This window comes from Prinia subflava, chromosome 1 (genome assembly GCF_021018805.1).
Source record: "Prinia subflava isolate CZ2003 ecotype Zambia chromosome 1, Cam_Psub_1.2, whole genome shotgun sequence".
Lineage (NCBI taxonomy): Eukaryota > Metazoa > Chordata > Aves > Passeriformes > Cisticolidae > Prinia > Prinia subflava.
The window spans coordinates 29,375,605-29,519,783 of NC_086247.1; the positions used below are offsets into that span (position 1 = coordinate 29,375,605).

Sequence of the window (144,179 nt, forward strand, 5' to 3'; positions counted from 1 at the left end):
ATAAATTATTTGAAGGCATGGCCTCACCTGTGATGTCTGAAATCATCATGTGTATGGTTTATGAGTAGGGCTGAAGGTCTTTGATTTGCTACTCAGACCCCTTCAACAGGGAGGAAGGGCTAAGTGGTGACACATACAGGTGTTCTTCATGTGGACCAGATCTAGATAAGGATGGGCTTAAGGGGAGAAAATACCCATTTGAGGGCTCTGTGTGATCATGGGCATGTACAGCTGAGAACTCTGTTGAGATGGCACAGATTGCCATTGTGGCACTAGATCATGGCAGGGACATGGTGAGGTGCTGGCTGCGATCCCAGCGGAAAATGTGCAGTAATAAAAATGTCTAGGATGTGAAAATTGGCATTCAGAGTGCAGACTTGGGAGGAGTTAAAGGCATGAAAGGACACTTGTTGGGACTGTGGAAAGAAGTGAGGGATGAGAAAAGGGACTCATGTGTGAAAGGAGGGGATAGTCCTCTCAATCCTCCTCACTTGCCAGAAACGTCATGGCAGTTTCTAACCCTGTGTGAAGTATCAGTTGCTTGGACACAAGAGATAGGATCCCCATCAGATAAGGCTGAACCTTTATTCTGATTGAAATCGCCTCTGTTCATGAAATTAATGTAATTACCTGGATGAGAAACTGCCCATAAAACATCACTCCTTTTGTACAAGGAGGCCCAGATCCTGAATTTCTGCAGACACAACTGTAGGACTGTGCTCCTACAGTCTTCCCTGGACACAAACAATAACATAGATTATGTTTCCCCTAACTAATTGCTGGCTTCCCTTCTGTTGCCTCTCTAGTTCTACTGTCTGATACCAGGAACAGTGACAAATGTGTAGCACTAATAAACAACTAGATGCTTCAGCAAGGCATTTGTGCCTACACATGGCTCAGTTGCTTAAAATGGCCAATCTGTAACTTGGAGAGATGCAGGGATGTATTCAAGGAATGAACAAGGAGCCCTTATAACCTTGGGCAAGTAGTCTTCACATGATGATGTCAAGGGAAATAAAAAGGCCATTAGGACTTGTTAGCACTTGTTTTGCAATCCTTAGTAAGGAGAGAAAGATGAAATTTTGGAGTGGGTAAGAAAACTCTGGAGGACATAGGAAAATAGGTCAGTTGTGTTTCTTCTTAGGGAGTGTACAGAGAGCACAGATTAGTGTCTCTGGAGCAATTCTGGCTTTCACAAGAGGAGGAAGGCTGTGGGGCAGCAGAGTGATTGCTGCATTCAGCGGCGCGGCCCTGGGAGCGCAGGAGCGCCCTTTGGGCCGGGGGTGGCGGTGCACAATAGAGCCGGGGCTGCTCGGGAAACGCTTCCGTGCACTTTTATGGGAGAGGGAAAAGAGATGCCTATAGAAATAACTTTTACAACTCTGTTCATTTAAAAGAGAATAGGAGTGCAATGAGGGTGCTTTTGTTCCAGCAAAGAACTTTATAGTGTGTATTGTGCCCCGACGTCTCTGTGGCTTTCTGCATGTTGGGGTGCAATGGGCTGATTCCCCTGGGTTTTCCCTCTCTCTCTGAGGCCAGAAACTGTGTCAGGGCTCATTTCTAGCATTTATGGCACAAGGGAATGAAGATTTCTTTAAAAAACCAAAACAAACTAAAAAACCTGTGCAGAGACTTGGTCCCATGGGTAATAATTAGAGGTTTCACCCTGCTCTGTTCAGGGGCATGAGATCACAGTTGCAGTTTCTCCCTGGAACCTGTGGGATAAAGTATGACGTGGTCAAAATGGACAAATAATGAATTCAGTGCCACTGAACACTGAGTTATCCCTTACAGTAAGCAATCTAGTGTCAGAAAATATCTTTCTGTTCTGGAGCTGTACTGGTATCTCCATGGAGTAAAAGCAGTGCACTACTGCAAATGCCTATTCCAGCTGTCAGGTTATGGTTATGCTCTGGTGGAATAGTCACTATTCATAAGTTTGAATTAAGTGTTACTAAAAAATGAGAAAACAGTGGAATGCATTAGGCACACTGAACTGTCAGGGGTTCTGCAGGCTCACAGACAAGCACACCTGAAAAATAACAGCGTTTTCAGGCACCACAGCAAATCTCCCTCCTGGCCCCTGGACTTCCTCCTATATCCTCGGAGATAACCCAGCCTGCACATCGCGTGCAAGGGATGACACAGTGTGACCTCAACAAGTGTGGCCTTAATGACATGCATGCCTTTATGGTGTCCAGATGAGCAGGGAAGGATCAGTGTTAGCACTGATTTTTTTTCCCAACAGATTTTTTTTTCTGGACGAATTATTGAAGAAATGAGAGAATGTTCAAACCATGTACACTGCTAGTCCCAAAACCAAATCACTTTGACTTTTAAGAGTCAGTGATGCCTTGACAAGAGAGGAAACCTGATGGCAAAGCACAGTGGTGCTGGCCAGAAGGTTTGCATCTGTGTTACCTCTCATGTCACTGAGGTGCCAGAAAGAAGCCCCAGCCTTCTGGGAGGGAATGTTTGCCATCTGCTTCCCTCTGTTGACTGAGTTATTGAAGTACACTAAACTTGGGTACACTGAAGGCAAACTTCACACACAATAAAGTAGGGTAGAAAGGCAGACAATAGGCCAGATTCCTGGCATTTGTGAGCTGCTGGAGCTTTGCTCACAATACTGCAATGGCTGAGGATTGTCCCACTTTGCTCTTAGTTTAAGCAGCCCCTTTTATGTAAGAACCATGCTCTCAAAATGCAAAGACGTGCTTTATGTGTGCACACTTTCAAAGGTGCATCACCTCTCTCATGTCTAAATAATAACACCCCCAACCTAAATTTTCTTGTTTGACAGATCAAGCTGTCAGTCACTGCTGGCACCTGGCCTACAGTCAGGGAGGAAAATGAAGCAGCTCTCTTATTCCAGTGCTGCTTCTAAAACAGCAGCTTTGTATTAGTCACCACAGCTACCAAATGCGGGCAGCGGTTCAGGAGAGCTTTCCAAGAGTATTGCTTGCTGCCACTGAAATGTTGGTAAACTCACACTGGCTGTAAGACTCAGTTTCTAGTCCTTCATCAGGTGCTGGGGAAATGTTGTGTGCATTATAGAGAGACAATTTTATTAAACCCTAACAGCTCATTTGCACTGGAGTCTAACTGGCTAATATCTATCATCCTGTCCTGCCCTGACCACAGAGTATACATTTCCCTCATGTAGGAAGGGAGAAATGGCAGCAGTGACTCATGTTTGACACTTGTGTCGTTTGACATGAATACCATTTCCACTGGAGACTTGCAAGACCCTGGCTTGCAGTTTCTTTTGTTTTCTGACTACTTCTCTGGCATCCTCCTACGTGACATTGTGTTTGAAAATGCTAAAAAGGGATACTCAGTTGGCATAAGATTCACACAATTTATTTTCTGCTGAGAGTAGCATGCTACTCAAAGGGGCTTCAGCTCTCCCTAAAGTATCCCTCAAATTTGAATAGATTTATGTTTGTACTGTTTGCTTGAGAGGCACTGCACAACAGCATGTCTGTGTTCAGAAAAACTTCACCCGTGGCAAAGGCACCTTCATGGGCTTGACACAATCCTCCTCCAGGTCTACAGGTAACTTTGAAGGCTCCCCTGAGCTGGTTGGAAGAACACTGTAGGCTCTGCTTTATCTTCTGAGAATTAAACTGAAGTGACAAATCACCTGCTGGACACATTTTTCTCAGCTCGCCCTGTGCTGAGATGCTGCTGCCTGGGATGATGCTGAGAAATACTGTGGTCCTCTTTAAGAGAGTAAATCACTTAAAGCTTTTTGGCAACAAGATGTGATCATCTGCCCATCTGCAGAATGTATTGGCTGGCCACCACCTGGTAGTTGTCAAAAATAGCCATGGGATCTCCTGAGTGTGCCAAGGAATGCTGCTGCTCGTTCTTGGTAGCCTGTGATCAGAGGCACGAGCTGATGCTTTGCTTGGCTCTGCTCAGCAGATAGATCTTTTAGGACTCTGGTTTTAGCTGTCATCACCAGGCATCATTTGTTGTTGTCTTTACTTCAGGCCTGCTCTGGTACATAACAACTATGAGTGGATTTGCTCAAAGGTCAGCTGTCTTTCAACACTAGGATGAACCAGATTCTTTCCTCATTTGGCTCCTACATGATGCTTTGCTCACTTGGAGTAATCCTACCAGAATCTTAAATAATCCTAAATTATGTGGGACCACTACTGAGCTCTCCTACTCCTAGCAGTTTCTTGTGGTTCCCTTAAATGTTCTGGATGATGGAACACTGGGAGCATGTAGAGTTAAATCAAGTGAGCATAAATGTTTTATTATTTACACCTTTCTCCATAAAGGCTGATAAAAAAACCTTCTCTTTGGGTTGGGTGAAAATAGAGGTAATCTTTGCAACTATCTTCACAGATGCCTGAGTATCACTTCTACAGCTTGTCCTTGACTCTGTGTTTAGCATTTAATGTGAAGGGAGAATTACACAGGATGTACAGGCTGTGGCCTGCCTTCCTGCTTTGAGGATAGGATGGTTTGTGGCTGGGAGCTGTGGTAAAGCAGGCAACTTCTCCCTGCAGTTTTTTTTGCTGCCAAGATGAGCCCAGTATTGCCTGCATCCATTACATAAGGGCTTGTTCCTAACACATCCCTCTGCTTAGGTTAAAATGTAGAGTCTCCTGCTGTTTCAATGACTTGCAACCATTCTATTCTGATGGCTTCATAAATAGCTCAAGGACTGATAAACTCATGAGAGCTTTTCCTAGCAAACAGGAAGGTAGGAAGAAAGTAGCTCACCCAGAAAGTTCATCCATGTCAGAGAATGGAGAGATGCAGTTCCTGAGCTGAGACACACACAAAGTCACAGGTATTTAACCAGATTACTTTTTTTTTTTTTTTCTTTTTTTTTTCCCTTCTTTTTTTTCCCCTAGGCAGCCAAGGACAGTATTTCGTTTGCTGATACTGCTTCCATTTCTGTTTGCAGTCAGATACAGATACTGCTTGGATACCTGTGATGAACAAAGAATGATTGCCACAGTTCCAGATCAACAACAAAGTACCTCCCATTTTAGGCACAGTTATGCTGTGGTATCTAAAAAAATAGGATATTGTCTGAAGGATCATGGCGTGTGCATTTTCTTATTTACTCAAGTGACTCTAAATGTTTCCTTTTTGCAATGACTCAGCTTTTCAGCTGTGGGATTTTGAATGACCTCTTTATTGCCTGATTCAACATTAACTAACATGATGGAACAAATTTCTGTTTGTATAAGGGAATATTCACAATACTCACACTTTTATTAGCCATGCAAAGATCAGATGAACAGCCACATCTCTTAATAAGTGCTGTTTTCTCCTTTTATTTGTCTTTTTTAAAATTAAATTTATAGTTAATTTTAAACTATGTGATTTTTAAAGTGTAATCGAAATGCAAAAGCTTAAATTTATAACTGAAAAAAAAATTTACTTTGAGGATGTATTTATTGTGGCTGTTACATCACCATCCGTTTTTCTTTAGAATAAGAAAAACCAAGATATTGTTTCACCACCAAAAATTCATCCAATATTTTCTCAGGGATGAAAACATGAACAATCAAACCAATTAAATGCTAATGGAAACAAAAAAAATTTGCAGTGTTTACTAGTGGTGTCCAGGTAAAGAATTCCATAAATGTTCAGAATACCACAGTCATTTCCACATAGCACAGCACAGAATAAAATAGAATAGACAGTTTCAGTTGGAAGGGACCTACAGTGATCATCTCATCCTGATCACTAAGGGGTTGACCAAAAGTTAAGGCATGTTTTTAAGGGCATTGTCCAAATGCCTCTTATACACTGACGATCTTGGAGCATTGGCCAGCTCCCCATGAAGTCTGTTTCAATGGCTGACCACCCTCTTGGTGAGGAAATGCTTCCCAATGCCCAGTCTAAATCTCCCCTGTTATTGATTCTCTTTTAAGAATCCATGAAAGAGGTCATGGTTTAAGTAAATTAAGTAAATCAGATTGCGATTAATGGGAAAGAGAGGGAAACAAACTTATCCATAAGTAATTTTACAGATCCACAGCTGGTTTTGAGAGGCAAAGTTAATTCTTCACTTCACAAAGTAGAACACTTCAGTTTGACAAGTACTGGATTCTGTGCAATTCCTTGTGTGTGACTTAAACAGGTTTCCACAGGGCGCTGTCTCAACAAGTACTCATAAATTGATGAGGTCCAAACACCAAAAATGATGTGTTACCTTGTTATTTGTTACTTTATTCCCTCTTCCAAATCCCAAAGAATGACCTGCATTTGCCATGAAACACTTCTACCAGCATTTGGGTTATCTTATGTCATGATGGACAAAATATATAACATGGGGTAAGCTAAATCATATTTTAGGAACTCTCTGCCACCTTCTGCTTTACATATTTTTCTCTATCATGGCCACTGAGACCTCTTTTGCCAGAAAATATTAAGCATTTTGTAGTAAGGGGGGATTTCTTGGATTCCTGTTCTCTCATTCTCATGTGATTGCTGCACCGAATGAAGCCCAGTGCCATTCACAGGCTTACCCAGAGGACGAGTAGCGTGTAAGGGTGGCCAGTGTCTGGGGATTTGGGTCATGAGAGAAGCCCACTTAAATAAGATAGGTAGATGTGACTCATCTGAACTGTGAGTGAGAAGGCAAAATTGGAGAAGCTTTAATTTGTGCCTTGAGTGGCCTTGGATTTAATAACATTTTTAAGAACATTATCAGTGCTTCCAGCAACTTTCCAGAGACAGTTTAAAATCTGTTACTGGTGTCAAGTATTGTCAGCTGCCTGAATGCAGGATGTTTTCACCAGAACCATGTACTCATCTGGCTGGCTTTTGGTAAGTATATGAAATTAATTTGTGATTCCACATGGAGTTGTTGATCCTTTGTAGATTGTATGACTTTAGGGGCATATCATAGCCAACACCCATGAAGAGATGTAGATAATGATTTCTCCAGTAGCAAACTGACTGGCATCCTTCCTATGGAAAATGCCATGTTTGTAATGCCATTGTGGATTCCTCATATTTAAATTTAATAAATTTAATTTTAATAAAATATTTGTGGTTACTGACAGGGTTACCTCTGTTGATGTGAGCAGTTACCCCATGCAATGCCATGACTACCATGAATATTTGTATTTTCACCCATATATCCACTTGCTTTTGTCTTCTTAACGCCTCTTGCTTTATTTATGACCATCTCTAGGCTTTTTCTCAGAAATACCCATCAGGATGGTAACACCCATGAGCCTTGTTCTGACACTTTTCTAGGCATTTTAGTATCTCAAATGTATAGTCTTTCTTCAAGACCAATTTTTTTGCCGAATAAAACTACAACTCTATCTACTTGCACCTCTACTTTCAGCCAGTTCTTGTCCGCCTAAAGTGTAGTGGAGATAATTTTTGTATTTCATTTCTATTTGCTTTCTTTTAAGACCACTGTGAACACAGTGGTCATTTGGAGAACAATACTGTCTTCATAGTGATGCAAATATGCAAAGTCATAGTTCAAACCTTTTTATTAGTGAGATAATATGCATTGTGCAAAAGCTTTTCTATAGTTTCAGCCAACTATATCTTCTACTACAAGGCTAATGAGAAGAAACCATTATTAACACCAAAATAATGAATAAATCACTGAGCAGAATAAGGAGAAAGATATTTTTTCCCATGTTAGACAAACCAAGAAAGATTAAGTTTATGGGTGTAGCCATGCCAGGATTCAATATCAAGGTATTTGTGGTTGATTGCCACTGCTGGGAGAGAAAGTGCAATGCCCCTTTCAGCAGAAATCAAGATGCTGTTTCTGTTTTAATCGTTCATTTTTGCTTACACCTCAGACCTCCACATCATCCTATGCTGGGCACAGGACTTTAGAGCTCCAAAATGCCGACAGAGTTCTTCAGGAAGCTGGAATACTTGGCTGACTTCTTGCTTTTGTCCTGCCTTGAAGCCTGTTGGAAAATAGTCTGAAATGTGATGGAAAGGAAATATACAGGTTATACCTATGTGTTCCATATCCCCTGGGAAGAAATTATCTTCAGTTTAGAAACCTCTTTCCTTTCTTTCTCTGCCTGGAGAATCCATAGAAGACTGCAGGTAAAATAGTATCTGACTGTACAGTGGTCCCCCTGTGCTACAGTACATGAGAAAAGAGCAAAAAGAGCAATTCCCTTTCAATGCAGGGAATTATTCTCTTCTAAACTAAGTAAGACCTAATTTCTCTCTGAAAGGAGAAAAATGGGGTGATGAAAAAGCAGCTCCTATATTTTACTGGTCCAACTAAAAAGAGGTTGGTTTTTTTTTTCCCCAGTATTAAAACATAGAAAATATTCAAGTTTTCCATAAAATCTGTGGCAGGGCTCCATGCTTGCAGCAGCAAGCAGTAGCACCTCTGGGTGAGCTGGAGCCTGTGTAGCTGTGCTTCAGCAGCCAAGTGCTTGCTCCCAGTGTTCTGGGACTCCCCGCTTGGCTGGACAAGATCCAGTTTTCAAGCTGGCTGAGCTCAGCTGGCTCTGAGCTCAGGCCAGGAGCGTGGGGCTGTTTGAATTCACCCTTGCACAGTGCTGCAGGGTGCCTGGGGCAGTGCAAGGGAGGCCAGCTGGGGAGAGCACCCTGTGTCCCAGGAAAGGGTGCCAGTTCCCAACAGCAGGCTGCCTGCTCGGCATGTGGGACTTCCAGCCCTGCCTGGGCCGTGCCAGGCACAGCAGCATCCTGCACCAGCCAAAAAAGACCCTGTCAGTACTGCAGACTCTGTGTTCCAGAGCTCTGGAGGAAGATGTCCAGCTTTGCCTTCAGCTTCCATGTGGAGTGATTATACACCTTGGATAGGCATAAAAGTAATGGGAAATAATGTAGAAGAATCCTTCTGATTTCAACATTGTAAATTCCAGCTTGGTTTGCTGATGAGCTGTATCAAAGCTGTGGAGGTGCACTCCCTAGAGAACAGAGATGCCTGCATGCCTTCGACAACTCATCATGAATCCTTTCACAGGAAAAACCCCACTTTTTAAAAACCAGTCCAAGCAGCTGATTATTGTGTAAAACATGAGGGTAAAAATGCACTGCAAAATGGAGAAGTAGCATCATTTCTTCAGTCAGCTCTAATATGGAGCCAACAGCTGGCCAGAGGACAAGCAGATAATGCCCAGTGCTGATGACCTGCTGTGAGCTGGGGAGCACAGGGCACACACCCCTGCAGCTGTGTCAGAGCTGGAAAGCATCTTGGATGGGTTCAGAGGATGCCCTGGGACCCTGCTCTCCTGGTTTTACCTGGGATAGAGTTAATTTTCTTCCTAGTAGCTGGTACCATGCTGTGTTTTGTATTTAGGGTGAGAACAATGTTGATAATACACTGATATTTTGCTGAGCAGTGCTTACTCTAAGTGAAGGACTTTTCATCTTGTCACACCACACCACTTTGAGAAGGCTGGGGGGCACAGGGAGATGGGAGGGGACACAGCTGGATCAGCTGACCCCAACCTCCCAAAGGGATATTCCATCCCCTATGACATCATGCTCAGTATATAAGCCTGGGAGCTGTCTGGGCATTGGTCAGCAGGTGGTGAGCAATTGGATTGTGCATACTTTTTTGGTTTATTATTATTATTATTGTTATTGTTACTGTTATTGTTATTGTTGTTGTTATTTTTATTACCTTTGAATTTCTGTCCTATGAAACTGTCAACTCATGAATTTTACTTTCTCCTCCATCCCACTGGTGGGGGGAGTGAGCCAGCAGCTGTGTTGGGTTTAGCTTCCTGCTGGATTAAACCATGACATCCACGTGTGGATTGCCTTCCCACAGGACCCCTCCTGAGGTGCCAGGGATTGGGAAAACTCAGAGCAGAGGCAGCATCCCCCAGCTTCATCCTTGTTCTCCCCCAGCTTGGCTGCTGCTGCCAATTTGCTGCTGTCTCTCAGTGGCAGCCATCAGCCTGCTCTGTATTTCCCAGATGACACTTTCCCTACAGCTCTGCCAGAGGCTGTGCCTGCCTGGACAGGCACCCAAGGAGATGCTGGGTGAGTCAGGCTCCCTCCAGCACTGGTAGGGTGTCTGAGGAGCAGGGCACAAGGCAGACGGAGCTGGCCCCTCACGGTCATCCAAGGTCTGACAGAAACTGCTAATCTGAGCACAGACTGTGTTTTGCAAGCCAGCAGCTGTGCTGCCTCCAAACTTGTCCCTGGAGGCAGAAGTTGTGCACTTATCCAGTGCTGCTCCCAAGCTAATACCTGTGTCAGGGAAACATGCAATCTGTGCACCCAGTTCATGGGCAGCTCCTCATATGCCAATGCACTCCACCATTTTTTTCATCATTTGCAAACATCTAAGTGTAAAACACGGTGCAGGAAGGGATGCTGCAGTTTCTTATGCTGTGAGCATCACCCTTTTTCAGCCTGTGTGGAATCTGTCTGAAGAGCAGTGATGTTTTCCTGCTTCCATCCAGCACTCAGGAGAGCCGGTTTAGACTTGCTAGGAGCAGGAATCAGCCTCTAAGCTCCAGACTAAAGAAACTGGTAATATTAACCTGTTTATTAATATGGCTACCTTATCCTTTAGTTTCTTTTAAATGTCTGTCCAGTGCCATATTTTTAAGGAAATGTAGCAAAAGCAATGAATTTTGCCCAAGGAAAAAATGTTTTCTTTTTTGTTTTATATAAGACCAAATCCACATTGTAGGGTAAATATAGAACATCAGACTCCACATTGTAAGATTTCAGGATTCTGCAGAGCTTGAAAGGCTCTTCAAAATAAAATTTACTGTCTGTAGTTGCCTATTAAATAATAAGAGATTGCCATCTTCTGGTCAGAAGCAGTTGTACATGGGGATATTTGTCAACTTTTGTGAATATGTAGACATTATTATCTAAACAACTTATTGAAAAGCTGTGTCTTTTAAGAGTTAATGTACTTAAAATGTAACATATTGATAGGGTGAATCCATTTTTCAAAGTTTGTTTAAAAATCCATTGCAACTATAATAGCTAAAAGAAATTTAAGTTGTAGCTTGGCTGTTTCCTTATATCACACTTGTCTGGGCTGTATTTGGGATAATGCCTTTCATGTCTCCATCTTCAGGAGTTCCCCAGGATCTCCCTTTTCTGTGACCCATTTCACCAAGCCAAACTGTTACAGCAGGAAGACATTTTCCAGCAGCTACTCACTGACATCCAAAAGAAGGGAGCATGGCATCATATTGTAGACTTGGAGCAGGCAAATGTTTCCCTAAGTGAATTCTCAATTATATAAATTCCTATGGTCTTTGAACAGAATTCCTCCATGAATTTCTCTGGAGGAAAACTAAAAGATCAGATGGTATCAGAGCTTCAGCATAGCACTGGAATCATGAATGGCTGTAGCACAGGCATTTTACTGTACATTGGAGAACCCCCTAATCCATGGCATAACCCAAGCATACTCTGGTTCCTATTGTTCACAGAGCTATGGATAACACACATACATCCACATGTAATGTAGGCTGGATTTTAGGCTGTCTTGTGCCCTAATTCCAAGTGTTGTTGTGGGGATGGAGAAAGAGTTCACTGTTTTTCAAGGGAGACAGCTTTCAAGGATGACCATGCTCTCTCTTTCCCGAGGAGATGAAAACTACTTTTCAGATGTGAGATTTGCTTCACAGTTCATTTAGCCCCGAATCTGCTGATGGTTTCTGATGTAGCTTCTTTTGCCCTTACCTGTGCTTCACACATTGCTTTTATCATTTTCTCAGTCGTTCTTCTGAGCTGGCTGCTGTACACTATGTTGCTTTATAGACATATTTGAAGTTTCAGTAATGCAGGAATTATCATAGTCGAGCTTGCTTCTGATGGTGGTATTGCCATAATTGTAATTCTGGCTGCTCCATGTTCTACACAAAAATATCAGTCCTTTCTTTGGATTTACAGCTATCTGTGGTCATGCCATTCCTGTTACAGAGGAGTTAAACCTGAAAATGTCCGGACTCAGGTTTCAGGTTTCAAAGCCGCCAGCTAAATATAAAGACCCTTATATAAGGCGTAAACTGCTCAGCAGATGGAATGGATATTCTTCAGAGGAGATCCTTGCAATCAGTCCCTGGTGCATTCAGAGACGCTTCCCCTTGCAGTCTCTGACCACTGCATGGCAGTATTGCACCAACATCACTGTGGCACCAGCCCTGAGGCACGGGGAAAGCTGCATAAAATTATTCCAGTCTCACCCTGGTGATATCCCTTCTGCTGGGTGAACACCTCCTCTCCCCACGGCTGGAATATGCTCAGAAGAGGACATGTGCTGCAAGATGGATGTGGAGCTTGCCTGTTCTTGTGCAATCCTTGCTTCTCTCCATCAAAATCTGATGGGAGGGTTTGATTTGACATGATGGCATCTGGCAACAGCAGGATGAGAAAGATGTTCATGCTGCCCTAATGTCTCTCCCCTTCTGGGAGAGGAGAGAGAAGTGCCTCTCCTCTCTGCATAGTTTGGGTGCTGGGAGTAAAGCTCTTTCCTCTGCTGATCACAGAGCCCATCTCTCAGACAGTACTGCTGGATGGCAGTCAGGCAGAAAACTCTGAGTGTGTGTACAATGCTACTCCACATCAGCCACGTGTTTGGGGATTCTGGAGTGAGGGAACAGGCAGACATTGCTATTTGGCTATAGAAGTGTTAGGATTTTCTTCCAGTCATTTAAAAACAAAGCAACAAAAAACCCTCCATATGACAAGAAGCATGGTAAAGGGGGAAGAAAAGGCATTGTTTTAACGTTCTGAACTGGTGGTGGATTTAAACCGTACATCCAAAACTCCTGACTTTGGAAATATTTGGAGGTTGTAGCAGGGTTGGTCTCTTCTCCCAGGTAACAAGTGACTGTACAAGAGGAAACAGCCTAAAGTTCTGCCAAGGGAGGTTCGGATTGGACATTAGGAAGGAATTCTTCACAGAAAGGTAATTAGATATTGAAATGGGCTACCCAGGGATGTGTGGAGTCACCATCCTTGGATGTGTTTAAGGGAAGACTGGACATGGTCTAGTTGACATGGTTGTGTTTGATCATAGGTTGGACTAAATGGTCTTTTCCTGCATAAATGATTCTGTGATTCTGTTATTAGGAAAAATTTCTTCACCAACAGGGTTATCAAGCATTGGAACAGAAGTGGCGCAGTCACCATCCCTGCAGGTATTTAAAAGATGTGTAGATGTGACACTTAAGGATGTGGTTTAGTGGTGGAGTTGGCAGTGCCAGGTTAGTGATGCCAGGAACCAATGATCTTAAATGTCTCTTTCAACCTAAATTATTCTAGGATTCTATGAATTGGTTTGAGCATAAATGTTGTGGCTTGGTAGGACCATGAGAAGTGTGACAGGTTTTAGCCTTTCCTTGATTATTCAGGCTGTCACCTCGTGGTAGCTTTGACACAAATGATGAATTAACCATGAGGAAATCGAACCCTCCCCACTCCTGGAGTGGCAGTCCTTGGACCTGCCAGAAGTGCCTCTCTAGATGTGCTGCACAGCTCTGCCCTGCTTCTGAGCCATGGTACAGCCCAGGAAAGGCTGAAACATCTGTGTGGTGCAATGCCAGGACCCCAGGCTCCCTCCTGTCCTGTGTGAAGTTTCAGGCAGCCTATGGAAAATGGTCTGCAGTTCAGCAGCAGCTACTCACAGCTCATGGCATGGACATGGGCATCTACAGTTAATCAAAGAAGCAGCCTAATTTGTTTGGATTTTTTGAACCCTCTGGTTGCCACTGAATTAAAAAAGCCCACATTACCAAAATGGTGATCCTTTAAAAAGCAGATTTTTACATTTGTATTTTATTACTTTTCAAGGAGATTCTTTATCTGTAGCTACACATGAAGAGAGACCCATGGCAACAGGACACTTTTGCTAGCACAAGCAGGGAGGAGCTGAAGCAAAACATAAGGAAATGTAAGGAAACAGGAGTAAAAGAAGGAAAAGGCCATGCTGCAGATCTCCAGACATTTCTTTCTGTTGTTAGAGATTAAATAGGCAGTATATTTGCAAACAGGCTTTCAAAGCATAGTTATACATTACTAAAATGAACTGTAGTCTCTCCACTGTTCAAAGAGCCAGGTGAACAGGAGCAGAGCATGGTTTGTGACCTGGGGCAGCAGTGCTCCCACTGTCTGGTTCTTCACTCTTTTCCCTGGTGCAGCCTCTGTACCAGTTGAGAAGCACTTCCCAGGCAAAGCCCAGCTCTGTGGTGAGCTGAGAGTGTGCTGGAGACCATCCCAGCTGGCACTTTGGGTGTGGACACCCTTTTTTGTAGGGGGGAAGAGAGTTGAACCCCATGGAAGTGATGCAGGTTTCCCTGCTTGGCTCAGCACCAGAGAATTGTTCTTGGCTTGATCTCTGAGCAACCATAGCCAGGAAGACAAACAGGAAAAGGGCTTGAAATACTACCAGAATTTGTTAAGTCAATGGACAGGGAAAACTCTAAGTGGCTTGCCACTGGGAAATGGGAACAGAATCCACAAGCCTTCAAACGAAGATCCTGGACCTTAAATTTAATTACAATAATATCCTTTTTTTTTTTTTTTTTTTTTTTTTTTTTTTTTTTTTTTTTTTTTTTTTTTACTAGGGCTTCAAGAAATATACAAACTTCAGAGGCTTGGCAACATTGAAATTCAAGTCTTCCAGGCCCAGCGTCTGCTATCTGGTGTCTGTGCCAGGTTTACTTCTGGTAATTTCACGAGAAAGATAAGTAATTTAGGTAAGAAGACCCAGCTGCCATTACAAGTTGGAGGACTCATTTCATTCTGTGGTATTGAGTTCACTGCACACAGAGTTGAGCTCACAACCTTTCCCCAGGTTCAACTGCTGCTGTTTTTTGACTGCAAGCCATCTTTTGGCTCCAAAAAAAGATAGTCTGCTAAAATAAAAAACTGAATGTTGCAGGCCTGGAGCATAAAGTCCATCTCTCTGAAAGAGCAAGAAAATGATGCCACTTTGATGACTTCAAATAATTAGTTTAGTTTTCTACTAATCCCAGAGATAATTCTTTATCACTTGTCCAGTTCAAAATGGGGTCTGATTCAATTTTAGATCTTAGCTCTGCAGCTCAGCAGAAACACAAGTGATTTTGTTCTTCGATAAATCCTATAAATTAATATTTTCTACCCTGAAAACCAATGTGTTAACACCCAGAATCTTGCTGTAGCTATTAATGTATGTAGCCAGAGCTAGATTATTTACTTTTCTTTCCCCAAATTCTATTTTTTCCCCAGTGTTGAGTCAGGATTAAGGAGTGCATGTGCATACAGCTAGTCCTTTTTAATAAACTCAGTGCTAGAGGTCACATTTACAGGCTCAGTTTATACGGTAATCTTTAAAAGCAACCAGCTTAAGCACTGGGAGATGCATAGCAGCAGTTAGTCCCATATTAGCAGAGAAATAGGCTTGGTTTATTAATAGGCCCTGTTTAAGTCTCATTTCCATGCTTTTATGACTAAATTAGGTTTTCCCCTTAGATGGCACATGCCAGAGGCATAATGGAGCGAGAGAAGAAACAAGCCCTTTGTCAGTTCACAGAACCCCAATTCTTTATTAATCACAGCTTGCTCACAATGACATACAGGAAAATAGCACTAATGAAGAGTAGAATATGCAGGCAGCAACCTCTAGGGGGGTAGGGACAACTTCAAAACTGCAGCTATTTTGGGGATGATGTGTTGGGTTTGGTGATATTGTACTTGGCACAAGCACCCTGTCTAGTCATTCCTCCTGCTTCAGCCCTCTTAGTCCTAGTTGTCTGTCACTAGGTAGGGTTGGCTAACACTGAAGAGTAAAGGTCATGATGAATGGAAGTCAGCAGTGTCATAAAAAAAAGGTAACAACTGGCTCATGGGTTCCAGGTGAAATATTCGGTAGCCTCTTGTACTATTACACATGTAATGTGGTAGCATCAGATAAGTATCATAGATCATGGCACCTACAGATAAAGCCACTTGATGCTATCTATTAGTTGCTCCATCAATAAATTTTCAAGTGGTAAATTAAGCTCACTTCACAATTAGCATTTTTATGGCTGTTTGGCATCATCCAAAATTTGTCATAGCTTGATGGTTACAATGTGCCTCTTAAATTTGTCTCAAACTGATCTTGCTTGGTTTCATCCTGTTGCACAGCTGTTTTTGTTGCCTCTCACCTCAAAAAGCAGAAGCAACAAACACTCTATGTGGCAATTCAACCTCAATTGTACAGCACAGTACAGAGTCCTGCAGCATAAGTTGCTTTTGAAAAACCATTTTAGGAGCCTTTTGTCTTGGACAGCTGAACGTGAAGTCACAATACCTGTGGTCTAGTCACTGTTTCAAGAAAGCTTATTGATGGCAAAGCAGCCTAGGTTATTAGGCAATGACTGGCCTCTAGCACCATAGAACTACTACTGACCTCATGGTGGGTTGGAATGAGAAGTCGCAGGGAACGGAATCAGACATGAGGTGCTTCAAATGAACAGACCCAGCAAATTCAACCGAGTGGAAATAGACAACATCAGAAGCCTGTTACAGGACATGTAAGATTATGAAATAACTTGCATAATGCAATAATTGTATTTTTTAACAAAAATGTAAGTATTTACAAAATAAGATCCAAGTTTTTTAAACATCAAGCAAATCATTCTGCAAAGAGATCGCATTGTTTTTGTTTTTATTTTTTTGTTTCTTTCTTAAAGTTTTTTATTGAGTTCTTGATTTTTACTTTTTTTTAAACCACGTCATACATTTCCCATACTTATATCGCATGATCCATAATAATATAGGCAGGGGGAGTTTACTAATGGTGGGGATGGGTCACATCCACCATTGCTGTTTTCAGCCAGACAGTTCCACCTGGAGCTCCTTGTTTCTACGGACCTCTGCAGCATGCCTCTCCTGGAAAACATCAAGAAGGGAAAAATCAAACCTTTTTCTCATTCCACCTGCCCAGGGAGGTTCAAGCTGACAACCTGTTTAGGTCATGCATTTGATGCTTGTGCAAAACTTGTTTTGCAGCACAACCATCTTTAAAAGAAGCAACACAGGAGAGGTGCCATCCACCAGACCAGCCTGAGGCACGTTTTATGCTTACTTTATACTCCTGCTCTGGAGCTCAGTCTTTCATCTGATATGGCCTTATAACCCTCAGCACCTCACAGAGTTTCATTTAAAAGGGCTGCATAGAGAGGTACTGCTTCAAACATAGAATGTGCCACATGCTCACATTTGCCCTTTGAATTCCTGGATATTAAACTAAGTATAGGGAAGAATGAGTGAGGAATTAATTGCCTGAACATTGTATGTTATACTCTGTTATCTGTAGCATTTAGGGACTGTAATAAAGATCCAAGAACTTAGTTTCAATGATATAAGCTAATCTGAATGTCTCAAACATCTCCTTAGTCTGAACACTGAAGCTACCTCTCCTCTTGATTCTTTCTCTGGCTGTGACAAAGCATACCACCTATTGGCACTGACTGAACCTGTAAATCGGTGCTTGAAAGGTCTGTAACACCAAATGCTAGATTTTATAAGGGATTTGTAGCTTGGTGTTGCTCTTAACTGCAATATGCACAAGTTACCTCTGCAGTAGCTTCTAGACACCAATACCTTGGGCCACCCACAGCTCTGCGTAACTTTGGAAGACTTGGAACCAGATACCTCAATTCTTTTTCTGTATATTAAGGATTCACTTTTGATGTTGGCAAATTATGTTTGTTTTTGATGTTTTGGTGTTGCCATATTGCATTTTTTAATTACTGGTAAGTGCAGATGTATCCAAGTGAGTTACTGTCATCTTTCCTCAGAAGTCTTTCTTGTGTTTAATGCATATATGCCATCACATTTCTGTGGAAAAAGGGTTTAACAGTCTGTTAACATTAGCCTAGGACAGAGAGATGCGTCAGTTGTCCTTCCCACTTCCTTTTGGACCTTGGGGATAACTAATTTGCTTTTCCCTTTGTTTTCATAAGGTCTGGGTATGTGCCTGCAAATGAAGCTAATGCAGAAATGTCAAGAAATCTGGGTATAGTTCTTAAGCTCAAGAATTATCCTGTTTGCATAGTTACTTGTAACATCATCCTTTGGATTCTGTTGTTTCCTTCCTACTCTCAAAGACTTTTGTCTCCATCAGAGTTGTAGAGGTGCTTATGAATACTCTGAGAGGTATTTTCTTTAGCCAATTTACTGGTATATTAGAAAGTTCATTATTGAGAGAAACAAGTGATCGCTCATGCAGAACTAATTTTTTTCTTAACACTTCTAAATCTTTATTTGCATGTTTCTCTCCCTCGTGTGGAAGGGTTTTTTTTTTGGAGAAGGGCATATTTCATCCTGTTTCTAGGGTTTGTGATTCCCTGTTTCCTCGGGTTGTACCAAAGATCTCCATAGGAAAATGTACTCTCTTCCTTGCAAGACTTGTGGAAAGACAGACCCCTTTTGCTGTCTTTTGCTGTATATGAAAGAATTTTTCCCATAATTTTTCATCTTTCTCCTCTGAGAAACCAAGAATTACAGACATATTAAGAAGAAACCAAGAATTACAGACATAGGGCAGTTGTTTGATTTGATCAGTGACTTTTCTTAGAAGCTGAAATCTAAACACAAATGACCTTTCATTTGTTCACAGAACTTCTTAAAAGCTAGAAAACCAGCCTTTCTCTAGAGACAGTCCAGCAAAGGGCCACGAGGATTAAGGAGCATCTCTCAGTCTCTGGTATGAGGAAAGCCTGAGAGAACTGGGACTTTTCGGTTTGGAGGCAGCTCAGGGGGTTCTTACAAGTGTCTATAAATACCTGCATGAAGGGAACACAGGGCCAGGATCTTTCCAGTGGTGCCCAGTGACATGATCAGGGGCAATGGGCAAAAACTAAAACCCATGAGGTTTCCTCTGATCATCAGGGAACACTCTTTCATTGTGAGGTGACTGAGCGCTGGCCCAGGTTGTCCAGAGTGGAACTGGGAGTCTTCATCCTTGGAGATGTTAAAAGACACCTGGACATGGTCCTGGGCAACTGGTTCTAGGTGACCCTGCTTGAGCCTGGGGTTAGACCAGATGATCTCCAGAGGGCCCTTCGAACCTCAACCATCTGTGATTGTGTGACTGTAGCACTTCAACCCTTTTTCAAAGGGAGTGGTGGTTTTGACGTCAGTAGCTCTGACTTAAAAATAGCTCAAGTGTAGCAACTGAGTAAGGACTATGCACAACATCTCTGCAAAATAGAGATTAGATTTTCCTCTCTAGTCTAAGGTGAGGAGTGATGATGTGATTACCTTCTCTTGGAGGCGTTCAATAAGAGCAGCTAAATTAGCTTCACGGTTTTCTTTGATCTGTTCCATTTTCAGTATCAGCTTTTCCTCTGCCATTTTGCTGAAGTTATTGTTCTCCTCCAAAGCTTTTTGAAGCACTTCTCGCTCGTGTTCTCTCTTCTCTGCCAGATGTTTCAGCACCTGGGCCTCCTGGGACTGGAAACAGAGACATAGGCTGTGAAGAAGTACTGGTGTGGAGCAAAGCATGTTGACAGGGGGCACAGTATGTTGCCATAGGGCAACAGTGCCCTGAGTGTGGAAACTGTGTAAAGTTTGCTGTTTGTTTCAGAAAGGTCACATTGTGACTGAACCAGATTAGCCTCAAACCCACGTGTTTAGAAGCTCTGGCTAAGTGTGGGCAGCAGAGGCAGCCTGAGGCAGCAGCAGAGAAATGTCCAAAGCACTTCTGTTAACAAGAAAAGCTGCTCTGTTGCTGCCCTGGCTCGCCTGGATTACTGCAGTGGTTTCTCAACCTCTGACAGCTGCAGTCTCTTAGCTGTAGGCCTTTTATCCTTGGAGATAAGGATCCGGGGTTGAAGAAATGCACAGAGTTAAAAGGGAGATTACTGATGCAGGACAGGTACAATTTTCACCCAGGTTGGACTCCCCTTCAATGTGCTTAAATAGTTAGTAACAAGCTTGGAAGCTAACTGACATGAAAGGCAGGCAGAATCAACTCAGACAATGTTTTTTTCTATTACACTTATATTTGGATTAATCTCACTGACTAGGAAGGGAAAAAAGTGTTTTATTGCATAAAAAAGAAAAAAAATTAGTTAGAAGTTTTTATTTTCCAAGGAAGATGAAAACTGCAAGCTGGAAGCAAACAGATGCAGTCCATGCTTTATATTGTGTTCTTTGTAAACTTCTCAGAAGCATAAGCTTTGTTATTTATATTAAATAAAACTTCTAACAGGAAACCACTAATCCTAGGAAAGAAGCCAAAAAACTTGCAGCATTGGGCCCATTCTCCAGGCAAATCTAGTTGAAAAGATAGTTATTTGGAAAGGATAAACAACATCATACACTTTGGATAAAATAACTGAGAGGCAGCATGAGAAGAAACAGAAAAACAGAATGCAATAGGGTGCTGGGAGGATAAATGTGTACTTGAGTGCTGATCCCAAGGCACCGTTGCTATTGTGATCCATAAAAATGAGTTAGTTTAAGGCCTAAATTAAGGGTTTTAACCATTAATTACAATTAGTGGTAATGAAACCTTTTAAATTCTGTCATGTGGATTTAAATGGACTGAAAAAGGCTGCAATTCTTTTATATGAGCAAGACTCAACTAGGGGTAAACAAATATTTTAATGAAAGTAAGATATGCACAAAGCCAAATGCACTGACCAGGCAAATTAAGCAGATCCTAGAAAAGGCTGCAAAGGCCAGGCAGAACATTTTGCAGCAAGGTGTTGGGGTAAAACAAATCTGGCTTTGAAAAGCTCTAATGGCTTGCTTGAGATCCTAGGAGAGAGCCAGTTCCATCCATCCTTATCACTTAAAGCATTTCACCTCTGGCCTGGCTGCAGGTACAGGCTCATTCCTCAAACTGATCTCTGGAGCACCTGCCCGTAGGAATGGTCTCCTGGAAAGGCTGGTACCTCCCTGGCACTCCTCCTGGCTCTTCCCTCCCTACAGCACATGCTGAATAGAGTAATAGAGCAAGCATTTTTCATGTCTTTGACTCTGCTGTGCCACATGAAGCATGTTGCAAATGGGAACCAACCCCCCCCAGATAGATGAAGCCTAAAGCAGAGGGAGATTCACTGCTGAAATATGGAATAAGGAGGAGCCAAAGTAGACCTGGGCAAAGGAGGAATTTTGTAGAGCAATTAAAAAATCATAACCCTCCCCAAAAGTTTATTAAAGATGTCAAAATTTTAATAATAATGTAATCAAAGTAGCTTATTTTGAAACAAAATGTTTGATTTCAGATACTCAGCATTTAACAGTTCTTAACTGTAGGTTATTTTACTATGTAAAAAAGTTATTTTAAAAGATCTGATGCATGTAAAACTGGAATAATTAAATATTTACATCTCTCTTTCCCACTTGTAGACAAACCTGAGTGGCCCAGTTTGACCAGTGCTTGTGAAGCTATTCTGCATTTTTTTTTAAATTTAGTGCTCAATGGCAATCTCTCATCTACTTTTGGAAAGTTATGATCATTAAATTTTGTTTGCGGATATGAATTTTGTGAACCCTTTGCTTAAATGATCTAAAAATAATGGATAATCTGAGAACGCATTTCTCTTCCTGTTGAGCGTTTGAATAGGAAAGACACCATTAGACTAATTGTAATGTCCTTTCCCATGAAACATTTCAGAAGTGACTTGTTAATTTGAAAGACTAACATTTCATGGTGTTTAAATACACATATACAATGTGTTATAAAATCAGACCTTTTCAGATTTGGAAAACAATTTTCAAGAACATAGCCAAGCACTAATAAAAAGTAAGATTTGGATTAGGCATATAAGAAGCATTTTTTAAAAGACCATTTGCTTTCAATGGAGGTAGAAAAATGTCTTTGAGACTTTGAGGCACTTGCCCATTTTTCAAGATTTGTTTTCTTCCACTCAAACTCTTTGCCTTCTGTAAAGATTTCTTTTCATAAATCCAGGAGAACAGTGAAAAATTGGAGCTTCATGACAAAGTACACATATTTCTGGATGCTGTGCTGGCAGACAGTACATTCAAAAGTAATTTGTCCTCTAATTCATGATAATGAAGAAAATCCTTATCCTCTAGTTCAATATTTACTGGATGTAAATAGTGTTGGCACCAGAAAGAGACTACTTGAAAGCTGAAGCAGGCCTCAGGAACTGACTGTAAAGCCCTAATGCGATTTTCCTTTTCAATATGTCTTTAATGGCATACTGTGACGAATTTTGAGAGAGGAAAATCACCAGCACCCAGGACTGGTTCAAAATAAAGGAACCCCCCTCCCTGCCACAAAACCTGCACAGGGTAGAGCCTCATTTAGACTGATGTCCCTTCTCTAATGGCCCTGTAGCCCAGCTGTCAGCCTGCCTGTTTCCCTGGTGTTCAGACCATCCTGGAATCCCCTTACGACATTTCTGGAAGGCGGCTGCTGTGTGTTTGTACTGGATTGTCAAATGGCTTTCTGTTTCCAACCCATTTGGCAAAAGAACCTGGCCACCCTGTCTGTTCAAAGTCTGCTGCACATCCAAAAATGGGTAAATGAATGACCATGGACACCCAGGGGAGCTGGGATTAATACACTCCCTTTGTTGTTTGTCTTGGCTTTTAAATGGCCGTGTTTGGACTCACACAGTTCCGCAGTGATGCAGGATTCCAACCTACATAGGAAGTTTTTATTTCAGGTTTATTTTTTAACCCTGTTTGAAGTGCTGGAAAAGATATTTTCAAATCTCTGATAATTCTAACATAGTTGTAAACCTCTTATGGTAAGTGTTTCTTATACAGATGTCGTGAGAAAATGAAAAAAAAAGGCTGTAAATGGGATGGAAGATAAAGAAGACTAATAAGGAGAGAAAAATATGAAATGGTGGGCAAAATAAAAAGCAATATTCAGGGGGGAATATTCAGAAGACTTAAATACAACAAGGCATAACCAGTGCAGCTCCAGCTGCAGCATCTAATGTTACATCACAGAATCAAAGAATCATAGACAGTCTTGGACTGGAATGGACCTTAAAGATCACCCAGTTCCAACTCCCTGCCATGGGCAGGTGCATCTTCCACTAGACCAGGTTGTGCAAAGCCCCATCTAACCTGATCTGGGGCACTGTGAGGGATGGGGCACCCACAGCTTCTGTGAGCAACCTGTCACTGCCTCACCACCCACATATTAAAGAACTTTCTCCTACCATCTAGTCTGAATCTTCTCTCTTTTAGTTTAAAACCATTCTTCCTTGTTCTATCACTATCTGTACCTGGAAGAAATCACTTTCCCTCTATTTTACAAGCCTCCCCATAGATACTGAAAGGCTGCAAAATAATGTGGAGAAACAAAAATGTTTATTTGTTAACAGTTAAATACGGAGGAATAAAAATATTGGAGAATATTCCTGGTACAGACATCTTTGCTCCAAGAAACATACTGATGTGCTAAAAATGCAGGCAAACTCCTGTGATGTTCATGTCATATTTTTAAGGGATCATGTGCATCTTCAGTTTTCAGAGAGGAGTGGTTCAAAAGGAAATCCACATCTGTTACCTAGCTGGCTAGAGACAGATGCAGACTACTAAACATTCAAGGTCATGAGCAAAATTAATTATGGAGACTGGCTTTGGAGATACAGTGTTTAATTATTACTCACAGGAAGAAAATTCTCCTTGTCTGAGTAAGTGGTGCTTTGTTTTCTCACATCTATTTTTCTATATTTGTTTGACACATATATCCAAATATTGACATAATTGATATGGAGATAAAAGTAACCCTTTATTGCTCCTAAACAAGAAATGAGTTCAGACAACTGCTTTTAAGCTGGGAATTTCAGCTTGAATGCATTCAACCTCAGACACCAGTACCCTCAGTTACTAGGGTGTCTGAGACACACTACCAGCCACGAGTGCTCCTCTTTCACAGCACATTTGTTCACTGACTGGATTGTTTAAATGCAGTTGTTCAGAAGAAGTGCAATAACATTGGCACTCCTCAATATGTGTATCTAAGAGCTATTATTAATGGAGTAGCTTGTCAAGACAGGAGGAAAAGCTCCTACTGCAATGTAAAGGCCAAGGTGAAGCCTGGGTATGGTGACTTGAAGTACTAATGTTTTCAGGGGAAGGAACTGAGGCTGGGATTTTTCCATGTAAAAGCATGGGAATGGACTCAAATTAGAGTTTCCTCAGAAATATCCATTTGGCAGGAGAGTCAGAGACATGTGATCTGTAACTATGCATGAAGCTCTGCTTCTAGTGAAGCTAGCTGATGAAAAATTTTGCTTAAATTTTGGTGAGGATCTCTTTTTTCAATTAATTTTTGTACAGTCTGCCAAATGACCTTTGGGATGTGGAGTAAAAAATAAAAAAAAAAGAGTTCATTCATGTTGTGATTAAGAAAACTCTGTTTCTCTTCCTCAACTGGCACAAAATTGCTGCTCTTGTGGTTGTGACCTGTGGGGGTGAACAAGGCATGTTGGGGGCGTGCCAGAAATACCACCTGAGTCCTCTGCCTTCACAATCTGCTGCAGTTTGAGGCCTGGCATAAAGTTAATGAAGATCAATGTCTAAGTGTCTTATGGTTGTTCATTAGTGGCAGAGCCCACAGCAAACTGGGGAGAGAATGTTTGCCAGCACTGGGGTGTATGCTCATGGCTCCATGAGCTCCAAGACAGACCCTGGTGCCCAACACCAAATCCTCTCCTTGTTGGTAGCAAACATCTTTCTACGGGCACACACACAATAGGCTAATTTTTTTTTTTTTATGAGGAACTGTAAAGTTTCTCGCAGTTTTTTCTATATTTTGTAAAACTTAGGAGTGAAGCACTGTGTGTAGACACACTATAGTGTGGATTAAAATGTGGCAGAAACATCTGTTTCAGGTGCTGATTACACCTGTTATGGGACCTTTACATGGAAAAATGCTTCATGCTGTATTCCTTCTCCACACAAGCACAGCTGAAGGCCAGCAGCAATAGAAAGGGAGATCAATAAGTGAGCAAGACAGGAGACATATGTCTCAGGCACTGCCTATCTTCATTCCCATCCTTCTCACCTTAAAATTTGGTGGCAAAGGGTAACAGAAATGAGATGGAAGAAGAAAGCTCCACTTTTGACAGGGAAGGAGTGCATCCCTTCTCTACCTGTCACCTGGAGCAGCAGTTTTGTAGATGCCATGCCATGTCCAGGGAGGAACATTTGTCCCTGCCTTGGCAATGCCCCTTGCCCATCAGCCTCCTGTGGATGGCCAAAGCAGAGAGGGATTAGGAGTATCAAGAGCTGCCTCTGGGCAGGCTGTGGGGCTGGCTCAGAGGGGCAGTGAGTTGGATGCTGAAGCCCAACCGTGAGCATGGTCCTGGTGCTGGCAGGGTGCCCTGGGCTGGCTGCTGTTGTGAAGAGCACAGTGAGCCCAGCCCAGGCTGCATGGCAGGCTTGTCATGTGGCATCTCACTGCAACAGCATTAAAACCCCATGAAGCTGTAAGTCTATATCCAACAGCATGAAAGTTAAAAAAATATGACTGTTTTCCTGCATTCTTTGTCACACTAAGCTCTAGGGATAAGCTTGATTCAATTTCATCCCAATACAAAGCCATTAAAAGGATTTAATTACATACAGTTTCTCTCCTATAATCCAGAGTCTAGTAGAAATGCACATGCCTTTAGTGTTTCTTTTTTTATGCTAGTAAGTAAACTGAACATAGGCAATAAAAATATATAATTTTACATATGCCCCTTGAAGTCTCCACACCACTAGTAAGAACAGTTGAACATTCAGGGCCAATGGGTAAAAATTGACAAATATTAAATATTCTGTAAGAAGAACTTCTGCTGCATATATCACATGCTCTAATTTCTTAACAGAAGGATGAAAAGATAATTTTCATTATCCACCAAGGTAGGAAAATATAGCACACATATACCAAAAAAATTAAAAGGGATAACAATGACATGCTGTGAAGAAGATTTCATAAATGGGAAGGACAAATCTGTGACTAGCCCAAATGGGCTTTGCTGTGTAATTTTTGTGTAACAAAAAATGCCTTAGGTGAAGCTCTCTGAGAGTATGAGGTCATGACTGTCAAATGAGGTAGAGAAAAATGGGGACAAAAGGAAAGAGGAGTCCTGTAAAATCTTACAATGAAATAAACAATAATGATAAACTGGAAAAAGCATAAGCATGCTGAAGTGCATGTATTGCTCTAGATGTTCTCATGAGTTTGCAAATTTATTGATGAACACTGCCTAATTAACAGAGTAGAACCTAATTCCTAAGCAGTATAAAATTCATTAGTGATTTTTTTTCAAAGAAGTCAATTGTCATCCATTAGTTATACTTGATTTTAATTAAAACTGTACTGGGAGAACAAGATCTAGAAAATAGTAATTTCTGACATAGATTGAAAAGTATGATAATAACAGCCATGCTGGCTTTTAGAAAAAGTCTGCCTGGTTTGTCTAGGAGCAGAAAGTGAAAGAAGATGCTGAGGGAAACTAGAGGAAGTTGGGCAAATCTCTCTACTTTCATCACTCAGCAAATTCCATATTTTCTGAGTCACAAGTTCTAGTCACGTAATAATTTCCTGCAAGGTAGTGCTCTATTAATTTTGCTATTATTATTTTGAACTAAACAATATTTCAATAACCACTAAACGGTCTGTAATAACAAATATACCTTGAATAAACAATATGTGAAAACATGATTCCTTTTTGAAATTGCTGTCTGATGATTTCCTTGAATGCTTTGTCCCCTTTAGATTTTGTGAAATAGAATATAATTGTTCCTATTCATCTTCTCATTACCATTCATGACTTTGTAGACTTCTATCTTATCTTTCATCCATTGTCTCTTCCAAGCTGAAAAGTGGATTGTTTAATTTATCGTCTTATGGAAGATTTTCTGTTCCACTAATTGCTTTTTTATACTTGTCTGCACTATGCTCTTTTTGGGGGCAAAAATGAAGTCAATAGTTGAGATGTGAGAACACCAGGGATTTTAATAGTGATGTAAAGAAATATTTTGCTCTTTGTTCTTTTCCCAGCATTTCTACTGCAATGCTAATATGCAGTATCTTGTCTATTAAACTAACACAGTTATGTGTTTATTCAATATGAATATAGTATCAAGGGGAAGAAATGGCAGGTGTCTGTATGGCTATCACTGATTACCAATCTATTGCATGATGAGTTTTTCTTTAGGAAGAGATGAACAGTAATGAGATCAGTGGAATGAACTCTGAAACATTCAATTTGTTAATTTTCCACGAAGTATATGCACAATATCAGGCTTTTTAATTGCTGCCATTTCATTCTGTGTCTGTATCTTTACTTGTGCATTTGTACTCAGCATAGAGGAACGTCACAGACTGAGTTTTCGGGAATATCATAACTTGGGTGAGTGAGAACTCACCCTTCTCAGTAGGTGCTAGTGCAAATGGAAATCCCCTTGATATACAGTCATGTCCTCTTACTGAAATGAATACTCTGACAGAAATATTTGTTTGAAAGAAGCGATAGTGCTAATGAGCATGTGTTAGAACCACAGAGTCATTTTTAGCAAGCCAGCAAAAATGACAAAAGTAGCAACACTGCAGTTCTCATCTAGATGAATTGTTCAAATTAGTGAGGTCCAGAGTAGTCAGGTGTCAATGCAAATCCAAACTGAGTGCCAGGTTTTAAAGACCTGTCAGTAATCCAGATCTACTGACTTCAGCAGACACATAACAAACCACACAGCAGAGTAATCATTCCCTTGAGGTTCTTGGCAGTGACCCTGATTTGGTGTGACAGAAATGAAAGAGAATGAAATTGCTTTTCCTAGATCTGATCCATGTGCTATCTGTGGCATAGATGCTGTCCCTGAACTTCTGTATACATTTTTGAGGACATCAGGAAAGGTTCTGTTAACAGCAGTTTCAGCAAGAAATTTCATTGTTTCAAAGGTAAATAAAAGGATTAAGAGACATATAAGCTAGTTTCATTTTCAGAAACCCTCTACCAGGCACTCCATGGGCAGGTAGGAGAGGTTTCTAATGCCTATTTAACTGTGCAAGCTGATTTGCCACAAAATAGCATTGATCTCTTGAAGGAAAGACACACAAAGTCCTAAGATCCTAAAGCTTCTGTGGTTCTCCTTTTGTGTGTCAGCAAAAAGAAACATGAACTAACCAGGACAATATATTACCAATTTTGATTTTTCTGTGATCATTGCAGCCAGTCATGATTTTTTTGAAATGGTGCAACAGAGCATAAATGCTGTGCTGTGCCGTGCGTGTACAGAACACTGATAATTTCCAGACTGGCAATTCAGGCTGGCTATGGTGAGTGTCATCTTCTGACTTATCCAATTTGGAGTTTGTCTTTTTCTCTTTGTAAAAAGTAAGAGGAAAAAGCAACCTGATTTAGCTCTGGCTTAGAGAAAATGAAGACCTCTTCAGCACATCAGTCATGATGAAAGCCAAATAAGCAGTTAATGGGTATTTCCAGCTGCTTTGTGCCAACCTTTGTGAAAAAGGTGTAACAACTCTTCCAAATGCTATGTGACAAACTTAGTGATTATGAAACAAACATTTGCCATTATGCATGGGATCATAAAGAGGGGAAGATTTAGTCTCCCCTCCCCTCGAAGGCAAAATTCTATCACTACTGAAACTGCTAGAAATGCCTCAGCGTCTGTGCTACGCTAGTGTCCTCATTCAAGTACGTGTGAATGATCCCAAACTCACTCTGTTCAGGGTGTTCCTCTATATTGCATAAATAAGACATTTTAGCTGCCTTATGCAGACCCTGTGAAAAATTTCCATGCACACTACAAGGAGTCAAGGTATGCTATCTGCTTGAATTGCAGATCTGTCTCTTAGACACAATAATTGCACTGCACAATAATGGAACAACTATTATGGATGCCCTGAATTAATCACTTAGTTATGTTCACACAGTAAGCACATTTGAACCCACTTGGCCCCTGTCTGAAGCTATGTCTATATTGTGAAGCATGCCTCCCCACCACTGAAACCTGTGAGGATTGTTTGCAAGCTGCTGAAAGAAAATGAACTCATCTATTTCTATGAACATGCTAATGATTTTTGTCCATGCAAGCTATCATGAGTCAGTGATGGCAATGGGAAATTCACAAATGGACAGGAAACTTGACTATTATTCTGTACACTAAATCATGTCTAATTACTAGCATTTTTTTAAAGGAAAGATACCTTTCTCCTCTCCTCTGCAGCCTCCAGCTTTTTCTGGATCTCCTCAAGAGAGAGTTCTTTCTTCTTTGGAGAAGCTAAAGTTCGTGGTGCTTCTGAGACTGGAGATGGCGGCTTTAGGATCAGTTCAAAGGCCTGGCCTGAGGCACGTTTGTTGATTTGTTTCACTTCCATGTCTGCACAATAAGATGGGAAATTGTAAATCCTTCAATACACCAGCAGTATTGAGGAGAGAAGCAGCACTGATATCAGAGTAGGATCAGAAGCACAGACAAATGATTTAGCATCTTTGCCTTGGGCATTTTAAATGCAATGGCAGATTATGGGCTCAAAACTGTTCTTGGGAGTACATTCCATTTTATCTATAATAGCTTAATTTTACCTTAATCTCATAAAGATAACAATTTACAGCAATTTTGGAAGCTTATTGGGGTTCTGTGCCATTTCACACGCCCTGCAAGCAGTGCTCAAGCTGATTAATTTTTTAAGTATGCTTTCATCTTTTGTTCATTTTCTTGGGAATTATGCCAGCTCCATGAAGAGCTGTAATTCTCAAATGGGGAGCAGGGAAAGAACAGCTCAGTATGAGAGGGCTAACATTAAAAATTTAGTTAGCTCCTATTAGGAACAATGTCCAGCATCATGGGTACTGCATACTCCATAGAAGTAATAGCCCAAACCAGCAATTGTTAAATCAGCAAAATATTCACCAACTAACACTATAGACTAGGGAGTGAACTGAGTGGTCTCCCAGCACTAGCACATTTTCTGACCCACAGGATGATTTCCAGCAAACATCACTCACCATCATATTTATAGATGTTCATGTTGCGAGGTTCCGGGTAAAAACAGGAGCAGATCAGAGAGAGCATGGACAGCTCCTTCATCTTTTCCTTGTAAGCTGAAAGGAGAGATCGTGTTAGCATGCTTTACTTCCCCAGCTCCTCCTTAGTGAACCTCTAGCTGAGATGAGTGGCTGGGGACCAGAAAGCTTACTCCATCACCCACCTGGCAGATTTCTCTAGAATATTTACTTTCAACTATTTCTTCTCAACATTCAACCTTTGTCAAATTGCAAGTGAGATCCTCAGAACTGCAGAGATGGCTTCTAGTCCTCTATATGACCTCAGCCTTGGGCATAGTGCAGGCAGTCCTCTCTGGTTTATAGAAAGTGAATCTGGCTACCAGGAAATGCATTTAGCATTGGAAGAGTGCCATGACTCCACTCTCCCCTGGCAGGTGGAGAGACATGAAGCTCTTATAGTTTCTCTGATGTACCCAAATGCAATTGAGAACAGCTATGAAAAGCTGGCTGTATATTGCCATAGGCAGATAATAAAGACATTATTTTACAAATGAAAATGTCATCCAAAAAATTAAAAATAAAACTAGAAATGAGTATATATTTATCAAATCATTTGCATAATGTCCTTAATATGCTTAACTACCTGAAACAAAGCTTTTCCTTCCCCACTTACTGGCTAAAATACATGGCTTTCACACTCAGGTCTAGTCTATATTAACTGATGCAATTAATACCCTTGTCATTTACCTTTATGGTGCTATCTCTGCTAACTTTATAATGCCTGTAGGCGCCACTCATGAACTGAGGAGGCACTGGTCTAAAAATGGTGATACCCATATGTAATCATTATGCAGTGTGCCGTGCTCATCATTCCTAATTGCTCGTAAGTAAGAAAACAGTCTTGTACTTGGTCACTTGGCAAGCCAGTGACAGAGTCCAGATCAGAGCTGGCTCTCCTGGGTCCTGGGGCAATAACCTGCCCATTGCCCACACTTCATAATGCATTGATGTTAAGGCAGTGTGCTTCAAAATTCATCTTGGCACAGAGAAATCTCTGCTATTACCAAAATCATATCTACAGAGGAAGACATTCATTTGCTGCCAGCATGTGAAAACATGGCTTACAATATGTGTCACTCAAAGTATTGTGCTTAATAGACTAGACCAAATTAACCCTTATTGTTGCTAAAGGAGAATCAGATGGTCTTCAAACTGTGCATAAATATGAAATTCTCAGTCAGCCTCTTTCATGGATGCTCTGGTGGTTTTTGATTTTGTTTTTCCTACTCAGAAAGAAAACTGAGACTGATGAGGGTTTGAGAGCCTTTCAGTGCTGCTCAGTGTGGTGGTATTTGAATAATCCATGATTCAAGAAAAAAATTTCTAGCTGCCAGTAAAGGATTAGTTAATCTAATTAAGCTTTGCTTAATTAGGGCCTCTAATTTGCTTTAAGGGCCTCTAATTATGTATCTTTAATAACTCACCTAAAGGACATATAGCTTTTCAGAAACCATTGGTAAAGGACAGAATTTGAGGTTAAGAGTGTACTTTGCTTTCTGTGAGCTTAGGATGTCATGGAAGCTTGATCTTGACATGATTTTGGTTCGAAACCTAAGCACCAACTTGCAAAGAATAACTTGAAAATCTTCTGAAGAAAAAAATTGTGCCCATGCTGCCCATACCACTGGAATGACATCCTTCCCAGCAGCAAGGTTGTGGAGTGGGTGCATATTAAACCCTGGCACGTTGCTAAACATAGAGAAAATGGACACTGGGTTGTGTGTTAAAGAAATGGTCATTGATGATATAAACAGAATCTTGTACAAGATCTGCTGAATCACTGCTAAAATGTATACCTTACAATATTTTTGTAGAAAAAGGAATACAAGGCAGCATCCTAGGAACCTTGTCTTTTGGGGTCTTTGTTAATATTTTTAATCTTTGCTTGACATTGAATATATTTGGCTTCCTTTTTAAAATAATTACAGAAAGGTGGGGTTTTTTCCTGACTTGCCATCTGCAAAACGCAGCAGGAGAAAGATAAGAGCAGGCTCAGATCTCTTTCCCTCAGTGCAATAGCTGCACTGAAAGCATGCTGACAAAATCATTGTCTTAGGTCATTCTGGCCACTGGCAGAATTAGGATGACTTTCTATCCTTTACAAGAATTAAATTTTCTTTTTTTGTGGTATTGATTTAGTCTTCATTTGCCTTAGAGACTCCTTCAACCATAGCTGGAACTTGGCTTGAATATTCACAGAAGTTCTGGAGGCTTCTGCAACCCTGGGAACCAAACAACCTTCCATGGTGGCAACCTCTGTTTTCCAGTTGTGGACTTAAGGGCTGAGGGTGTCAAAGGACCTGAAGAGGCACACATCTCCTGTGGTGTCCAGCATCAACATCATGATGACACATTCCCTTTGATCAGGCTCAGCTCTGAGTAGCAGGAGCCCTGCTTTGTTCAGCTCTACTTTCCCTAAACATTTCCTTAAAACACATTAAAAAGCTGAAAACAGCAATGTTAGTCCAGTTGGTGGTCTGATTAAAGTGGCTGGCCTGTGTCACACAGATTAGACAGGGAGGAAATTGTACTTCTCCCAAATTCCAAGGGTTAGTGTTTTAGCAATGGAAGCCTGCTATCTTGAAGAGTGTTTCTGTTAAGAAAGCAGCACACACAGACCAGACAACCAAGAGCAGAGCATTTGTGCAATCTGTACAGGACCTCTTGTGTAACCTGAAAGAAGCACAAAAATTGCCTGCCTCACAGTGGAGCTTTTCAAAACCCTTGAAGACAAGCAGTGATTGCAACCAAGTTTATTTTCCAAATGTGTTTCCACTGGTTTGCTAATTATATCCCTCCTTGTGCAGTCATGTAGGCTACATATCATTCCATTAACTGTGCAAGTTAAATGAAGGAGACTAAATGATGGTAATCGTAATACTACAAAAGCTTTGATAGGGAAATTGCTAGGCAAGAATCATGTTGACAAAAGACAGCAACAGAATCCTTTTAGTTATATGTAGCAAGATCTAAATGTTTATATGCATTAAGAACACTGATTTTTGCTAAAACCAGAAGAGAATTCAGTATTAGCATTTCTTGTAGTTTTGCTACTAGTATTCATAGGTCTTAAATTCAGAAACTGTGTGATTATTCCAGAACCTTATCTACCTATTAAGAAGAAACTCCTCATATTCAGAGTTGCAGAGAAAGCCTTAGAAATACTATCAAATGCCTCTAAAACTTTGATGGCTTCAGAAAAGAATGAACAGAGATGGCTTTGAAACTCAAGAATGCATGGGGTTTTTTTTCTGAACAAGTCCCAAATATATCTTAATATTATTGTTTTAAGCCAACCTCACCCTTTCCTCAACCTTCTGGCATTTTCAACAGCTGTATTTAGAAACTGTGAAACTACTCCCTCTGTCGGGTGAACATCCAGATTCTTTGTGTGCTCTACTTGCTCGTCCAGGTAAGATCTTCAGGGGCCTTTTAGGGGCTCCAGTTCTAAAACTGCATGTAGGGAAACAAGAAGGAAAGGACAGCAGGACTGGACCTCTGGAGGGAAACAATTCTAAGGATTTCATGCCCATGTTGTATAATTACAGGGATCTTTTCTTTAGGCTAGCCTGGTCCCATGGTCTGAACAACCATTAGAGCCAGGGCCATACCAGATATACTGCTAATACACACCTTCCAGTTTCTATACCTATCAGCTAAACTCATTTGTGCTCCCAGATTGCTCTGACGTGTGAACCAAAGTGTGGTCAGCTGGGGTGTTTTGATGATCCTCTTTGAAAATGTTCTACTGATCTGAAATAATATGTTTATTCAGATATATCCTATATTCCTCTGCTAATGACAGAAAAGTAGTCCATTGGCAGTCATGCAGCTCCCCTGCCCCATGAATGAAGTTGCTAAGGCAGAGTGCTATGGCTGCCATTAGAAGTCAGCAACCACTTATTTACTGCTGGGAGAAACAGGAAGGGTAAGGAAAGCACTGCTAAAGCCCTCCTGTCTGTTCTCATCTGTTATCTAATAGCTATAAGGGTTTTTTTACAGTTTACACTGTAAAATGAAAATCTGTCCTGACTGACGGCCCATGGGCAATTTGGGTCACATTTTGTTCCTTGGCAAAGCCCAGCTCAGACAGATTGCTGTGTCACAGCAGCATTATTCATAAGTAAGACTATTTTTAACACATGAAGGGAGAGAGAAAAGTGTAAATGTTACTTATAATTAACATCTGATGAAGGCAAATATGTTGATTATTTTTGCCTTATTGAATCCAGCCCACATATAAGAAAGGTATTTTATACACACATTAATATGTATATATATTAATCATATGCATTAATATATATACGTCACGTACATTAATTTGTAATGTTACTGTATTTTGACATTTCAAGTAGCACTTGCCAATGAGTTCTTGAAGTTCTGCACACCTGGAAGGAAAAGGAAACTGGCACACTGCCCATGTCAGAATGTGCAACCCATAATACAGCTCAGCCCTGTGCTCCCTTGGCAGGAACATGTGTGACAGTTGCCTTGCTCGGACTGAACTGAAATTCTGCTTAGCTTTCTCCTCTGGAAGACACTGAAGCATTAAGATGTAAGATTAAGCATGAAACAGATAGAGAAGACCTATCACACCCATCCTTCATAGGGATTTCTGATGGATGTTATTGACAATGTGTTTTGTTACAAATTTTGGTAATGCTCCCTCTGGGGTGCTAGAGTTTTTGATTTGTCAAAGCAATGCTTTTAAGTCATATAATTTTATGAACACCAACAGCCACACTCTGTCGACTAGTAATTTACTTTTTTTTTTTTTTTTTTTTTACTAATCCATTCTGGTAATGTGCTGCATCCTTTTCTGCCAAGACAGATGATGTTATACAATTCCAACTGTATTGTTTCCCCATAGCTGGTGGGGTATCTGAAGAAAGTTACATGATGAGTGCTCAAGTGGTGGGCTAGTACTGGGACAAGCACATGGGAGTGGGAGAACTGAAATTCAAGATGGGGCATGAGTAGTATGGATTCTAGGTATCATTTAGTTTTTGGCATGTCTATCAGCCTGGGACTCACTTGAATTAATGCTGGCCATTATTTAAGAGAGCTGCTTTGCAGAAATCATGAAAGCTCACTTTTTAGTCAAGGGAGAGATTGGCACTACCAGACAACGATGGTCCCATTCAGATGTCTTAAGTTAAACTAATTAGGTTGTGTTAAGACCAGCAAATCTGTCTTCACTGTCAGGAACTTAGCCTAAGCTAAGTTCCTAAGCCTTATGGAACCACCAGTGATGGAGAGAATAAAAGCAAAAGCCCCTGCAGTAAATATATTTTATCCATCCCTTATGCTCAGCCATGAGTGGTACCTCATTTTGGTGATTCACATAGGTGGGGCTTATTTTGTTACTCTCTGAATGCAAAACACTGCTCACCAGTGTTGAGTCTATCTCACAGCCTTATGTATATATGTGCTTTTCCATTTTCCCCAACAAAAATGAAGTTGCTTTACAGCTTAGGGACTCTTTAATGCCCTACAATGCTCACCTGCTTCACTGAAGGGAAAGGTGGCACAGAACTTCCACTCATCTGGAGCCATTCTTTGGGGACCAAGTCTTTAAAATTGCTCTCTTAATATACTGCAATGCAGTTTAAGATAGAGATGAGAATAGAATTTTGGTTATGTCCCCCGTCCCTGTTTTTTAAAATATTTTTATATCTAGACAATAGAATATGCAGGTACTATGAAAAAGTAACAAGAAACAGAAAACAAGGAAAAAAAATGAGTTAACCAGTGAGCTTCCTCTGTGAACCCATGACTCTAGAATTTCCTACAATATGCCCGGAAAACAAGCAAAGAAGAACTTGGGACAGTTCTAATCTGCCTTTGTGGCAACTGGGAGCTTGAAAAAATAGTTTTAGGCATTAATTTCTGCAACCTTCATGAATGTTCCTGGGTTTTGGCAGAAATATCATCAATTTTATTCTCCCCAACATGAGATTCTTTTAACAAAAGTCTTTAAAATTATTTGAGAGGGAATTAAATATGTGTCATCTGTAAAAGCACACAGTGGCTGTGAAATCAGAGATCATTGTAGCACCAGTTCTTCAAAATACACAAAAATCTTAATGCAAGCAACAGATCTGACCTTCAGCTTCTTATTAAGACTGTGTCAGATTGTACCAGTAAACCCTGTCCTCCAGTGCAAGGCCTGACATATCATTTCCACAGCATAATTTAGGTGACAGCACAGGATCTGGCTGCAAAACCCATCCTGTGCGATACACAAGAAGCTGTTTGCTTATGGAAAGACTGTCCAGTAATGGTTTTCTTGAACCTCTAGTGCAGGGATACAAATGCATACAAACATGCAGACTGGAATGCGGCACGAGTCTCACTAAAAATTGCTCCTAATTTTACAACCTAAGCTATCACCGATCATGACTGTGGCTTTTTGGGCTACTTCAGGTACCATGTTTTGGTTTTGCTTACTGTGCATGTGAGAATCAAATGTCGTTGCTTGCTTTATGATGACAGAATGTTAAGATGTAAAGTTTCTGTTTTGTATTATTTCAATGTATGTAATTTGCACTGCTGAAACATTTGCTCAACCCTGACGAGTACAATCATCTGTGACATGAGTTAATGGGACTTCTTTGTCAAGCTAATGCAAACCCATTTCCAAAATGAGATTTTGCTGTAAGGGGTTTTTTGAATTTGAAAAAACAACTTTGTCATGATTACTCAAAGCAAACACTGATGGAGATGCTTTGTCGTAGTCACATCATGCTTTCTAGTCACTGAAATGAAAACACACACATTTCCTTCTAATATTGAAGGAACACAGCAGACATGCGTGTTCAGAGTCCAGTAAGATGAAGTTTAGTAAGTCCAAGTGCCAAGTCCTGCATTTTGGCCACAATAACTCCTGCAATGATCTAGGCTGGGGATGGTGTGGCTGCACAGTGCCCAGGCAGAAAGGGCCCTGGGGGTGCTGGTGACAGCAGCTGAACAGGAGCCAGCAGCGTGCCCTGGTGGCCAAGAAGGCCAAGGGCATCCAGGCCTGGATCAGGAACAGTGTGGCCAGCAGGAGCAGGGAGGTCATTCTTCCCCTGTACTGGGCACTGCTGAGGCCACACCTCGAGTGCTGTGTCCAGCTCTGGCCCCTCAGTTCAGGAAGGACCTTGAGACGCTTGAGCACATCCAGAGGAGGCAACGAGGCTGGAGAGGGGGTGGGAACACAAACCCTGTGAGGAATGGCTGAGGGAGCTGGGGTTGTTTAGCCTGGAGAAAAGGAGACTCAGAGGTGACCTTATCACTCTCTACAACCTCCTGAAAAGTGGCTGCAGTCAGGTGGGGGGTTGGTCTCTTTCTCCAGGCAGCAACAGACAGAGCGAGAGGAGACAGTTTCAAGTTGTGCCAAAGGAAATATAGGCTGGGTATAAAAAGTTTTTTACGGAGAGAGTGATAAAGTACTGGAATGGCCTGCCCAGAGAGGTGGTGGAGTCACCATTTTTGCATGTGTTTCAAAAAAGACTGGATGGGGCACTCAGTGCCATGGTTTAGTTGAGGTGTTAGGGCATGGGTTGGACTCAATGACCTTGAAAGTTTCTTCCAACCTAATGATTCTGTCATTCTGTGATTCTGTCATTCTGTCCAGAGCCTGTTGGTGCACTCGGGGCCCCACAGCCTCACCACACTGCATGGTGGTGGAAACATGGGAAGACAAGACAGGAAAGCCATGGGCTTTCAGCTCTGCAGAACCTGGTCCACAGCAGTGGCAGAGCCAGACGCTGCACTCTCTTCTGAGCCACCCCTTTGCAGAGCATATGCATCACACTGGCATGAAGAAGCCTTGAGCAGTTCAGTTCCAAAAATCCTCTAGGGCTGAGGGGAAGACCAAGCAGCCAGTACTAGAATACAGGACTGTGGCCCTCTTGAAATTAATTTGAACTTAAGAGAAATTCAACCAAGGTGAAAACAAAAATTCCAGAGATTTTTTTTTACAAGGGGAAAACATAGCCTTCTTTAAAGTCTACTATGCTTTTACAAGGCATCCCTTCACTGTATTTCCCTCTATATCTCTACATCCCATCTGCCTTCCCCCAGTTTTCTTCCCATAGAGCTTTCTGTGTAGGAAAGGATGCTAGTTACTAAAACAGACTTTGAAAACAATGGGGAGGATGAACAGTGAAGAATGAACTTAAAGGCTACAGTAGTCCTAAGACAGCTTTATTTCCTGCTGGTTAACTGAACATAACTGTTTAATTTTTGTGCAGTCAGAAGTTCAAACCCTGTTATTCAGATGATTTGGCAGGATACTGATGTTTAAGATGCTGATCTTACAATCTACTCCATAAGAAGCCACCAGAGACACAGATCATTTCTGATTATCATGTAAGTATGAAAGTCATGCAAAAACAAAATTTGATAATTTTTAAGGCAGCTCCAGCCAGGAACAATTCTGCTATCCACTATCTCCTGTATTCATTGGAAGAAAAAAAGACTGTGGAAATTCAGCTATGAGATGATTTGAACCAAAATCATTTTCCTGAATCTGGACTGGATAGAAAAAGTGAATAGGCTTTCAGAAAGCACCAGGAGGAAAGCAGCAAGACCAGGAGGAAATAACCTTCCTTGTTTGCCTCACCTTACCTGCTCAAGAATTATTGTTGGTTTTGTTACATACCTGGGGAAGTTTCTTTTGATTTGCGTTGTAGCAAGCTTGGCTCTGTCATCCCTTACAAAAAAAAAATCTGTTTTACTGTTAGCTGAGGACTCCTGATAGAGTAGTAGTAAGGATTCCCCATGTATTGTTCTGGGTTTGATTCTATCACAAATTTTCCTGTTCTCAAGAAAAATCCCTATCTCCTGTACTAAACTTGGAGTCTTATATGAATGATTTAAGATACAAAACCTTGAGCTCTGGAGTTTTTGAATTTGTGGATTTGCCTACCACGATTTAGTGCTCATGGTGTATTTCCTTTGCCTTGTATGCCTCAAGGATTGTGACCTTTCACCAGAACACAAAGACATTAATCTCTTTTACACTTCTGAGACAGGTTACATATAAAATGGCTTAAAAAGCCAGACATTTCACTCTAAAGTTTCCATTGACCGGGCTTTGAAAATCCCTCCTTGTAGGCATGACTGAACCATGATGTCCATGTACTTGCGGGCTAAAATGCAGTGTTTTCAGGAGTCCTGATCTACATGTCTGAAGGCCAGGGAAGCAGAAGGGTTTTCAAAGACTCTTCTCAACACAACCACCCCATCTTTGCTGTGTGCAGGTTATTTTGTCTCAGCATTCCTGAGACGGGGGCTACCACCTGTATTTGCCTTTCATGACATCAGCATAGTGGAGCTGGGTTCAGGACTTCCCTGCAATAGGACAACCCCAGATTGCTGGTCCTTCCCTCAGAAGTGTACGTGCAGTGCCCAGGAACTCCCTGAGCTGAGTTGTTTACTGTGGATCTTGGCTTGGTTCTGGGGCCACTCTGGTGGCTGAAGCACCAGGGAAGGAAATGCAAAGGAGCTGGAACTTCTTCAGTGTCTTTCTAAGTGTGGGATGGGGAGAATTGAGTTACAGATTGGAAGCTGCCAAACCTGCAAGCAGCCTACTTTCCCTCAGCAGCATGCAGGCTTCAGCCACCACGGCAGCAGCGTGTCTGCAGCTTGGTGCTGAACCAAGCAGTGGTGGGAAGTGAAATTTTGAGTCCTTGTGTTGAGCACTGCAATCTCCTCTGGTGCCTCAAGCAGAGAACCCATCAGAACACCAGGGCTGTCAGGGATGGCTGCTACCTCCCAGTATGCTCTTAAGGTCCGCTCGTCATCACTTTGTGGGAGTGTGCGGGGGCCCAGCTGAGATCTGCACTACTTTCTGTAAAAATGTGTCAGATGCAAACACCCTATGCCAAAGACCTTCTGGTGTGAGAAAGAGAGGCAAGGGATGCCGGGAGAAAAAGTGACCCAGACATGAAAAAGAAATGCCTTGGGTCACAGACCTATTCTGTAGGAAAGCTTCTTGGGGAACAGAGCTCTCCTGAATTCTGTATAAGTGGCATCTCTTCACAAGTGCTGCAGGCAATACAGGTGCTGGCTGGTGAAAAGCTCCTTGAGGGAGGATGCAAATCAAATATGATGAAATAGAATGGTAACGGCTTAGTCATGCAGCCTACTATGATCAAACAGCATCTTCCCAAGGTATGAATCACTCTGGGTTCTGTTCCAGAACAGTAAGACTGGGTTACTAGAGCAGGGTGTGAGAGAGCTGGCTGCCAGTATTACTTTTATTATCTGAATCTCACTGTCATCCATGTGCATTTGGACCAGTGGCATTTATTTAGTTTTTCCTGGTGATGTCTTCAGAGGCTTCAACTGATTTAATTTTGCCTCACCCTTATCCCTTTATGTTGGCTGGACAAACAGTTCCTGGTCGTGCATCACCCAGCAGTGTATCACCCACTGACACTTGACACTGAGTACCTTTTTATTCCAAGCCATCTGTTTTTATCATGCTCAGAGACTAATGACACAACCTTGCCTATTGCCAGTCTTGGCGATGGAAATAGGAGCGGATCCTTTCTGGACTTGTACCTCATATTACGTGATGAAATCTCTCCCCTCACCTCTGCGCTGAGATTACAGTCAAATTGTTCATACTGAGCTTCGCCAGAAAGAAAATTTTAGCAGAACTACCCACATGTTTTGAAAGCAAATCATTGATACAGTATCCAGGAAAGGAATGGCCCAAAATGGTTCAGGAAAAGCAAGCAATTAAGAAAGAATGAGTAAAGAATGCAAGTTTTTCTGATTTCATCATTCAGCTGTTGTGGAGTACTTCAATCAAGGAAACAGAGATAGATTGCTAAGTGATAGCTGCCATTAACAGACAAGCTGATTCTTCCATTCTTCTGGCTCAGATGTGCGCATGGTTTTAACAGAACTGTACCTCTGATATAAAATATGACATTTTTATATTTTGTATAACTTTCTTAAACACAACCTGCATTAACCTGTGCCATTCCAAAGAGCAGAGATCTTTAATGTCTTCCAATATTTTCAAAATTTTGCTTTGAACTGATGAAGGCCAGAATATTTAGTTGTGTCTTGAGGCTCAGGACAATAAGCCAAATAAATTGCAAGGTGCCTTTTTTCTCTTTTTCTCTAGACAAAAAGAAAAAAAAAAGAAGCAGGGCAATCAACTAAATAGAAATTTGTGTTTGTATGATGATATAAATGCAATGACGATTTCTTGTAGTGTCAGACTCTCAGTCTTTGCATTCCAGTAATGAAATGCTTTCCTTGCTTGTTGAGTCATGGCACTGAATGCAAAACCTATTGCAGTTATTTTCACACCATAGATATCAGAAGAACCCATTTAAGAGAAAATATGCAGATATAAGGGGCTGTAGATAGTATGTTTCAAAACTAATCAATCTATACAGACTAGAAAACACGTTTTATAGGGTCTGAAAACCAAACACATAGAATCATTAATTAGTTAGTTTATATATATATCTATATATAAAAAAGTATGTGTGTGTATATATATATATATAAAGCTTTATTTCTGCAAGTTTATTGGTTGATTTTGAGCAATTCCCATATATTTAATGTACTTATCCCAAAGCCAAATATGTGTAACTGCATTTTTATGCTACACAATCATTCTTACTGGCTGCCATGACTACCGACTAAATGTCAAAATGCAAAAGACAATGAAAGGAGGCAGTCTGGAAAATCCAATTTACTTCTGGGTTTTTAATGGAATTTTAATTTTGTGGAACATTTTAAAATAAGAGTGTCTCATCAGTTTGAATAAAGGCATTTATTTTATAAAGTTTGCTTTCTGCACACAACTGTAAACGACATATGTAAGTAGATTACTTACAAAGGAAGAATTCCAATCCTTGCAATAATACAGTGGGACACACATTATAATTGTGTTCATTAACAGTAGTATTTTAAATCTGAACACCAAAGCAAAACAGGCTCCTAGCAAATAACTTCTGAGTTTCCATATAAAACTGTTTGAAATTAGATTTTGCCTGTTGGCATAACTCACAATTGTGGAAGATTTTGCTTTAAACCCAAGGAGATGTGATAATGGAAACTGTGTTACTTCAATACTTTACATTGTATGGCTTAGTTCCCCTTTTTAATAACAGAGACTATCAAAATGTAAATGTTTTTATACAATTTTAAGTCTACTCAGTGGGGTATATGTGGGAATAAGGGGCTTTAGTTAATTATGAGATATTATGAAGGACTAAATTTTCGGGTTTAGAGAAATGTAATCCCTAATTTAAAATAGTTTCCCTGTGTAGGAAGCCTATCAAAGACATGTTCATCTCTGGAGAAATCCTTTGATTCAAAAATAATGTCTTCAGGTTTTGAAGGACTTTGAAATCACTGCACAGAGTAAGCAAAAATGACAGCTACTCTCTCATGAACCATGTTGATACAAAGCAGAGTCTGTAAAACTCTTCTTTTCACTTGGTGTTTTCTGCTAACAAGTGGGCAGCAGAATGACTAGGAGAAGTATCTTTTGGCAGGTCACCAAATCTAGAAACTGGGGCTAGTGTGGAAATCTATTTTTACAACTGAAAGGATAGGATACTTTCCTGTTAGTCTTCTCCACAGCCCAAAAAAAGTACAAATGCCCAAGTGAGGTTTCAGATGATGGACTCCTAAACCCATAACTGTCAACACTAAAGGATGAAGAGTAAGAACCAAAATAGGAATGGATACTGGGCAAGGGACTTTTCAAAAAAATATGTTTGCAGAAATAAATTCAGCATGTGTAGGTTGGCTCCAAAAGTCTCACAAGGGAGAGTTTGGTAGTTTTTTTTCTTTTTCTGTTTCTCCAATCTTTCTTTCAAATGTCCAGGTTTGGAAGACACAGAAAAGAAGCAGAGATGTGCCTGAATCAGCAGGAGGGGTTGGGTTCACCATTGAGTGAAGGTGTTTGGTGCTGTGGAGCTGCACCTGAGGTTCTACATCCAGCCTTGGATCCCCAGTTTAAGAGTGGCATGGAGGAACAGGTCAGGTGAAAGTCCAGTGGAGGGCTATTAGGAGGGTGAGGGATAATTGGGCAAATAGGTGGCTTAAAGGACACTATATTAGGTGCTCAAATTCATGAAATGACAGAACCAAACCCTTCCATATGACACATCTGTCCCTCTGTGGCTTTCAGAGTTTTCTATGTGGTCTTTACCTAAACAATCTATGTAGTTATTACTACTAATTACCAGATTTATACTTCTACTATTGTATCCTGCCGTGACTTTATGCATATATGCAAACATTTGATTGCTTCCATAACGAAAATAATGATACCTCTCAACAGCATATAAAATCTATCATGGTCGGGCATAGATTATAAATATTATTGAGTATGCTAACCAGAAGCCACACAAAATTAACAATAAAAAAGAAAATAAAGATAAAGAATGACATCTTCTTGGAAATCATACTAATGGTGCAAAGAAATGAGTATATTATTCAGAATTGATTAAATTGGCTGACAGGGAACATTTGCTGGCAGGATACTTTTATTACAATTGATGCTACAGTGAAACTAGAACAGGAGCCACTGTTTGCAGTGAAGTGACCTGTGTTTTAAGTAGCTTTGCTCAGATCTGCATAATAGAAGCACTTTGATTTCTGAAGACGTAAAATTAATGCATAAATGTCTATGCTATAGCAATGTAAATGGACTTTTGGAAATGTGACTGCTCCCAGTTAAGTCCTTCCTGACCCACCTCTCTTTTGCATCTTTCTCTTCTTCTTCCCTCTTTTTTACTGTTTTTAAATTTAGTGGTATTTTTCCCATCCCAAAATATTACTGAGAATTTCTAGAGTACAATTGCTCTGTCAGTCTATCTTTCTCTCTGCTGTCTCTGCCTGTGTCTCTCTATTTTTGTGCAGTTCCAGCCTCCGCTTAGAAGAAAATCTTGATGAATTCAGAGACACAGCTCTGCTACTAAATTAACTACATGTGGAGCTGATCCCTGCAGAGATGCTCCACTGATTGTTGGTATAAGGGTGTTTGTCTCATTTAGAATAAAAAAATGATCCTGCTATAGCGAGATTTTCAGGGCACTGTGCACCAGCATCAGCAATCTGTCATTAATGGAAAATCAGAACTACTTTGTTGTTCAGCCTGTCCTTTATAACAGACTTCTCAAACTTCCAGAACTGGATTGTCCATTGAATTTTTAATATGCTGTAAAAGTAACAGGAGTTTGATAGCCCCAAATGTCAATGTGTAACAGCCCATTCTGTCTCTTTCATTATATAATCAAGTTCTTTTTCCACTATTTAAAAAAGTTTCTTTTTCTGAATAATAAAGTTCTCCTGTTTTTTTTAGTGTAGCTAGTTCTTAGCTACACTAAATGACTTTTTAAAATAATAAAGGAGATATTTTCTCCTAACTTGATGCTTTGGTAGATTTAAAGAGGGAAACATAGGTTCTTCAGATGTAAATCTACATATGTGACTCTGCTTCACCCACAGATTTCCACTGGTTTAGTATCTAATTCTGTCAAGACTTGTGCTCCTGACCTTTGCACATCTTAGCCACTTAAAAGTGCAACACTGTCAGCCATTGCTATTCCCCACCTTGTGTGGCTTTGTTTCTTCCACTGCATTAGAAAATATGTCCTTCCACTGAAAATCACACTGTTAAATTACAATTTGGTCTACAGTCTCCTGGCTGGAAGGCTCCTTCTTGCTGAATTTTGGAGAAGCTTTTAGCTAAAAACATTTCACTATTTCTGTGAAGATAACTAGGGAAAAATGAATGCATGTGGGTAAACAAAGGAGGTGGTTACTGCACTTGTTTGAAAGGTTCTAGTGCTTTGTGCCAGGCAATCATTCTTCAGTTGAAAAATCTGTCCTGGCCATTTAATAAGCCAGTGAAATATTGGATTTCAGCCTTCAGCCTTGTCTGAGATGCTAATCCAAGCTTTACAGCCAGTTTCTCTCAAGCCACTTTGTGCTGGATTCTGATTCCACATGGGATGAGAGTGATGTTATGGACCAGAGGAGCACTGGAAACTGGGAAAAAAGAGGAAACAACTATCCTGTGGTCTCAATTCCTCCCCTTCTGGCCTCACAGAAGTGTAAAGAACTACAAGAATGAAGTGGCTGTGTGAAGAGATGAGAGCTGAATCTGCATTGTGGAAGTAATTGCCAAGAGCAGACAAATTAAAAAAAAAAAAAAAAAAAAAAAAAAAAAAAAAAAAAAAAAGAAGGAAAGCCAAGCAAATAAAGTCAGTCAGGGGATGGGATGACTGAAACTGGATCAAGAATGAGGCTTACACTTGACTGACTGGATAATGAAACTAGGTTGAGAAAATCAGGGAAAGGGTTCAAAGGAAATGGGTGAGACTGGAAATCAGTAGGTCATGGGGATGGATAGATGGGAAACTGATTAGGATGGTAGATTGTTCATAAGATCATGGAGAGTCATCTCAAATAGAAATTTTCCTAACTGCTATCTCAGACTTTTTCCTACATGCAAATGACTTTAAAAAACTATAAAAATAGTAGAGTTGCAGTTCAGGGACAGACTGGGGTCCATCTGATATAATATTCTGTTTCCACAATACTTTAGATTTTTTTTAATTTTTTAAAAATTCTATTTATATAACTACGTAGAAGTATGCTAAATATAATTTTGCAACCTTTGTATTGTAGGTTACCTCTTTGCTTATCTTAATGCCTTCATTTCACTGCATGGGCTCAGTATTTGTTCTTGTTGCAATTTTTACCCTTGACATACCCGTTCACATCTTTGTGCAGAAACCAGGATGCCAGAGAGATGAGACCTCTAGAACAGCACTGGCAAACCAGGCAAACTAGTAATTACAATTTTGCAGAGGACTTGAAAGTATCTCTGTCATGTTTATTCCTGTTTTTCAGGCCTCTCACAACAAGAAGATGAAATACTTTGCACCGTTACTCAAATGGAGTATGATTCTCTAAGTAAGATATTTCCCTTCTTAATGTTTCACTGCAAAAAAAAGTGAATGCACTTCAAAATGGAGTAACTTGAATTCTCAATGCAGCTTAAAATAAATATCTTACTATTACTTTTCTTTAGAAGTCATTGTTGATATTTTACTTGGAAAATGATGATTTTTAGACTTAAAACATCATTTCCCAGCAAGAAGTTATTTGCCTCGAGAACAAGTGGTTTGTTGACAAACATTAAACATTTAGGTTTTTAAATCAGGAATCAGGGCTTCATTCCTACCTACAGCATATAATATTGAAAGCCCCCTAACTGCAGTCTCCGAGCAGTTAAATAATAACTGCTAATAATAACATAATATTTAATAAATAAAAATATCTGAGCATATAGAAAAGATATCAGCCTAGAAATAGCTTTTTAAAATTACATCTACATAATAAACACCAGCACCTGGAGACAAAGAAGGTATATTCAAGTGATATAAACATGACTTGGGTGACACCAGCTACCCTTTCTTTTCACATGAATAAAGAAAGCAACAAATATATCAAAATAGTTAACAGACTAATAAAATGGGTTACAGAAGTGAATTTCACTTCCAAAAATATGTTTGAAAAAATATGGATATTGATTTCTGCACTTGTTTAAGATTTCCTAGGTATATGCAGCATTACAGTTCCATTCATGTAAGTGGAGGATTTGCAGTACAAAAAATACTAGTAAAAGTTTTGTGCATCTTTGACAAGGCTGTGGTCTCCACAGTCTTTTGAAAAAGAAAAAATAATAGCTGTAATTATATTAGTCACTTAAAGAAGCTCTGCCAACGAAATGACATCCAAAGTCATCCTACCAGAAACCAGAGGATGAATCTGAACATATATATATGCCACAAATCTTAGTTCAAAAGGACAACTTGTGTGTTTCAGTAATTTTGAAAGCATCGATAATAGCATCAAGATCAAAAGTTATAGCTACTTAGTGACTAGTAAATATATTTAAATATGAAACCTTTAAGCATTAAAAAATACTTCATCTACCTTCAGGTAGAGTGTACCTTAGAGTAAATGCTCAATTTTAGAATTCTATGCCTTTGGTAGCATAAAATACACACATCATCATTTTTTCTTTATCTAAGAAATTCCCTAAGGGTTATAAAAAAGTACCTCAATAGCACAGAATGTAATACAGCTTTAGCAGGTAAGTTGCTCTGTTTCTTAATCTGATCAGTATGGATTTTGGCAGCTTCTGTAACATCAGAGCATGACTACATATTTCCATGCAGTATGGAACATAACCTCACATCCCAGCTCTGATGTAAGTACCCAAGATTATCCCCATCTTAAAGAGGAGAAAGTCAGGTCATAAAATGATTAACCTACAAATCCAATAAAGGAACTAGGTGCCTAAAATGATACTTAAGAAAACTGAGGTTTCTAAATTGAAAATCTGGATCCTAGAAATTCCTACACAGTTGAGGAGAGGTCATGAGAATACCGAAAAACACAATTTGTGCTCTTTAAACTGGTGTGCATTGTAGGGTGCTAAACTTTGGACAAGCAAGGATGGCTCAGACTTGAAATGCTTAAGTCATTTACATAGGAAATTGTGTGTTCTCCCAGCTCACAGCCAGTCCTCTGAAGAAATCTGTGTAGCCTTTTTCCTGGGAGCATGTGGCACACATAGGCAGCATAGGGTTTTTCATAACAGAGAAGCAAGCCACAGTTTTCCTTTAAAACGCAGCTGAGGAGGAATGCTGTTGGCTGTCTTACTCTTGCCCATTGGAGCAACTGCCTACAGTGACACTTTTGACAGGGAAATGCCAGAGCTGGGGTCAAACTCTCAAAATTTCCATTCAAGCCAAAGTGTCCTAACTGTCACCCAAAGGAGCTCAGGTTCTATTTTCTGCTTCCACAACTGTTTCTATTTTGCCATATCATGCAAAATCTAGTGATTCTCCCGGGATCCCCAGCTCCGAGGTGTAGGTCATACTTCCTCCTGTGTGCTCTCTTGTCCTCTCCCTAGCATGACGTTCTTCCCATGTGAGAGTGGAAAGAAGACACAGCTCGGTGCCTCTGGTATTCTGTGGGGAGGGAGGACACACAGGGACAAAGGCCAACACCACACCTGGAGGCCAACCACCAGCTGTTTGGCTCAGGGACAGGAGTGCACCCATTGCCACACCCTTTTCTCCCCCCATCACACTGCGAGAGAGCGAGCCAGGGCTTTTCTAAGGCTGTGTGTGAAGTGTCCATGGGACACAGCTGAAGGCTCCCCATTCCTCCCTGCGTTTTCCTCTGGGTCACCAAACTATGAGTACTTTCACTCTGGGCATATTTGACCATAGCCAGAGGTGCTGACCTCTCCCTGTGTGCTGTGGGGATAAGACATGTCTGTATCTCACCACAGGTGCTTTACTAACCCTACCCCCCAGTCACCTCTCTAAACTAAACTACCTGCTTGGGGCAAAATTGGTGAAAACTCCTAATAATCCCATTTTGTGATAGTGTCTGTGAAGGATCACAACTTCTCCACACAACAACTGCTACAACTGTGATAGGTTTTGTGTATTAGAACGAATGCATAAATCATAATTTATTTATAAACTGCTTGGATTTGAAGCTATTACTTAGAAAAATAAGATTTCTGAAAGATTCAGCAAAGCCTAATGTTTTATGCAGATGCTGTGCAGCAGTTGAACTGCACATCCTGGCAGAAATAGCTTAAATTCACTTCATTGGTTAAATTATATATTAGTTGACAGGAAAAAGAAAAACATGAGTGGAAGAGAAAATGAAATCATTTCAGATCGACTTTGTAGGCTGGTATTTGTCAGACACATGATGTCATAAGTATTTAATTCCCAGGAGCCAGCATTTCTGCATCAGTCCATTATTTTTGACTCAGGATGCAGGTCCATGTGGATTGAGGTCTCCACCGTGATTTTTGTCCATTTTTGAAAAGTGCTGAGCAGCTAGAGGAATAGGCACTGTCTGTACTACAGTCATGGGCACCCAGCACCTTGCAGGATTGACGTACCTGTCCCAGGTAGAATTGCTGGCTGAGAGTCCCCATGGGGACCCACCCTTCCTAGTGGGATCAACAGTACTTTTAAACTGAATGAAAACAAACAACACCTCATACTGTAGCCCTAGAATAGTGTGAGGGTTGTGTGTAGCCTAGAAGGAATTGTGAATAGCAGCCATTCCTCCAATTCAGCAGCCAGTTTCTGTGTCCCCACAGGCTGAAGACCAGCTGATTGTGCTGAGGTGGGTGGCTCTACTCCATTGGCTCCTGCAAGGCAAGACTCATTTGTAAAGTTGGTTCATCTCTCATCCATTTTATGGATAAATGCTGAAGAAAACGTGTTCTCTACAAGCTACCTGAGGATGGCAATAGTTTTTGTTTATAAAGGTGACTTGTATGGAGAACTGACAGCGGATTTTTGGAAGGTAGTAACTGCAGAGGTAAGCTGCTTCATGATGTACCATTTGCTTGTCCTCTTGGGCAGAACTACTGAGAGTGCCAGGACAAAGGGTGTTGAAGCCTGATATCCTAAGCTGAAAGGCAAATTTACACTCCTTCTCTCCAGACTGTGAGAAGGCTTGCTGGAGAATTCACTTTCAGTGGTGGTGTTGCCCACTGATCACAGGGCCAGGTGCCACCCTCAGTCCCTCAAGCTCAGCTTTTTTTTTGCTGTACCAGCTTTAGCAAAGCTTTTAATGAGTCAGTTTTCCAACTATATCAATTATATGGTGTGACATCATTTTTGGCTACCTACTTTAGGATTCCTAAGGCTTGTTTTTTCCAGGAGTGCTGATCACCTCTTTGTTTCTTTGTGAACTAATAAGGTAGTCAAACTAGACCTACATGAAAATGCTGCACAGGTCAAGTAGTGCCCAGACTGATCTGTCACGGGAACTTCTGCTCTCTGTGTTTTAGACTACAAAATCATGCTGACTACTCACTGCAAGCAATTAGGAGAATTAATTAGTTAATATTGTATAGTCTTTGAAGGCTAAAATACTATCTAAATGTATTGCTGGATGTGAATCTCCCATCTCTCTTTTGTAATGAGGTTTTTTTTTTTTCAAATTAATGCCATTAATTTGAAAATGGAGAATTCTTTCCTGAAGAAATTACTATAAATGTCACCTGAGATAAATCTAACCATAAGGTTAGATTACACTGTATATATAATAAAAAAAAATAGGTGTGCAAAATGTGATCTAGAGAAATTACTGTTGTAGGACAAACACCAATAAAAATAGTAATAAAAATTCCAGTCTTAAATAATAAATTAAAGAAAATTCAAATTCACAAAATCTATGTGAATGAATTACAGGAATATGTTATTAAACAGGGAAGTTTTTAGTCTAACTAGAGCTTATATTGGAACAAAGAGGTGATGGCAATGGAGGTGGAGGTGAGAGAACATTTTGGAAGTGTTCAAGCTGCTGAATTTTATTTTTATTTCCTCAGTGTGTTGTGGGATATCTTCCATATGAAAATGGAATAGATGATGTTCTGTCCCTCCTGCCTGTACACCTCACAGGGTAAGTAAAGAACTGCTGTGAGGCAGTATAAATCCTTAGCCATATGGACTGTTTTAAAAATTATTCCTGCCTTAATTCTCAATAGCAGGAAGAGTAATCTACTCTTCAAAAACTAAGAAAAGAATGTTAACCTCAATTGTTTAGTGAATTTTTCTTACCAATATTTTTATATTAGTTCAGAAATAAAAGTTCTCAGAAAAAACCAACTGAAATGTAATCACTTCAGTTTCCTTAGCACATCAGAGATATTAGGAAAAGGGGTTTTTTTTCCCCAGAGGGTGGTTGGGCACTGGAACAGGCTCCCCAGGGAAGTGATCACAGCACCAGCCTGGCAGAGTTCAAGAAATGTTTGGACAATGCTCTGAGGCACATGGTGTGACTCTGAGGGATGGTCCTGTGCAGGGCCAGGAGTTGAACACAGTGACCTGATGGGTCTCTTCCAACTCAGCTTATTCTGTGATTTCTTCTCCTAGTTCTTCAAAAAATTTGGAATAGTGGTATCTCAGTCAAATCCCATTTCTGCCAACATTATGATACAATAAATAACTTTCTGATTCTTGCCTATGTTCACTCTTCTCTTAAAGTAATTTCCTATTTACAGACACGTAATTTTCTGATGGAAATAATTCAGAGCTGATGTTCGTTCATTTAATTATAAAAGAGGAAGGTTAAAACCTTCAGCTAAAAACTGAATAATATGCAAAGAATTGTGTTCAGTCCAAATTCAGCCTGGTGCTTGGCCATATGTTGTTTAACTTGAAGCTTGTCATTGCCACTGATACTCAGATGACTACTCATGTGCAATTGCTGACAATCAAGTAATTGTTTAAGTGTAGTGGCAGATCAAAGGCAAAATTCTTACCCCTTTGCAGTAAAAAAGCAACTTATTAAAATAATGGAATCAGTTAAACTCAACAACCCTACACTTATTTATGACTTCATATGTATGTTACATACCAGATAAAACAAAAATGTAGTACTCATTAATAGAAAAACTTAGCAGAGGCCTTGCATCCATCAAGATAAGTTTTGAGGTCTGATCTTATAACTGAAATGTGAATGACAAAGTACAAGAGCAACTCTGAATCACTCCTACAATGGTTTAATCAGTCTTACTCAGATATGTGAACGAGGGAGCATGGGGCTGTCTGAATTCCTGTATCCTCATAACCCCACCCATTTATCACCTTACAGTGTTCCTGACCATCTCAAAAGGAGCTGACATTAAAACACTTCTGTAACACACTATTAACACATACTCCATGTATTTCTGTTAAACAGCTTCCTAAAATAAACCAGAACCAGAACTGAGAATGAGAGTTTCTGTATGACGGTTGTCTGAAGTCGTTTGAATAATAAATATTCTGTAAATAAAACACCACAATGAAACAATGAAATAATGGTTTCAAATACTTTTTACTTCCAGTGGCATGACAGACTGCTTCACCTTCACACTGCATCTATGTATCTCAAACTAAGTAAGTTTATCAAACCAGATATATGGCCTGATTGGTCTGCAAAGGCCCTGATTTATGTAACACACACTCATGTTTGCTTGGGAGCTTAAGGCATGAAGGAGTCTCTCTATCCAATACATATTTCATGTGGAAGATGATGTCGGGGAAGGATGAAGTTTAAAACCCCCAGATTTTCTGTACAGTCATGTTACATGGAATTTCAGAAAAAGACACACTAAAAAAACCCCCCAAAAAACCCCAAACAAAGATGCTTAGGTGGTGTGCATCATTCATATACTATGTAAACTAAACAGAAAGAAGAACCTTGCAGGCATTCAGAGTGTAATGTTCTTGCAGATGTTGAAATTCCTATATAAGTAATAGAAGCTTTCCCTGAAAACCTTTTCTTTTACACAGCCTAACAGAAAATTAGGCCTAATTTTGCTTTCTATGGGAGAATGTAAACACAGGCTTGTTCAAGGTATTTAGCGTCTGCCTTACCTGAGTTATGTGAAGAGTTCTGTCCAAAGCCAGCAGGACTATTCACATGCTCAGACACCTGATTAAGTGCCTTGCTGGACCAGGGCCAGAAACATAATAGTGGGCTGGGTTAAACTGATTAGAAATGTTTTGCTGGCTCCAGTGGTAGCAGAACCTAGCCTTTATTGCCACTTTGCAAAATCTGGTGCTCAACAGGGGAAAAAATCAGGCACTCTGTAGTTCTTTCAGTGTTCTACTGGGTGAAGTTTGAATACAGAACAAACAGCTCATTTAGCCCTAACTGGAAATGTGCTTTACTGAGGATGCATCTGTTTTTCCACATGAAAATAAAATTTGTTGCTTTGTTGTGCCTCTTGAAATAAAGTAGGCTATTCTAATAGAGTGTCTAGATACAAATTTAGTCTATTTATAATTATTACAAGGAAGAATATAGTTTAAAGAAAGGGTGAGGAGAATCCTTTAAGCTTTGTGAGTTTAAAGATGGAAGAGGCTTTTAATAAAGTAACTTTAATTTTCTAATTGAATGTTGTTGTAATTAGCATTTTTGGAGACTGGAGCGAGGTGCTTGCACGGCTTTTTATTGCTGGTATAGGTGGCTCGTTAACCAGGGATTAACAGATGAACTGGCGCCACATGCTCCCTCTGTCTCTGGTAAACCTAATGATTCCTGGCATCACTCTTGCCGCAGAAATCTTTATATTTGTGTGCTGCGAGATCATTAACACCAGGCTGAGGAGCCCTTCCTTCCCTTGTGACAGAATTCCTAACAGGCCTTCTGCAGCGCTAGGTCCCCGACCGACTACAAATTATCAATACTGATTACTGGATTGCTGCAGTGGGGAGGGGACGGTGTGCTCGGCACTGCAGGGCTGGCCAGGCTCCCACAGCCCTCACAGCCCTCCTCTGTTTGCATCTACAGCTGTCTCATGCCTTGCTCCCAAGGGTGCCACAGCCGGGTTAGAATGCTTTCAACCCACACCAATTGTTCCTTGGGAGCGGAACATCAGCATTCACATAAATGCTTTGGTGTAGCGCAGCGGTTTCAGCCCGTGCCAGGAGGGTTTGGTGTAACTCCGTGCAATGCGATGAAGAGTGAGAACAAGAATCTGCACAAACGAAAATTTGTACAGCATTTGCTTCTTGGGGAGGACACAAATTGTGCTGGGAGTACTTCATCCTTATTTTGTAGCATTTACGTGTGCACGATATTAACGGTGAATGATTGTGAAAACTTGGATTTGAATGCGTCAAATGCAGGTCCAACCTCATTCCTCTTAAAAAAAAAATCCAAAAAACCAAAACCCAAACCCAACCAACCCACAGCCCAAAAAAAAAAAAAAAAAAAAAAAAAAAAAAAAAAAAGCAACCCCAAAACACCACCCCAAACCATCAAAAACCAACCCTAAGGAGCGTTAGGGTCTGGACGCTTTCAGCAGCCCGACCCCACGACTGTTCTTCCTCTCCTCCTTCCACACCCTCACAGGGATTTTTTCGCCCACCCTACCCAGCAGCCTCCCTCGAACAAAGGGACCAGTGCCGGGCTACCGCCCTTCGCTCCTGCCAGGACCTTCAGGACCAGCAGGGAACCCTCGGGAACGGGCTCCCCAGGACCCGGGAGCCCCCCGGGGCCGGGGCCGGGGGGAGGGCGGAGGAGCCGCGCCCCTCCCGGCCGCTCCCGGGCCCGGCGGGCTGGGGCGGGGGGCGGCGCGCCACGGCGGCAGGGCGCGGCTCCCGCGGGGAGGGGGATGCTCTCCCTGCCGCTGGAAAACGCGAGGTAACAACAGCCCCGGCAGCTGTCCCCCGGGAGAGAGAGCAGGGCGGGCACCGCTAGCGCGCACCAGCTCTCCGTGATGCAGTGACCTACTTCAGCCGGCCCCCCCGGCACACTGCAGGTGCGGGCAGCGCCGGGGCAACGCCGAGCGGCGGCTCCTTCTCGCCGCTCCCGCAGCCCCGCGCCGTGCCGTGCGGTGCCGTGCCGTGCCGGGCTGGGCGCGGCCGGCCGCAGTGCGCGCTGGCGGGGTCCGCCCCGCCGCAGCCCCCCCCGCCCGGCACCGCGGGCCCCCGTCGGCCCGGCCCGGCCCCGCCCGCAGCCCCCGACCCGCGCCGAGCCCCTCTCGGGCGGCGGTGCCTCTCCCCCGTTCCCATTTTCTTCTCTCCACGCCGTTTCAGAGGCAGAGGGGAGCGCTGACTCCGGCCGGCGGGGACGGGGACGGGGGGAGGCACACTGACAACAGGGATAACTTTACCGTTCGTTTTTGTTTTTATTTTCTTTCTTTTATATATATATACACACACACACATATATATACACACATATATAAAAATATATCTAATATCGATATGTATATATATATATAAAAAATATATATATTCATCTTTAAAATAATGAAAACCGTTTCAAAATTATGCCGTGCTCATGTGCCGACCTCACCCATCGGTATATAATTAATCCGATCTCTGGCTAGGGTACTAAAACAGCCCCAGGTCCCACCCACCCTCCCTTTTTTTTCTCTGATCAATGAAATTAAAAATATGTTCAGTGTTCTCTAGATTTTTTTTTTCCTAAACTTTTGGGACAGCGAGAAATACACCCAGTGTAGGTAGCAGACCTAGGAGGCAGCGGCCGTAGTACTGCTGAAGGAAAAGAGAGGCATTTTCTTACCCATTGCTGTTTTAGCCATGCTGGGATGTGCAGCTCTCAGAGGCGGTGAAGGCAAAGGGGTCCAGCTACAGCAGTGGAGAGAGGGAGAGAAGACTGAATAAGGCACTGAGTCAGCAGAGTGGGGCTGTGCAAGAGAAGGAGCAAGAGGCAGGAGCCCATGAATAATTATCACTCCTCCACCCAAGCAGATTGGCTCGAGAGGTCCCCTGACATGACTCCTGCAGAGCCAGAATCTCCGGGCATTAAATATTGATCCACCAATGGTGCTGGAGTACAAAGTGCCAAAATGCAGTTTGAAATGGAAATCAGTCCTTGGATGCTTCTCCCCCCTCGGTCTGGCGTTAATAGTACATTCCATGTCAAATGTTTTATGTCTTACATGAAAAAAGCCTATTGGTGTTGAAGGCTCTGCTGTTGCTACCTGTAAAACATGCACAAATTCATTTTAACATATTTAATTCCAAAGATTCAAGAAGAGGGACAATTGCAAGGGAGTTCCTAGACCATTTCAGTAAAGGAGCTGCTCAGATTATTTTTGCATCCTGCAAGGATACACAGATATCCTATAAAAGTGTTTTGTACTGAATGTTTCAACATTTTAGTACCTGTTTTACTGTCCTCAGACCTAACCTTGGTCATGTCAAACTTTTCTTAACCTTGGGTAATAGCAGCTGGACCTGCTTACACTCTCAAAGGGCTCTGGAAATCCCAGAACAGGATAAATGTGTGCAGAAGTCAGTAACTACTTCCCTCATGCACTATGGTAAGAGTCACTTGGGAAGATGTGAGCTTGATTCTCTTGCTAAAGTGGGCATGATGGGATCTGACATGGTCATTACATGAAAGGGGATGGACACGTTCTGAGAATTCCCTACACTCATTTTAAGAATTCTCTATCCCTGGCAAGAGGAAAGCCAGTAACATAACAGGCAGCCACTAAACAAATGTGGAGGTTAATTGAAACATCACTAGAAACATGGCAGTGATGGCACCTGTTTGTACACCTCGTAGGCCTGGAAGCTGTTGCTGGCCCAGAGGAGCCAGTATCCAAGACCTCGGCACAAAGAGAAGGATGTTCCACCTTTCCCTTCTCATCTCACTGTCCAGCTGGAGCTCATTTGCCCCTCCCAGAGGTTAACCAGCCTTACTGTTAAGAGCTTTCAGGGATACCAGACTCGACACTGCCTCCAGACAGACAGGGCAAATTCTCAGCTTGCAATTTGGAGGACACCGCTTGTAGATGTGTTTCATGGTGTGTGTATGGGTGGGTGGGAAAAGCAGGCACTGGCACCGTTGTTCTTCCGTGTGTGTGGCTGTTTGCAGCTGCACAGCCCACACTGCGTGCCTCTGCTAGCTGTGATGCTCTCACTGTGTGTGTGCTTCCCTAGAACAGCTAACCCACCGTTCTGTGCTTCTCAAGCTTCCCTGAAGTCAGGGAAGAGCATCTTTGAGTGAAGCATCACCTGGAGCATAAGGCTAGCTCTCTCTTTTGAGACACCAATGGCGACACTAAAAACGAAACTAGGTTTTTTCTTTAGAGGAGAATAAAGTCTAGAAGTGAGTCTGGGGACAGAAACATCCCTGTGCACAGACAGCAGCATGAGAGCTGAGGCGGGGCAGGCGCCGTGGTGGCAGAGGGGATGAGAACAGGTGTACCGGGATGAGAACAGGTGTACCGGGATGCGGGCCCCATCCACCCTCAGGAGAGGCGCTGCCCGCGGGGAAAGCAGGAAGGCGGCCCCGGGACCCGGTGGCTTGCTAGGGTGTTTCACTTCTGGGCACGGGGTTCTGTGGCTGCGTAGGGGCGTTGCTGAGCACGGGACAGGATTGCGACTGGATGTGTGTAGCGAGAGCAGCTCATTCCCGAAAGGAAATGGTGAGCAGCGACGCAGTGCTGCGCACACGAGCGCGGCCTCGCCCCTGCGAGGGGCCCGCCGGGCCTCCCGTGCCGGCAGGGCGGTTCCTCAGGCGGGGCGGGCCCAGGCCTCGGGCGCTCTCCGCGGTGCTGGAGGCGGCGGCGGGGCGGGTTGGGGGACGGGCAGGCCGGGTGAGGCCGGACGGGGGGTGACAGGGACGGGCGAGGAGGAGCAGGCAGGGATAGGCGCGGCTGACCCCGGCCCCGGGGAGCCGTGAGGGTCTCTTAGCCGGCCCCGCCCGCCCCGCCCGGCCCCGCCGCTCCCCGTGGCCCTGGTGCTTTCCCGGCACGGGGCGGCACCGGCGCTCGGCTTGGCTCGGCTCGGCGGGGCTCAGCCCGGGGAGGGTCGTGGCACCGGGGCTGCGCTGACACAGAGCATCTCTGCTCGGCTCCCCATCCCCCGCCCGGCACGCCCAGTAGGCAGCGAACCCGCCCCGGCGTCTGTCTCCTCTATTTAGCCGATTTTCTTGTTCTCCGAGCTAAAGCAGCGGCACTGGCGGCCGGCAGAGTGGGAAGGTTCCCCCGCCCTTGCGGGTGGGACCTCGCTTCCCGGTTCCCTGCTGCCGCCGCAGTGGCAGCAGCGCTGCCCAGCTCCCTTTGCCGCCGGGAGCGGCGCCTCTGCCCCATCCTCGGGTGCCCCAGGCCGGGGCCGGGACTCCCCCCGCGCTTTTCGAGGGAGCCGGCGCGGATTGTCAGGCCTGGGGACGTGGGACGCAGATGATGACAGCTCGGGTCTCCCCCAGGATGCAGTTCCCGGGCTCCTGGGGCGGGGAGTGCCGAGAAAGCGGTGCAAGAAATTGCTTGGCAATCACTGTCATGTCACATCTTGGCATGTACAGGAGCAGCTACCAGACACCTCATACATCATTTCTGTTCCACTGACTGCCACCTTTTCACGTTGTGTTTCACATAAATTTTATGGGAGCATAAATTAAACTTCAGCATGTCCTAGCAAGGCTAGGACTTCTTTTCTTTCGCAGCTGGGGCCTTTTCTTGATTGACATTAAAATGTGTTTGTAGGCCAGGCTACCTCCAGGTCTGTGGCTGTACAGCCTATAAGGATGTGCTGCTGAACAAAAGACTCCTGACTTGCAGCTAGCAGTGGGGCATAACCACGGCTTTCATCCCATTTTTCTTGGACGTTTATCTGGCCACGGCCAGATCATTGAAAAATCTTTTATTTATTTTTCCCATTTGTTCTTTTCTCCATTTGTTAGGAAAGATTTTACTTTTTACCCCATTGCAGACAAGGGAGAAGGGGAGGTGGTACTGGAAAGAAAAATGTTGGTGCAGCACTTTGTAGACAATTGCTGCTAAGTAAATGAACTGCATTGGCACTGAAATGTGAATCACAGAGATGGGAATAGGTCATGAATCTTTTTTTCTCTGCCTGTGCTATGTGTTTCTGCTGTATAGGCTGGGAGGCTTTGCCACCTTGTTTAGTTTTCTTAAATAACCTGAAAAGTCAGCTTTTTTCCTACTGAATTTTGGGAGAATTGTTTACAGTTAGCCTTTGTCATTAGGAAATGTAATGGACCTTATTTAGAGGAGCTGATTTTTTTTTTCCTATTTGTTCACTTCTACTCCTTCTTTAGGCCTTCAAGAGTGATTTCTCTTAGTGTCTACGAAATTTTAGAAAATTAGTTAGTAATTCGTTCATTATTAGTTTGTTTACAACTCTGTTACTTTCACATCTGCACCAAAACTTATGATGAAAGACATTGTTCAGACTGTACAATGAAATCTTCAAAACTCAAAGAAGAATGGTGCCTATACAATCTTAATTACTCTTCCAATGCATTTATATAATGATAGAGTTTTAGATTATACACTCACTTGCTATTTTTTTTTGTCTCTACACACATAACAAGATGGATAGAACTCCCTTTTTGAGCACTATTTGATATTTTATTTTCATTTTGTTCTCATAAAAAAGAACCTTGACACAGTCCTCTGTGTCCTTGAAAGCATGGGTACAATAAAGATTTTCTTGCAGGAATGTTTGCCAGAATATTTTCCTAATATGGGTGAAAAACTCTTTTGCCTTGTCTCTTCACAGCAGGTTAACCACAGATTAGAAGGTGTTAGCATAGTTTGTGTTTCAGTAAGCAGATAAGCAAGCATATTTAAATGAGAAATTTAGAGAAAGAAGACTCCAAATATATGCATGTGTGATTTTCATAATCTTTGTAACATTTGGGAATTTTTGGTAACTTTTTCTGAAATTTTCTGTGGAACTGTATAAACATACCAAGCAGATGAAAAGATTAGCTGTGTAGTGAAAACACAGGGAGAAAGAAAGAGCAGAGATATATATGCATGTATGACTGTGTCTTTTATCTGAAGCATGGTGACCATTTTCTTCTTGAATTGTATCTTTCTTATCCTTTCATTTCCCTATGTAACATTCATGCTATGAAGCAGTTCTGATACGCTCCCATTAGCATTTCTCTGCTTCTGAAATTGTGCTCTTTTTTGCTGAGCACAGCCTATCTAAAAATCATCTTGTAAGGAAGCTTGGTAGCAGCTTGATAAGCCAGCTGCAGACAATGTCACCATTAGTGATTTCGGGTGCTGCTTGTTCCACACGCATGTTGGATGGAGTGAGGCAGCTTTCGAGCTCGCCTGGTTTCATGCAGGCTTTTATACTCTCACGGCTGCACATGGTGCTCCTTTCAGCAGCATTCAGGATCACCGTGGGGAAGCTGAATAATGGTATTATGGCATTTGTGGATTTGCTATTTTTTTTTTTATTTTCATAGAAATCTGTAAGCAATGGCTTAATGCTAGCAGGGGTATTGTACATAATGAGATCTCCCTCAACAACCTCGTCCATGAGATGTGAGCTAAAGCTGTACAAGGCCACATGGTGGGAATGACTTGGTTGCAGCTAGTGCCAAAAATACATAAAGCCTAGGCCTGGTGGGAAAATTGAGGTGGAAACAAATTATATAATTCTGAGTGAGGACAGCATGTGCACAGACCCTGAGAATTCTTGTGTGGAATGAAACCAAGGGGCCATCTATCCAATAGCCTGTAAATTGCATATCCTCCCCTTTCAAGGCCCTTCCAGATAGCAGAATTTTCTACTCAGTGACATTCTCACCTTGGATGAACCCCTCATCATCAGCTCTTGGACAGGGCAGCTTGGGGGGGAATCCCAGTGCCTGTGGAACAGTTTTGGTTTTCTCATCCTGACCCATCTTTGTGTTAGCCACCACTGGGCAGCCTCCCCACATTCTTGCATATGTTCAGTGTGCTCACAGAAATGCTGTTAGAGATGCTCAGCCTGATGTCTACATGTGAATCCTTACATTTGTAATTCCTTGACTCTCCCCTGCCCTCTTTCTTCCACTTCTGTATTCCTTTGCTTAAAAAAACCAAAACCAACCAACCAAACAAAAAACCCACCCAATTTTCTTTGTTCTTCAGTTTACTCTTCACAGGTAAAGTCTTATTTTTTATTTTTGTAAAGGGATGAGCTGACACCTGTCTTTGAAATGGGAAACTGTATAGGAAGAGCAGCCACAAGCACAGGAGCAGCAGCAAAGGGCAAGCTCCTGTTATTCTCCCTGTATATGCACTTTGAGGCCTTCCTGTAATCTCTACACATTTAGTTACCTACCCTCCACTAGTGCAGCTACTCTTTGTTGCCACTGGCTGCAGGTGAACTCTGGGGGAAGGGTGACAGGAGGAAAAGCACATGAAGGACTTCCCTAGGGATCATTCCAGCCACTGCCTGCTCTCAGGAATGCCTGAGCCTAATACAATTTTAATACTCAGTAACCCTTGACTGATCTTTTTCCTTCTATGGTATCCACAGTGTCTCATGGAAATCTGTTCCACAGAGCAGCTCCTCGCTGTGTGAAGAAGCCTCTTCTTTTGTGTATATTGAGCATGTGTCCTACCAAGACCTGTTATGTTTATCTTGATGTGTCATATTAAGTATCCTTCCAGCCCTACAATCATAGGGTCATTCCCTCTTTACAGTAAAAGTTAAGAGAGGGAAGAATACTGGATCCAACTATACTTTTAAAATGGGAGAAATAGATGATACAGAAGGAGTTGGATTAAACTGGTGGGGAACAACACCATGCGCTGTTCATGCACCTCAGAGGTTCACTTCTTGAGAGGTTTCACTTTCACAGTGCAATTTTCCTAGAAAAACAGAAATGCTGATGTCAATATTCAGCAGACCTAAACCACAAGTCATTCCAAGACCACGAGGCCTAGTTGGAAAGTGTCCTCCAAGTGTCCTATCCAAATGAGGTATATCCAGACAAGGCTCTGATTTTCTTTCCTGATTGTAATTTTCTGAACAGCAAAATGCCTCATGCTGGGTGAAGTCAGGAACAAAATCATGCTGTAAAGTGCCTAATTCACTTTTATCTGCCTGCCTTACTGCTTGCTGTGAGAAAGTACTGAGCTGTTTTAACTTTTTTGTGCTCTTCTTTGAACTGATTAAATTTCTTGTTACTGTTGGCTGGTTATCAGCTGTTTCATCATGGCTTTTTCTGAGAAGACCAACAGACCTTTTGCTGCTCCAAGTGTATTCTAGATAATTTTTCTCTATGTAGTCAGGCATATTCATAGATATATTTGTTTTAGGACTGATAAGTGTTATATTATTGTTGGCTGTCAAATAAAGATACAGTTCTTGATACCAGGCGCATCGTCTACTCTTCCTGCAAGTATAATTTATTTTGACTTAGTGATTTAGCGTGCAAAACAACAGATGATGGTAAAGTAAAAATATGCTGAGGTTAGATAAAACAGACTTTGAAGATATTAGCTGAAATCTTAGTGTGAAATTCACACTTAGAAGGACACAGTAGCAGAAAATCACTTTGAGAATGAAGTGTAGGTGAACTTTTTTAGTTCTAGTCTTGCTGTTAGTAGATTAAAATGTTTGCAGGAAATTTCATTTAACAACTGTTTTTGCTCACAACTTTGCCAGATTCCATTATCTTAATCTGATATTTTTAGTGTTGCTTGCCCCTTATTTTTTTTAGCGATGTTAGTGGACTGAGAGCTAGTCAGGGAAATAGGAAAATGGGATGAACAAAATGCTAATTATGAAGAATAGACAGACAGGGTAACAAATGGAATAATGAGAGAAAATGGGTACTGGCTGGACAAAGAAACTGCAATGAAGAAGCCTTTGGGAGAATGGGTAATTAGGGTCACAGAAACAGACAAGGGAGAGTTGTGAGACAGGGCATGGCATGTGTTTGCTGAAGAGATGAAGAACAGGGATTTGTGGCATAATGTGGGGAAGTGGTTGCTTGGCAACCTTAATTTGGTCCCCTTATTATACATGGGTGATCACATGCTGTTTTCCTGCAGGATTTCTGTCTCTGCAGGGTGGACCTGCTCTGGGGATGTGCTGGGGCTGTGCAGGAGAGACGAGGGATGCCCGTGTGGCTCCTGCTTCATTTATTGCTTGAGCTGGGAAGTCAATAATGAACGATGGGAGGGGAAAGAAAGGTCAGGCAACTGCAATAACGCACTGTTGCACAAAAGACGCTTTTCTATGTAGTGCTAATATAGAAGCTTAAACCTGTTCTGTGTGGAACCTCTGATGGTGTAATAGTTTCTAATTATCTAATTTTTAATGACCCTTTTAGGCCCCTAAATCTAATTTTCTCAGCAATCACACCTGGAAGTGATGTTGCAAAGTCTGTGTTTGAAATATTTTAAAATAATTTTAAATTGCATCTGTAATGCCTCAGAAATAAGATCTAAAATCAGTGAATACCTCTGCCTTTAATTATTTTGTGCCTCCTTGCCCTGTATTTTAAACAGCAGTAGTACCTTTTTCTTTGCTGCTGTGAATTTTTGTGAATTAATTTGAATTTGTGCTGCACTCAGATGTTGAAGTGATGAGCAGCACTGAGAAGCTCTGGAGGAAATTAATATTTCTGCCATCATAAGGCAATTGAATAATGGGCAGTGAACAAAGCACAGGCCACACAATGAATTATGAGATGAAAGCAAAGTATTGATTAACTGTTTGGTGAATATAGCATAGTGGTCATATGCAAAAATAGCAGTTAAAGACTGTGACAGAGATACAGGAAGTTGTTATCACCCTTGTACTGGGTAGATTTCCAGGAGGGGGATTTAAAGGTGCACTGATGACTCATGTGACCCATTCTTTCTCTAGCCAGGGTTGCTTGTTCGGATAGCATGGAGCTTCAGGTTTGTGATGAGTACTTTAGTGGCTACACTCCTGTTTAAAATGTGTAGGGTTCATGAGTGCACTTTGTGCTGAGGATAGAAGGTTGTGGAGTTTTTGAACTTTTTTTTCTTTTTTTTGAGTTCCTGTTTCTCATGGAAACTTACTCCAAACTATGTCCCACAGAGTCACTGCTTCTGAGTAGTGTGGTTAGTACACTAAGAATGAATAGTACTTAGGTAGATATTTAATTAGTATCATGGAAAATAGTGGCAATGCATTAACAGGTTGTGACTGGTCAGAGATTAACTAAACTTCTTTAATGCTACTGTTTGCAAGGAAAAAGGTGTTTTAGGAATAGTTTATGCAGGTAGGAGTTAGTCTTGGTAACTCACAATAGAGAATAAAGACTGGTTTCCTTTATTAACCTTTTGTTTTGATTATTAAAGCCATGGCTTATTAAAACCACACAATGTGGCTTTTTGTTAGTATCTGCTTGTGGGCACTGTAGGTATGGGGCTCAATAGGTATTTAGTTTTTGAATGGCATAAAATTTCTCCTACGTTTGTTAGTTCATCTCTGAACTTACAGAAGCCAATGTACTGCGTGAGTTCCACCTCTGTGACATGGGTGATGTTTCTGCTGTCTGGTGCATATCTGTCTGTCCTCTTCAATTATTTTTAATATTGTTATTATTTTAATATTCTTAATATTCTTAATATTCTTAATATTCTTAATATTCTTAATATTTTAATATTTTAATACTTTCGTATTTTTAATATTTTTCATATTTTTATATGCAAAGCCTGTCTGTTGCAATCCCATGTCACAATGTGACCTGTCAGTTTTTGTCCTGTAGCAGACATGTAGAAGGTGGTAAAAAACCTCTGTTGCCAGCATCTTAGGCTACTTATGGTTTTTGCTTTGCATAGCTATTTCTTTTTTCATGTCTGAAGTGTGAATGTAATCACTAAGTTCAGAAGAAATGAATATTTTCCAGTAAATCTTCAGATAAAGAAATAAAAGGGAGTCTTATTAAGCCACAGAACTTGAAAAGACCGTGAGCTATTATTCATATGAGCTAATTCAATGGCCAATTAAAGCTGTAACTCACTTTTATCTTTTCTAGGGCTGAAAAATTCCTGACTTACCTCTGATTTCCTATTCAGTCAAATGTTATTAGATTCAAATAATGTAAGAACTTCAGAAAAAAAAAAAGAGAAGAAGAAGAAAAAGCTATCCATCTTTGTCAATGGCTCCTTGGTACATAGCCATTGTAATAACCAAACATGGAAGAACACATTAGATGAAAACTTCCAGTTTAGAGCTGAATTTCTCTGCCTTCTAAGTCCATCTTCTGATTCTATTTTCCTGTTTTAGTTTTCAGTCTCTTTTCAGTTGTTTTCTTGAAAAACCAAGATGATTTGGTTCCTGAAGATTCTTGCTTTAAGGCATTATCTTAAGTCTTAGCTTTGTGACTCTTCTTATTCCATTTCTGTCCTTGTTTTTTTAACATCTTTAAAAAAAAAGTAGTAGAAACATATTATTCTAAAATGACCTCATCAACAGACAAAAACTGCCTCTCTGGTTTTGCTCATTTCTTTTAACATGCTCGAAAATTGTATTAGCTTATCTTGTCATAATATAACTGCTTTTAAGAGTTCATACCATTTCTTCACTAGGATCTTAAGATCCTTCTCAGACTCTGCTTTTCAGGTTGTTGTTCTCTGCTATTTTAGACTGTTGCCTGTTGCCTGATCCAGCGTGTTGGATTAAAAGTCATATTGACATTATTTAAAAAAATAAGAAATATTTATTTTTCCACATATTCCATGCTATAGTAATGATTTGAAGTTAAATGATAGAGGAAGCAAACCAAGTATTCTTTTACATCTTATTTTTAGCAGTGTTGTTTGAGCAAGGGTGAGATCCTGCAATTTACATCTTCTAGGTAGCTTTATATTTGTGTATAGGTAAGCATAAGATAATTGAAGTTAATGAGAAACACTCTGGCTTCACTAGGACAAGCAGTCAGCTCCTCCTTAGGCCACTCCATGAGGATGAAAGTTTTTGACCGTGGAGATGTTTGCAAAGAACTGGGCTACAGTGGCATCCTGCTAAGTACTATGTTTAATTTTGTGAGCAGTTTTGTTAATTAGACCTATTGAAAGTGCAGCAAATGCTCCAATCAATAGAGTGTCATCAGTTCATAAATTTTTAAGTGTGGACAGGACTATTATTTTCTCTGAGTCATTCTGCAAATAATTATTTATAAAATCACAAATTTTATTAGTAATTTCATATCTACTACCATCAGTTTAATAGTCCCACTTAGATTACTAAGAAATGCTGCTTCAATCTGATTTAAAGAAGATTCTGCCTAGGAAGTACCTCTTTGGATAAAGTTGCTAAGCTACTATTGCTTTCTTCAGTCTCTCTGGTTAATCAGCCTTTAGACATTTAACGTGGTTGTACTCCTTTAGTGCAATTCCAAAAATCAAAGCATCAAATTGGTCCAATTTAAAGTCTATTTTACAGAAATATGTTGTATGAATATAATGAATTCTTACCCGTTGTGAGCTTTTCCATAGTATTTCTTGAATTCTAATTTATAAGTCTAAGAAAATACCATTTTGGGGTTTTTTTAAATGAGATTCCTGGATATTGATATGGGTCAGTGAAGTGCTCATTCACTGTATTGCCAAAACAGTTCTGATTCCAGTCATTGGTTCTTACTTGCAGTCCTTTTGCTGGTAATAAATGTTATAAATGGAAGAAATTCAATTGTCTGAAAGGATGATAAGAATACTGAACAGCAAAAGGAATGCAGCATCCATCATTTCTGAGAAACCATGTATCCCTATCACTGAAAAGGAATAATTTCTAAAGTAAATAATGCACATTTAGAGAGCTCTTGTTTTTCAATTCAGTAATGCATTTAAATTGGCAGTATTAAACATCTATTATGGCAGCAGCAATTCCAAAATGATAATTGACAGCTAAAAGTTAGTAAAATTCAATGGGTTTGAACTAACATAGTACAGCCCACCTCTCCTTTTTTTTACCTCAGTAATCATCTATCTCACCATTGTAGCACTAGGATAAAACTTTTCTTACAGATATGAGTTTTACAGGCTAAGAAGTTGCTTTGAATAGAACATGGAGAAGAAAGAACTGTTTCATAAAATTGTTTTTCCGTAGAATCATAGAATGGATTGGTCTTCAATGGATCTGAACGATGATCTAGTTCCAACCTCCGTCTTCTGGACAGGGACACCTTCCCCTCGACCAGGTTGCTCAGAGCTCCATCCAGCCTGCCCTTTGATACTTACAGGGGTGGGACATCCATGACTTCTATGAGCACCTTCAGCACCCTCAGTACCCTCATAGTAAAGAATTTCTTCCAAATACCTAATCTAAGTCTACCTTCCTTCAGTTTAAAGCCATTCCACCTTGCCCTATCATGTCATGCTCTTTTCAAAAGTCCCTCTCCTGTTCTCTTGTGGGTACTGGAAGACTGCTGTAATGTTTCCCTGGAGCCTTCTTTCTCCAGTTGAACACTCCCATTAATGTGGCATAATTCTTTGAAAATTTTGGTGGTGGTGAAGAACAGAATCGTTGTGGCAGTGTTACAGCAAACATTTTTTCTCTGGTGTGCCAGGGTTAACAAGATTTTGTTCTAATTTGATAGTTATGAAAACTGAGTTTAGGTGGTCATCTGAATTCTGAAAGGCCACAGTTTGACGGACAACAAGTTCCACTGAGAAATTTCCTGTCTTTACTGAGGAATTTGGATGCTCAATTAACCTTTGAATATAAGAAACTTCACTCATATAGTATCTGTCAGTCTTCTAATATGACTTTATTACATCCAAACAAATTCAGTTTGTATGTTCCAGTCAATGGTAAGATGTCCATTAAAAACAGATTCCTGATAGGAGTGTGGAGATGTCTTACTTCTCTGCAGAGAAATGGAATATTGTATCCAGTTCATATTCATATTTTTAAAATGCTTCAAAGGCTTAAAAGAGCAAGGGAAAGAACTACTGAAATGATTCATGAGCTCTAAGAAATACCTCATCCCATGAGACAAAAAGGAATTGGCATGTCAGTGAATTAAAAACAAGACTCAGAGGTGACCTCATTAAAATGTGTGAGCATATTCACAGTAAGAAAATTCCAAGAACTACAAAAGCAATGGCTGGAAGCTGTCACCAGCCAAATTAAAGCTAGAAATTCTGTGCCCGTTTTTAACAGGAAGAGTGATTAATCATTGAAGTACATGATGAAGGGAAGAGATGGGTTTCCCATCTCTCATTTTCAGATTAAGACAGGATGTCATGCTGGAAGATGTATTTAAGTCAAACACAAAGTTACTGAGCTCAGTACAAAGGTAATGGCCTGTGAAAAGTAGATCAGATTAGGTGATCACAACCGGCAACTCTGGATTTAAGCTCTGTGACTCCATGAGATCAGGTCTCTGCCAAGAATTGGGTGAGCAGCTGGTGGTTCTTTCATGGATCAGAAATTGTATCAGTTATTTCAGTTGTATCAATGTATAAAATGCAGGTTGCCCAGCCCCTATGCAATGTTATTCAGCTGCGCAGAGTATACTGAAGATGAATTTCTTTATGATAATCCTGGCAAAATCAACTAGACCAGTTCAATGACTAGAGAAGCTACTGAAGACTGCTGATTTTAATGTATCTTGGATCAGGTGACACAATTTTGTTTATTTGCACAGCATAAAGTCTTCCATACCAGTTCAAGTCATATGTCCATGTAGCCCCCATATTTTCTGATACCAGTCAGGATGTTAACATTGTAAGCCAAGGGCATGGACAGAGGGATGTTGCATAATTCAAATTGCAAGACTTCCCCAGGAGGTCTGTGGACCAACCTGCTTCCCACAGTGAGGCCAGATTCTGAAGAAAGGATAGTCCATGCTGCTCTGGGCTTCTCAGCTTCCCGCAATCACAGGTCAAGAGATTTCTGAGGCATCACCTGGAATGCTGTGTATAATGTCCTGTTCTCCGAATGTTTTGTGTCAGTTGTCCTTGGGTTCAATGATAATGAGTTCTGTAGTGGTATATTGTACAAAAAGTGTTGCTCCACTTTACCTTGAACCTGCTCTTTACCCACAGTTCATCCTGTGTATGGGTAAATAATCCATAGAAATAATGCATGATCATTTTCCAACAGGCCATATTTTACTAAAGATCTAGCAGAGTCCCCTTCTTTTACCATGGTAATAAAATGCAAATACATCTTTGAGCTCTTTTCACTTTAATACATGAAACTAAAATGTGATGTTGATGACATTAGAAATAATTGTGCAAACACACACTGTTCCTAATGGTCTAAGCTATGAGTTTTGCCTTCACTCAATAAAAAGTTTTTTACAAAGCAGCCTCTATTCAAGACTGAGTAAGCTGTGGAAAATCAATTTTCCATGGCTGCTTTGGCCTTGTGCAGAACATTAGTGGGTTTTTTAGTGAACCAAGCCTTTTGTTTTATTATTTGTTCTGCTTATAAATTATGAGGGTTGAGTTACTAATTTATAAAGGTCAAACAAACCTTGTGTGACAGTTTAATCTTCTAATTAATATCTTAAGTCAGAAGTTTTATTGTGTTTCGTTGCATTTATGAGTTTTTGCACATTAACACCTGAGTAGAAACATGTAATAAAAAGTATCATGAATTTATCAAATGTCAAAACCCATGACACAGCTTAAATCTGTAATTTTTACAATGAAGTGATATTTGAATAATTGTCACACTGTAAAACTGCCGCCCTGTGGAAGCTAATGGAAAATTACATTTCAGCACAGTTCCTGAGGGCTGTTCCTAATGCATTAATTACGAAAATTGCCACTAGCTTTGCTGGGATGAGATTGGTCCAATTTCTCAGAATCGCAATCTGATTCTGCTATGCACACTGGCATGTGCCAGAAATACTCTGCACGTTAGGATGCCAACTTTCAAGCCAAAGTGTTGCACACCATGAACAAGCTTGGGCTCAGTCCTGCCGGCTGTAGATGTTGGTGAGAAGAGCCAAGTCCCTGCCAGGGAATGTGGATTATTTGCTTGACTGGAGGAAAGCAGCTTTCTGGGCTCTCCTGAGGAGCTGGAAACAGACCTGGCCCCAACAGGAGTAGTGAGCAAGGAGTAACGGGCCAGGGAGGAGGGGAGGGCTGGCTACACCACAGTTCTTTCACTGCACTTGATGAGCACAATTGCCAACCCTCTGGACTTGATCTGATCCCCAGCAGGAAGTAGAGGTGGCAACCTCCTTGGCCAAGGCTTGCAGAGCTGATCTCTGAAGAGTTTTGTGTCAGGAGGATTTTGGCAGCAGCATTCCAAAAAGCTAGCTGCTGAATTTCCCAAGATGGATGCTAGGCTTGTCTTCCACAAGTCTCCTGTGTTTGTTTCCTTCATCTCACTGAAGTGGAAACAATTCATTGTCATGCTTAGCAGCTCCACTGCTTTCTCAGTAGTTTTTTAAAGGCAGTTTGTTGCCTCACTAAATATCCTAAAGCCATTTATGAGAGCTCTGACCAGCTGCAGTTAGCAGACGTATTTCCATGGGTTTAGTCCGGATTTGTATGAAAGATTACAGTTTACTGTGCTGTTATGTTAGAGCACTGTCATATTGCTGTTTTAAACTGCTTGCAGTGGTTTCTGAAAGCCTCATTCAGGCTTAGGAAACTCTGGGGTTCATGCCTGAAGGTCTTTGCTTCAAAGCAAACCCTAATGAATTCAGTGCAATAACCCCTGGACATCACTTTGAAATTTGGTGTTAATTTGAAACCTTCTGCAGATACTTTGTAAATTCTATAATGTGGAAGCATTGGGAATGACACACATTCAAGTAATAGGGAACCATCCAGGATCCTCCTAGCCTTGGGTGGGGAGTTACTACACCTTTCAGAAGTGTTTGGAGCGATCCATGTTTTTCAAAATGAGGCTTTCAGGTGCCAGTCCCACTCCCACTCCCACAATAGTGCATTGGTTCACTCTGTAGCATGTCTCTGAGAAAGACAAAGACAAATGAGTACTGTTTAAGGGTGAAGATGTCTGCTTTTACACTGTTGGAGCCCTAGACTTGTATTGCATCACTCTTTTTACAGGATAAAACCAGATTACTTCTTTATGTATGCATATAACCATAACAGTGAAGAAAAGAGCAACAAATACTTTGTTCAGTTAGTGTTTTGAATGGCTTTGAATTTAGGAGGGAAGACCATGGTGTGTGTTTGTACCATCATTTGTAGGTTTCTCCCTGGGATTGTCAGTAAGCGTGTTTATCCCATGCACATGGCAGGGGCTGTTGCAGCGCTGTTGGAGACCCCAGAGATCATTGTGGGCTGGTTACCATGGCGTGCCCTGCTTCAGCTGCTGGAGTAACAAACACAGTTCAAGAGAACTGTTGTGTAAATGTCATTGAGGAAACATGGACAGAAAACATCAACAGCTGTAAGGACAGGACCATTTCAATTAAAAAAATAAGGCAAACTAACCCACTGAGCTCCTTGAGGAGGAAAAAAAGTTACTTCAGGGTAGTTTTACATGAAGAGCAAAAGTTTGATAAAGGGACCAGCATTTTAGCAGATCCAGGTGTGAAAACATTTTGGGACTGGAAGCTCAAAGATTCCTGTATTTCAGCCTGTAAAAGAGTTTACTTTTTTAACCATGGAGGTTACAAATCATCTCAGTTTTTTCTTAAAGTCTGTAATGGTTTTACTGGAATTTTTACAAGTCAGTGTAAATTAATTTAGGGAGCATCTATAGTTATAGAATTACAGAAATAGTTACAGTCAGAGAAAAAGGTTGTGTTACTTAATCCCAGCACTCCTGGCTTGCTTGGCATTTGCCAAATCACTCTCAGTTTTTGGACAATGGCATTTTGTGCATTGACTTGTGTAGTGTTGCCCTGAGTACTGTCGTGATTTGGGCATGGGTAGTTTGCTTAGTTAAAACCAGTCACAGAGAGAAGGGCATTTCTCCGTATCCACAATAGTTACCGGTTGCTGTGCAGTACTTATGCCAGGGCTGTCTCTGCCCCATCTAATTTGTTCTCCTCCAGTGGCATCTGGTTTTGAGGTCACCACAGCCCCAGCTTAGGTGGCAGGGGAGGAGGAGGGAAAGGTGATAGCAGCATGTGTGTGTTGAGGGACTCCTTTCTCTCTGTGCTGCTGCAATGGGGGATAAGGAGACACACTATGATGCAGTCTTCATTCCCGCTGCTGCAGGTCTCTACCCAGTGCAGCTGGGACTGTAACTTGCCTCCACCTTCACAGGAGGTGAAGATCTGAGCTCCTCTTTCTTGCTCTCTTCTGTCTTGACCAGTCTGTTCTTATGAGGGTTCTGTTTTATTTAAATTTAACAGAAACCCTTGTGCTGCATAGCCCGTAGCAGAACTGTGTCTTTTAAGAAACTAGGATACGTACAAAAGTAACTATAACTTTAATAATTTCTAATACATTACCTGAATCTACCTCAGATTGGTGAGTCCTGATGAAGTGTGGTGTGTGTCCATGTTTACTAGTGTGTACTATGTGGAGATAGAGCTGCATCAAAGTCCTCCTCTTGGAAGAATCTAAAGAAAATGTTTTGTGGGTTGGTTTGGTTTTTTTTTTTTTTTCATTTATTTATTTAAAAAAAAGATAATAGAATGCTGTGATATCTCATCTGTGTTCCTATTTTTCAGTCTGAGAGAGTAATAACTCAGAAGTCCCGAGTCCTTGAATTTTTTGTCCCTCTTTGTTTTTGCAAGGTATATCGTATTAAAAATTTATTATTGCATTTCAGGTTACATTGCAAGTTCTAGTAATGAGCTGGGCATTTGTTTAAATATCTTTATTTGGCATGCTGAAAAGACCACAGTTAGCATTTTTTACTTTCAATACAGAAACATTAAACCTTCCTGATAGGTAGACAGAAAATACTTTTGCACAATGAGGATGTGAAACACTGGAATATTTACCTAGCAAGGTTGCTAAGTTGTCATTCTTGTACATGCTTGAAACTTTCTTGGACACAGCCTCGAGCAACTTAATTAAATGGGAAGCTGGCCCTGCTCATGGATGTCCACCTAGATGGCCAAAATTCCTTCCAACCTAAATTATTGTGTGATTCTTTAAGAAACTTAGAGGACAGAGACAGCTCTTGTTTTGGAGATATAGAATTTTGACTACATTTCCTGCTAATAACTCTGCTTTGTAATTTTTTTATTTTCAATTATTTGCATCACAGACTACACAAATAAAGGAGAAACCCTGTTAAGATGTTTTTCATACACAGTCTTCTGAGAAATAATCATAGGACCCACAATAACAAGAACTGCCCCCTGGTGACCACAGCCCTGGCCCAGCATCCCAGATCAGCGTGTTCATGCTGGGAAGGTCTGTGAGAAGGGATCACACCTTTCCTTACCTGGCTGATCTGTGGCCCTGTCATTGGATAGGGATTGCCACCAAAGCACTTTATGCTTGCTGTTTCTCAGATAAGTCCTTCAATTCTACTTACAAGTAAACATTCTAGCTACAAAATGCAATGTTACATATCAAATGTAGGCACAGAGATTTTTTCCATGTACAGGAGAAGTAATATTGTTTGAATGCCCATTTGTTCGACCTTCAGCTAAAAAGATAACACAATAATAGTGCCTGAATGTTCAGCCTGTTTAAATTACTGACAGCCGTGAGAGATGTGCATTAGTCCACAATTGGCTTGACAGTACACAACAGAATATTCTCCCCTTACAAGTTCTCTTTCATCTGACATGATTGCTTTCCCTTTCTGTTCTGCAAGGCCTCAGCTCCTGACCTGCTGGGTTTAGAATTAGTCCCATTAGTCTATTATTTTTCTTTTCAGTAATGACAACCTCTTTAAAACAGGCCCCTTTTATAGGAATTTTAAAGGTTTTCTGCGGCACTCACTGGAGCCTGACAATTACTAAACCATCAGTAAATTAGCCCTGCTCCTCCTAAAGTCATTGTGGCATTTTCAGGATATTGCCTTCCATCCAAGGTCTTTCAGGAATGACTTCCTTCTCTCCTTTCCTCTCCAGATCCCCTGCCCAAACCCCTTCAGGCACACAAGCATTCCTCTACACTGTCAACATATTAATATTTTCAGTGTAAATGCTCCCCAGGCCCTCATGCACTCAGAGGATGTCTCCTCTCACCTTTGAGACCATTGTGGTGAGGGATTTTAAGCTGTAAGTCACAAACTGCAATGTAGATATATGCTGTTACATGGGGTTTTATATCAATAAGCCCATAAATACCAAATAACACACTATTGGTAAGGCAGGCATTGGATAAAAGCTGAGTTCTCACCATGTGAGCTGGCTGTTTTTAGCTTGGTTTCTGCTGCACTTCCTTGTTTATGAAATCTTTCCTTTATTCTGCTTGTGTTCTTAGTATTTTTCATTATTTACATGTATTTTGGGAACACTTACCCTGTGTAATCTATGCAAATTACTTTAAAGATTGCTTTCAAGCTTCTTGAAAAACATTTTCAAGGGTTTCTCAATGCTTCTGATATTCTGTTTCCTTTTTTCTCCCCATTTGATATCAATAACATTACAGTTTACTGTGGCTTGTCTCTTTACAAGTTCGGCTTCCATCTGTGTTCAGGCTTTCTCTTAATGTTGCTATTGGATGTTGATTTTCATAGTTCTATAGAACTACTCAGGTTCTTCTGCCTTCTTCATTTCCTTTTGCAGGGGAAGGCTGTTTTTGTGCTTCCAGGGGGTTGTTTAATCATTTTGCAGAATGAGAACATGTGGTGCTGCCAGATAGTGGGAGGTCAGGAAGCATCTTGCTGACATAAAATTAATTTCCCTCCCTGATTCATATCCATGTATTTTAGTAAAAAATGCCTCTGTAGAAGGACTTGGGGAGTAGTCTTCATGTGTACTTGTGTGGAGCAATTAATCTTTCATAGCTAGGCAGGAAAACAAGGAAAAATGCTTACTTCTTCCAAAACAACACAGAAAATTTCAATTTTCCTTCAGAATTTCTGAGTCACCCTTGATTTTTCATGGGATATTTGACAAGAAGGGAGGTAATAGCTCTTTGCCCTCTCTTGGACGTTGGGAGAAATGTATATGGTGAGTGTCAGGAAGGTACAGCTTACAACTGAAGCTTTACTAATGAATGTGTTGAAATCTTGATCCATTCATTCTTTCTTTTCTGTCTTGGATTAATTTTTGGTGATAAGATGAAATAAACAAAACCTCAGACCAATGCTGTGAATATTAATTAGGGACTGTTGATTGAACACTGGCTATTCACCATGTGGACTGATACATAGGCAGGCACTTTTTTCACATTAACAGTAGGAGTAAATGAACAACCCAGAGGAGGAATATGTGGCAATTTTCATGTATAAGCAAATAGGAACAATGGATTACCAGAAAGTCTTGAATGCATTTCTCCAGAACTGTTAATAACAAAGCAAAGGCTTTATCTAGAGCGAAAATCTTTAATTTTAGAAAGTTTAATTTTCCATTTTAGAATCAATAACTCTTGTTACTGCTGGTGGGCTGAGATATGTTATTCAGTTTATTTATTCACTATCACTGATGAAGAAAGAGAAAACAAATACAAAAATAGTCTTTATCATAAACAATATGAATTTCCCCAATTAATCTGTCAGATAGGACTGGATTTTGTAGAAAATTCTGTCTTAGCATTTCCAGGGAACCAATTCCCTATTCAAGAAGAGTGGGAAAATACACAGCTGCTCTAATTTTACTACCAAAAGAAAATATAAAATTAATATATCAATTAAAACAAAGAGAGATTTATTTTTCTGGCAGTTACAAAGACATTTTTATGGTTTATTTGTTACCACTGTGAATTGTGACCCTTTGCTAAAATACAGTGTGATAGGCTATTATCTTTTTGTCCTGTAGGGCATATTTGTACCTTTTCTGCAGACTGTCTTCTGATTCAGAAGAATTTGTACTGCATCATCATTTGAACTCCAATTTCAGGCCAGTGCAAGGTACAAGGTGCATCTTGTAGGCATTGGTGCATTTCTGGAAGATTGCCACAGCAGAACCACATGTTTTTTAATTTTGGCATGTGCTTGAGAAGCATTCTCATTTGGAGGGACAAAATGTTTCATTATTTAGATCACAGGCATCAGATCAGTGAATGCTCCAGAATTACTCTGCCTAATCAACTAATTATGTTGCCAGCTGTAGCCTAAACTAGCACCCTTCATGAGTGACATTAGAAAGAAAAAGGACATTGTGTTAGGAATTCCTTCAAAAATTACATTTCAAAGAGCAGAACAATCATCAGTTTGGTCATTAGACAGATAACAGTGTGTTTTCAACAGAAGTTTGATGGAGTGTTGTATAGAGAAATCTTTGGATACCTTCCTTTGGTGTCTCCTGAAGTTCTACAGAATCCTGTGAAAAAATAAGTCTTCTCTGTAATTAAAAGTTATTTATTATTTTTAGGGTGTTTTAAGTCCCAAGTCCAAGGGAAAAAAGTGGGTAAATCTCATTAAAAGTAAATCTCATCTTCCTCTGCATCCTCTTTGTAAAATAATCTTGTTACACCCTTTCTGCTAATTTTTAGCATGGCAACTGCTCGGTAATAGGATCCAATTCTTAAATAATTTTATGTGGCTCATTCCATCTGTGCTATGCTGTCCTCAGTACTTCAAGACAGAAAACATACTTCATGATAACAGCTCAAGTGGGAGACTGCTATGAAAAGATTAAGAACAAGTTTCTATTTGCAGTTGTAATGGGAACTGCAATAAAAATTGCTTTGAGAAATTGCCTGTAGAATACTTTGCAGTTGCACGTCTGTATATCACTGATTGATTGAATTCCTTGTGATGAATATTTAGTGCTTTGAAATCTGATTGCAAGATGGCTCAGAGGCTTAGGTGGAGCACCTGAGGGACTCCAAGGCTTTTTGTTCCTCCTGATGTGCTTGCTAGCATGTCTACACCAGCCAGTACCATGGTCCAGAGGGAGCAAGGTCTGCACGGTGAAATGCCACCTAATGTCCCCACTGAGTGCATTCCATGAGTTTTTACTTGGGACTAATTCTTATTTGGTTGTGAAGTACCCAGGACTGGGCAAAGAGAGGGCACAGTACTGGTGAATTTGGTGGTTTGCATGCAGCCTGAGCTGCCTTTCACACTGCCATGTAATCCAGGAGAACGGTAGCAGAAAATAGGTATGGTGATATTAGGAAGGCTCATCCTTAAGGTATCTATGTCTCTTGTAATATTTTTTTTTTAAGTCTGCTAAATGTCAAGATGTCAAATCATAGTGCAGTTCACACTACTGACATGTGTTCCTTGGCCAAGCCATCTGGGTTGAATTTCCAATCTCAGTGAGAATTTTTCACTCTGGTCAGGGCAAAAAGTTAATTTCTGGTATATTGTTCTCCTTTCTCGGATTATATTTTCATTTAAGCTAAGATAAAAAAAGGAGTGCAAATGACTATAGATCTTGTACAGTTATTTTCTTACCAGATTTCAGGTCATCCCTAACTGACAGCATTTTAGGGTGTTTTGTTTGTTTTGAAATAAACAAAAAGCAGGTCAAATAAATCAGACAGAACATTCAGCAAGGGATTTAGTTTTTAGCTTAGCTCTTTTAAACAGAAGAAATCTTTCTTTTGGAAAGATTGAACAAAACACCTTAGGGAAAGTAAAATTATTTTTAAAATAAATTCTTAATGTGTAAATAATTCAAATGTCCCTTAGAAGAATCTGTATTAGTTTTCTCTTTCTTGAGTCCTCAGTTGGTTTTGTATTTGGCATTTGTCATAATTGTCTTAGCCTTTGTCAGAGGCTGTCGTAACTACAGGTTTAAAACTCATTTAAAATATTAGTCACATTTGGCTAATACAGCTTGTTCAGCAGTTCACAACATTGGTATCTAAATGTATTGAGAATTAAATAAGAGAATAAGTTTGTAAAGGCCAAGGTGGCTTCTAAAAGGCACTGAAAATCTTCCAGTAAGTCTGATTTCCAGTTTTGGTCTAATTCAAAATATTTGAATGTTTCTCTTTATGTGCTTAGATCTGCTCCAGTAGGTAAATACCAAAAGGAAGATATCGGAAAAAGCTCCAAAGGTGGAACTGAGCACTAACTGTCTGAATTATGCTAAGAGATAAACAGGTATAAAGGCTGGGTATTAAATAATTCAATATTACTGACATATAGGCGTTCCTAGTCAGAGACAGCCAGACAACAAGAGGATTTCTCTCTTAGAAAAATAAGCACCCAAAGCACCCTGGGGAATTCCTGCATTATACTCAGAATCTTAAAGCAAGTTGACAGTGGCCAAGTCATACAGTCACTTTACAACATTCAGTGAAAAATGTCTAGGCTCCACAAAAAGAAAAAATTAAATATCTTTCTGAAGGAAATTTGGCTGCCTCTCTAGCTAGGTGATAGCTAAGCACAGGTCAGGTCCCCTTCAATTCCCATTTTGCAAGGTTAATAGAAGAATGTAAAATTTTGTCCAAAAGCAAGGTAGGCAGCAGTGTCTTATTCTGAGGCTTTATTACACCAAGCTTAATTTGCGAAACAGAGATAATAATCTCTAGTATAAATCTTGGTTCTATTTGCTTTGAAATGAAAGGTGAACATTGTCTTTGGGTTCAGAGTGGAAGGGTTGAACTTAACAGCACTTCTGCAAGCACTCAGCAACTACAGGATCAGGTTGTCCTAAGGACTGACCATCTGTCTGTCTAGACCAGGTTAGACCTAAAACACAAATTACCCTATTCCCTAAAGAGAACAACTTTCTAAGACCTTGACCAAAAAGCACCATAAATTTTTTTGTCATGTATTTTGGCATGTGTGAGGTTTTCTTTTTTTGAGGAGAGGTATGCAAAACAGTGGGAAAAATGACAAAACCAAGAGATTTTAAACAGTGACATGAGCTTAGTAGTCCTCCCCAGAGAGTCTTCCTTTTACTTTACATATGAATGACTTTAATCACCTCTGGGATGGCTTCTTAATGCATACTTCTATTTTGCATCTAGAAGAGAAAAACATATAAATAAAACTCCCAAAGGTAGAGAAAGGCTTATTGTTTGAACTAAATAATGAAGGGAGGAGCACTGTGAATAAGGAAGAAAAAAATGCACCAAAAAGAATACTAAATCAGAGATGATGACATGATAAAAACATAAAACTTGAAGGTTTTATTATTCATCACTTACTGTTATGGAAATATATGCAATGGCTCCAGTATGATGCATGCAAATCCTCAACCCATTCTTCTGACATTCAATATCTGCATGATTTTCATTAACCCCACCTTTTTAGGTCAGCTTCAAGTGCTTCTATAGTCATATTTAAACTAAAAACAAAGAAAGAGAATGAGACAGAAGTGCTCCTACTGTAATATGGCATGATGAGAGCTGTTACCAGAAATCACGGATGCAGGAACTGAGATCTGCTGTTGTGTATCCAAATGTCCTGGGGATAAGGTGAGAAGACATGAAACTGGTGCCATGTGTAATCAGTCTGTAATTAATTTCTTTGGTATATTGTCTCCCAGTTCTCTAGCCACATAGCTCCTTACTCTTGGAGGGCTGTAGTGGAAAGGTAGCTGGGCAGTGCTATCAGTTTCCATCTGCACAAATTTTCTGAATGTCTCTGTTAGAAGAACAGATCTCCCTCCACTGTCATATTTCATGAAGCAGGGAGTTTAACTGATCAGCTCTAGGGGCATTGCCCAGAAGCAGGATTCACAGCCATTTCTGCTCAGGTCCTAGCAATGTGGGGTGGTTTTTGTTTTGTTTTGTTTTTCCTGAATTCAGGCATTTTGGATCCCTGTGTGGTTAAGGCTTATGCTTGATTTTGAATGGAATTCACATTCACGCCTCTGTGCTGAAATGCATTATTGACTCAGTACAATGGAAAGGGTCACTGCATTAATGTGAATCACAGTACCACAGAGAACCTCCCTATAGGAATTTATCCTAGAGCTTGTTCTACGGTTTTGTTACTAATCTGTTATTACCATTCTTAGGTAGAAGACCCCACATATTGTTATTCTCTCAGGTCTCTAATACACAGTCACTTATCTGTTTGTGGAAATATTTAATTTTGGCAAAAACATTCTAAATATATCCTAGAGGACCAATGTCATTTCCTGAATACTTTTCAAATGCTTATGGTTTTTAGTCTCAGTGCATACTATAATACAGTGGTGGAGCTGTAGTTCCTGGGAAATATCAAGTCAATGGTCAAAGCATTGAAATCCTGATCTACAGGAGATGCTGAAATTTCATAAATTTGCTCCCACCCACCTTGAATTAGGATGAAAACCAGTTTAAGACTTTTCACAAATCTGAAAATTCTGCAAATATTGCTCTGATTAACCACATCCTTTTGGTGATCCACAGATTACTGAAAGGTTAGGTTGATAATGTTGACAGCAATTTCATGACAAATGTCTCGATTTTGCAAAGATTCCTACAGACTGCTTCATCTGAGATCCAGGAACTTTTTGTAAATGTTAAAACTGGTTCTAAAATGATGTTTTAATTAAAATCAAATAATTTTTGGAAACTACATGATAATTTTTGGTGCTAAAGAGCGACATACTACTAGTACTAGAAAACTCAGCAGTCTGAAGTATGCCTGAATACTTATTATTAGTTTATGAATACAGAAATTATATACGCACTTGTTCCTGTAAAAATGCCTGGGAGTATATAATATACCTGTATTTCTTATTTTTCCACCAGTAAAAAAGAAAAGAGAATGTGGAAGAATTAAATAATATAATCAGGAAAAAAAATAGAATCAAAATGTAATGTGGTAGTTTGGTAGAAGTTTGGTACCTTAGAGCAATCCATGTGTGGCTGTAAGCCAGGGGAGAGTGAGAGGAGCTGAAGAATCTGGGGCGCCCTCCATAGGCTGCACCTGCTTCACCATGGTCTTCTGCACAGGCTGCAGGAGAATTCCTGCTCTGGTGCTTGGGGCACCTCCTCCCTCTCTATCTCTGAGCCTGGGTTCAGCAGGAGGCATTCTCTTGCTTTTAAATGTGAATATATAGAATGACACCGAGACAAAGACCTTTCATTTTACTGTCAACATCTCTCAGAAATGGCTTTAGGAGCCTGTGAATACCAGCCAATCAATGCCTTAGTCCCTGTGAGAAACATTATACATAACATTTAGAACACTGGATGAGTGGAGTGGAAAAATTATAAAATTTCATTTGGAAAAAAAAAATCAAAGAGCCAAAATTCTTTCAAGAGTATTTCTGGTTATCTGTGTATATGATTCGCTAATGAGCCAGTGTCCATGGAGCAACATATTAAAACAGGCAGTGCACTGTGTAACACTGTGCAACTGTAAATGGCATGAGCAAGAAAAGAGTAGAGTTAGCACTGACAAAGCAACACAAACACATAGCGTAGGTCACTAGTCCCATTTTAAGAATAATAATCTTTTAACTAGGTATGTAGATCTTGACTTTATTCTTTTTTCTTTTTTTCTTGTTTTCCTCAAAGAGTGAGAATATTGTTCATAAATTTGACTCCTATATCCAAAATTCTTGGTGGTCCTCATAAAACCACTGGGCTCTTTCTAACTTTCCAGAACAAATCAGGTCCTTTGGCCATAATTAGGACACTTGGCTGGTTAAAAGAAGACTGGAATTTCAGTGCTAGCTCCTTTAATGACTTCTGCATTTTATATAATGGCTATTTAAACCTGTAAATTATGATTTTTGCCTAGATCATGGATCAAAACTACCTGAAGAAGATGTGAAATGAAAGGATCACCTCCTCATAGCACTTCCCATATTTTGCAATTCCTGGGGAGTGGTAGAATTTGGAAGTCAGTCAGCACTGCCTGCTGGTCAGGCTTTTGTTGCTTTTGCCAGCCTTCACAGATACCAACATTTAGCTGTCATCACCCTTCACACAGAACAGGTGACTGCTGAGGGTTGCCAATGCCCCTGCAGGGAGTGAGTCCCTGTCACACTGCACAAACAACCTGAGTAAAGCAGCATTTGAAAGAATCACTACGATCTGGATGAGAAGGTGGGATCACTGATGTGCCTTTTCCTTACCTCAAACACACAAGTGGTTTTACTTCTTTTAAAAATAACACATTGTTAATGTTTTTGCTTTGCTTTAGGTATAAATAATTGAGATATTTTACCTCTTATCTCTAGTTGCTTTCTGATACCTGAAATCATTCCAAATGTCATGACAAATTGTTGCAAGAACAACATTTATAACACAGAAAAATTCAGAACAATTAGGAGCTAAAAATTAAACATTTTTATTTCTGAACTAGGAAAATACATTTTAATTAGGAAATATAATGAGAATAGTCTTTCCAAATGCATGTGAAATTGAGCAAGACAAAATTTTGGTTTTGCCATGCATCATGTGAGACCGACTTCATGCTGTTCTGTGTGCAGGTGCAAAAATATGAGTCATGAAGGCAGTTCACTGATAGCCCCACTCAGATTCTCACACTGGCAGTGTTAAGAATGAGGGGAATGAAATGTGAATAGTAAGGCAAAGCTAGCCCAAGATAGCTGCTATGAGCAAAGAATATAAACATCTTGGTTAGAACAAAACTGATTCTGTGAGTTTGGGAGCGCATCAACAATATAACTGTGAGACCATCTGGCATTTTGGCTTCACACAGTGCTGCAGGCCATTACAAAAATGGAAATATGTCTCCTGAAAAAGCCAACTTGTTGAACAATATATAACAAGGTGTCCTTTGAAACCGGTAATACGACTGACATTCCCACTAAGAGTCTTGAAAAAAGAGAATGAATTTGAATAAAAGGGGACAGTGACTTCCTGACCACCTGTATTGCTCCAATGATTCATAATGCTAGAGACTCTATTTCTTCATCATGTACCTTTAGCAAAACAAGATGGGTCAAAACATATGGTATTTCATGAGAATATTAAATCTGCCCATAGTCTCCACTCTAAAATGGATTGTGACATCTGTGCTGGTAGGGGTGTTGTCAGTCTTGTTGGTTTTGTCAGACTAAAGGACAAATCTCCTTTTGTTCACTGACAAAGCCTTTTAGAAACTCAGGTTTTCAACAAGTGAGAGTTGTCCAGCTACTCTTAGAATCTCGGGATATTTTCAGGTGGATTGGCTCAATCTGCCTGTCTGTGAGACTGAGAAGTGAAGTGCTTTTCTTACAGTTTTCATCTGATTTAAAGAGAAAGTTATGCCCTTATTCCTTCTGTAGAATCTCTTCTGGGCTCCAGTTTTAGAGGCTTTGGCTTTTTACTCTGAGATTATTCAAAGAGAATGATTTTTGCCTCTGAAGCTGGTACTTGGCAAAGTTTAATGGTGTCTCAATACCTGTGTAACTTCTGCCGTTACCAGAAAAAATGTTCTTACAGATGGAGATTACTGTGGCAAAAAGATCTACTGGATTTGTGCTTGAAGTGTCCACAGACATTCATGGAACTTTAGAATGGTTTTGGTTGGAAGGGACCTTGGAGATCATCTGCTCCAGCAGGTTCCAACCTTCCACCAGACCGGATTGCTCAGAAGCCCCATCCAGCCTGGCCTTGGATACTCCCAGTGGTGGATTGCTCTCACATAGAGCATAACCACCAACATGTTAGGCTAGTGGGATTGGTCATCAAATACATCAAAAAAGCTCCTGGAAAAGTTTTGAAAAATTTGTCTTTGTTAGTTACTCAAAAATGGCTTCTTAGCAAAGGGAAATGCAACACAATGGGGTCTTTATGTTTAAATCTTCTATTCAGCTAATAGTTGCAAGGCCACAGCTTATACCTTCTGGACATGACTGACATTTTTCTCTATATTCTTTTTGTTGTCTAGAGTGAATGTATCAGAGCCAGTGAAGAGTTGCAGTTAGAGTCTCTCTATACAGTATATCATAAATGTTATATATTAGGATTAAATTTCCCTTTACCACTAGCTTTGTTGCTGTGCTGTGCAGTTGAAGGGCACTACAGGTATCTGTAAAAGACACTTTGCTGAAAATATCTGTTGACTTCTGTACACAGCCAAATTGGGTACACAGAGATGTGTTACATGCCAGCAGGATCTCAACTCTGTATTCTGATGGTACTATTGATAAAAACACTATAGATCAAAGTATGCCTAATTCTGTACACTCATGTTCTCCCTACTCAGTCTTCTCATGTCATGGTTGGTTTCTCAATCAATTGAATTTATCTTTGCTGTGATAAGTGGACTTGTGATTTTGTATAATGATGAAATATTTTGCCCACTGGTTGTAAATAGATAAACTTCCATCTGACTTACTGGTTAAAAGAGGGGAAATAATAGTACTTTAGATATACAATCACTATGCTAATATTGATTGAGCAGATATAAGACTTGGCTCTTAAACTGTCTCTGCATTTTTTCACTGTTACATCTTCCAAAAAAATTACATATTGAAACGTGTAAATGAATTTTGTCCTTCTTCTTTCTTTCCTTCTACCAATGAGAGAGATAAAGGTTAAAGATGTAATTTGAACACAAATGTAAGACTGGAGGATTGCATCAGTCTCCCTGGCATCTCAGCTGCTAAGGTGCTTCTACTGTGACCAGTTCCAGTGCTGCATCAGTGTCCTGTATTTCTAAAAATGATGGAATGAAAAAGCTCACAACAGTAATAATGGCATTTTAACATGAAATGACTGTCTTTGCTCTGCTCCTTGATGTAAGAGCAAGGAGCAGGAGAGGATTTGCAACTTCAGCTTTTGACTGCAGCAAAGTAAAAGTGAGAAACTGTGAAACAGATTGTGTCATGAAGCTAATGGAAAGTATGTTGAAAGGGTGAAAACATAGATGAGGACTGGAGGGCCAAAGAGCCAAAGCTGTACAGATGTGTTTGAAATATCAAAGTCATGAAGCATAGCACAAAAACAGGGTTCCAGAGAGCTGCTCTTCTGTAGAGATGTGATGGCTTTTTGTCTCCAGCACATAAAATCAGTGACAGCTCCAGACAGTGACTTTAGTTTTGATCAAAGCTCAGTGATGATAGATGGCAGTACAAATGGTTATTCTATAATGACAGTGGGAAATAGAGGTGAAGACACAGATCTAGTGACTTGAGAGCAGGGCCAAAGTGATGGAAAGACAGCCAGAGGCCCATGAATAAAAATCCTTGACATGCAAAGGAACAATAAGAAGACAGTTACTGGTAATTATTCTTAGGTGTGCATTGAGGGTTCAGAACTGCAAATCAGTTGTCATATACAGGACCATGAATGCAAATCCTAATAAATTCTGCTGTGTGCTATCCCAAAATATGAATAGCAAAACTAAGCTCTTTTCTCAGTTTGATTGCACAAAGAAATGTTTACTGATTGATGCACTAACTGTATGATGCCTAAGAAAAGAGATCTCTACTGTTTTTAAAGAACATCCAACTCTTTATGTGCCAAGGATACCAACCTATCATGCATAACTGGTGAGAGGGTAGAGTGTTTCAGACAGATATCAGAGGATGTAACAGATCACTTCTTAACTGAACCACAACCACTGTCTCATTTATTGACACCCTATTCCTTGTATAGGAGGCAGCAGCAAGGTTGTAGCATCTGCAGCCAACAAGAATATCTGGGTTTGTATTAGGCTTGTGTGGCCAGGTTTTGGTAGCAAGGGGGATACAGGGGCGGCTTCTGTGAGAAGCTGTCAGAAGCTTCCCCATGCCTGGCAAAGCCACTGCCAGCCAGCTCCAAGATACACCACTGACCATGGCCAAGCCAACTGGGAATCATAGTAATGCCTCTGTGATAATACATTTAAGAATGAAGAAAAAAAAAGCTGTAATTGTGTTCAGAGAAGAGAGGATTTACAATATGTGAGAGGAACAGCTCTGCAGAAACCAAGGTCAGTGGAGAGGGAGTGGGAGGAGATTCTCCAGGCACCTAAGTTGAGATTCCCCTGCAGCCTGTGATGCAGAACACAGTGAAGCAGCTGTGCCCCTGCACCCTTGGAGGTCAATGGTGACAGTAGAGGAGATCTGTGCTGGAGCCAGTGGAAAGAGGGCTGTGGCCCTGGGGGAAGCACATGCTGAAGCAGGGATCGGGCAGGGACCTTCAGACCTGTGGAGAGAGGAGCCCAGGCTGGACCAGGTTTCCTGGCAGCACTTGCAACCCCGTGGCAGCACTTGCACCATCCTGGAGCAGCCTGTTTTTGAAGAACTGCATCCCATGGAAAGGAACCTCCTCTGGAGCAGTTTGAAGAACTGTAACCAATAACAAGGGCTCTGGAGGAGCTCATGGAGAGCTATTTCCCATGGGAAGGACCTCATGCTGGAGCAGGAGAAGGACTCCTCTCCCTGAGGAACAGTGTGAGATGAACTGACAATAACTCCCATCCTCATGTCCCTCTGCCTCCTACAAGGCACAGGAAGGAGGAAGGGTGGGGGGTGGAAGGTATTTTTAAGATTTTATTCTACTTTTCATAATCTTGCTCTGATTTTGATTGGTTATGGCTTCAACTGATTTCCACAAGTCAAATCTGTAATGCTCATGACAGTAATTGGTGAGGGATCTCTCCCTGCCTTTATCTCAATTCATGAACCTTTTGTTATGTTTTCTCTCCCCTGTCCCATTGTGGAGGAGAGTGACAGGGTAGAGTATCTCTGGTGGGTGTCTGGCATCCAGCCAGGGTCAAACCACCACAGTCTTTTCTAGTGTAGGACTGGGGTGAGAAGGAAGAAGAGAAATTTCTTGAAGTATAGACAGAAGCAGGGAACAGAATACCTGTAAAATTCAAGTATCACAGGGAGGTTTGGAGTACAAGCTGTTTGAAAAATGGCAAGGATCCCTCTGAAATACTTTGAAACAGAAGCCACAGTTGAAAGAAATATTTTTACATTGAGAGGGAAGAAAAGCAAGGTTTTTCTCTAAACCCAAGCTGAGCCTAATCACACAAGCCATCAGAGGAAATGCAAATAGGAAATCGAAGGACAATACAAGACTGTAAACCTTTACATTATTCAAACATTATGTGGTGCAGAAGTTAAGGATATATTCTCTCAAGGATGAAGCAAAGGTATCTGTTCTCAGATATCTAGACACTTCCATAAAAAACCCCAAATGTCCTTGAATTAAGGTTGAATCCCAGAGGAGCAGCTAATGAAAAGCAAGAGCTGAGTGAGATGTAAAAATAAGAAATGATAAAGGAATCCCATGTCCTAAGGGGAAGACAGGTAGTGATGTCTTAACCCAGATAGTTTTCTGGCAGGTAAATATGAATCCAGTTCTAAGACATATTTGATGAAGTGTTAAATCTTCTAATTTTCTATGTCTTTCTATGTCTACACTTTTTAATCACAAGACCTTAGTGTATCCCTCTGACCAGAGGGGTGAAGGTAAGGCAGCAGGGAATTTTGCCTTTCAGTGTCTGGAGTTCAGAATACTGCCAGCTGGTCGGTGGTTATAGTTGTTTTTCAGCACTCAGTTTCTTTGACCCCATCAGGTGTGTATGAAGACACATTGCAGTGACCCTGTGATTTTCAGTGGACAATGGGAAGACCAGCTACATGTGATCAGGATGCTTTTTCTGATTTTAGAATTGGGTTAAGATGAAAGACTGAGATCAATCCCTGAGTAGTGTCTGCAGAATATAAGTGAGTTTTGTCATTTGGGTTTCTAGGAAAATGGCATAGAAATTACATGATGGAATAATGTCCAGAGGCAATGGAGACTTCACTTCAAGTAGAGAAATAAGAGAGGATTTTTTTTTTTTTTTTTTTTTTTTTTTTTTTGCTTGGCTAGTTATATGGGGTGGTTTGTATATAGGTTCTTGGAAATGGTATCACCACTTCTAGAACAAAGACAGAAAACATCATCACTGCTGATGGTGCCAGATTTTCCAAGCTATATAAACTCTGGACAGATGCCTCCAGCAAGGTGAAGAGACTGCATTATATTGATATAATGCTAAGTATACTTTTAAATATAATATTAGGCTTAAGCACAAAGCCATCAGCATGGGACAAAGCATATTCAGCCATTGGAAGCGTGTCCTTGCCAGCTGGTTGGGAAATTACAAGCCTGACTCAGTATCTACTAAGCACTTACTTGTCTTTGATGGATGCTTATGTACCCCATCATCCTGGATAAAGAGTTGTAATTATAAATTAGTGCCATTGTCCTTCACTCCACAGCTCTTTTCCTTTTCATTGCAAGGTGGCCTTGGGAAGGTATAAATACAGATTGATTTTACAGATTTGGTGACAGTGGCATGAAGCATCACCTGATTTCCACAGAGATGGCCTCAGAGATACAAACCCAGGTGTTCTCAGAGCCTCCTATAATGGGCAATCTACAGAGCTGATCTTTTTGAGGTGAAAAAGGGCAACAATCTCTGTCTGCTATATGTTTGCTCTAAAGCAGATGCCCAAATATTGTCACAGAGAATTTGTATGAGCCTGGGTGGGTCTGATTTTCAAACAAACTCATTCACCCACAGTTGTGACTAAGATGACAGGAAAAAGCAACTGAAAATTTGGCCTCAGCATGTATTATATTTACAAAAAGAAAAATAAGTCTTTGCCTTGAGCACAAGAATAACCAGACATTTGTCATGGCTGATATTAGAGAGAAAGGTAAAAGTGTAGATGGAAAAAGAAGTTCTAGTGCCTTGAGAAATGAAAATGGAACAAACTGGACATGAAGCAAGTGTCACATATTCCCTGGAACTTCGTGTATGGTGAGAAAAAGTCATTAAATGATGGGTAATAGCAAAGGGCAATAAGATGCTGCTATAAAGCAATACACCTATTATACCTTTAAAAATAATCTGCTGCCTTATCTTCCAGACATCATGCATGTTTGAGGGGCTATTTACAGGCTAGAATTTGCAGTGGATGCCCATGATTCAATATTGCCAGCCTTAATATTAACACACCTATATGGCACAGCCTTGGAGTGCCCTGTCTCTGTAATAGAGAGAGGCAACCTGTACCTATTGCCTCCAGAGATTGCTCTGGAGGCAATAGGTAGAGGTGTTGGTCACTGCAGAGTTAAAGCTGCTTTGGCACCTACCCAGGCTTTTTTGCTAATGAACCATCTGGCTCAGTACAAGGAATTGCTCAGCCCCAAATCAGCAGTTTTCTTGCAGATGTTTGCTATTCACTGCTTCTTAATTCCCTTACTCCCAGTTCTTACTCCCGCCTTGCATAGCTCTCACTTTGCCATTTATCTCAATTTTTTCTTCAGAATAAAATAAAGTGGTGTCTGGGACTCTCATTTTTTCTTTCTACATTCAAAACACTAAGTTTCAGGATCTCAGAAGTAAAGATTTTCCCTCTTAAAGGAAGGAACTCCATCTTCTGCAGACTGTGCTGGGATACATTTTTGTCCTGGATGTATCAAGTTGAAAAAGATAAATACCACAACCTACTTTCCTACTCTTTGAATTTCACTTCAAAGGCTAAGAATTTAGGGTCATGGACAGGATGGTTTTCATTACAACCATCATGTCACCATTTTGCTGTAGAAGGAACAGAGATTATGCTACATTCTATCACACTTTCATAAGTTATGTAGCAACCCATTCACAAATACATGCAAAGGAATCAAAATATGCTAAGGGAATTGGGCTTTCCTCTTGGAAAAAGGTGGGGACTGAAATCTGGACCTCGATATTTGTGTAGAAGAGAAATTCTGCAAGGGAGAGATAAGTCTTGTGGTCTCCACAGCATTTTTACAAACTGAAACATCCCACTTCAATTCTGCCCTTTATTTTCTCTCAGGTGATTCCATTCATCTGCATTTTCTTTTACTTACCTCTTCCTTAGCTCTGGAGGTGACATTCCATTTCTTGTGTAATTTATATGAAAATTAACCTTTCACATTGGTGCAAATCCACGTGACTGGAAATAATGTAATCTATGAATGACCCAGTAACCAGAGGCTTTTGAACAGACCCTGGAAGGGATTCAGTAAAAACTAATTTACCATGCTTTCTGTAACAGCAGATCCTTTCCCAAAGCTGTTCTGAAAGATATTGCTGTACTGACTCAGCATGGATTTTAAGATTTTACAAAAACCTGATTATCTTGAAAATTTTTATTTGAAACAAAAATAATAAGAACAGAAAAACCCCCAAAGTGTTAGAAAAGTAGGAAAATCCAGAAGAAAACCTAGGGCCTTAATCTGTGTAGAAGACAACAATATTTGCAGAAGGTGGCAGCTTCATGAGGAGTTGCTTTTACCTATTTGCTTTCTTCTAGTGAGTAGTGATGTTAATGGATAGAGTCCCTCCAGGTGGGCAATCACAAAACTAACATTCTTATTCTCCTGACAGAAAATTGCATGTCTTTTTCCTAGCACAAAATGACATTTCCCCTAGAAAATTTTGATGCTTCTGCATAAGTGGTTTTCCTTGTTAGAGTGTTTCTCTGAATAAGCATTTCCCACTGGTTTTAACAGTCTAGGAAAACTCTTGAGCAAATTCTTCTTCTTTACTCACTTATTTTTAGCTTGCATGCTGCTCAGACAGCACAGTCTCTCGTGAGGTAGCCTGGGGAACAGGTGGAGACCACAGTCCTTCTGTCTTTAATGCTGCCAGGTTAATGTGAGGGCAAGAGAAATGATTTACAGATATTTTTGATCTGATTTTGACTTTGAAAAATTTTCCAACAATTCATTAGGAAGAAGAAACTCTTTCTTTGCTCACAGTAATGGCTGAGATGCTGGAGGTGGGGAGACTGTAACGGTCTAGCCCTGATTTCTACAGGTACAACTACCTGTTCTGACTGGTATCAAAAGAAATGAACTGAACAAGTCAAGATCATAGTGTTCAAACTGTCTTTTCATGCCACGACTACAAGAGCTTTGGACCTCTTTTCATTGGACTTTGTGCTGCCCAGCAAGCAAAATCCATCCATGTTCTCTAAAATCCTCTACCTCTTGTTAATAATTTTTCTCTCTTAAAATGTGTGTATCAGCAGCATTTACCCAGTGCATTTTAAGACTCTGCTTCAGTTTGTCATACTGGACATTTCAGAGATGCCTATTTCCGGATATTTCTTTACAAAGGGCTGTTAAAAGAAGGTTTCTCTCCCTCTTACAGTGCTGCAGCCTTGTTATTAACCATTTGCTGGCCACTGCTCCTCATCATTCTTGTGGAGGGTAATTGATCCTCTGAGCAGAGGCTCACAGAGGGCCATAATCTCTGTAATGAGAGGGAAGCTTTGAAAAAAGACAGTGTGTTAGAACCTGAAAACTACAGTGAAAGAAAGCATGAGTATTGGTTTATGCTACTGAAAATTATGAAGGCCATAAGTATAGCTAGAATCTTAAATTCTACTCTGTCCTCAGAATTTTTTGTTTTAAATTCCCAAGGATAAACCACAGCAAGATGAATGTGGATGTCAGAAAGGAACAGAACCAAGATCCTAAATCTGATATTATTTATTTTTCATAATTATGTCTGTATCAGACTCTTAGTATTGCTTACGTAGATATTCTAAAAATATTTATAGTTTTATGCATGGGTTTTGTGTTTATCTGGCCTACACTCAAAAGACCTTGAACTTAATTAAAGAACATTATTCACATAAATTATTTCAGACAGCCTCTTTTGCTACTTACTGTCTTTGAATGTTGTACTGATTTGAAAGCAAAACCAGTGAGACTCCAAGTCAGAAACACAATTTAATAGAGAGAGAAGAAATAAGCAACCAAAAAAAGGTAAAAATAAGATAAAATAAGACAAATGCAATAGTACAAAGGACAACTGACAGAGTCAGAATGCAAACCTGACACCCTGTTGGTCAGGGTGTTGGAAGCAGCCTGAAGCAAGTCCCCCAGAGTGACAGATGTGGCTCCATTGAAGTAGAGATGATCCTCAAGACAAGGGTGCAGGCATCCTCTGGGAATCCAGTGGAAACAGGCTCCTTTGGTGTTTGGGATTGCAGGTTTTATCCTGGTGGGAAGGCTTTGGCTCCTCCTGCTGGGTGGAGCATCTCACAATGGAATGAGGTGATGTTAGCAGTCATGTGAGGCCTTAAATGGCGCATTCACAGGTGATGTCCCTCAGAGGAGGATGGGTGGAGGAGGACATAAGGAGGCACTGCCTTATCTGCTGTTATCAGGTGTCCCATTAACAGAGAGCATCTGCCCTCTTTCCAACCCTAGAATTACAAGAGATAAAGAACAATGTCTCCTAACCGGTTTCAACAGATGAAAATAGAATACACATATTTGGTTACATTTTTCAGCCCAAGACAGTTATCCTTATGTCAGGACATATATTGTGAAGTCTGAATTCATTAATGAGGAAGAGCCAATCAACCATCTGTGAAATACTTGAAGGTTAGTATTTGTTGTGGTTTAGGAAAAGCGTTTCCCAATTCAATACTCCCACTGAAACACTCCAAACTATGTGCTGCTCTCTCACTCCCCCTTCCTCTCCCCTTATGGAGGGTTGGAGGGCAGATATGGAGACACAAAAGGTGAAATCACGGGTCAAGATAAGAACAAATTACTGGAAACAGCAATAAAATAAGAAATGAACAGTAACTGCAACAATGATCATAAAAGGGTGTCTGAGAAAGGCAAACAATTCACATGTGGAAAGCGGCAATACACAGACTACCACCATGCTACCCTGACCTGGAAGGGACCCCTTCCCCTGTCTGCAGAAATGAGGTGAGGTGGTACAGAATGACCTCTAGGTTTACAAAAATTAACCCTGTCCTGGCTGGAACCAGGACAAACTTCACTGTCCTCTAGAAAATCTGAACTGTGATGCTTTGGGGTATACTGGTGTTCCCAGTGCCCAGCCAAACAATCCCATCAGGTTGCAGCTGATAGGTGACCCCATTTGCTTTCACAAATTGAATAGCTCTTGGATTTCCCCTGGGTTTAACAGTGAAAGCCTCTCTGATAAGGATTCCTGAGAAAAATAAAGCTTACATGGTGGTAAGAAGCATGTACCAGCTTACATGCTGGTATTGCTGCTAGAAGAGAGAAGGATAAAGAGGAATTTCCTGCATAGGTCCTGAACTAAGAATTGGGCATTGAAGACATGAGTGTTATTCTGTATGGCCCTGGTTAAAGGGATGGATGGTATTACACAGAAGTTTATTTTCTGTACCCTAACTGAAATCCTACTTAGACTTTCCTTACATCTTTCTTTCTAAATTAGTCTTTCTTTGGGGACTAAAACCACTCTTTTTCTCCATGCATAGCACACCTACTTAGCCAGATGAGAGGGGCTGGGTGGCCTCTATTAAAAATACACAGGCTAATGTCCCTTTGTAGATGGTGACAGGAAAGTTTAGAGAAGTGTTTCACAGGATTTGTGTAAAATCTTGAATTTGAACTGGAAACAGTCTTCAGCCAGTCAGGCTGTGCAATGCTAGGAGTCACCAGGAATGCTGCTAGTGGTTCAATTAAATACTTGTGGCTGCTATGAAACCAAAGAACAGACTTGCATCGTGTAACTTTGGTTTTTGGGATATTTGTTTTAGGAATACAGCCATCCCTTTCTAATCACAATGAGAGAGATGCACTTGCAAAGGCTGATTCTGCACCAGTCCCTAATCACTGCCTGTGGCAGAAACTTAATTTTACCAAAATCCTAATTAAATTTAAAGTGAGCCTGGGATGAACCTGGACTGCATTTGAAAGCATGGTAAGGAGTAAAGCTGACTTTCCAGACATTTCCAAACTAGCAAATACAAACACAGACCTAATATCCTCTAGTTTCTCTGAAAGCAAAACTTGCTACAATGGGAACATCAGCTACTGGGAACACATCCATAGTTCTTCTGCAGCACTTGATTTAGATCAATTACTGATTCCCTGTGACAGCCATACAGGAGGTCTCAGATACCTTCTCCTACCACAGATTTGAGCTTTCTCATAACTTATGTTTCTCAGGAGTTATGAGATTGCTACTAAAAGGCTATTTCAGTAGAAAGGCAGATTTACTACTGACTGGCTCAGGACTGTGGACATTAAGATGGAGTAATTTGCTGGCACTTCCAATGAAAGGGAGATAAAATTCACATTTGTGTTGGTTTTCACATAATTTCAACCCAATAAACAACATCTGAGAAAAAAGAGTTAGAGAGGGATTAAACCTCAGCTTGTTTCAGTTGAAAAGAGAAGGCAGGATCACAGATAAAAACTGTTATTCTCATACTCTACTGTCTAGCATAAAGTGGAGATAAAGATTTTTAGACCTTTAGGAAATTTCAAAGTGGTTTTGTCATATATATTGAGCAAAGTATGTGTTTAACTGTTATACTTAACATTGTTTTCACACATTTTCATTTTTTCTTTGACTACTCTCATTTACCTCCTGCTATTGCAATCATTCTCCTACAGACTGAGAAAGCAAAAATTGCTTGTGACTGGAAGGCTGAACATGAGTAACACAAGTGTGCTCTTTGTACAGATAGGCTAGTGAAGAAGGAAGTTTTATCCTTCCTAGTTTAGTAACTGGATTCTCAGAAGAGGTGGAAAATTGTTTCCTGCATTACTGGAATTACTGTTTGTTGCATTATTCCTTCTGATGCTCTTTGAGGTTTCAGGAAAATAGGTGTGCTTGAAGGAACCTGGCTACCTTTGTCCCATAGATATAAGACTGCTTTTAAAAGAAATACTCTGCATTTTAAGATTGTTGCCAATAGCAATATTTGATTTTTAAAGATTGCAGAAAGTGGGATTGATGAAAGACCTGCTTAGAATGTGCTGGGAAGTCAGAAAGTCAAAACTATCAAACACTGGAAATTCTGAAAGATGTAAGAATTAGAGGCTATTATTGCTAGAAAAAGTGGCACTTATAGCAATCTGTCCTTTTTCTGTGGCAAATATTGTGGAAAACACTACACTGAGAAGTCTTCTATACTTCTGAGCAAAGTGCACAATTACAGTGATCACGGAGAGTAGAACTGCTGTTTCTTTGAATAACTGGTTTGAAGTGTCATTTCAAGGCACAAGTGTCAGTGCAGCCTTTTCTGAGTCCCAGAAGATATGCAGAAATTCAACTACTTCATACCCCTTTGTCATGCTGAAAGTCACCACTGCACAGGGGAGAGTTAATATAGGTGATTTTACACATTTTGTTATATCAGCCCAACAGCTCAGAATTATGCAACCTTTCAGAGTGGGGTGGGAATTCTTCTAATCTCATATTTAATGCCATCTGTCAACCCACTGGCACATGCTTAACATCAGCTTTAGACATTCAAATAACCTCAAATAACACATTTATTTTCACAGGTTTAAACACATTGATAAGAGATAAGGCAAAGTATATTCTGTATTTTCCTCTTGGAAGTGCATTCCAACTATTTGTCCACGTTTTAAATGACTGCATGTAATGATTGGGTCCTGCTTTGAGGCTGAAGGTTTGCTGGAGAGCCTTTGGGGTTCTTGATCCTATGGTCTTTCTGTCTTTCTTGGTAGACAACCCCCTATTTTCTTTTACTGGCCTAAATTTTAAAGAGAACATTTGCCCTCGTTACATTATATTCTCCCAAAATATTTTGAAATTTCTCCTTTAAGTATACTTACATCTCTCTGATCCAAGCTGGTTGATTCTTTAAAAATTTATCTCACATTTCATGTTTTACATCCAGGGATCTTTCTTCCAGTCCAACTGTCTTTACAATTCTGGTTTCCAAAACCACGTCAACAAAATCACTGATCTGGAAAGCTTTCAGGGAATCCATGCCAAAAGTCACCTTTAGTGAAGGACTAAGTACAAGATTTAGTAAGATGCTGTAGACCTGCTCATAATTTTTCAATTATTAGCCAATAAGTTCTTTAGAATGAACCAGACATGACTGGTTATTAATTATACATAGTTATTTCAAATAAATTTTTGATGAACTTTTGCTTTCTAGGACTTGTTATTTAAGTACACCTACATCACTAGACCTAGGAAAAGAGAAGTCAGATTTGAAACAATTCCTACCAGTGAAGTCTGTTGGACAGTGAGCAACAACCATTCATTCCCTTTGGGTGACTCTACTTCTTTATCAGCCGAGTAAGATACACAGGCAAAAAGAAGGCAGAAAATAGCAGTTATAAGCTATGTGTGAAATCTGTTGAGAAGTCATGTTGATCCATTTGAAAAGATTTAGGTCAGTTCAGGCTTTTAGAATAAACATTTAAAGACAAGGAGTAATGTCTGCAAGTGGTGTAACTCATGCATTTTCATTAGCCTAAGTGCAAATATGGAAATATACACCAGAGTAAATCTGACTCTCAGTGTTACCCAGAGCATACTCCTTATTCATAGAATGCCCTCTAAAGGACAAATGTAATGCGTAATCTTATTTGATAATGTATGTTCATGTCTCAGAAGATGCTGGGGAATTATTAGCCTTTGACAGACTTCCCTGTGGCTTTAGCAATTAGCAGAAATGAAACTCTGCAAGATTAAATTTCTCTTTTGGACCATGTCTAGTTTTAAGACTTTTTCTATAACCTCATAAAGTAACAAGAAAAGATGAGAACTGAATTTTCAAATAATTGTGCAGTGATTTAGCCAACTCCTAGTGAAGTTGTCTGGGCTTTGAAAATTACTTATATGAAAATCATATTTTTGGCCTTTAGCACTCCTATGACAAGTGTATCCTCTTAGCATGTGACCATAGGGAGTTGTTGAAGATGGAGCTGTGGAGCAGAGTTTTTGGCGTTGTTTAAACTATTTGGCACAGATGTTTTAAGTTAGACTGAACATATCCTCAACATGAAGAAAATAGGATTCTTTCAGTGCTGGGGAAGTGAAATTTCTGTATAAAGCAGTGCTGAGGCCTTTCAGAGGCATGGCAGGGGTCTGTGCCTTAATAACCAAACTTATTGATGCAGGAAAATGAAATGAAAGTCAGTAAATTGCTGATGAAATGAAGTTCAGTGGGTTGTTTAGTCCATTCCATGCTGAATTAGTCTCTACCATACATTATCTTCTACCTTGCCCAATTCAGGTGTAAATAATGGAACTGACACTTTTCTTGTTACATTTACAAAAGTAATGGCTTTCTCTTTCTGTTCACTTGACAGGTTAAAACGTATTTAAGTGGACAAAAATGAGAGTAGACCAGAATTTGTCTGAATTGCACATAGAGTTCATTAAAGCAGCAGCCTCTGGTGGAAGTTTATTCATGTGTAAAGGTACCTGCAGCTTGGTCTGGATTCCTGCTGGAGGCTGAGCAGAAGTAGCCGCTATGGGAGGAATCAGATGAAGCTGGAGCCTGTCACAATTACAGCACTGGATGTAGCAGGCATAAAGAAATACTTGTAGTTACTCGTGGACCTGTTTCCATCCCACAGGAGGTGGAAATTTTGAAAAGATTAAGCAGACCAGAAGATCCGTATTGGAAATGGTTATCTAAAATCAGCAGGGTCTAGGAAATCCTTATGGAACACTCAATTGACCACAGTAATTTGTGTACAGATATACACACTGTAAGACTTTGTAGGTTGATTAACAGAGATCAGAGGTGGAATTTTCTGTTCCATAAACATATCTTGAGTAAGTAATCAAAATTCCTGTTGCAATTGAATATCAACAATTCTTTCAAAAATCTGTTTCTGTGGCTGGGCAAGGCTGTAGGCCATGGAGCCTGGCCCTGATGGGGCATCCCTTGGGCAGGGACTGATGTTTTGCCAGCTGCCAGTCACACTGGGTTGAATGGGGCATGTGGGCTGTGCCTGCCCAAACCACCACAGCCCTGATCCAGCCTGAATCTGCCTCCATCTCAGCAGGAAGTGCAGCAGCAGGGAGGTTGTAGAAGTCTATGTTAGAACACTGCATCCCTGGGGCTTCAATCCTGGTCTGGTGAATTACCACAAATGGGACCCTGGTAGGTGCTTAGTATTAGAAATAAAAGCTTGGGTGTATTACTGTTTTGAAGAGCACTGGCAATGTTTAGGATGTTCTTTTGTCCTTAGGAAGCCTGGCCACTCACTAATACATGGGAAGGCATTGGTAGGATGAGGTGACTTACACTGTCTCAGATTAGCTACTAATTGCAAGATAATCAGAAGGTATAAAGTATTTAAAATACCTCTGGCTATTTATTATTTCTATGAGTGGCTGTCAAAGCCTAAGTAGCAGAGGTGACAGGCTTTTAAGCATGAAGTAGCAAGCTACCTAGAGAGAGGCATATTTCACTCTCTCAGGGTAGGTTTGGAGTATTTTTTTCAGTCCAGCTGGCAAAGCCTTTTACTGATGCTGTAACATCTGGAGGACTGTCTAAATTCTTAAATGCTCTGGAACAGGACCAGAAGATAGAGAACTTTATACAAGGAAAGGCTCTTGGGGTTTACACAGTCTGGCCACTGGGTCATCAGTAAAGGTGGGCTTAAACCACAGAATGATGAAAGCTCAATGGAATCCAGCAGTTATTCCTTAGCTTTTGTAGTGTACCTGGGGGGCAGAACCCCCCTTGCCAGACCCATTCCCAGCACTGTGTTTTGCCAGCCCATCCCCTGCCCTGAGAAAGGCTCTCTGAGCAAGTGTGTCAGAAGCCTGGTTAGTCAAATAAAGCCATTCTTCCTTTTCTGCATTCCTCTTTTCTCTCTGGGATTCCCAGCACTGGAACCTTGTCCTGCCAGAGGCAGAAGGGACAGAGTGTGTGAGCAAGCAGCACCTGCCTGTGGGACATGCCTGTGGGACATGCTGAAGACAAGCAATCTAAGAGCTTTGGAAGGTGCATCATCTGCTGCCTCGTCTCAGAAAGCCAGGAGACATCGGTGCATGGTAGGCCAGGGAATGTGGGTTACTATTTTTCTAATTAATCTTTTTAACACTTTCTCGTGTTTTTGTTTTTGTTTTGTTTTGTTCAGAGTAAATTTATTTAAGGTTCCTCACTGGTTGCAGAAAAGGAAAGGAAAAGATTTTTAATTAGAGCTACACAGTTCATGTACTTAATGAATCAATAGTAATTGAATATAACTGAACCTTCTTCAAAGCACACCCATGGAGTATAGTAAAACCTCCTTTAACAGGTTTAGTTCCATGCCAGTGAACTTTTAAGAGGATTCTTTATCATATACTGGCTCTAGTGTATAGGTTTTTCCCATGCATTCTCTTCAGTTCATCTAGGTATTATATGCTTGGATATCCAGTGGTATATATTGTAGTATATACTGTAGCTGTGGGTATTAGGGACAGTCAAAGACATACTTGTTAATTAATATACTTCCTAAAATTCTGTTATTTTCTGTATGTGGTTTTATGAAAGGCTAAATGGATTATATTTTCCCTACAGACTACAAAAACAGCCAATATATTTTCATTTCAATTGTTTAAACCACTACTTTAATCTAAAAGTTAAGGCTACAAAATATCTTCAATCAACAGACTGTAAAGAGAAAATACATGAGATGAGAAGCCTTTCTGAATTAGTGGTGTCTTAGCATTACATTCATCACATTTCCTTAGTAAAAATGAGAGATTCATATTGGAACATACTTCTCCAAGTCAAGAAATCATTGAAAAAGACAAAGTTTCTGGAGAAGACCCTTCTCTAAGGAAATCCACACAACTACTGCTTCAAAGAAAAGACTTCAGGTATGGATGCAGACTTGAACCTTCAGAACTTTTTTACACAGTTTTTGAGGACATAACCCTAGCAGGTTTAGGATACAATAGTTGAATTGATATTGCCTTACCAATGAGGATAACTTATGAATCTCACACAAAGAGATGGTGCCTTTTACAGTGTCTAGCCTGTTTTAGTATGGTCACAGACATAATCTGTACTGGCTTAGCTCTCTTTATCCTGCTGTGACTTCATCTGCACTGGCAGATTGCAGTGATGTACCTGCAGGGTTCACAGGGCAAAGCACTTGAACAGATCTCAGCTGGTCCTGTTCAGCCCCTCTCCTGCTGGAGCACAGGTTGGACAGGACTGGGCAGGAAGAGCTCAGCAGATAATGAGATGTTGCTTTTATTTCCCCAGTAATTCAGCTTCTTCAAGAATTTCACTGATGCCCATAGGGGTTCTGCCCTGTCCAGTCCAAGAGACTGTTCAGTCTTGTTTTGCATGGTGTCTTCTTGTTATAGAGGAAGTTCAAGCCTTTCAACTGAAAAGCAAACACACTTGACTGGGACAGAGGGAAGAAAGCTCAAATATGCACACATTAAAACCACAGTGCTTTAGACCTGCACACCTTAAAGTTTGTCACCCACACTGCACTGGATCATCTTTCATCACACAGGGTGAAAAGTCCTTACCCTGAGAAAAGCCAAGCACGAGGACATTTGCCTCAAAAGGCTGCTTTGCAAGACCTAAATCAGAGTTTAGGAAAATCTAAGCTTTCCTTTTCAAAAAGCTCTGCAGGTTTCATTTTTATGAAGAATATGCAACCTGAGGGAATGCCAATAGTGCATCTATAATATATTTAAATTATAAAATAAATATGTTTTATATAATAAAAATGCATTAAATATATTTAACCTCACGATTTTCAGATTAATATCCTCCTTCTCAAGGGTCTGTGTTCTGTTCTGGAAGATTCATATCTCTCAGTCTTTCCTAAGAGAAAGAAAAAAAAGCTACAATGCAAGGTTTTGGACCAAATAATTAAAAATCTGAAATTAAAAAGGGAAGTTTTTTTAGTTAAGCTGTTCCCATAAAAAGTCTGATGTATTGGCTGACTAAGATGTCTGTTATGTCCTGCCAGAATTTAGATCTGAGCTACAAGGTCTCTTTCATATGTTTTCTGTTCAAGAATTCCCTTTCTAGAGCCTATCATCTGTTGTTGTGCATTAAAATTCTTGGAATCCATCAGCTTTGTATTAAATTTAGAAACCCTTAATATCTCAGCGTGAAAAAGAGGGAGCTTAGCTATGCCTATTTGAACTTGAGTTACTATTACCAGAGAATGCTGCTGTCTGGAGCACCTGAATGGTACTCCTAAGGTTTCTCCTGGCAAGTGGTGAGGAACAGACAAGAAGTTCAAAAGTCTAATTAACTTTTGGATGCTCTTTTCTGACATGATAACCCAAGGTTCTAATGTGTTATTTAGGTGATACTTGTGGTCCTAAATTGCATATTAATGAGTGGATCTATGCTGGAAATAGCTCTACCAGAAGGGTTTTCTGGGATTCCTATATAGTTGTGGCAAATTTTTAATCTACTAAGAATAGGAGAAATTTAGGGGGAATTCAGTACTCCACTGATGAAAAGCTCCCACTAGTTTGAGTTTGCTTTTCTAAGTGGGTTTATCTCTTGAAAAATTTATATAACAGCATTTAAGTGGACATAATAATGCTTACATACCTCAAAAGAACATTGTGTGACTTAGTGGGCTGATTAATTGACTTTTGTGCTATGCAAGATGTTCCTATCAATTCTTAGATTTCACTTGTGTGTCAAATATGAGATACATGGATAAATGTATAGCAATACATACAGGGAAAAGCAATTTTGACTTAACATATAAAATGCTGAGTTTTGAGACACCATCACCACTCAGGAATGAAATATTGAGGACAAAAGGGAAAAACAGAAGACATCATTATGAAAGAAAATGCATTAATGTTTTTTCCACACCTTGATGGCTGTGTGCAATTCCAGTCCTCCCCTCTTCCAAAAGGATGTCCTTAAAGGGGAAAACAATCAGTGCATACTGACAAAGACAATTCAGAGTTACGGAGCAGCTTCTTTGTAAGAAAAACTAAGGTACATCTGCCAGTTTTAGTTGGGATCAGGCATATGGTTTTGAAATGAATCTTCAAATTATCCTCACTTACTGCACTTTGATTCAAACAGAGGACAGTCTTGGTGCACCTCAGCCGAATTCCGTTTGGAAACAAAACCAGTCCATGGTGGAACACGCCTAGTGCAATTCTGGAACATTCCCAGTGCAATCCAACTGCTAATGACTATACAACCTGCAGGACCAATTTTATACTAATTGGAAGAAAAAAGCCTACTGAGAGTGCTGAAGACTCTACATCAGTAATTTTGTTCTACAAATGCACTCCTATTATCTACTGTACAATGTGACATAGTTGAGGTGAATGCTTCAACCTGAAAAAAAAAAAATTATTGAAAGTACGAGGCAGGTCGACACAATTCTAGGTGGCATGGAGAGGAATGCTAAAGGTCAACTGTCCATTGTATATTTCAGATACAGATCCCATAGAATTAGGTACTGCATTAATTGGAATCAGGTTTAAACCAAAGGAAATGATATGGTTCTTTGTGTGGCATGCAGTGAACCTGTGGAGCCACTTATCAAAGGAGGTTTCATATGGGTGAAATTCAGGTGGGTGTGAAAGCAGACTGGACAAATGCCTGGGAGAGAGATCTGTTGATGTTTACTAACTGGATTACCAGTTGTGCCAGAACTGGAAAATCTCTGTGGCTGAGAGTGGGTAGATTCCATATGTTCCCTTTCCTTTCTCTTCCCTACATGTCCCTATGTGTTGTGCTAGAGGCACAACATTGTTAAAGGTAAGCTCTTGCCCTGAGGCACTGTTATGTTCTTTCTTGTATTATATTTTTCTATATAATTTCTATAGAATTAAAAATGTTTCTATATAATTAAAAATAATATATATAAGAAGTGCTGTAAAAAGGATCTTTGAATAGACAATTAGATCTGAATTTTACCTTTGTGGCTGGTGCTGGTGATTTCTGTACTAGAAATGCATCTCAAAAACCTGTGCATGTTAAATTAAAGTGTGTTTTTAAAAGAAGTTTTAAATGAGTCATTTAGGTGATTTTCAGCTTCACAGAATACCTGAACTCTAAATGACTGCAATAATAAAGGGTATTCATTTGAAGCAGCCACAATTTCCTATTGATATTTTATGTTCATTTTGATTTAAGTTTTACTACAATCATTGCAACAGTGCATAATTTCACAGGTGTAAAAAAGCTGGATGTGTTAAATGTGCAGTTAGCAAAAAGGAAGAGAGATAGCTGAAGGACAGCTCAAATTTCTTAGTCTTGGTGTTTATGTAATTCTTTTGGCATTAGGAACAAGTTTTTTCTTATATATGTGAATATTTTTGTATAATACTGAAATAAATCTATCTTTGGGTTGAACATGACAATTTTTAGCAATAAACAGCAACACTATAATTGACATTTATGAAATGAGGAATGAAATGTCTGATTGCAAGAGCAGATTTGAATCATCGTCCTTAGAGAAGTGGTATAGTCAGGTGATGCTGTGCCAAAACTACAAGATGATTGTCAAATTCTGAGTCGAATGAAGATCAGTTGGTTTAGAGTGATGAATTCAAGTTTTGTGCTTTGGGAGAAGGCATCTTCTTTGATCTAATAGTCAGAAATGGCCTGAATGCTTTTTCAATTTCACCCAGCATGCAGTGTTTTCAGCTCCACCTTTTTCCAACTGCTCCTTCTGGATGAGGTGTTGGTCATGGAGTGGCAGCTGTTCCCAATGTTGGACAACTGTCCTTGCCACACTGCTCTGGCTTGCTGACATTACCTTGGGTGTGGAGCATGGCTGGATCACAGCTTGGAGTGGTGTGGCTGTGGGGAATACTTCTTATTACAGCTGAACGATTAAAGTAACGAATAACAGTAAATATTTCATGAGTCAGACAAACCTTGTGAGTCAACACTTCTCACAGTACTATAAGATGTTGTTTCCTACCAGCTGAGTACCCTGAATTCCTGTAACTGCACTTTGCTGGCAGTGACCTCGGGCTAGGGGATGGCAAGGTGTGACCACCTAGCTCTGCTGTGCACCCGTCATTTGCATGCTGGGCAGTGCTCTGACTCCCAAGTGCTTGTGTGGCATGAGAGACAGAAAAGTTGCCAAAAAACAGCATACCTCTACTCTGGCTTCTGGCTTAGTACAGTGAAAAGACTTGTCGTTTAAGAGATATGTAATCATTAGGAGATATGTAATACACTTTTTAAAGATAGATGATCTGTAGCTTATTTTTAGCTACGTAATTCAACATATAGTGGAAAAAGCATTTATACAGATATTACTTATCAGCTCCATGCAGTTGTCAGTTTCAAAACTTGCAGAGGGGAGAAAGATTCCTAGAACCTTTTGGGGGTGATTTAGAGAGAGCTGAACCTCAAGAGATGGATATATTTCTACTGTTCAAGTTATCTTTTGATTGTGATAAGAATTACTTCATCACCAGCATTCTGCTCTGGCTGTAAATACTTCCTTTGCTCTAGAAAAAAGCTTTGCTAGAATTATTATTGATGCACATGATACTGTGCACCAGGTGTTTTCAGTATAAAAATGTCTTCACAATAAATCAGTAGAAACATAATTTCAGAGGTTGTTTGCTTTGTTCTTGCTGTACTTTAAGCATATGCAAGAGGGAGTACACATGCACTTTCATTTAGGCAACTAGAAATGAGACAGCTGCTAAAACACAAGGAACACCATGGTACAGCATCTGAGGAAAGACAGGTCAGAGAAATCAAGATTAGAGAGCACATTTCCATTTACCCTAGGGGTTTTTAGGCAAAAATGGAGAAATTGAACCTTTGACTCCACTTTCATTCAGAGGTTTGATTTTTGTTTGACTTATCCTTCTAATAAGATTTTTATTTGATTGTGGGATGTTTCCATCTCTGAAGGTAGAGGAAAGGGTTAAGGCTCTACCAGTATGTCACCAATTCCTCCTCTCAAAGGCTGTGGTAATGTATGGAAAGGTCTGGCATGGCTTTTTTTTTATTTTAATCCTCTTCCATTAAGTTCTAATGACTGGTTGCTAAACGATGTCATGCATTTCCTGCTCCTTTTATGGGGAGCTGCTTTATAAAGCAGCAGCTTGGAAGTGTGCAGGAAGCAGTCATCTCTGGAATTGATTGCATTTCTGATAGACCACTTTTGTACTGTATCCCTGGAGAAATGCTGCAGGTCATAATGGCTTATGTTCTCCTTGTAGCTGCAGCACTATAATTTACAGAAGAAGAGCAAAGGCAGAAACAAGCTCTACCATCTTTAAACCTCTCACCAGGCTTAGTCCACTCTGTTTCTATTTATTTATTATTTATTTAAAGAAAGCAGATCACTGTTATTACTGGAGGGGATTAAAGGGCTATGCAAAATACAAAGAAAACCTCTTGGTCTGAAACAGCTGATGTTTATAAATTGGTTGGGCGTATGATCCACAAGAAACATGTCCAATTTGATCAAGTGATGTGGAGAGGGCAGTTGAACAAAAGCAATGTTTGCATGTACTGGGATGGCAGTAATGATCATGTCCCTTCTGTCTGTCACACAGATGCATTAAAAATGGGTGTCAGCCATTAAGCTTTGATTTTCAGCACAGATAAGTAATGAACAAGCACATAAAGGAAACAAAGGCCAGCCACACTGCAGAGCAGTCTGATGATCTGATTATGCTGAGAGACCGCCACTTTCTTGGCTGGGTGATAAGTATAAGGGGATGACTCCCCTTGTTTCTCTTTCTGCAGCTCTGTCCTCAGTCAGATATTAGTAAGAATTGCGTGGGTTTTCCATCTTCTCTGGAAAATTGCTTTCCTTGGTTCCTGATAGAAATCAACAAGACAGTTCCTCAAGTGAATTCTTTCTGATGGGCCAGAGATAGTGAGTGCCTGTGTGTGCAAAAAGCAGGCAGAAAAAAAGCTTTTGAGGTTTATAAAACACACGGCATTTGCTGTGGGTGGTTTTTTTTTTTTCCCATTTGTAAATGTGCTGATCTGAAGAATATATAGACATAGAGATGGTTTTTACTCTTTCTGCAGATGCCTGAAATTATAGCATGGAACTAGAGGCCTCTGCCATATAGTAACTGGCACTGAATATCAGTCTTTCTACTACTACCAGGCTGCCATGAGCAATTTTTTATGACTGGACTGGTTTTAGTCTGAACAGATTTCCCGTGATAGACTTAAACAGTATCTCAGGCCATTTTTTCTTTAGTACTCTGGTAATTTGGGTGTTCATTGAACCATGAACAATCCGAGCACCAAAATTGCAGGTAGGCTAAGAAAATGTACCCTTATCAGAGAAGAGCAAGGATATTTAAAATATACTTCTGGCTTCTACTATAACTTCAGGAAGATCATTTACCTTCTCTTGTTTCAACCTGCTTGTTTCTCAGATGGTGATAATATAATGCTACTGGCTGCAGTGGAATTTAGTGAATAGATATTTGCAAGGCAATTGGGCATTTCACATAAAAGGTTTTGCAGTAATTCTTGAGAAAACTGTGCATTCTTGCTGGTGAAGTCCATAATAGTCACCTGAGATGAGACTGCTCGTGCGAACTATGAGACAAAGTGGAGGAGAGGCCATGAGGCTACAAAGGGTGAAACAATGTGGAGGCAGCACCCTTGGTGACGGAGTTTAGGCCTTTTTCCTTTTTTATTTTTTGTTTCGGTGCTGAGGAACACTGTCTTGGTTTGGAAAGACAGGTATCTGTCAGGGAAACTGGAGTTTCCCTTGGAATGGAGAATGTAAATATACCCCTCCCTCCAAATTATTACAATTTTGCAATTAGGAGCTTTCAGGCAAAAATATGGGAATAGGAATAACAGTTGTTTACTAAGAATATTAAAAAAACAGTAGTACAAAAAAAACCCAAACAAGCAAACAAACAAGAGTCCTAGAAAACTCTGACAGAGTGCGAGATACGACCTGACACCCTGCTGTCAGGGTGTTGGAAGCAGTCCAGATAAGTCCACCTGGAGTAACAGATGTTGTTCTGTGAAGTAGAGGTGATCTTGTAGAAAAAAAAAAAAAATAAAGGGTCCAGTGGTGACAAGATGGAGCCAGTCTTCCTCAGAGGATTCAGTGGAAAATCAGCTAAATTGGTGTTTGGGATTGCAGGTTTTATCCTGGTGGAAAGGCTTTGGCTCCTCCCACTGGGTGGAGCTTCTCACAATGGAATGAGGTGATGTTATCAGTCATGTGAGAGGCCTTAAATGGCCCATTCACAGGTGATGTCCCTCGGAGGAGGATGGGTGGAAAAAAGAGGATGGATGCAGGAGGAGAGAAGAGCAATATCTCCCAACAGATTTCAACAGATGAAAATAGAATACATATTTTTGGTTACATTTTTCAACCCAAGACAAACACCATTGTGTGTAAATCCATTGGTTTCAAAGCTTTTCATGTAGGAGAATCTAGCATGTTCTTTTTCATGGAATTATAGAAATAAGCATATAATAGGGGTGGCAGAAGGGAATGTACAGTAGAGAACTAATGGAAACTTGATATAATTGGTATAATTTTCACAAATTATGTCATTGCCTCCTAATATCTATCCACCATCTTTACATTAAGAAGAGAAATTTAAACCCCAAATATGGTGATTTTAAGCTGTGATTCACCCTTTGTTCTATCTGCTCTCCTAAGCCCTGGGCCTGTGCAGCAGTAAAAAAGGTACAAAGCAGAGAAGCACTTGAGATTTTTAGTTTTTACCTTTCAGCAAGCTGATTTGAAAATTCACAAATCTATTTTGTGGTGTTCTGTTGGCTGTTTTGCTTCTTTCAGTGGCCACTGGGCTAAGAAGATGAGGGCTTGAAAAAAGCAAAGCTTGAAATTCCTGCCAGAGGTGAATGGTAAGGACATCCTGGTGCTTTTTTGTATGGTTTTAGGCATGTTGAGTTTGATAACTTATTCTGTATAGCCAGGTAATCCAACAATAGTCCAGGAGTAAGTGGCAACACAAGGACCAGGCAGAAAAAGAGTGGGAAAATTGTAGAAACCTCAGAAGAATGGCTGAATGTAAAGGCTGAAAGCACAGAGCTGACTGTGCAAGGAATACAAATGATAATGATGGATTAGTGATATTCATTCTCTCTGCCTTTTCTCTGTATTGAAAAAATAATTTTGTAGGAACTTTTTATGATTGTCTGTTAATGTTTGTATTGGAGAAAGGAATGCTTTTGGATTGAATGATAAATGCATCATTAATTTTGGTCATAAAGTTGTCTGTGATTTTGGCAGCAAGACAATCAGAAAAGGACTATCTGTTCTTTATTTTTGAACTTTACACATAGAATTTTTTTTAATGTGGTGAACGCCTAGTCCTGAAGACACACATCCCTATTTGGTGCTCTTCCTATTTGGGTCTCTGGGCTATTAGGAAATCAAACTTTATCACATTCCCTTTCATTGGAATGAAGCCTGGCTCTTGCAGGGAAGATGAGTTGTTGCTATTAATATATTTATTTTCCAGAGATCATTTAGATGGGGTTTGTATCATTTTTATAGCAGAAAATGACAATGTGACATTGTGAGGACTGTGAAACAGAGGAACAAGACTTTTCTTATGTGGAAACCCAAGAAAATCCTAGTCTGTAGAACTAGGATTTTGCCCATGAAGCTCAGAGAGGTGGCTCCTTTTCCCAGGATCTTTCCTTTCCTTGAACATCTAAGCTACCTGGTCTAGCGGGAGATGTCCCTACCCATACTGGGGGAGTTGGAACTTAATGATCTTTAAGGTCCCACCCAACCCAAAGCATTCATCCTGGCTGGGGGAAGGACTTTATTTTTATATTCAGGAGAGATGTTAAGAAGGAACAGCTGAGTTAGGAGTAGATTAATTAATGCTCCCTTATTTCCAGGTCTAATTTTTTGAGGAATAATGATTATTTGTTTATCCTGCATGCATCAGTACCAGACCTTGCCTGCCCTACTGCCTCCCCTTCTTCCTCTAAGGAAGAACCCTAAATGCTAGTTCCAGGAGAAGAAACTGTCCAGGAATCTGAATGCAATCCTCTTGGCATTTTATACAATCTTCTGCCCACCATTGCTGCAAAATGCAGGAGTACATTTCCACTTCTTCTCAAGCTGTGATCTGTTCCTGAATATGCATTTTACTTTAACACTTAATATTTACCATGGGGTCCCTCTCGGTCATAAAAAAAAAATAGGTAACCTCCCCTAAGGAAATCAGAGCATTGAGATGGTCACAGAGGGAGAGGGACTACAGTGACATTGTGTTTAATGAAATGCCTCCACAGCAGTCTCATCTCTTTGGATGAGAGACAGATTGTATTGCAACCTACCCTAAGTTCTCTGGGGTGCAACCAGCATGGGGATGAGGACTCAAAATCCCTGTGAGCAGAGCAGTTCCCAGTTAGAACCACATACTCATTACCCAGGAAAAAGGGTTGATGCACTGGGCAGAGAAATTTAGACATTAGTAGTTATTTTGTAAGCATGGTATCTCCTTGATATGTTTCATCAATGATTTTTTATAAAAGCAATTTTGATTTATATTTAAGAAACAGGCAGCTCAGTGCTACTGGGCTACTTTCAGGATGAGACATGTTTCCAACAGACTCCTGACAATACAAGGGATTACTACTATTAGATTACTAGTAGCTTCATTTATGTGATAAATAAAGAATGAAATCCCTCAAATACCAACTTCTAAACATCTATTTCTGATTGCTTTCCTATTTATGACAGGATGAAGATATGGCTTGTCTGACTTCATATTGGGACTCTGAGATGTTCCTTATGTCACTGTTTTCACAAATTCTTTAGGTAAGATTCCTAAGTACATGATCCTCCAGCTGGCTGTATTAAAATGTGGTGTCAGAAGATATTGTGTTGTCTTCTTTTTCTAAAAGATAAATTCTAATGGGGTCTGTCACTCTGTAAGCATGACTATAGCAAGGAGTCTCTTCTGAACGTATTCTGATTTGGGTAATTTAATTTTCTCCACCAAAATTTGCTGAAATTTTAGGTCCTCTACCCTTCCCAAAGAGCACTTCTCTTCCCTATCATCATACGTCTCTACCTCAGCAGCACCAACAAATCAAAAGCTTTAGCTGTACAGACTAATACAACTCTGAATTCCCCGGACATTTCTGCAACTAAATATTGAAAATTAATTTATTTTTAAATATTTTGCATTTAGTTTTGTTTCAAAGCACATTTTTTTTTAATATGCCCTTTAGTTCATAACATGATAGTTTTAGTTTAGTGTGAATTTTGGATTTATTTTCAGGTTGTAAATAATGTATCCATTAAGCTGTACGTTTAACCTTGCTCAGTTTCCTGTTAGTATTTACCCTGAAGTAATCTTCGGCAATAGAACAGTGAAAGGTTCTGTTTATCATTTGGTGCTCATTTATTATTAATATAAGATTTGACAGACTCCAAGAGTTTATTGTTGTTTCTTGTGGCACATAAGTGAGCTAGAGTATCTGATAGATTTCTCCTGTTTGATGAAATAATAATATGCATTTTTCTGGAGTATTGATGTGTTTCCGAACCTGTTAAAGGAGATAATTGTTCTGATCCTTTATGCTATTTTGGATTTTAAAATGTTTTATACTAAGATCGATGGAAATTGTATTCCAAAGTTTACAAAAGACAGGGAAACACAAAAAAAGCACACAACAAAACTTTACTGGCATAAACTTAACAAAATTGTTCTAAAATATACAAGGGAGCATTCAATCTATTTTTTATCATCTCTAGCTCTGAGGGTACTAAGTGACATAAAAATGCAGTACTTTTGGTGCACTTATAAATTCCTATATTTTTCTAGTGTCAGAATTAATATCAAGGAGATTATACTTCCAACACTTATCCACAGTCCTTTTTTTTTTTTTTTTTTAAGTTTTTTTAAAGTAAGTTGAGCTCCTAAATTTGAGTCCGGTTACTCTCAGGGCATTTAAAACAAATGCCTATTAACAAATGATAGCATTCAGTTGCTCCTGGGAGTGGATACTCCAGATCTAGAGTGTTACCAGATACAATGACTTTATCTACACTGTGCCCTCCCTCCGTTTATTGCCTCTGGTGTAAGACCAGTTATGTCAGACTTCTGTTATCCTCCTGCTGTTGCATTCTGAATGTGTCTTACTCATGTAAATAATACTATTTACCAATCATTCCTGGATATGCTTAGATTCTTTCTGAGTTTAATTAAAGCTACTTCACTTCCCTTTTATTAATGTACTTGTATCTAGGTTTATTAGACATTTGGAGGTAACAATGTCAGCTCTGAAATATTTTTTTCTATTTAGTGACTATTATCTGGTAATATACATGGACTGAATGTCTATAATTTGACAGATGGCAAGGAAAATCAAAGTAGTAAATTTAGATTAATTCATGTTGTACATTCTTGGAAGTGGTTTTAGCATTTAGTGGGCTTTTAATTGATGTAAAGCAACTACTGAAACAAAGCTAACGATTTATCAAACTTCTTTTTATAGTTAAACATGGTAGCAGTGTTTTGGAAGATGTGTATCTGCATGACATTTTGTTAATCAGTTTTACATTGAAAGAGCTGCAGACTTGCTAGTTCTGAATTAAGAATATAGCAAAAATAAAAAAATGCCTGAGAAACTGAGTAGACAGAGACTAAGTAGAGACGCAGTAGACGACTGAGACTTTTGGAGGCCACAGAAGTCTGACGATAATGACTATGCCAATAGGAATCCAGTATTTCAGATTTCTTTCCTGTGCATACCAGCTAAACTAAAACCTGACAAGCAGAAAAGTGATCAGACAATTAATTTCTGTGGGTGAAAATTACACAGGACAGTTTGAGTCTACCCTCTGTGACTGAGGCAGGAAGAGTTCCCTATTTGTTCTCCCGTACTGCTGGAAACCTGCAAAAGCACCAACTCCTGTTCTTCACCAAGGACCAGCAAGCTGTGAAAGTTGTACTCCTCTGTCATGAGGTATAACCATTATGTGGAAGAAGTAGGGGAATTAGAATAGCAGTTCAGGGATTCTTGCTGAAATCAGTAGAAAGGCCCAAGAATACAGAAGAGAAAGCATTTCTTTAAACCTTTCTTAAACTTTCTCATATAGTCGTAGGCAGGTGGATGAGTGGGCAGGCAGGAACATACAAGAATGTGCGCTCCCAGTCCCCTCGTAGCTGTGGAGCTATGTGCATGCACACAGTTTTGATCCTGTTCTGAGTCCAGCCTGCAATTTGAAATGGGATGACCATCTTGCACTGTGGGAAGAGCCTCTCCATGTGGTTGCTGTCAACTGTGGCAGGAGAGAGGAGGAGAATGACACTGGCCATTGAAAACAGCACAGTGCATCCCAACAATTGTATAATCCTAAGAGTGCTAGCCTGTCTCCATAACAAAATTTGGTTTTGGGGTCCCAAGATTTGCCTGTGAATGATTACAGTCTTCCTAACCTGCAAATAAAGCAGTGAAGAAAACAGATCATTGAAGGTCTAACTAATTGCCTGGGTAAATTTTGAGTAGTGAACATATACGAAGAGCTGTGGTGACAAGGAATTGGTTTTTCATGTCCCTTGTTATCATTTTGAATGTTAAATTCAGTCCCTGGGTTAGAAGCACTTAAGCAAGTGTTGTGTCAGGAGTGGAATGGTTTGGCACACTTTTAGGTTCCTCAGGGAATCTTGTCTGAATCCCTTCATCAACTGGGGAGGCAATAGGTCTACTGCAGGACAAACCAAGTCTTCCATCTTCTTTTGGTTGTCCTGGATGCTGAATTTCAACCTGGGACTGAAGACATCCTATCTTTACTGCCACTCTTTGACACTCATGTGGGCATCAATAGTCAAGTTGTGATCTAATGTCTGAAAACATTTCCTGCCTTTATAATCACGTGTGTCAGAAGAAATCCGTGACCACTGTGAAATGGGATTTAATGGGATCCATCTGAGAACACTGGTAGGTAGGAAGACACCACTTGTATATGGTAAATTATTAATGACTTATCTAAGCTATGCTCTAACACTATTAGGTCAAATCATTCCAAGAGATTCACATCATGTCTTGTAACAAATTGGTCGCTTTATTCTCTGTAAATCACAGTGTTAGTAGTAAACGAATAATAGTTACTGAAACTTTCATTGATTGTCTATTTCTACTGTAGAATGTGATGACTTGACAGCATATTTTTTTTCTTCTGGAACAGCAAGAGTGCAGTTTGATGTGTGCTCTGATGTGTGTTGGGTTACAAATGTGGCATGGACCGGTTTTGCCTGGCTGGGACACAAGCTAGTTGACTTCCTATTGCATGTGTACATTGAGACTTCATAGGAATTCAATCACTAAACTTACTAAATATAGGTTTCTTATTTGAAATAAACCATGAGACTGAAAGACATGTAGTACTGAAACAATTCAGTAAATGCACATCTGTGCTCCTAATTCTTGCAGACCTTTTAAATCCACCATCTGACCCTTCCAGGAAATGCTTGTGTGTGCAATGTGGAGATCAATACCTTGTTGGTAGGAAATTACCTTTCTGTTAGTCTGGGAGATCAGTGTATGCAGAATACAGGGTGCAGGGCTCACTCTTTGTGTTTCACGTCCAAATTACTGTATTTTTTTCTGGTATAGTCTGTTGCTTCTGGTTTGTATTTTTTTTGGCATGCACCTTAAAGAAAACACGAAATCTAGAAATAATAATGGTTTGGGTTCCTGCCTGCATTGTTTTCTTCTCTGTCTGCTAAGACACCAAAGGATAAAAATTGAACTTTTTAGATTTGCAGTAAATCTGCAAGTGCCTTGTAGGAAAACAAATAGGGATCACCTAAAAAAAATGCAGTGATAGACATCTTTGATACATTTTAACACAGTGAAACTGTGGAATATGAGAGTATGTTAGTGTAGTGAAGAGAACCAGCAGCAAGGGATAACAGCACTGGTTTTATTAATGCATTGCTGGATTTAGCCAGGAGATTTAGGCTGCAGAGGTCTGCCCTTGTCTGTAATGTAATACAGAGTAAGGCTTTATCCTTTCTGTGTTCTATTTGCCCATCTTTAAAACAAGTAAAGCTGCTGATTTCCTTGGTGAGGAGAGAGAAAAAATGGTTGAGAGAAGAGGGAGGGATTTTTTTCCTCAGGAGAGCATACTTATACTCTTCACTCTGATGCGTATAAGGGTATTATAGACCTTTAGAGGCAGGGCTGAAAGTATTTTTTGACTATTTATGTCAAGATGAGAGCTAGCTTATGAACCAAAAATTGTAGAGTAGGAATGCAAGGTGGGATGCTGTTTGCTAGACAAGTGGTCACAACAGAGAGTTTATCAAATGGACTATCAAGAAGGGACTTGATCAGAATGTCTAAATCTCCTCCTGGTTTCAAAAATGTCCAACAATAAGAAGATGAAGAGAAAGAACCAGTAGCTGAAAGTCAGAACCTCAGAAACTGAAATGAAAAATAACATGCACATTCAAACTGAATGTGGATAGCTTTTGGGGAGATATGCTTTTGCTAAACTCAAATTATTGCACTCAGAATGGGTGTAATTAAATGAAAATCTTTGGTCTCTGGTAGAAGGATGCTCTAATGGTTTCTCTGGCTTTAACATGGGAAGCTATGGCAACAAATGACTCCAGCAATAAGACTTTTCCCCTTCATTAAATGAAGCAGCTGTTATTGAAGGATCTGCCACTATTGTCTTCCCCTGAAAATGTCTGAAACAGAAATTTAGCTCCAGAAGCAAGGCAGGTTGCCAGGTGTTGAGCTGAATCAATGGCCTCTTACTTGCTGCAAAGGAAGGAGGCTGTAATCAGCTGATGGAAAAAAGACTTTCCGTATGTCAGTAATCAAGGGCAGAGTTGAGGTTATTTGTACATCTTCTTTAAAATGTCCAAGTTTTCAGTGTTTTAAAATACTACTGATATGCTCCGATTCCTCAACATTTTTAAACAAAACAAAAAGGAGACCATGCTTTCTCTTCTGGGTATTTTTTTCATTTGTTTGGCTTCTGGGTTTGTGGTGGGTTTTTTTGGTTTTTTTTTACAAAATTGACAATAAAAAATTTTTTTCGTTTCAGGTTTTTAGTTAATATGCAGATAGCACAAAATATAGACAACATGCAGTGGATAAAAAGACTTCCAGTGCAAAAAGATTACATACATATCAGTCATGTTTCGTTTTCCAGGTTCTAGTTAATGAGATATATTGCACTAGCTACAATAACTTTTCCTGCAAACTTATAATAAAGAAGTCATGCATTGTGATTTCTGCATGTATAACTACATCTGTTTGTAAGTGAAAAGCATCCTACAACAAAGCCAAACACATCCAAAATTTGTGCCAGGATCCCTAGACCTCACTGCTGGGAATGTGAGCATTTCTGCAGGAGCTTCAAATGTGTTCAATTGGAGATTCAGATTCAAAACTGGGCATACAATCTTCTGTCACTATTGCTATATTATTTCTAATGTTTCCACGCTTTTTGCTGATCATTTCCTACTTTCAGAGCTTTGGAGTTAGCAGCTCTTTGAGATAAATTGTGTTGCTGAGGTCTGTGACCCATTGTTTCAGAGCGCTTGTTAGTGCAGGAAGACAGGAATGTTGCAGTTGGCATTTCACTCACATTCTCAGGCTTTTCCTTGCACCACAAAGGCTTTGCCAGAGTCACCTTTGTGCACAAGGAATGCTAAGTACCTGGAATATATTTTGCAACAAGGGATAAACTGCAGAGTCACCAAATCATGTAGTATAAAGGACCCTGCCTGTAGTTGCACAAGTGTCTCAGTCAAGGATACTTAAATATCCATGTGGACATAATGAGTGCAAATAAATTAACTGTGCGTAATTGTATGCTTACTAACACAGAGGGAGGCAAGTTGAAATTTTATTTTTCATGCTTTTTTATTTTTCATCTCTATTTGCAATCCAAACACAGGGCTTGGAATATCTTATTTGTCCTAGAAAGTAAGTAATTAAAAAAAAAAAAGATTTTTTTAAAAAATCATATCATCATTCACACTATAATGAGTCAGATCTTATTTTCAGAATATTTTGATTCATTGTGTTGGGTCTGGCTGGGATGGAATCAGTTTTCTGCACAGGAGCCCTTACAGTGCCGTGCTTTAGTGCTTTATCTGGAGCAAGGAAGTCACTGATAACACTCCAGCATGCTGGCTGAGCGCTGCTCCCACGGCACCAGTGCTGTCTCGACAACATTTCTCACCCACCATTAGGCTGGGGGTGGGAAAGACACACCCAGAGTGTGAGGGGACACAGCCAGGACAGCTGACTCAAAGTGACTTAAGGGATATTCCATGTGATATGGTATGTGCTCAGCAATAAAAGTTAAGAGAAAGGAGGAGACAGTGGGCATTCACTGTTTACAAAATTTGTCTTCTGGACCAACCACTGCAAGCCCTGTTCTTGTGAGATAGCAGGACATCACCTACTCATGGGAAGAGCAGATTATATCTTTTGTTTTCCTTTGCTTTTGTGTGTGGTCTTTGCTTTTGCTTTATTGAACAGTCTTTATCTTGATCCATGACCTTTTTAAAAGTTATTTTCTTCCCCCTCTCCTGCCCTCCTGCTGAGCAGCAGGGTGACAATCAGCTTGCTGGGCAGGTGGTGTCCAGCCTGCCACACTCCCTGACAATTTACATTGTGAATAAGGGATACCAAACAAACCTGATGACACAAATTACATCCACAGCTGGTCACCCACAGCTGGTAAGGAATTTTGTGTCAGTTGTATGCTGTCACTACAGAAACAGAGAAACCAAAATGCACAGGAAAATGATGAATCGGTGTTTTGTTACAAGCAGTACTTTTCCTCAGTTGAATGCAAAGACTCTGAATCCCTGTGCCTGGGAGCACAATTGGAAGCACTAATTACAAGCATGGGGCAGAAGGTTTTATCTTCATTTGAATTTTGCCTCAGGGTAACAGGGCAATATCAAACCCTTGTCCCTGGCTTCTGGGCATCTTTAATTACCTGTCTCCAAGTTCCTAACCACCCTGTCTCTCTCTCTGTCACCATGACAACCTCCCTGCTGTCAGTATCCTGAACTTTCCATCTACGTTGCAGTCACTTGGAAACCCATCCAAGTAGTTTAAATAATATGGAAATAATACAGGCATATAGGAAGGAGAATGGAGGAAGAGAATTCATTTTCTCCCATCCCCTGGCAGCTCCTGGGAGGCAGGGGACAGTGGGGAATCCAGGAGTGTCCATGGGGACAGTTTGTGTATAAAAAAACTGAATGCTTGGCTTGGTTTTCTTCCTGGATGAAAAAATCTTTTCTCAGTGACTTGTTAAATCCATCAGGTTTCTAGTCAAGTGTTGCATGGGGTAGGAGTGAAAAAAACAGACAATGGAAGGTGGGGAGGCAGCAAAGAGGAGCACGGTGAAATGCATGTGTAGCAGCTGCTAGCTGAGACATGCCTGGGGCACCTGGGGCTGCCAGCTCCCTGCTGCTGCAGGCCGCTCTCTTTTCTGCCTCACACAGTATGCTAGCCCTTTGCTGTTGTGCCATTCTGACTGCCTCAGCTGGCCACAACACACATTGGGCTTTTCAGTTCTCTGTGGGTTAATGAAATTCCTCAAACCCAGCTTCTTGTGTGCATAATTGCAGTTCCATTGCAGAATTTGCACTGTGGTTTTACGGACCCCTTAGGAACAGATGTGGTAAGAGTGAGACTTATCTGTTGCTGCTCCTATTAAAAACCCCTCAAAGCAGAAGCTGTTCTCAAGTGTCACCTTGCGCTGTCACCCAGAGCCTTTCTCTTCCCATCTTTTTGCCAGCTAGGTATGACGTATGTCTGCATTCGTAATGGACTTGGCACAGGATGTCATTTGTCTGCAGAGCACGTTAGAAAGTAAACCAACAGATTTATTGGTGTTCAGCTGACCATTAAAGAGCACACTAAATCTTACCGAAGATGACCTTAGGAAGAAGTGGGGAGTAAACAGACTATTGACCCATTGCCAGGCATGCTTATTACTCCCTACAATAGGGATTATCCCTGTCTTCCAGCTAGAGATGAAGGCCATCTGGGCTGAAAGAAGGTTTGCAAACTGATGCAAACGAAGATTTAGGTAAATAGAAATCTATATGCAGAGCCCAATATTGACCTTTTTTGGTTGTTGTTTTGTTTTTTTTTTTTTGGCATGCATTTTATATTTTGAGGTGCAGGAAAAATTTGTTTTGAAGAAGCTGTTTGGGAGTAATTTTGTTCTCTCAGGTGTTAAGGACTTTGGCCTTCCAAATATGATTTTTTGATTAAAATAGAGGGAGGTTTAGGGGCAGAAACAAAGATTTAGTTTTTGAAGGGATAGTGCTGCACGGTTTTGCTAGGCTAAAAGAGAGACCAGAAGTCTTTCATCAGATAGCTGTAGAGAAAGAGCAAATAATCGCCCCTCAACAACTGGAACTGTAGTACTGAACTAATTACTGAACCCTAAAAAAAAATCATAAGGGTCATCTCATGCACAATGGACACATAACGAAAATATCAAGTTTCCCATCTGATTATGTCTCTAGTAGGTTTCTGCTTTGTGATTCCAGATCTGTCATTTGCAAAAGTTGTTCCTCTGTTAATCTCTCTACTTCCTGGCAGCAAATTAGTACACAATTAGGCACAAATATACACAAAACCAAACAATCATCTCTTTTAGGCAAATCTAAGGAAAGTCCTCAGAGAAAAATCTGCCACTTACCATTTATTTTTATAGTTGTGTACATGATACCATTATAAACAGTCAAACCCATGTAATTAATAATTTCTGCATACTCATGCCTTTTTTAATATGTGAGGTGGCATTCCCAATAGTTGCCTGAGTTTCTTGTATCCATTTACTATTACTTCAGGGTTTTAGTAAACTGTCTGAAGGTGAACAAAGGGCACCTGTGGAAGGGGCTGGTGTTGAGTTGTCAGTGTCTTTTGCAGGATAACTAGAACAGAAGGCTGAGATTCCTCCTTCAGATGGGTGGGAACTGAAGCCATGGCTCTGTACACTCCTGAGCTTTGTGTCTGCTTACCAAATTTGGATCCTGAAACAAGTTTTGCAAAGAGAACCTAGCAGGATCTGAAGCAATAACCTGCTTTGAACTGTAAACCTAAGTATTAAAAAAATAAAAAATGTAGCTACTCTTCTATATTTAGGTACTTGAACAAGTGACCTGATTTCCAAAGCACTGAAGTTAAACTCTGAATTAAAGTTTTTGCTGACATCTGTGGGAGTTGTTACATGTAAGAACTTCAGAAAATCAGGTCATTCATTTTGTAATTCTGATTTGGAAAAAGAATCTATTTCTGTGCTCTTAATTTTTGAAATTTTTGTGTGTTTGTAGTCTAAGCTCGGGTCTTGGATCTAACTTGCAGGTTAGATGCAAGTTTAAAAAATAGCTTGTGGAAAGCTGAAAGAAACCCCTACCTTTGCTATTTTTTTAAGAGAAAGAGACCTTATAAATGTAAGTTAAGTGTTGTGATGATAGGAATTTGGCTTATGTGTTGGCTAAGGTTAAGAAATCCAGGATACCTCACAGTCAGCCCCTTTCTCTGCCTATCCAAAATAGAGATCTTAGGATTAGACATTCCCTTACTTTTGGGAAAGTTTTCTCTTGTTTCCCATCTCCAGTGTTAATTTACACAAGACAAAAGCAGAGAGGAGATCTTGTAGGCCAGTGAAGCCCTGTGAGAGGTTAACTTCAGGCAACACAAACCCCAACCCAACATCAGCATCCTGGCCATGGTGTATCACTGCTCCATCAGGGACAAACCCCACTCTCATGGCTTGCTGGCCCATCTGTGTCTGTCCTGCCATAGCTCAGGACTGTGGCTTCCGTCCCAAATCTGCCTTGTGTCTCCTGCCTGCTGGTCCCACCTATTGCCCAACTTCACCTCAGACTCCCACCAGAACTGCAGCACTCAGACTTTCCGCTCTGCAACCTCAGGTGCTGAACAGGAGGGCAGTGGGTCCATGTCCTGGTCACACCAGTGCTGGATGTCATCTGATGTGAATGTCCACTGTGTCCTTGACCAGAAGAGATGGGAAATATAGACAGGGAAAGAAGGAAAAGAGTGAGTGAGGTTCCTATCAAAAAAATCTGTGCTTTTCACTGCATTTGATTCAGTGCTTTGTACTCATTTATGGAAAAAAATGTGAAGAACTATTTGGAACAGAAAGAGTTACTGCAGCTTAGCAAGTCAGGTCTATTTATATACAACTGTCAAGGCAAATACAATGGTGGTTTAAAACTAATGCATTTTACTTAACAAGCTCAAGGTTCAATTACCAAGGTGCATCCCATGAACTTAGACAACAATTTAGTCCATTTTTCTTTTTCGTGCTCAATATCAGTACGTTCTCTGCCTCTTCATCTGCTGCTGATACATGACAGGGTAAGCCAAGAAACTTCCCTAATTAACAATATGTCACAAGAGCTTGTACTAACAGAGAGCAGGATTTCAGAAGTATCAACTCATCCCCTGTGGATTAATGCAGCCAGGGGACATTAACACATATCCACTGGAGGGCTGTGTGTGCATTCAGACACAGGTTACTGATTTCCTAGCTTCATCAGTTAATATGAACTTGACAATACTGATGAAGCTTATTAACTTTCTCTTTTAGTATCTTATTTATTTGGGTTGTAAGTGCTTTGGCCCATAGAAAGTCTCTTGGCTTCAATTAATGCTGTTTGCACCGGCCTCAGCTGCATCTTTAGATAATGTTCCCACACGACACTACAAAGCAATGATTACCAGTGACTGATGGGATGACTCCTCTTCCACGTAAGGAGCTGCATAAAGCTGTATGTGCTGCCAGACAGAAAGTGGGCCTTAGCCTTGCCAAGAGTGCACCTGGACTTCACTTGGGACTTATGATGGTTCTGCTTTGGGGATTTATGGGAATTTAATCAGGACATGAGAAATTTCATCCTAGAAACCTCAATCAATCCTTCTGCTGGGTCTCCACTGAGACCTCTCCAGTTATTGCAAGGGTGCATGGTAGTCTCCAGTGGGACTTCAGTGGGAGGAAGTTACTGCTCTTCATCTTCAATGAATGCTCAAAACAGCTGAAATGAGAGAATGCCATATAAAAATCTGCTTCGAGGTCTTCCTTGGTTATCAGAAAAGTAACTTCTCCACTGTGAGCACTGTAATTCTTCATCATTTGTGTGTGCTGCCACATCTAATAAACATTGGAGTAGTGGCATTAGCCTTGTCTGTCATCCTTATTTTCTTCATATCACACTGCTATCCCAGTGCAAGTGAACTACTTCACCCTCAGTGATGGTGCACTGGTCAAATTCCAGTACAAATATCTTGAACAGTGAAATCAAGATAATCAAAATGGGCAGTATAGGCATCTCCAGTACTGTAGGTATGTGCTTGTTAAAATTGACAAAACCATATTTCAACATGCGGTCTGATAAGATTTGAAGAACTGAGGTTTGGAGAACTGACTCTTCCCTCCTCCCATGGGAGGTGACCAGCTGATGCCAACACTTGGAGCTCTGGGTCCAAATGCATTAATTCATGACAGGCTGTTCTTCTGGTTGCCCATCCTTTCCAGGATGGGGATTATATCATTTGCTATGAATACTGAAACACAGTGACCTAGTAAAAGGTGCATATAATTCAAGTATTGAATAGAATAGGTGTTCTAGCTAGTACATTATGTAAGCTAGAATTATAGGTGATTGACGTGTATGAAATTAATCTCTATAAGCAGGAAAAAAAGCAAGAAAAAGGTTTGTCTAATTAATAAACTGAACAGAGTATGTTCTCTAGGATATGATACCTGAGACCAAGTACCACAATAGCAGAATTTATATACACATGACCAAAATTTCCGGAAACTGCAAGGAAAAATCTATCGTGGCTGTCTCACCTCTGTCTACTTTTAAATATATTTCTTCCACTAATTGATATATAACCTTTTGTTACTACTCTTTTCTGTGAGTAACTGTAGCTAAGTCCTTCTTTGAAGATGTGAAGGGAATTTCTATATATTTTTCTTACATAAAGGACAGTCCAAAACCCCCTCTTCTGGCATCAAGAAACGTACATTTTCATAAACTGTAATAATTATGTTTCTTTTATTTTTAAGTAAACTTCTTCTTCCTTCCACCCATTTTTGTACTATCAAAAGCAAGGAATAGTCGGCCCTGAACAAAGGTCAGTACTGTCATTGTTATGTATTTATCAATTCTTTGAAATTAAATGTATCTTTGCACCTGGCTCAGGAGTAAGACTGTAATTTCAATCCAGTGCAGATTGATAATTGAATTTTTTCATAATTATTTTATCTTGTAAATGACATTCAGTTTTATGGCTGATGGACAAGGACGTCAAAAAAGTTTTTAATGGATTAGTTTGCTTTCAACAAAGAAAACATTTCTGAGGGGAAATATTCTGATGTTTCCAAAATAATTTTGGACCACAATTTGATAATAACAAACTCCATTTATATTTTCAATACTAGAAGAGCCATTATTCTTTCCCCTAAGTAATGTGAAATCAGTTGTTTGACAGCTCCATTGCCCTTCCCAAGTTGACCCTCCCTTGCTGGATTTCAGTGGTATTTTTTTTCTCAAGAACAAATTACAGAACATCAATAAGAGGAAAAATTGCATTGGAGAGATGTTTTCCAGTAGTGTAATCAGTCTTAGAAATAAAAGTTGGAAGATTTAGTTTAATAGTTTTAATAGTCGAGAGATTCTGAGACAACCTCTCTGCATGATCTTTTCAGTTTTCAGTGAGGAATTTAAATGTTTTGTTTAAGGACAAAATAATTTTGTTTTGATTTTTTTCAAAATTATTGAGTTCTGTGGGACATAATTGAAAATTCTGTTCTACTGCTCCAGAATGTAATTCTTCTTGGACTCACGTAATTCTCAGAACTTAGTGGAAGAAGAGGAAATCAAAGTTGTTTCTGTTTCCGGTTTTAGTATCAGTTTTCAGTCTGGAAAAAGTGGGTATGTCTTATTTTATACCTAAAATCGTTTTTCACCACTATATATACATGCAGAAATATATACTTATGTAAATATACCAACACATTTATATAATATGCCACCTCTAGGTCATCCATGTTCCTACAGACAGGAGAGACTAAAGATTTTGAAAACTGTTATTCACAGAAAAGGCCTCATCAATGCCTCAGTCATTCACAAATTAATAATGAATTCAGATACCAGTGTCCACATAAGAAAAAAGACAGAAATAATCCCCAAAACTTTAAATTTTAAAATACTTTGGTTTAAAACAAAGAGATACTTTTTAAAGACCAGACATTTGAATACAAGTGCAATGAAATCTTTAATTTCTATTCCAGTAAATATTCCAGTCTGCCTAACCTTAAACTAAAAAAAAAAATTCCCCAGTAAAGGGAAAATTTTCTTTCCTAGAAACTCCAACACTTTTTTTTTCTTGGAATGTCAGTGAGACAAAATCAGAGTATTTTACAAATATTAACTATAGAGCTGGAATGATAGAAATGAAATTTATTAATGTAGATGAATGTGTAGTTACTTATTAATGTAGATGAATGTATAACTAATATTTCTGATAATTTATCAAAATATTATTTAAAACATTCCATTAGTGGAATCCGATTTTTTTTTTTGTAGCATTTCAGCTACATCCACATCTATTTTAGCAGTCAAGGTGGAGTTGTGTTAAGTCTGCCCCATGCCCTGTTCAGAACTTCTCAAAATACTTGGAGTTTTAAAAAAAATTAATAATGTTTTCAGCACTTGATTAATATGAAAATGTTTTCTTCTAACTGAGTTCTTACCAGGACATTGTTTGCTTTTTAAGAGCTGTGCATGTGTTTCTTCTCTCTTGATTTTGATGAGTTAGGAGCACACATGGGTGAAACTAGGTTAAAGAGGCATGAACTTCACAAGAAAGCAAAACTATGGGTTTGGGAAAGGAAGTATTTTGTTTCAACAGTTATTTTACTACTTTAAAAGTAGCATTGAACTTGAACACATAAACAATGTAGAGGTTTTGCACACATGTACTCAATTATTTAAAGACTTATTGGCTTGTCAGGGAAAGCTTTCCTACAGCTGGAAATGCTTCAGTGAGCTGAGTAACTGCTGAGTGATGGGGACTGTTTTCAGAAATATGCTGTCCCGGAGGTGGTTGGACAACAGAGTAGAGTAAGTGTGCTTTCAGGAAGGTCTGGAACGTGGTACACTTAAGGACATCTGTAGAAGGTTAAATCATCACCTTTTCATTACACAGGAGGCAGCTGAAAAAGAAGAATGCTTTCTATTTCCATCTGGTGGGGAGCGAGTCAGTGGGCTTTTTTCCACCATTTCTGTTAGAACCAAGGCAAATGCATTCATCCCTCTTGAATGCAGGACTCTGGCAGTAGAGTAGCAACTCTGCACTACAAGAAGGAATCCTGTTCACAGGAGGAAGAAACCTCCTTCAGGGCTCTGGGCTGTGTGCACCTTCGGCTACTCGAAGGTCAGAAGCCCCATGTAAGCAGATGCAAGAGGAGGGAAGGGCGAATCAACAGCCAGAAATAGCCACTTCTCTTCACAGACTAAAGGAACAGGCAAAATCAGTGGCTAACGTGCACTGCCTTTCAGATGGCTAAAATTAAGGGAGGTGAATCCCAGTCAAAATGTGCAAATGTGCAAGGATGTTGAGGTATGTTTCCATGCAGCTGCACCGAGCCTATTTTGGTTGTTGCTTGTTTTATTGGCTGTTGGATATCTTTAATTTGTTATTTTGTGTGTGTGCATTCCAAGCAAAGCTGAGTGGAAGGAAATGGAAGGAAGTAATGTTGTGTGAAGAACCCAGTAGGAAATAATGCTGAGAAGATCTGTGATACATACTTAGTTATTAATGAAAGATGTAGGACAATGCTGCTCACCAGACCTCTTTGTTTACTGGTCACGTTTGGTCATTGCTGGAGGCTAAGAAACAAAGTCTGGGATTTCCTTTAAACAGCCAGTGCATGAGGTTGTTAACAAGAGCTGAAGAACAGAATAAAAGGAGCAAATTATGGCAAAACAGCGTGTGGGTATGGAATGTTGCAACGGGGTAATGATGAGTATGTGCCCCATGTGGGGATTCAGACATGTCCGGGGATGTGACAGATCAGATCTCCAGTGATCTATTCAGAGGGCCAATGTCTAGAGAATATGATGTCACCTATGTAATTCTGAGAGATGAAAAGGTGAAAGAACACGAAAGCAAATGCTTTTATGAGATGAAAAACTCCCTCACAATTAATCAAAATACTTGTATTTGTTAATAGAATTTATTTTTTCCATTTATTTATACCTGATGTTAAAAGTTAAGTAGTTTTACTACTTGTAATTTTGATTATGAAACACACATATTAATGGAGTAATATGCCCCTTTATCTTGTGAATTCTTGGGAAATTAAGAACATGAATCAAAATCTAAAAATAAGGCAATGATTGATTACTTTCTTTTGATTATCTGGTAATTATTTTATTAATATATATTTTTAAAGATTTTTTTTTAATATATTTTAATGTTTAAAATTTTTTCAGGCATTTTTATCATACTCCTTATCCTGGGTACAGTCTCCATCACATACACGCCCTGAATTTGAGAATAAAAAATCAAACCTGCCAAGTACTAGTGGAAGTGCCTCATGTACTCATGTAGTGAGGAGGATCAGCTGGGAGATTGTGGTCATGGGAGGGAACGATCTGGGCAGGGATGTAGCCTTTTCCTGACCTTCATCATGCTGCTGCAAAATAATTCCACTGGGTTGTCACTTTGCTCCCTCTCATCACCCCACTGCTGGCTTTTCTTTTTATATCACATTAAAGGTGAAGCACTTGACTTCATCTTCAAGGCGCTTCAAAGCTGCACCTTCCCTACAGATCACCCATAATTCACAGAAAGTGTCATCTCTCAGCCCTGACAGGTCACTGGTGCCAGCCAGCTTCAGCCTGCACTTGTTAGCATTTCAAGGAAGCAGTTTTGTGTCTTCTCTCACTCTGCCTGCCAGCAGCTCTCTGCACACCTCAGTGAAGCTGCCTCATTACCCCCATCAAACACCATGGAAAGCTCTCAGTGGACAGGGTGCTTGTGACAGTCTCCAGACAATGAGGCTGCTGCCAGGCTGAGCCCCTCTTAGCTGTGCTGCCCACCCTCTGCCCCATCACTCCCATCTCCTCCCTGCTGGTTGTGCCTTCTCTTGTGTTGTCAGGTTTTGTCCTTTTTGTCCCCCCGACCCTGCACAGAGCTAAACAAATTAAAGCCCTTGTTGATGACTCCTGGGCACTCTTGTAATAGTAGCTTGTAAGAATAGAAATGTGACTGAATTTAGTTATTTAAGACTTGTTGGTAGAAAGCCTTGATTCCTTACAGAATTTGTCAGACACATGCTTTGTTCAATAAGGTGTATTTCTGTCTCACTAACTTCAAATGGAAAGAGTATATTTATTTTTTACAACTGTAGTTAAGTGTCCGGATGAATCATGCTGTTAAATAAGCTGTAATTTTGGTGTGATCAGCCCCTGCATATGCAGGCCCTCGTTGCCACCCTTGCTCTGAGCTGCTTGCAGACTCTTCATGGGGAATGCCACGGCCCCAGTGGCAATTAACCACACAACAGGAAAGGTTGAGAAGGCTCTGTTCTGAGGCTGGTGCTTGGCAAGGAGGTTGTGACTTCAGTTCAGGGTTAATTACAAATAACCTCTGCTGTTGCAAAGCCGTATCCATGCACATGGGAATAGAATTGAAAGGAATTGGAAAGTGATATATGGAGATCAAAGGGAGGCTGGAGGCCTGGAAAATGAAAATTATCTAGCATCTCTAAACATGCTTATACATCCTGTCATGTTACAGAACAAGAACATAAACTTGTCTTCTGACAGACCAGTGTGACCTTTGTGATTTACTCCACATACCCAACGCAGGATAGAAGAAAATATTTTGTATGTTTTGTACAGCAGGGCAAGGCAAAGCAAAGCATTATTAATTACTTTGAATGTATAGAATAAAATACTTTGTGATATATATAAAATACAGCAGCTGAGTGTGTTCTGCAGAGATGTAAATAGAAAATAATGATACTCTATAAATTTCTGTCCTTATTATGGAAGGCTGATTGTATTTTGGATTCTGTTGCCATTCAGGATGTTAACTATGCACTCTGCTCATGTGAGGTTCCTATTTTGGATCCTGCAAAGTATGGGGTTTAATAAAGCAGCAATCCAAATCTAAAGAAAACAAAATGAACAGTATGGGATGAATGCACTCTTCAGAAATGTTGAAATGTAGGCTGGAAATCTTCTATACCTCCTGGCACAGTTATAGAAAGTCAGGATATGACCTGACCTTGCGTGATTAATTAGTCTGAGGCTACTGGGGACTCTTTGCACATCTATCATCTTTGCACATCTAAGTTTTACCCTTTGGGCCATGTGACACATAATTCCACCTTGAGTCCGGGCTCCTGCTGTTCCCTCCTGCCTTGCTGACTGCTCTGCCCTTCTCCAGGCAACATTCAGCTCCAGAGGAGCAGCTGGTCACCTCCAGTGTGCTCACTGCATGAGGCACAGTGTTGTGACAACACTGCAGAGGTTCCATCTCTCTCAGGTACTGTTTGGAACCCACATTTTCTAGCCAATGCACAGGGTTTCTGACCTTGTCAGAAAGTCCTTAAGGATATAAGAGAAAATTATGTCTTTTGTAAAATAGTTCATAAAACAAGAGCTTTAATTTCTACATGTTAGATTTAGAACACAATTTGTTTATCTAAGCTTTAAAATACACTTTGGAACAAGTTTTGAGGAGCATAGGTTTGTTTGTACCATAATAAAAAAAAATATTTTTAAGATCGTATTGAAGAAATACTGTTTTTCTAGCTGAAAGTGAGAAGTAAACAGGGGTTACCTTTAAATAGAGGAGAAACAAAACTATTTGTGATTCCCCAGTTTTTCACATTTCCCCCACTTATATTCCTAGATAAAAGGAACCTAAATTTTAAAGTGAGATATAGCAGCAAAAATGTGAAAAATATAAAGGACAGATTAAAAGTTAACAGGGTGTCTTAGTTACTGACTGCGACAAATTTTCTAGCAAATTAAGAAATCAAGGGTTTTAAGCTGTCTGACTCAATTTTTATCCAACAGAAAGACTGGTGGATGCAAATTTTCACCCAGGAAACCAACATGTTCCCATTTTTGCAAGCCACTTGCAGTGATTCTTAGCAGAATTTTCTTTGTCAGAATGACTGAAAAAGATTGTCTTTGGAGGTCATTCCACATCTGGAAGAGTGTCATTAGTAGAAGCAAGTGAAATTGTAGCTGTGTACATATAAAGCCAATCCTCATAGGCCAACATATGGCCAAGGAAGAGCCATCATTGGTTAGTCTGTAGGGTCAAAAGATGTCCAGACTCTGAGGGAACTACCAGGCTCAAGTGGCTCTGCCCAGCTTCTCGTCAGCCTTGCCCACATGCCCAGGAGCCCTGTTTCAGCACAGATCCTGGCACCAAATCTTTGTATTTTGGGTTAGCCTGTGTCTAGTCCTTGTTCACTGCACGGAGGTTGGACCTACATTGCAGGTTAGCCACCAACCTTTGTCTATCTCCATCTCCTACAGCTCTGTGAGGGAGCTTCTGTGTGGACCCTCATCACCAGATAAATCACCTTGCCTTGTCTGGGCTGCTAACAAAGCCTCTCCCTACCATTGTGACCACTGTCCCAGGCAGATCCTGCGTGACTGTGCTAGGAAGAGCACCATCCTGCCAGCTTCCAATCTGCTGGGCACTGTGTGCACTTGAATGTACATCTCTTCTGAGCTTGGCAAACCTTCTTATGTGTGACTCATACCCTTGACATGCATGCTTCTGTGCTCCTGGAGGATAAACAAAAATTTCACGCTCTGACCCCAAAAACTGTATTTTAATGAGCTGTTGAAAAGCCAAAGTTTCTTGCTGCAGTATGAGTATCCTGTATAGCATTGCAATGGGACAGCTGTTTGTAAATTTTAGGGGCATTGTCCTCAGTGCAGGAAAGAGCTGCCTTTTCTTCCTAAGATAAGTAGTCAAGGGAGAGGGAGAAAAGACAGATGGCTAAAATAGATTTCTACTCCTTAATGCTCTCTGAAGGATCTTTCCTCTTGTCAGTGTTTAGGTGCCCTCAGGAGAGATGATGTCTTGACTAAAGATTTCTTTTACACAGGCTGCTCCCTGTGTGAAGGAAGCACTCCATATAAGACCTGAGGCTGAGTGTTTTTCTCCCATGTTTTGAATTCCAGTATAGTAATGACAGAGCTTTCAGTTCTTTCAAACTGTCTGTAATGGAGTCCCACAGAATCACAATATCACTGACGTTTAAAGGGACCTCTGGAGGTCAACTGGTACAACCCTTCCCAAGCAGGCTGCCCAGAACCACGTCCAAATGGCTTTTGAATATCTCCTAGGATGGAAACTCCACAACCTTTCTGGGCAACCTGTTCCAGTGCTTGGTCACTCTTACTGTAAAACAGTGTTTCCTGGTGTTCAGAGGGAATGATCCATGTTTCAGTGTGTGCTCATTGCCTCTGATCCTGACACTGGGCACCACTGAGAAGAGCCTAGGTCTGTCCCCTTCGCCCCCTCTATTCAGGTATTTATAGGCATTAATGAATTCAATTCTGCTTTCCAAACTGTCCCAGCTCTCTCAGCCTCTCCTCACAGAGGACATGCTCCAGTAACTTAATGACATTTGTGGCCTTTTGCTGGACTCTCTCCAGTATGTTCACGCCTCTCATGTCCTGAGCAATGCAGAAGCAGTAGCTGCAGTCTCTGCAACACAAAAAGTGTTCCTACGGAGATGTTGGCTTTGGCAATAGCATGAGGCAGGATAGAATGGCTGATTCAAAGAAAATGCTCCTAGTGATTTCAGCACATCCAGAGTCTTGACCACCTTCAGCATATACAGGAGCAAAACCCCCTTGGTTTTCATACCTCAGTTTCTCTCGATGAGTTAAGATATTAAAGTAAATAGTCAAGGCTGACGTGGTCAAAATCACTTGGGAGTATTTTCAGAACTTTAGGATCATTTGAAAACATTCACTGTTTGAGATTCAGTGGATCTTTACTAGAAAGTCATGAGAGATTTCAGTCACACCAGCAGCTGCCATGGAGAAAATTTCCTGATGTGTCACTATGAGATCACCTTCATGTGTGCCAAACTGAACAACCCAAATCTACTTGTAAGCATATTAAAGCACACAGGTGACCATATACTTTCACGCAGTAACAGGGTTATGAAATTTTTATACAGAAAATTTAGTGATGACATTTATGATATCTAAGATTAGATTTTAGTTTTAAATTTGTTAGGATATCTATTTAGGAAGAGGAGAAAAAAAAAGGAAGATAAGTAAGAATATTCAAAGCAAAATGCACAGAATAGAGAAGTATTCAACAATACATTTTATTCAATAATTTTCTGAATGTACCAGAAGGTAGAAGGAACCAGAAAAACTGCAAGAACACCACAGACTTAAAGGAAAACAAAACCAAACGAAGACAAATCTAGGTGGAAAATGTGATTGCATTGTGGCCTGTGGACTTCAATTTCATCTTCTGGTAGACTACATGTTGATGAAAACACAGGTATTTGTCCATTGAAAAATGAGCTAATAGCTCAGTCAGACTGCATCGACAGTCTGACTGAGTGTTGCTGGGAGTCACAGCAGTGACAACTTTGCTGGCCACCAAGCCACATTAGGGAGCTGCAGTGCTGCAGCACTGAGTGTCTCTTATTGGCTTGCTAAAGTCATGGTGTAATATATTGAATCTGTATATGTAATGTAAGCTGTATCTTACATAAATAAATTTAGTAATTTCATTTTGCATGGCAATTACTTTTTATGTTAGTTCCTTTGGGAGCCATCAAAATTATGTTTTGACAAAGCTTACAGGCTTAGGATAGCCAAAGCATTACTGTTCATAAGAAGTGGGTGACATCTATCCATCTTTTATCTCTTGTTGTCAAGAGATAAAGCAATACAAAAGGAGATATAAGAGTTAAGAAATTTAAAAAATAAGGAAATAAGGCTATCTAGCTGATAGAGTTTTTGTGAAGAACAGAAACAAAGCAAGTTACCAGTTTGGCTTAATCTTTGTAATCTCAGTTAATAGTACATTGAAGATAAAAATCTCTTGAGTATATGCAATAAGCAGTGAGTACAAAGGACCACTACAAATGCTGGATATGGTGAACTTTGCAGGTATTTCTAGAAAGCAGAGAGATTTCATGGCAATTATAGAATGTATTCTTTACATATTTTCTCTAATAAAAAAGAATATTGAAATTTACCATATCTACTGTACATATTAGCATAATGCAAAATTTAGAAAAGCCAAATGGAATGGACGTACCTTTCAGCCAGAAAAGGTCAATGTTATGGTGACATGGTCCAGCTTTTCTTTCCTCTATGGTTTAATTTCAAAATGCTATTCTGGTAAAACCCCTGTTACAGAAAGACCTGCATCATTGGGATGTGATTAAGTTCACTGTCTTTTCCTCACACCATGAGGAGACCCGTTCCAATGACTCAGACTGTGTTATGCCTGGAGAGCTGTGTTCCTGACTGTGCTGCAGTACTGGCCTATTGGGCCATCAGCGCATAGTTGCAGAATCTAGGAATTGTTAAGGTTGGAAAAGACCTTTAAGATCATCCTTACATCTCAGATTTTGTTCCTGACACCAATATAATTTAAATAGACTAAACTATAATTTTTGTAACAAATGCCTTTGAAGAGGAATTGATTCATGCTTCCTCTTGCCTTCAAGTAGACTTCCAGTGCAGCCACTCTGAAGTGTCATAATTTGTTGAAACTGCCCATGTGTTTGTTTAAACAAGTCTGAACCAAACAGTTTGCTAATGCCACTGAGCTTTGTTGGCTGTTTTTAACAATTATCTCAAATATTGTGTGATAGTCTCCCCACACTGATTATAATGTTGTGTCTCCTTTGTGCTTCTGGCAGCAGCTGTTTGTCCTCTCTGGGATTCTTCATTCCAGTGCATGCTATTGATGGACAGTGATCATCTTTTTCTGGAGTAGGCATGCAGAATAAACGAGCTCTACTTTTCACTTTTTCAGCCATAATGTTATTATATAGATCTACATTCATGGGCTAGATTCCCTACTTTATAAGAGAAGTTGCAAAAACATTTACATAGAAAAATAGACACTTCAAATCAGCCTTTGAAACGAGAATTCCTGCTTATGAAACTAGGTATGGCTGGGTGAGATTCTGTGCAGTTCTGGGGACATGGGTAGCGAAAGATGATTTTATTGATCTTGTGAGGAGACCACCTCAGGAAGCAGTTTGTGTCAATATTTTGTTCTTTGACATCATTTGGACCCATCACTGAAAAAACTAATGTGGTTTAAAACTTGTGTGCTTCCTCTCTCTTTGTGCTTACTTTGGAGTAGTTGCTGCAAATACCATGGCAGCAAATTCATGGTAGGCCTCATAATCCTTTTTCATGTATTTCAAGGCTTCTGGTGTTTGAAGTTTTCTACTGCTTTTTTTGTTTCATAGTGGGTGAAAGAAAGGCAAATTGGTTCCATCATCCACAGAAAGGAATATGCTTGTTTCCTACAGGTTTGTGTCTGGCCTCTTCATTGCCTGACATTATCAGTCAATCCAGAGACTGAAGGGGAATCCCTTCACTGACAGCAAGGCAAAACCTAAAATGTTGGATTGAGCATCCTTGCATCTCTGTGTCTGTGCCTGTTCAAGGCTTGACAGTGCTGGCAGCTGCTCACCACTTTGTAACACCTTCTGGATGAAAGATATGTGAAAAAAGCTTCTTACCCTAGTACCCTCAGATTATCATTCTTTATTGATTTTTCAGGTGTTCAAAAGTGAAGTTGCAACAAGAGTTCCGAGGGCAAACGAGAGACTTCATGGACTTGGAATGACTGGTTAAGTGACCAGGAGCACAAGCAGTGTCTCCTCTGTCTTTCCAGTCTTATTCCAAGAATGAAATTGAAGTGCTGGAGCTTGTCCAGAGAAGGGCCACAGAGCTGTGGAAGGGTCTGGAGCACAACTCTGAAGAGGAGACTCTGAGAGAGCTGGGGTTGTTTGGTCTGGAGAAAAGAGACTGAGGGAGACCTTATCACTCTCTTCAACTGCCTGAAAGGAGGTTGCAGCCAGGTGTGGCTTACTTCTCTTGAGTAACAAGTGGCAGAACAAGAGGAAATAGCCTCAAATTGTGCCAGGGGAGGTTTAGATTGGATACTAGGGAACATTTCTTCACTGAAAGGGTGACTGCACTGATACAGGCTGCCTCGGGAAGTGTTTGAGTTACCATTCCTGGAGGTTTTTAAAAGACATGTAGATATGGATCTGGGGGACCTGGTTTAGTGGTAAACTTGGCAGTTCTGGGTTAACCATCAGGCTCTATGCTCTTAAAGTCTTTTCCAACCTTAATAACCCAACAATTCTACAAATCACCCTGGAACCGTAATTCTCATCTTCCTTGAAAATCATCATCTGTATGGTATGCTAATGATATCTAGAAACACTCTATTTTGAAGCACTTAAAGGCAGGACATGAAATTTACTGCTGTTCTAAGAAATGTTTTATTCAGAGTACACCCACATAATTCATTATGCTGTTTTTTCCTGTTAAGCCAAATCTATCTCTCACTATTCAATTAACCAATGAGATATTTTTCAAGTTAGTGGGAAAAATGACTGGAAAAAATGTCAATCCCCCTACCTCTCCAAACACTATAAAAGAGAAATATGTAAAGATACTGATAATTATCTATGTTTTGTGCTATATTGTGCTTTCAGTAGCCAAAAAAAAAGTTTCAAGAGAAATTTGCATTAACAACCCTAATGGGATGTGTTCGAGAAAGAAAAAAATTGTTTGCAAAAAAACCAGACATCAATATTCACATGATTCCTAAAAATAATATTGTGTGTTTCCTTCCAAATAATTCCATTCAAGGAATTTAAGGTCATATACTGATGACAAGTAAACAAAAAATTATTTTAGTATTGGACAATGTTATGATTACATTGGTGTTTGAGAATGAAAAACAGAAACCAAGTTTAATTAAATACCCCAAGTTTAAAAAATGGTTATTCATTCACTGGGGAGTTCTGAATTGTATTTTTTGAAATTAAACAGAACGATTCTCAGATTCATGATGACTGTGAGTACATGCTACAGCTTCATAATGCACTGTTAGAGAAAGTCAGCTGAGTGTCTCTAAAAAATTCAACAGAAAGAAAACCTTAGTTTTGTTAATAAGACAATTTAAATTCTGTTTGAGTACGGAAGTGGACTTTCTAAACGTCTTGAAGACCCTAAAGATTTCTGATGAAAATAACAATTAGTATTTTGCAATGGGCAGAAGACAGAGTTGGGAAATGACAGAAGGTCTACGAGAAGGGATTTACTTCACCAAACACAGTTTCTGAAGCAAAGACCTGAATACCATTGGCTGAGAAAAATTAAAGATGACATAGACTATCTCAGCAACAATAAAAGACATTAAAAAAAGAACATGAAATTGGAAAGAAGTTTTTTTTTTACCTCTCTATGTGCACATATATATACACATATATATGTGTACAGCACCATGTAAGCCTTCATATGTTTGGATGTGTACATACAGCCTGATGCACAGAAGCAAGGATTTGCCTCCTTCTTTTGAGAAGAGAATAGCCTGACATATTGAGTCAACAAGGCAGTAATACCTGCTTTAAAGAACCTGGAACTGAAGTAAGAAAAACAATGATATATTGCAATGATGTGTTGTTCCATGGGGCAAAAGAGAAGGCGCTCTTCAGAAGACATAGGAATTTGAAATACTCTCCTTTTACTCCTTTTACTTGCTCTGGTTTGATTCAGAACTGGGCAGAAGCACCAATTCATGTAGTAGTTTCACATCCGCCAATTTTAACTTCCTCGCAAGCTGGTGCACCAAATTTGTGATGGTTTTTGTGTTTACTCTTTTTTCTTTCTGTGAGATAGACCTTTGGGAGGAAAAAGGCAAAACAGGCACAACTTAAAGGTTACAGATTTATTAACACACAAAGGAAGAGGAAAGAAAAAAAATGAAACTTTCAAAATATTTTCCCCTCTCCCCACAAACTGTTCACCTCCCCACAAGCAACACAGAAAGACAACTTGTCATTTTCAGTCAGTTTCCCCATTTTGGAAAATAGTCTTTCATGACTTCTTTAGGAGAGGAGTCTCTTTAGAGTCGTAGATCCCACTGACAAAACAGTTCTCATGTGGGTTTTAACTGTCACAGAAACCTCTGCCCAGGGAAAATCTGTTTCCGTAACCACTGCGACCCTTCCTCCCATTAGCAGTTTCCCAAGCTGCCCATGAATCATGTGAACTCAGGCATATTGGGGTGTCACCTTTTAAAAATTTGCAACTCCAGAGGAAAAGGATTCTTCATCTCAGGGAACAGAGATATCTCTTCATTTCTTCACTGGCCCAAAGGCTTCTCATCTCTCTCTGTTCAAACGTCTCATAGGATTACAAGAATCACAGATTCTAATGCAATATTACTCAGTCTATCACTACACCTTTGCTCAAAAATCCACACATAAACAATCATCTCCCCAAATGCATATATTTCTCATGGTTTGAAGGGATAAATTACATATAGAGTTCAGTTCCGTGGCTCTAACTGAAGTCTAGCCAGCAGGCAACTCCTCTATCCTTCCTCCAATTAGTCTTCTACTCTCTCTCTCCATCTGACTTCAAGCTGGGTCTTCTTTATGTTCTTTCTGCCCATCTCTTCTCTCTCTCAAGGAAGGGTCAAGTTTTAAAAGCTTCATGTTACTAAGAAAGGGTTAAATCTGCCCAGGCTTGTGATGGTCATATGATTTGCTGGGCAGCGGCTTTCTTCAGCGGCTGTTCTTCAAAGCAGCCAGGTTTCTCTCCCTTTCTCCTCTCTGCCCAGGAGAGGAGAGGGAGACAAGGGGCTCTGCCCACCCCTCCATGGCAATTGGGTGGGCTCGGCCCAGCTGGGCCCAGAGGTGTTATCAGGGCCAGGCTCTGCTCGGCCGGCTCCAGGCCTGCGGCCACCTCCGGCTGACAGGGGCAGCGGCAGGGCCCAGCTGGCCTGGGCCTTTCTGTCAGAACGGCCGCGCTCATCTTACCTGTTCGAGCGACCAGGAGAAAGAGACCAACTTCCCCCCTCTCAGAATTTTATATGGGTATTCCTCAAAGTCAACCGACTTGCCCTCCCTCAGAATTTTATATGGGTATTCCTCAAAGCTGCTTCCAGCTTCCTCAATGGTCCAACAATATGTCAATATTCAAAATAGGTGCCTATCTCAAAGCAATTCTAAGGCCCTTACAGGGAACTATTTCCACTTCAACTAAAAACCAAACTGTGTCAACCTATAACAAGACTTAATAGTCTTGGAGGCTTCTGTCCCTCTTCCATTTTTCATTAAAATACCAGTTAGATAGGAATGTCTATAGTATGGACTACCTCTTTGGAACAGCAGGCTAAAATATGGACATAAGATGTCTAATTTGTGCACTTAAATGGAATAAAAAAATTTGCAAAGAAAAATTAGTAATGTTGAGAAGAATATCTTAAACCTTTGAAGTGGGAACAGATGGACCCTGCACAATCAAATTTTTCTAAATTATGTTAAGTGGCTTGGCTTTACAGAGAATAATGAAAATTGTGGCAACAAGAACTTCAGATCAGTGATTAGAACCCCACTGTAGCTCTACAGGAGAAATATAACCCAGAGATCCATCTCCAGTGATGTCTTTTGATGTGGTTCTGCCTTTCAAATAGTGAAGATTCAAAAGTCTAATAACTTTTTAATAGAGTTGCTTTGTATTTCAAAGTAGTCAGAATGTGAGACAATCTTTTTGTTTGATTGTTACTTAAAGGAATTCAAGAAGAACTCTGTAACAATTTACCTTTTTAGAGATTTCAAAGGTTAAAATAATGTGCTTAATGTTTGCTTTGGGAATTTACAAAAGAAACAGTTAATTAGTAGAAGCATATAATTATCTTTTATCACTGGAGAAATGTCCATACATTCTGCTGTTTTTAGAAAAACAAATTAATACTCAGATAGTCAGTATGTAAGTAACTCAGTACACTGCCTTATTAAGGATGAAAAAAAAAGCTATGACAGATGCACAGTGCAAAGTCTGGGCAGTAGTGAAGACTCAGATTTGTCTACAGTAGAAATAGATGTGAACAAATAATGCACCATCTAGAAAAACAAACAAGAAACTGAGCAGCATGATTAAAAAACTGTATTATGGTCTCTAGATATTTGTTTTAATATCAGTCATTTACTTGCTGTCTCAATTGTCCAAACAGAGTAAATTTCAAACTCTACCCAGGGAGAAAAATAAACAAAAGAATGCCTTAGTGCACACAAATTGTGAGAGACTTAAAAGGAACAAACAAGACAGAAATGTTAACAAATGAGTATATATCTTTATGATCTCAAGTCCATGTATCTCTCCAAACTGGCTTTGGTTTTGACCCTTGAAACAACTTGATTTGCATAGAGCAGTAGAGATTTGCCAGTACTTTGCTTCTAAACATCCCAAGACTTCCAACTGAAGGCTGTCAACTGATCCAAATTCAATTTTCATGCTCTGGATCAGGCAAGTCAGCACTTGCTCCATTGTCTGCTGCAGAGTGTTCTGGGATGGGGTAAAAGGACAAGAAATAATACACGTTCTGGGTTTTTTTGACTTTTTGCTGCACCTCAGAAGCACAGAGAAAGAATATCTATGTGGGGGAAGAAGCAGAACACACCTCACCTTGGTTAGACTACCTAGAAAAAGCTCTAAGATTGGAGAGATTTGCAATGGGTTGTCAGAAGAAAATATGAAGGAGGTGAATGGATGGTGGATGATGTGGAGCCTTATGAGAAGAATAATCTTCTAGGAAGATCTGATGGTATATTTCTATGCTGATTTTTTGTTGTTGTGACAAAAGTCAATTTAATTCACTCAGCTATATCAAAGTTCAGTTCACAGACAGCCCTATAGTCTTTACTTTTGCAGTGAGGCAGGAACATAAGTGATAAAGAGAGAGGAACAGCCCCTTCCTTGTGATGGTTGCTATTGTTCAGGCCTTTGCATATCACAAGACATGCATTGTGGTTGTTCTCAAATGAGAAACAGGCCCGTGTTTCTGCTCTTTGTTGGATTGGACCCAGCTGTAATATTTCAAACTATTTTCTTCAGCTTTCTTTTTGTTATGGATGATTATCTGCAGATACACTGAAATGTTATAGACCATTTTCATTTGACAAAACATTGAGCAGTAATTGCTCCAGAGGTTACTGGTAGTTAAGGATCACTATCGTGTGTAGCATATGTGGTACATGGCCACACACTTCCAGGTGCTCCTTCACAGCATCACGCACAGCCACCTATGCTTCAAGGTGTACCTGCCTCAGCACAGACATAACCATGGCCACAGATGCTTTGAGATGTCCCAGCTCTGGTGTGGATTTATCCATGGCCACAGACACTTTGGGGTGCCTTGCCCTCCTGTGGACTCATCTGCAGGCCACAGTACCTTCAGCTCGACTTCATATTGGATTTCCAGCATCTCCAGCTCAGCAGCACAGGCACAGCAATGATACCCTGGACATCTGCCAGCCCAGACACATCACAGTTGCTATTATCAAAATGTTCCCAGACACAGCAGAGTAAGACAAGAAGCAGTGCAGCTCTGCAGCAAGCAGTGAAAGCAAAAACAGCCACTAATGAGCACTAGACTCTGAAACATAGGCCAGCAGGCCCCATGGCAAGCACAGGAGCTTGGCAACTAATATCTAAACAGCAAGATCAACTATAAACTTGATCTAGCACATTCCAATCAAATCTGTCTTTATCTTGTATGCTTTGAGCCCCACATTATATTCCAATAAGGAATGTTGCGGTTTAACCCCAGGCAGCAGTAAGCATGACCCAGCTGTTGCCCCACCACTGGTATGGGATAGAGAATCAGAGGAGTGAAAGCAAGAAAGTCGTGGTGAGATAGAAGTTTAATAGATAAAGCAAAAGTGGCACATGCAAGCAGTGCAAAACAACACATTGTTTCACCATGCCCCATCATCAGGAAGAGGTTTGGCTATCTCCAGGAAAGCAGGGCTTCATCACACATTAACAGTTAGTTGGGAACACAAATATCATAACTTCAAGGGTCCCCCCCTTCCTTCTTTTTCCCAAGCTTTATATTGTTAGGCACAGAATAGCATGGTATAAGATATCCTTTTTGTCAGCAGGCACCAACTGTCCCAGCTGTGTCCCCTCCCTGCTCCTCATGCAGCCTGCTCACTGCTGGGCCAGTGGGAGAAACAGAAAAGGCCTTGACTCTGTGCAAGCATTGTTCAGAAACACAAAAGTAATCCTGAACTATCAAGACTGCTTCCAGCACAAATCCAAAACACAGCCTTATATTAGCTCCTGTGAAGAGATCGAAGTCTATCATCTCAGCCAAAACCAGCACGAATTACATTCAAAGGAATTTCAAACATCTGCCACATCTTTTTTATATTGTAAAGTAAAGTTCACTGAAAACACTGCATTTCAGCTAAACATGCATTGAAAAATGCTTCTCAGGTCCAGGATGGAGTTTTATATCGCAGAATGGTCAACCCTGTCAACCCATCTTCATGTACAATCTGGTCACTGTGGTTCACTCATGCCAAACATTAAGACTCCAGTTTCTGTTTTAAAGAGTCTACCACATCCTGGAGCATGACGCTGTCCCTAAATTACTCTGTGGTTTCTCTTGACCACATTCAAACCAAAATAAAAGTATTAAAAAACCCAACCAATCAACAAACTAAATCTGCAAATGTCATTACATTATTTTAGTCAAGTGTCAAAACCCAGCAGGCTGAGGTTTCTAAGGCCATGTTTATGCCAGTATTTCAAAATGGCACAGAACTCCCCACACCCATGCCTTCAAATACTGCAAAACTGAGTGGCTACCTCTGCAATTGTAACTGGAATTGGGCTCCAACCCATACCAGTTCCTGAGTTGTGGATGGGAGAGTGCTGAGTGGCCCTTGGTAGGGTTTGCTTTAGCTTTTTTAAATATTAAGAAGATTTTGTTTTCTTGCTTGAGGTTGTTGCTTATTAATGCAAAATTCTCAAGAAGTACAGACCAAAAATGTCTCTGTACTAGAAAGTTGCTAATATCCCAAATTTATCAAGCAGACACTCAGAAAAACGGGGCAATTAGGTTAAAAAGGTTCCATGCAGCTTTTCAAACTGTGGTTCAATTTATTTCTTTCACTTTTGAGCTGAGATATGAAATACATCTAAACTAGGAAAGTTGTCTGAACATTTTAAATAAATTTCCAATATTTACTAAAAAAGTAGTGTAACTTCTTTCACTGGCCTTTTTGTGTGTACTTTCCATTAAAATCTGAGGATCAAGTGGCAGTGATTATTTAACATGAATGATCACAGAAAATATAAACAACATAGTGGAAAAGAGGTTTAATTCATACTGGTAGTAATGCTCGTGTATAAACCAATCAAAAAATAGAAAAACATTGTCATTTTTTATCACTTAGATAAAACCTCCCATATTCAGATAATAAGCAGTCGTCTTTTTGTATAGTCCATCCCCTTTCTCAGAGAGCAGTTATGGAAAACTGTGCTCAGAAGAGCTCGTAAGAAATTTCTTATTGTGATCTTGTCACATGTTGATGGGAGAAAGTGGTGCATTTGTGTTTGCATCTTTTCACAGAATCACAGAATTGTTATGGTTGGAAGGGACTTCTGCAGATTATTGAGTTCAACCCTCCTGCCAAGGCAGGGTCGAGTAGAGCAGGTGACACAGGAATGTGTCCAGGTGGGTGTCTGGGTTTTGAATGCCTCCAGAGAGGGAGACTCCACAACCTTACTGGGCAGCCTTTTTCAGTGCTCTGACACCCAAAATGTAAAGAAGCTCTTCCTCACGTTGAGATACTACTTCCTGTACTTTAGTTTATGGCCATTGTTGCCTATCTTGTCGGCAGGCACCACTGAAAGCAGTCTGGCACCATCCTGTTGGCACCTGCCTTTGAGGTATTTATATGTGTTGATGAGATCCTCTCTCAGTCTTGTCTTCTCCAGAATAAACTGCCCAGCTCCTCTGGTGTCTCCTCATAAGAGAGGTGCTCCGGACCCCAAAATTCTTGTCCCTGCAAAAACCCTTGTGGAGGGACTTCAGAGCTGCTACTTAAGATATTTCAGATTTGGATTGTATGTTATAATCTGTTCTTAAAGCAGGATCATTGATTTATCCTCTCTATATATCTCCTGGCAGGATAACTTTCCCTGGGTTGCTACCTCCTGACATTCATTGTGAAACATGGAGCATGTCTGGGGTCAAAGTCCTCCACCGACTTGGGCTGGCTTTTGTAGAGACACAAAATAGAATGATAGTAGAAAAAAGAAACCCTTCACAACCTGCTTGTCCCCACTCCACAAGAGAAAGGAGAGAATAAATTATTCATTGTGAATCACTCAGCCTGCCTTGGTAGGCGGCCTTTCATAGTGTATCAACTTTAAATGAACTGCTCCCCTTCCCTCCTCTCAAAAGTGCCACCAGTTCTTAATGCATAGTGACACTCAATTAACATGATAGGCACATGACCTAAATGCTAGATATGGCCCACTGAAGAGACCACTTTTTTGAAATACTTGTGAATATTTTATAGATATGCTTTCTTTACCACAATCAAAAGGGAAAAATAATTGTTCCAAAGTATTTTGTGTGTGTGTGTTAAAGAAAAAACCCCAAAACCAGAGAGAGAACATGCTCACTGTAAAGCAGTTTAGTACTGAGGGAATTCTCTTAGAAAATAGCACTACCTACCTGCAGGCAGGTAGAGTGCAATGATCACTAGGCTATTTGCTGTTCCACAATGAAGTTGACCTTTTTCTGTCTTTGCAATAAAAAATATTGTCTAAAATTGCTGGAATTATGAAAAGAAGGGGAAAAAATGTTTTCTTAAGCACTTTCAATTTCAGTCATTTGTCATTTTCACATGACAAGCTATTTCATGGGAAAATGTCAGAAGAGCTTTCAGTTCGAGGCTTAGAAGTTGATACTGTTCCCCTAACTAAAAAAAAAAAAAAATTGTATCCTGAATTTTGGTTGGTTTGTAATCTGTCCTCTTCCTTCCTCTTTCCCCCCCCCCCCGCCCCGTCCTTTTATCTCATATGTCTTCTGTCCTCTTTATTGCCACACTGTAAATGTGGATGATCATGTTCTTGCATGCCAGGACTTAATAATTTGCTATTATATCATGCAAACATTGCTTTCACATAACTCCCAGCATACTTAACCCTCCTCTGTCTCCATTCCTTATAGACAAAACCAAGGGAAGCTTTCCAATGACCTTAAATGTGTGTGAAAACAGACTCAGATTTTATAGATTTGAACATGTTAGTGCAGGGCTGATACTGTAGCTGAACATAAATACCATCAATCATCTTTACAGTTTTCATCCATGGTAGGTGATTCATCAGGCATTAATTCTTTCTTTCTTTGCAGTCACATTTTTGTCCTCCGAACTTCTCCTGGGTAAGCTCACTTTGGCCTGTGGGGCCAACTTTTGTCTTTGAGGAATGTCTTTGCTTTTTCTTTTGCAGACCTTTTTTCCTCCTTCCTTTTTGCAAATGTCAAATGGGTATTTTCTAAGGTGTAGAATCATACAAAAGCAAATACCTGATAATTGGCTGTGGGGAAGGTGTCCTGGACAGCATACTGAATGGACTCCTGGGAAAAGACATCCTGCCTGCTGCCAAAGGCTTCCTGCATAGCCCTAACCATCCATTCAATTGCTCTGTTCATCAGGAATATGGAAGATAAGGTTCTGCTTCCATTTATAGTTTGTCTAGACTCTGGAGTGGCCATTACATTTACATACATCTCCTAATATGAGTGTGTTCCCCATAGTTTGGTCTGCATCTAGTATTGATTACAATGGTGAAGATCAGGCAGAAAAGAGAGAGTTTGAAAATAATTTCTTTGGATGCTTCATCTCCACAATCTCACACCACAGTTCCAAGCAATCTCTGTTCTAACAGTTCTGTGTTCTCAAATAATACTATTGATTTGTGTCTGAAGTCACTATCACAGTGCCACAGCTCATGATGATTTTCATTCTGTATTGTTGCTTCAGTGAAGTAACATGGGTTTGCTTGACTTAAAATCTTCCAGATCAGCAACCTACAAGGAACTGATGGAAAACTGCAAAGTGTCCCTCCCTGAGGCAGCCAACCAGAAGATAGTGACATTTGGCACATTAGCACAGCAGTGCACAAAATGGATTTCAAGTTTCTCCCCATTGTTTTCCCATTTGAAGCCACTAATCCATCCCAGCTACTGTTCCAATGCCACCGTAGGAATGTGCAGTTATAGACTCTCAAGCAGAACTGTTTTCTCTCACCATGGATGCTGTTCTCTCAGAGATGACACCCTTGAATCAGACGTTGTTTTCCTTCTCAGTTCTGTTTGATAGATTGCATTGCTTTAACAACTGTTAACTAATAATAACTAGTGTCTAAAAATTTTATCAAGTGACACTGATTAATTTTCTGAGGATAGTCTTCCCTTTAAAACTTCCAGCATTCATTGTGTTACAGCACCAGTCTGACCATTTTGGAACCACTGGGTTTGACCCTGGGCTCCCTTACACTCCTTCAGTAAAAGAAAAGCGAACTTTCATTCAAAGCGAACTATGAATTGCATTTTTTTCAGAACTTTTAAAAGTCCAAGACAACTCTATTTAAGTACACAGACATTTGTGTGACAGTTGTTTTCCATTCTATTTTTGACCTGGAGAAAATAGTTCTTTACCTGTTGAAATATTTTTTCTTTCTTCTCTTGTGCAGAACATCATCTCATATAGATGATCTGTGGAGTGCTTTTAAAAGATGCTGTGCTGAACAAAACATGCTAACATGCAGTTTTAGTTAATCATCCATTTGGAAGGGCAGAAGTATAGATACACCAGTGTTTGCAAAATCAAATCATTTTGAGGCTGATCACTAAGAAGGTTAGATGATTCAGTATATCAGCCTTTTATAAATATTTGAGTTACAATATTTGTTCTTCTTGTTGTTTATTATTTGCATTTTTGAAAATAAAGTAGAAAGTGTACTTCTCCTTTCATTTAGCATTTGATGAGATTTTTGGTGGAGCTCCTTGCTTGCTGCACCCCAGGCAGGAGGCACTAATTTTTTAAGGCTGGGGTACCATGAGACAAGATCTAGTGATATTTCTGTCTTTGGCTGTCTCCAGGGGTGTCCTCTGTAAGAGTCTAACAGCACTTTTCATCCCTTTGGAGAACTGGCATTTCTCATTCCAACCAAAAGCTCTCCAAGAGCTGGCTTTTCCTGTAGAACAAGAAGGAAAGACAAGAAATGAGCAGCAGCGAATCTTTATGTTTCTTAACTCAGGTTCCTTGGTTTTTGGAAGACAGTGGTTTGTATCACATACCAGCCATGAAACAGCTGCCAGGAGAAGCCATCAGATCCACGTTAGAGGGTGCATCACACAGCCTTTACCTTCCCTGTTCAGCACTGGCTTTCCCTGACTCACCAGTGAATGCACTGGCTGCACTTTCTCCCTCACTATGCTCCTCTGCAAGCAGCAGCATTTGGGTGAAGTCTGCTCCTTGAGTATCTGCACATCCCAGCCGAACACCACTGCTTCTGCTTCACCACCAGATGCATCTGGGAAACCTTCCCCAGTCCTGCAGCCACCAGCCAGGACAAAATCCTCTTGAGGTGGCTGCTGAACTTCTTAGGAAATCAGGTTGGCTCCTGAAGGAGACGAAAAGTCGTGGAAACATCTCCTTTCCTTTGTACCTTCCACCTAAATTAAATCTGCTTGGAGTTTCCCCAGACCCACCACAGCTCTCTGAGTCTCTTGTGCTAGTGCTCAGTTCACAACTTCTCATGAAACTTTTCTGAATGTTTCTAAGGGATCATACCAGGGGCCTGGTTATGTCAGTACTGCAGAATTTCTTTTTTGGTATTGCAGGTAAAAAATACTTTGTTCTTGAGATAGCAGGTTTTGCCTCTGAGAAGATCTAAGTGAGGTCTATGCCACATATAACCTGGATCCTAAAACCTGAAAACATCCCTATGGATGCCTATGGAAACATGCCTGTACACATCCAGATGTGGACCATGACTGACAGAGTTCTACTCTGAGTGCACTTTAGTCCTCAAGGATATGGGACACACAGAGCAATTTGCAAACCTTCTAAAGGCAATTATTCCTTAGGTATTGTGAGAAAAACAGAAATAAAGGGACTACAGAACATCTCTGCACAAACAATATTCACTTTGTAAAAAT

The 144,179-nt window shown here is 40.2% G+C and overlaps 2 protein-coding genes across 2 annotated transcripts; one reads left to right on the plus strand and one right to left on the minus strand.

The window, feature by feature from the left end:
- Positions 1–13,215: 13,215 nt before the first annotated feature.
- STMN2 (stathmin 2) lies at positions 13,216–55,309 on the minus strand. The gene is made up of 5 exons (XM_063419558.1): positions 55,095–55,309; positions 29,922–30,017; positions 29,120–29,292; positions 19,219–19,410; positions 13,216–16,842 (listed from the first exon to the last, which is right to left on the minus strand). Exons 1-5 carry the CDS (start codon positions 55,111–55,113, stop codon positions 16,783–16,785), a joined length of 540 nt encoding a protein of 179 aa, XP_063275628.1. The 5' UTR covers positions 55,114–55,309; the 3' UTR covers positions 13,216–16,782.
- Positions 55,310–56,774: 1,465 nt separating this feature from the next.
- On the plus strand, positions 56,775–57,227 carry LOC134552627 (alanine and glycine-rich protein-like). The gene has a single exon (XM_063405562.1). The coding sequence runs from the start codon at positions 56,775–56,777 to the stop codon at positions 57,225–57,227; it is 453 nt and encodes a 150-aa protein (XP_063261632.1).
- Positions 57,228–144,179: the final 86,952 nt, after the last annotated feature.

Bases quoted from the DNA above. Each gene is read 5' to 3' on its own strand.
- STMN2 (XM_063419558.1), bottom strand. The intron at 19,411-29,119 runs GTATCTTTCCTT...CTCTGTTTCCAG, and splicing joins CTGCAGAGGAGAGGAGAAAG to TCCCAGGAGGCCCAGGTGCT. The intron at 16,843-19,218 runs GTAATCACATCA...GATGTTTTCCAG, and splicing joins TTGAACGCCTCCAAGAGAAG to GAGAGGCATGCTGCAGAGGT.
- LOC134552627 (XM_063405562.1), top strand. From the start codon at position 56,775: ATGCGGGCCCCATCCACCCTCAGGAGAGGCGCTGCCCGCGGGGAAAGC.